The following is a 115,276-nucleotide window of genomic DNA, read 5'->3' on the forward strand; positions in this document are numbered from 1 at the left end:
TCCCTGCCACCACTGATCTTGTTCTTTCCACAATGCATGCTGAAATCGCCCGATTTCAAAGTATAGAAGCCTTTTGTTACGTCATCAATTCCAGCTGCGCCCGACTTGCCTCCAGCTAGCTTGACTCCCACGGCCACGAGTGCGCGTATGCAAACGCATGCGCACTTGAATATTATTGACCTTACCTGAAAAACATCGAAAATCCTTCATAAAATCCATACAAATTTCCTGGATCACTACCAAAATCTAATCATCTATTCCTTGTGTCATTCCTCAACCGTTCTTGCCTAGCTGTAGGCCTAACTGTCATCCAAATCCGTTCACAACTTTTTGAGTTATTTTGCACACAGACCAAAACAAACAAATAAACAAACAAACAAAACAAACAAACCAATGCCGATGAAGGCAGACTATATTATATAATTAATGTCAATAACAACCCGTAGACATTGGGGAGACTCAATTATCAACAAGGAAAAGGCATCGAATGACTTTCCAAACTTGAGTCATTTAAATTGCAACTTTTCAGTTTTGGCCTTCCCCACATGACAAAGCATTGCAACTCCATGAAAAAGCAATCTTTCTGTGGCCATCAAACATATTATGTCGAATATTACTGAGATTAAAGAGCAATATTGATCAAACTCAGAAATCCAAACCTTTTTTATGAATGCACTCCAGTTGAGTATCAGATCTCCCCCTTCTCTCCTCTGACCATTAATCTTGTATCCAATCTTGGCGAATGTAGTTTCCTTTGCCATGTGCTGCATTTCCAATATTCAATGTTTGGCAGTAATTTAGGGGGGTTCGGGTCTACCGACGATATCATCGATTTGTTTTGTTTCGTCACGCTTCTTGACCCTTTCACCTTCCCATGGACAGGGAATTCTCGAAGCGCCCGTTCTTGCAGCACGTATTCAGGGTGCGTGCATATACGTACGTCGCCATATTGATTATGACGTAATCGAACTTGACAACATGAACAATTCGTCGCTGATGAGCTCTGCATTTTTAATTACCCCTGTATTGAATGGCCACTAGAAAAATAAAAACAGAATGAGGGTGGAAAGTATAGGTCTCCTCACTTCATGCATATTCATATGTTCAAAACACTACATTCGTAGTTGCAAGATCTTAATAAAATTTCCATATAAGTGTCCATTTTTGTAACCCTAATTTTATGCATTAAATATGACTTTATGCAAATTATTTATAGCCTATCAATAACATGTCAATAATAATTTTTTGACAATTTTTTGTATCTATTCCTTTTAAATTTGAATGAAAGAGGTCATGTCTACCTGTTTTATGCAGTCGGCTTCCATCCTACAGTTTTTTGCTCATTGACCCATCCTCCTGATTTAGGGGTATAATGAGGTTTCGTGAACCCTGTAGGCTACTGAAATATGACCTGTTGCGTTGCTAGCGTCAGATTTTTATTATATTGAGGTGATATATTTATGATCTCGTGTCAAGTTATTGTTTCTGTTATAACGATCAAGTAGACTGCCCTTGGTATTGCATTTTTTCTCTTTAGCGGAAAAAATATAACATTCTTTCCTGACAAAATAGCCGCAGAATTTTATTTCTATCGGTGTGGCGCTCGCGTTTCCCCCTTGTGCGTAGGCGCAGCGATTTGGTCCCACGTCGTACATTGTTCGATGCGTGAACGTGCATTTTGGGAGTTGGCGCATGCCTGTGCGGCTGGCCGCTGCATTATGTCGTGCTATTTTGCTGGTTTATAGGCTAGTTTGCATGCAGAGTGCATGTTGTACTGCATGGTTCATTGGTTAATAAGTTTTTATTATTAAAAATAGACCAGAAAGGACTATGTTCCTATGTGTAGCCAGCTAGAGTGCTAACAATCCGGCGCTACATTAGTCAGACGGCAGTCTGTCGTTGTTACAGGTCTAGCCGTAATTTAAATCAGATCATCAGTAATAAACCTAAGGTTTTAATTCCAGCATTAATTTACACATTGGCTTTGCAATATCTTGTATTGAGTGTAGCCTGTATATAAACTAGTAATAGTATTTATTTTAATAATAATATATCTACTAGACCCTAACAACACTGATAGATCTACGTGGTACGTGTAGGTTGCTACGGGCAATTTGCAACACATGTCTAATAATATACTTGCCATACATGGTGCATATCATGTGCCAAAAATGAAATTTAAAAAAAAGTACCTGGTACATAATTTCTATATCAAATATACATGATACGTTACGTGATATATGTGTCTATTAAAAGTGACAGTGCATGCGGCGGTTGTTTACTTTGTATCTTTGTTGATGAATTTGACAGAATACACAATAATGATGTGACATGACCTGAAAAAGCACTGGTATTAGCTGCTGCTATAGTGATGTACTGACTTTCCATCCAGTGCATGCTCATACTTTTTTATCAGTGTTGCACAGAGAGATGTAATTTCCTGGTTCTTTGTTGAAAGTACAGATTTTCGCGCTGCAAAACCATGCAGTTAATGCAATGAAAGTTGGTCAAGTTTTTTTTTTTCTTTTTATTCAGCAACCAAAGTAATGAAAGGTGATGGTGTTCACTATATTATATAGGGGTAGGAAAATAGTGGGGTACCCAGTGTTGAACAAAAGTTGCTTCTAGCAAGCTACTACCACACAAACAATCACAGTCAATGGGTTCAAATGATATTTGTAGCATAGTCAACTGTTCATAAGTTGTTGAGATACTACTACCACACACAAACAATCATGGAATCAATTGGTTCAAATGACATATTCATGATATTTGTAGCATAGCCAACTGTAAAAAGTTGTTGAGATACTACTACCACACAAACAATCACAGAATCAATGGGTTCAAATGACATATGATATTTGTAGCATAGGCAACTGTTCATACGTTGTTGAGATACTTCTGCCACACAATCATAGAATCAATGGGATCAAATGACATGACATCTGTAGCATACTCAACTGTTCATAGTTGTTGAGATGTACGTACAAAATAATGTGCAGCAACAAACAAATAATTTGAACTAGGTAGACTCGTATGCCAGATGAAATTATGTTGCACTGTATCTATTGATAAACAAATTAATCAAATGACAGCTACCAGTATTTTCTGCTTTCCTGTAAATTTTCTGCAGTCTCAATTTGATAGTGATACTGGTAGTGGTACCTACATATCACTTGTATTGTGATGACAATGATAACAGCATGGCAATAATGAAGTTATGATTTCAAAGTAGATTTCACTTGCATACAGAGTTGTGCAGTCTTGTATAGTGTCATGTGCAATCCAGTCTTTTTTAATTGAAGGAAGTTTGATTGTAAGCTTGTGACGGCAGTAGCACAATATAGGAAGTAGTGTAACGAATATTGACATACTCCCTTGATCCATCCTCCCTCTGCCTGCCCGCGCCCGGCCCGGCCCGGCCCGGCCGCGCCGCCCAGCCCCGCTCCGCTACCCCGCGGGCCCGCATGATATCTGCACAACCCGTGTCGGGCGTGTGAAGCAGAGCCCGCGCGCGGTGACCATCCATTTGATTTGCCGTAAGCGTGAAGCGATAGCCCTGAGCAGTAACACAAGGTCAAATGCAAGGGGCATAAATGATTCACAAAAAAACTGTAGGATGAACAGAAACCACAGATAATTGTCAGAAATGTCCTAAATGATGTCAAAAAGACTATCACATTTCACAAAAAAATTGCAACTTAAGATATGAAAACGTCAAGAAAATGTGTTGAAATCTGATGCTAATTACGATCCTGTCTGTGTGTCCCATGGGACCGACTCATGCATGATAGCGACACATGGTTAAAATATCGAGCATTGTGAAGTGAATGTTAAGCTAGGAACGTTCTGATTTTTTGTGAGAGATCGTGTATGTGTTGCTCCTCTGGACTTTAGTTTTAATATGTTTGATAACCACTCTGAACTTTTTTAATAACGTCAGATATTGAGTCATCATCTTCCGTTAGTGAGTAGTTTCGAACGGAGACCGAATCAAAGTATTTTTAATGTAAATGCTGAAGTGAGCCCTCTCTCGACGGATTGCACAATGGCCGCGCTCTACGTACGGCGATGAAGCGCCTATGACGACCCCACATACGTGGCAGGGGCCCTAGAAACAGCACACGTATGAATATTCATTATTTTAGAATGAGCTGCCAATTTAATATCATGTAAAATGAATATCAAAATATTAAATAATACATAAAAATAACATACCATAACAAAGCATACAAAATTTTTATTCCATGATTCATTTTTTGTTATCGTTATAAGACAAGAAATTTTCTTAAAACAAATATTATAATTCTTTTATCACCAGCTCTGTATCTTCTCCATTTATATTCGATAGATGGCGAGATTTCGCGCTCCCTCAATTCTCGATTTGGCGCGGGCACATGTTTTCATGTGTACGTGTGTAAGCGCTCACTCAATTTTACTAACACAGGGTGAATTTTAGATGGATGAAACGGAGGATATTAAAGTATATTTCAGACAAAGGTGAGTTTCAATTCCGTTTTGACTCCGTGACAAGTGAGAAATAGATTTTGTGCAGCCAGTCATTTTCCCTTTGCGTTGAAAGTGTGATTTATTGTACAGTCTGCTGAATCAGTGAATGGAAAATGCGAAGCCGAAGGCCACGAACATGACGAAGGAACGTTAGAACTGCACGTAAGGATCTAACAGTAACACGTTACATGTCAAGACGCAGGCTTAGTATCTTGCCTCTGGGCTCTGCTCTAAACAACGATACTTTCCCATGGATTGCATTGTACTGTATCTACCTATGTACTGGACTGGCACGTTAGTCTATGATTGATGAAGTTGAAGACATGAAGTCAGTCATGCGATTTCCAACGTAGCGGGTAGGCCGGTCAGCTACCTACTAACCTGGGCAAGGCCAGGGCCTTGGCTTAACATTGCCATGGGCTCTAAATTTAAAACAGAATATGCCCCTAACTGTTCTGATTATGAAGATCTAATTTGTAACTAGCCCGACCAGACGCTGTTAATACGCTACGCGAAAACAGCGTCTGACCAGCGAGCGGGCACCTTCAAAGTGGGGAACCACAACACAACTACAAAACTCATGAAAATTTATACGTTCTTTATAAACAATGTACACGTTACCAAACGTTACTCACCTTAGGCCTAAGTGCATGCTTGTATTACAGAAGGTTCGTAAGTCCATTGAGAGCCCTCGTGATAAGTCCGTGGAACCAAAAAAAAAAATGATACTTTCTGGCGGATTCCCTAACAGTAACAGAGCACCGTCGGGGTTCATCGTTGCAGAATTCAAAATGGCGCCGGAAATCTTTTGCGTGCGTGTGATGCGCTGCTTGAGTGTTGGTGTAGCAGCACGGTCGACAGCGCGACCTTTTGAAAGGGCATTCAGATCATGTGACCTCCCGGATATTGGAAATGGCCTGGCGTGAAAGACGATGTACCGTTCGTGAACCGTTCACCATGTTCACACATGCTGCATAATAACCATCATTTTAGGTAAGTTATTAAATCTAAATTTCAATATTCATGGCATAGATATGAAGTCTCATTATCATTTTGTTCGTCAGATGAGTTTGAAGTGACAAAAAAATGATCTAAAGTATCAAAATTCAATCCGATCGCATGCGATCGTTGGACCCTCTTCGTGTTTGGAGCTTCGCTGGTACAGCCCTGTCGCGCTACGTATGTACAGCGGCGACTGGGCTGTGTATAGTTAATTTGTAACTTACAATAAGATTACGTTATGTTTAATATAGCGTTCAATGTCATTGTTATTGACATTATTACCATGTGTGCAAACTATGTCCAAGACCAAGATTATCTGGTTATAGTCTAGAGGTCTAATTAACTTAATTTTATAATGGCTGCCCGCCTGGCACATAAATGCGGACAGCCAGCCATGTGAATCCGATCGCATGCGATCGTTGGACCCTCTTCGTGTTTGGAGCTTCGCTGGTACAGCCCTGTCGCGCTACGTATGTACAGCGGCGACTGGGCTGTGTATAGTTAATTTGTAACTTACAATAAGATTACGTTATGTTTAATATAGCGTTCAATGTCATTGTTATTGACATTATTACCATGTGTGCAAACTATGTCCAAGACCAAGATTATCTGGTTATAGTCTAGAGGTCTAATTAACTTAATTTTATAATGGCTGCCCGCCTGGCACATAAATGCGGACAGCCAGCCATGTGACTCGTGAAATGAAATTGGACATATTTTTGTATTCGAGAGTTACCAATTTAAATTTAATTTACTGCTGTTCAGCAGCTAGATGCCAAGTTCAAAAAATTTTTATGAGTGAGATTTTCATGACTCTGCATCTTGGCGCGTGCACATGTGCGTGAGTGAGGGAATGAAGCGACTGAGCAGGGGGAGCATGTGGGAGGGGGGTGTCCCTCGGCCCCCTCCCACGGTAGGGAGCTTTTTCAATTTTTAGCTCTTTTTTTTTTATGGTGCGATCTGGTGTATACTTGAGTGACTTGTTTTTTGCTTATCTTCTACAATGTAAATTTAGATCTATTATGAAAGACAAAAGGGAAATATACCTTCAGTTGCAACTATCACTTTAACCCTTTTTGTTGAGCTTTGCTCCAGATACTTGAGAAAAATGGGTGCCATGCATGAGATCGTGAAACAGACCTCAACAATCACATATGCATGAGACTTGGTAGTTGTGGTTCTGCCGCATATCTTATTTTTCCGAAAGGTCTTTTCAGGAATTACAACATTTGATCTGGAAGATCTTCTTTCTTTTTTTCTTTTTTTTTAAGTGAGACACCTGCACAGCACAAGAGTGCAGGACAGTTCACTGAAATGCAAACTTGGTTACTTCTGTGAGAGTGAAGACTGAAGAGGATGAAGGAAAACCTTAGGGTCAAGTCTAGTCTAGCTAGAGGCTGTCTAATCTGTACAGGAATAGATCTAGAAGTCTAGATGATTCTAGAGCGAGCATGATTATGCAAAAGAAAAAAAAAAAGATTTTTGTTGAAGACGCCAACTTTGTTGTAATGTAAGCCTCCAGGAAGTTTCTCTAACTTTAGAGTCTAGTTCTGATACCAATCAATTTGAGAAAAATTTTGGCAAACTGGAAACACTGCGCTGGAGTGCTGCACTATCGTGATTTCACTGGAGGAGGTGACCATTTTTTTTTTCTTTTTCAGCAGACCTCTGAATGTTACTTCAGAACAACTTTTTTTTTCTTTGTTTGTTTGTTTGTTTTTTCCTGCGACTACTGTTAATGTGATGATTCTATTCAGGAGAATCTGATCATTCATTCCATGGAGTTTAAATTTTGCTGTATTTGAAGTGAAATTTTGTGCACTTTAATCGCAAGAGTAGACCCCTACGGCCCTAGTGAATGTACAAATTTTTGTTTTTTAACAAAAAATTGCTTTGTTTGCTTTTGTTTAAAACCTAATAAGGACCTGAGGAACAGGTGGGAACCGCCTGAGAACCGAAGTTTTTCTAAAAAGTGTGATTCCATAACGTTAGTGGACTAGACTACAGGCTGACGTTAACTCTCAGAGAACTACATGTACACAGTACAATTGTACTCCATTCATAGAAATACAGTGTACTTTCAACAACAAAAAAGAAAAAGAAACTTTGGTAAAATGTCTTATCCCATCAGTACACTCTCTTCAGGGTCTGATGTAACATACTGCATGCAATGCACATGCTTTATCTATGGTACAGTACACACATTTTTCTCACAATCTCAAACATTCTGTGGTACAGCTTCATGGAGTGTATTTAGCAATTTCTATCTAAACACAAAAATGTTCACCCATTTAGAGATGCTCATTCAACGTTTGTTGTGCTATAGATGTAAGTTCGTAAGCAATCCGCTATCCTTTGGGTTTACTTCATTAGTTGTGCTTGTGAATGACTAGAATGTACAAGTAACAAGAATTCAAACTATGTTTGTTGTAATAACAAAATTTTATTATAACTGTGTTGGTTGCTATGGGAGCATACTGTGTTGTGTTCTTTTTAGCAAACTTTGATACTGTAAGATAACTGCTGATAACCTTGGAGTACACTGTACCTTTGGCTATATATAGGAGAATGAAACTCAGATACAATCTTGTGCATAGCTGTTTGATAGATTTTATGTAGGCCCTATTCATAAGATCCTCATCCTTTGTTTCCATATCGTATGTACATATATGTAGGCCTATTGTCTCTGTGCCTTGTCAACAGCTCTTCTCATTTGATGTGTATTGTATGTACTGTAAAAATGGATATTTTCGCTTGACTAATTTTTCATGCTCGGCATGGGTAAGAAGAGTTTCGCGGGTTTTTAATTCTGCGCAATCAAGACATCGACTACTGGAACATACATTGTATGGCAAGCAAAAATGTGCTTTTATTCTCGCGCTAGTTTCAGGTTGCGCGAAATGTGCGAAAATTTCCACTTTGACAATACTCATTTTTTAATCAACATGATGTTTGAGTCATTTTGGGGGGATGGGTGTTTGTGTGTGTGTGTGTGTGTTCCAAATGTAGAGCTCTCTATGCATGTAATACAGTATGTTACTGAGCTAATGAAATGTCAAGCTACAACAATAGGCAGTTTTCGATTGGGTGAACGAGAAGGACGTGCCGCCGAGCGCAACCGTACGTCAAGGCGTCACGTCTGTACGTTGACCCGCTGCTAAAACACGTTTCGATTTCGGGCGCCGGCGTTACATCTCGTAGCGTGTGCTGGCCCTGTGCCTTGCGTGCATATAAGCGGAATTTGCGACTCGTTTCTGTACTTGTCATATTTATTTTGTCTTTGACTAGATGCGTATCCTGGGAGGAATTATGTGGATTTTAAAACATGATGCATGGTAAGACTACTAGGCAAATGCACTGCTGCACTAGCTAGGCCAAGCACCAAAATCTGTTTGCGTACAGCATTACGTGTAAATGCATGTGTGGGACTACGGTAGGCAGTTGCAAAGTGCGAAACAGTGAAAACAGGCAAATAAAGTAGGTACCAGAGGCTGTAGTTTGTATGTCAGCGCTGCTGCTGTGACGTATCAAGATCATAAGCTTTCATGCAATTAGAATATCGAAAGAAAAAGGAAAACAGGTGAACTGAGCACGGATTTCCCGAGAGTCATCGTGCTTTTTCGCACGATACCCGAGAGGAGTGTGACGTCATAGCAAGGGTGGGTTGAGCGCGGCGCAACCGATTTGGGTGGACGGTGATAACCGGGGTTAACGCGTTCGAAATTTGTGCGATGAGCCGAGGGTCGACACTCGCGCATGCGCAGTACGTAAAAACTACGTCATAACAGGGTGACGCCTGGCTCAACGTGCAAATCAAAAAGTCCCTAATGTATGTGGCCAGCAGGTTATTGTACTGTAGTTCACAGAACATTTCTTCACAAAGGCAATATTAAAGGGATGGTATAGCTATTGGTTGAGGCGAGGATTCAGCTTTTAATTTATTCAAAGATACCAATCTATACATTGTATATTGTATGTAGAAACCACTGTTTGAAATGTTAAAGAACATACAAGTTCTAGGGTAATTTAAAATTTATTTGATGAAAATTGGTTTTGAAATATGACTGAGATCCTAATGAAAATTGTGGCCTGTTGCATTTTATTAGGATAGCCTTTGTAGATATCTTGGCCATTTCAAGACCAATTTTTGTCAAATAACCTGTGAATTCTTCTAAGAATTACATTCTTTCATATTTCATAGTAAGAGTTTTCTCATTACTGGTACCTCACAAACACACAGGCAAAATGTTGGAAATCTGCAGCCCCATCTAAACCGAAACTCCACCGTACCTGTAATGATGATGAAAGGTGCCGTACCAAATTATGGTAACCTACACATGTATGTGATTTCTCAAGGGTAGCCTCTGTATTTTTTTTTTTTTTTTCTAGAGGGCCTTGCCATTAGCATTTCTTCACCATTGCACCATACCAATTTACACACTCTGGGTCAGACAGGGGAATAGAAAGGGTATCTACAGTACAACTATGTGAAGGTATTTTTTTCGATGATGGATACTCGCATGGCAAAAATCAAATGTGAAAACCTTTGTACATGCGTACATGAGTAGACTACTGTATGTGGATGTGTGTATTGACACAAGCAATAATTGTATATGAAATGTTGTGTGCTTTCCTTGTCAGAACCAATGTTTGTGCTCAAGAGTCGATTCTTTCTTACATGAACGGAAATGTGAAACAAAACCAAGTGCATCAATGTCTGTTTTTGTTGCTGTTAGAACTAGGGTTGCAAGGAGTGGTTGTTGTCTTTTATTGTAATAAACACTGGAACATATCTGGGCTCAACAAGAACAAGAACTTCAGATTCTGAAGGTTTCGACTTAAGTAATATTGTTAAAATAAATGGTACTCAACACATACACACATGAAAGTTAAAGGAGAAGTCCGGACGATTTTGATTAAATTTCACCATTTCTACATAAATCAAAGACCAAAATGACTAAGTTTCATTAAAAAATACCCTCCCAACTCGTCACAATCTATTTTTTCGCATCACTAATTTTGAATCGTAACTGTTCAATTTCCATACACCGGCTAGAAAGATCACGTGACGGCGTGACGTATTAGCCCCACATTGCTCTGTGTTTGGAGCGTCAGCTGGCTCGGGGAGCCCTGCATGAGCAACGGCGATGCGGGTCGAGCAAGCGGTAGCATACCGCTTGGTTCCGGCCATGCAACAGATCCGTGGATGCACGCGGCATGATCTACATGTGTATGTTATTGCTTCACTTCGCACGCGAAAATGCCGATGTGTCAAGCATTTGGCCAGAAGAAGAGTTTCTTTGCCATTGCCAACCCAGAAAATGAGCGGGAAAGGTGCGCCGGATGGCTCTCCAATATTAGAATTGACAACTTTGACGTCAAAACTTACAAATACTACTTGATTCAGCCTCGTCATACTCCCCACCGGCGGCGGCACTGGCGCTTGCGTTTCTTCTGCGGTTCAAAATTATACGGTCGTAAGTTACCACCGTCAGACATACTCAACAGTCTCGGACAACAAGAGAGGCAATAATTCTGAAATTGACAGACTGAACTCAGATTGTTCACACTCAGAAGTAAAAAAAAAAAAAAAAAAAAGTGATCACGGATTGTGATAGCATTTGGCAGCAGCAGACGTACTTCTGTGAATGTATGCCTGATCACTGTGGTGGCAACAATACAGTAGCCGATGAATGTACATGTAAATGATGGGATGGACACAAATAAGTATGACAATATTACAATACATATAATATTCCAATAAAATGAAAATGTCATAAAATTGTGACTATTTTATATTAATCTTTGACGGATTTTATGTATTGAAGATGATTTGAATAAAGGATTACAGCGCTTGGCAACATTACTCCTAAGCGGTGTACGGACTCCTGCGGTAGCGCCAACTAGGCAGCCCTTGGCAGGCATGCAGATACCGCGCCGCAGTCAGCAGTGTAATGGGAGATTGATGCGTAGCTGGGCTGCGCTCGCGGTAATTTCAGCTGAGGAAACTGAGCCTGATACATCACGCACAATGCATCCTGGGACAGATAGTACGAAGGGCTGCTCGCGACGGATGCGAACACAAAGAATTACCTTATTTTTTTTTTTAAATCATAGTAAATGTATCTGATGGTCTTTTCTCATCGGGGAAAAAGGTAATAGGTTCATGAAATATTGTTCTTTACACGGGAAACGGCTGATAATCGTCCAGACTTTCCCTTTAAACATGGTGAAAAACAGATTATGGTCAGTACATATGCTGAGTTAATTTGAAAAACACACAAACAGTATGACGGTATCCAAGTAATGATGAAAAAAATTCTAGTACACAATCTCTTTGTTTATTTACACTAGAAAGTCTTTATCCCACCAGTGCAGTGTTTCTACAGATATACATCCAGTAACTTCTCTTTCTCAAACTTTATTTACTGATGACATGGAAAATTATGACAATTATTTTTACTTGTGTCTGCCACTCTGAAAGAACAAGGGGACTACATGTAATACACGTGTAAATCACACATTTTATAGCTTTTTGCTCATGTCATTGTCAGAGAATGTCAAGAAAAAGCATCCATGGAAGTAAGCAGGTGTTTGTGAATATTGAATGACCCTCTTTGCCATCTTTTGCTGTTTGAAACTGTTGCTATACCCCCACCCGTGAACAGTACTGGGCAATGGAAACGTAGCCATGCATTGCTGTCTCATTGGTACTAGGAGAAAACAGGAATGTCAATAATCAGCTCCTGAAGCTTACATTCCATGCATTTAATCATCGTGGATGACTGCTCACAATGATAAGAGAGAGAGAGAAAAAAAAAAAAGATGCACATGTGTTTGTATCCGTGTTCATTTGTGTCTTGAATGCAGTTACATGTAGTACAGTTCGACCTCGATTATCCGGCCATGTCGGGACCGGCGCTCATCCGGATAAGCGAATTGGCCGGATATGGGAGACACAATGTTAATGTATGTAGCTGCCGTCCAAGCTGCCGTACCAGTGCACTGGCAGCTAGGCAGGTAGTGTACCCCGAAACGGTTGTGTAATCTATGCTAGCCTGCGCGAAATTGTAGTCCCTTCTTCACAAAAATAAGGTAGGCCTCTATCTTTATGTGAAAATCATACATGTTTTACCTCATTGGATATTGAGAAACCTATCATGCACATCTTATGAAATTAGTGAAGTAGATCCATGAAAGTCACTGTTTTTTCTCAATTTTTGGATGAAAAAAAAAAAAGTCCTTCACTGCGTGAACGTGTCCGGATAATAGAGATTTTCGGATAAAAGGAGGCCGGATAATCGAGGTCGAACTGTCCGTGCACACACATGTGCATACAATTGTATGTGTGTATGTGTAGTGTGTGTATGTTGCATGTACATAATGTTAAACTGGTATATATGCCATATGCAATGTTTGTGTGAAATACACATAGTTGGGTAGCACAACCCAGACTCCTTGAATCTCATCTGAGAGATCAAATGCAAATGATATTGGGGGGGGGGGGGGTGTTCTATATGAAGACATCAATAAATCTGTAACATTTGAGTGTGTGGAATGAAAAGTGTGATTAGCACCTTTAATTTTTGAGGAGGATAACATCTGCCTGTCTTGGGGAAGCGTGGTCATGATGCAATACATCCAAACACACGCTGGCTACTGTCTGCCAAGATAAACATGCCGATAGGTCACGTCCCCTCCCAAACAGTTTATCGCTGGCTCAAACGTGATGAATACCTTGCCGCCCTGATGCCTCAGTGACTGATGCTTTGTCAGTTGAAGACATCAGTTGGCGGCAGCAGAGAAAAGACGCTGGGGGTTATCACTGACATATGTGTTCATACGGATGTTTAACTGTCCTGATAATGAATTGGGGCTGGAAAGCAAGTATTGCATCATGAAAAGCCATCAAAGAGAGTTGCAGTATGCGTGTAACATCCATCTGTGAAGATATGAACTTGACAAGTCTGGCATTAGGTGCACAATTTTGTGTTTAACCATGCAGAGTGCGTCTAGCCTTTCTGAAATTGTGTACGATAGCTTTGGACATTTGAGCCAGAACAGGTTCTCCGCTTGTGTTGTGAACCAAATATTCTCCATTTCAGTTTTCTGTTTTGGGTCAATCAATGTCAAATCATCCAATTTTCAGACCAGTTTTCACTCGACCCCTTGCGATTTTCTTTTAAACTACACCAAATTTTCCCCGAGTGTCTGACCAAAAATTCAAAAGTACATGAATTTTGTCCCAAGGTGGATTAGTTGCTAAGAAGCAGTCTCACAGCAACCAGTGTCCGAGTGAGCATTCCAACAAATGACTTCTTTTAGTCCTTAATTTTATTTCAGATGCAAATATGGCAGACAGTTTATGTATCTCTTTTTGGTGAAATTAGTTTGGTGATTCTGAAAAAAAAAAGTTTGCTAAGCCAAGTCATGCCAAGGAACCATTTACAATACTCCCCCCCCCCAAAAAAAAAAAAAAAAAATGATGCAATGGCATGGTAGATGAAAGTACCGCAATCTTAGTCTCTTTAAAAACTCATCATAATCATATTGCTCAGGATGGTAAATGCCACTGCCTACAATTGTGTCAGGGACAATGTTTACAAAGTAAATAGCTTGTCATTTAGGCTGTCAGCCTTTACACCAAAAACAATGTTCTTGAAATTATTCAAAACAGCAGAATGAACAAACAAATCTAAGCCAAAGGGAGAGACTCTGGTCCAAAGTGGAAAAAGAAAAAGGTTGACTCTGTAAGGTCTTGGTGCATTCATTGGCAATTGATGTACATTCTAGCGCCAGGCTCCAATGTGAAGGGCCTTTCTGTCCACAGCGGTACCATACACAGCTCAAGTAGCCAAGAGCTCAAGTTCTGTGACGAGTATGTGCCTGAGGATTTCATATTCACTGATGTTTACGATGAGAGTTGTAGCCTTTGGAGCTGGATGTTGTTTACGACAAGAGTTGCAGTCTTTGAGGCGAGCTCGCCTACATATGTACCTCACCAACGATTCATGCTTTGTGTTCTTAAATCTGCTTTTCTTTTCTTCTGTTCCCCCTTCTTTTTTCCAGGAAAGAAAAGGTTATACTCTTCAGTAATCATGTGGTTAGGGATGGATGAGGATTATACAAGTGTGTGAGACTTACATCTACTGTAGACAAAATGCTACTAGAAAGCAAGGGCAGGAGAGTTTAACTTGTGACTTACAGTGTGTACACATCATCCATTGCTCATATCAGACTGCAGTTTACATAGGTCACATCAGGGTGCACAGATTTATTAAAGATCTCAGATCAAAGATATTAAATCATTTAATATCTTTGATCTGAGATCTTTCTTTGTAGAGCTCCCGTTGCATTAGTTCTCTCCTGTTCAGACACCAGAGAATTCACACAGTGCTTGGTGGCGAGGTGTAAACTGCATCACCCATGCCAGGGAGATGTCAATATGCCCAGAGACGGCCGACGCTGTGGATTTGTGATTTTGCCGTCATAACCTCCAGTTGCCTTCATTGCCTTTCAGTCTGAAAAATATTAAAGTTGAAGAAATCACAAGCTGATGATGAGCAGAATTTTTACTGAAACCCTGTGAAATTATTTCGAAGCAAATATTTTTTTTTCTCTGTCAAAGAGAAATGATGTAGTACATTGGACAAGATTGACTCTGACTTGCTCTGCTCATTTTAGGGGTTAAATGTTTATGTTTTATACCACCAATACCTTTATCTGTCCATAGTCTTCTACATGATGAGCCCTGTTTAATAGTTGTAACTCTTGACTACTTTTAATTGGCAAAGTGAATAACAGAACCTGCAATAATTTGGTGTCCCGACATTTTTTTCCCCCACTCCGCCAGGCCTACACTAATGTCGAGCCCTGTTGTATTTTAAGTGTTATGGCAGTGACTACAAAAATCCTGCAATGTATTTTACTGATGAACTGAAATGTCAGAGAAGGAGAAAGCGACAAAGCAACCATGATGTGATGTGGATCAGTCAAGTGGCTTCCACTTTGTGAATCATACGATTGAGTAGAGTATGTGTACTGTGACTCTGTGAGTGGTACAGACTGACTGCATGCCGACCACATTTTCGAGGAAAGTGCATGATACAACTAGTTTTCCCGCCCTCTGGTGCATGTTATTCGTAAGTTGTGCAGCAGCCCATTCTGGATCTAACTTGGCTCTGTCACTAGCCATAAAATCTGAACTTCAGGAACCTTTGTTGATTTCTTCCTTTTTTTTTTCTTGATCCTCTTCCAATCACAACCCTCCTTCTGTGAGCTACGAGGTTAAAATGTCAATTACACAAACCCGCCACAATCACTCCTGGACCAGGTCATTCATCACAATTCTCCCAGCATGAGTGGAATGTTTAAAAGCAATATATGCAACATATCAATGGTAGAAAGGGCCAAATTTGAGCAGGTGAATGAGAAATACATGTAATGGCAGATGAGTAAAAAACAGTTAGTGACTCATTTGTCCAGATACACACTTGCAGTGACTGTTGGGCACTTCTGTTTTGAGTCTGACATGTCTGCCCGTGATATACATGTATCATGACTTCTTCTCTGGATGTGTGTGATTACACATGAATTCCAGGAAATAATTTAGATTGCATCCTTATCCTGTTATGAGGTGATAGACTCCACCATGTATTCTCATTTCCTGTCCTCTTGAGGATGTGCCTGCTGTGACGAATGAGGATCATTATTGAATCGTATCCTGAAATCCTGGAAGCGTTTTGGGTCATGATGGTGTTAACATTGTACATGTATGTTGTGTTCCAAGGCAGATAATGATCAAGCATTATAACAGGGCTGTGTGGGTGGATGCAAGCATCTGGAAGTAGCCTGAATGCATCACCAGTATGAACAAATCTTGAATTGAGGTGTACATGGTAGCTTCGTGCAGTCTGATACCGTTGTGTCTCCTGTGTGTATGCGTCGATTATGTGAAATTGTGCCATCAAATCAGCATTTCAAGACCTAGCAGCATTGCATTCACAGAGAAATGAAATGCGAAGATTACCCAGCCTGCCTGTCGTTCAGGACAGTACGTAGTGCAGGTAGAGACTGCAACCATCGGCTCATGGATGGTTCAACTCCCAAATGAGAGAGGATGGGGAAATCTTTGATCAATGCAAGACATCACTCCGATCCACCATCTCTATCTCTCTCCTCTCCATCTTTACCCCCCCCCCCCCTTTCCCTTGCTTGCTCTTGCATCCAAATCTTGCTTCCTTCTCAAGCCCACTGCCTGCATTGATCCTCGTCTGTGGTGGACAGTGTTCCGTCATGAGATTTTCACGATGTATCCTGCTCCTTACACAGTTGGACCGACTTGTAGCATATCTAAAAATAGAGCTACACTATGTACATAAAGAGATGCATGTGGAGGAAGCCTGTACTGTCGTCCATTTCATTTGTTCTCATTATTCATGCAATATCGTGGTACATGTATCAATATTGAAGAAAAGATTATTGGGTTAAGGGGAACAAGGCAGTCTTGTTTTTTATTACCAGGCAAATTGTGATGACCTACCTTCTGTTTCTTGAATGGAACAGAACTAATAATTTTTGGCATAAGGGTGTTTTGTAAGTGTATTTATGTTCTGTATTCATTACTTTGTAAATTAAATTCAAATTTGCGTATTAATGAGAATTAGGATGCATTGAGGCAGTGGAGTGCTACAGTACATGCCCATGCCAAGAAGGTCCATAATTTCTGCCCTGATATGGGCATTTCACAAGGTGTGGAGTATGGCATCGCAAAGTGGTGTACAGTGACTGCAGATGGTCATTACCCTAATTATCTGGTACAAGTGAAAACATTGTGCATGTAAAGGCATTCTGTCATGTGCTACAACAGTACGTATTGCACACGCAATAAAAATGCCAAGAAATCGTCGTCCATGACAAATGAGTATTGATCAGACAAGTGCGTTTAAGAAGTGTACTCGAGTCATAGAAATAGCAATAATGTATACAAAAGCAGGGTTCGAAATTGGCGATGGTCCGCTGGCCATTGGCCACCCAAAATGACGTCGGACTAGCTAAAAATCATAAAATTCTGAAGTTACTAGTCCGTCTGGCTAGCCAAAATATTGCTTCAGTGTCAAAATTGATTCTAAGTAGTCCGCCTGGCTAGTTAAAAAAAAAAAAAAAAAAAAAAAGTTAAGTGCGACCCCTGATAAAGCCAGTGAGTTTTAAGCTTCTGATGATGCTGCCTTCGTATTCAGCAATATTGTAGACTGGTAGAGCTTTTGAAATTAAAATGTGTAGTTCACAAGACATTGTCAGTCAGTAGCGAATTTGAAACAAAATTGGTTATTAGGTCAATTCATATTCTGGAACTTACATGTAGATTGAGAGATATTTTTTGACTGCCACATTAAAATATATGTCAAAGAAGTCCTGAAAATATTTGAATTTTTCATTCAAAATGACATTTTTGTGAAATTCTCTGATATTTCTCTATAGTTGTACATACAAATTGTACATTATGTCACAAACTGTTTTTAGTTCTCTCATATCTAGAGATGGCTGTACCGAAACATTTAAAAAAAAAGAAAAAAAAAGCTTAATATCAAAGAATTGTCTGATTTTCCCCAAACTTCGCTGATGTGTACTATAGTGTACTACTATTCATATTTCTGCATTCTCCCAGTCAACATCAAATATTTGGGTGTCATTCCCTTTATTTTATTTCTTTAAGATAGGAACCATGACAGATTCCACTGGCACTCCTCCCCCCCCCCCCCCCATCTTCCATACAGATGGTTGTTTGCAACCTTATTGTTTGTACACACTGAAGTAATCAATACAGGGTCTCTTCATCTGATTCGTGAGATGAGGAAACAATGGGGTGACCTGGGTGAGTGGTTGAGGGCACCAGGAGTGCCTAAGTCGGTCTTTATTCAGCCCAATATGCTCCAGTTCCATCTTATTGTCTATGATGTGAAGCACCTTTTCCCTGTGCAATTGTTAGATGAAGACAAGGGCTAGAGGTCCATTGATTTCCCTCCGGGAGGTGTTTGAAAGCGGTTGAGAAAGGGGGGGATGGGGGACAAGGAGGGCAGTGTATAAAAGGAGCAGTTGCTCCGTGGCAGCGTCCTCTTTCTCTGTGCTTCTACGCCAGGGAGGGCAAACTCGGAATGGTGGCAGAGGGTGGCTGGTGTTGAATCCAGACTTTTTGATCCTCCTCATTTGTGCTGGATCAACCCATCACCCATCTCTCTTTGCAGGGTATTTGCAGGAGGGCAGTGTGTTTTCCTCCACTTTTGTCTAGGATACATACTTCACAAGTTTAATTTTTGGCACGCAGCGAGCGAAAAATAAGGGGGATCCTTTAATTTTTTGGGAGGGCAGAGCTCACACAGCCATTGTACCACCATGAAGATAATGGAATATATAGAGGTGAGTGTGTGTGAATCATCTGTGATGACGTGAGAGGAGGACAAATAGTGTTTTTAGAATGCATTCTCTGTTCACCTTTCATCTTTCCATGCTTGTTTGCCACATTTTGTGGAACACTGCCAATCCTACTTCTTAATTGTAATGACCTCAATACAGTTGAACCTCTCGTATCCGGACAAGTCGGGACCGGGGCTCATCCAGATAAGGGATTTGGCCGGATACGGGAGACTCAATGCTTTATACAGGTACATATGATATACATACACATGTACTGATGTAGCGAATTGTAGTACCACATGTAGTAATGTGTATACTGCAACCATTCGTTGTTACATTTGGGGATGTTTGGGGATGTTAAAATGTCTGAAGGTAAGCAATTTGGAAGGAAATTTGATGTAATGTATGTTAATCATGTTCGAAGTAATATGTAATTCATGTGTGTTTGTGTAGGAGTTCTCAAGGAGTTAGGAATCCCCCTTTCCTCCCGTAATTATTAAAACAAAAATCACGGCGAGATTGCGTCCGTATAATAGAGAGATCCGGATAAAGGGAGGCCGGATAAGAGAGGTTCAACTGTACCTTCAAATCTGAACTGAACACCTACTTTTTCCAGCAACTTGTGAATGTTGTGTGACACATTGTGGGAGCTGGGTACCTTTGACTGTTTCTGCAGATAAATGGTGTTTTATCATCATCGTCATCATTGTTGTCATCATCATCATCACCATTTGTAGGGCTTACAGCTGTAGAAACTGTAACAACAAAAAAAAAAAGGGAAAAGTAGGCATATGAACTTGGGATGTTCGAATTACTAGTGTGTTTGTGTATGTTGTGTATGTGTGTGTGTGCTAGATTTCAAGCTAATTCCTGACCATAGTTTCTATAATACATTGTACAGTTGTACTTCTTTGTGTCATTTTATTTTGTTAAAAGTTATACTTAGTAGTTCCTGAAGCTTGACTTATTCACACATTGTGGGAGCTGGGTACCTTTGACTGTTTCTGCAGATAAATGGTGTTTTATCATCATCGTCATCATTGTCATTATCATCATCACCATTTGTAGGGATTACAGCTGTAGAAACTGTAACAACAACAAAAAAAGGGAAAAGTAGGCATATGAACTTGGGATGTTCGAATTACTAGTGTGTTTGTGTATGTTGTGTGTGTGTGTGTGTGTACTAAATTTCATGCTAATTCCTGACCATAGTTTCTATAATACATTGTACAGTTGTACTTCTTTGTGTCATTTTATTTTGTTAAAAGTTATACTTAGTAGTTCCTGAAGCTTGACTTATTCTGTTTGAGCATAGAGAACAGTTGAGTAAAAGTTTGTGGTAATTGTTATACAGCTTGTCCTACAAATCTGCATGTCTCTTGCAGGGATTTGCAGCAAAAAGCAAAATTCTTGGATGGCAATCCCACCTTGATCCCGAAGGTTGCTGAATTTGTTGCTACAATTGTTGTATAATGTCTGCATAGAATTTCTTATAGAGGTATAATCCCAGATGTAATGCACAGTTACTGATTTGTGCAAGCATCCTGAACAACAGTGTGCCTACAATTCTGCCCAAGAAGAAAATACAGATCTTACAGAAATCCGATAATATTGAGAGGGGTTGGGGAACCTGGAATGGATTTCACAGAATATGGGGGAGTACTGCATATATTGTATTTCTTCTTTTATTAAGTTTGTGGTGTGTTTACCCGTAAGCCGATTTTTTTTTTTTTTTCAGTTATTTTTTTTTTTTTGGGGGGGGGGTGGGGTGGGGGATCTCTTCACCATCAACAGCTGGATATGGTTGCCTGGCAACATTGCTTTTGTTTGGCTTTTCTTTCCCCCCACAATGCTACCCCCACTATGTTGACTCTGACCCCCTTTGTGTGAGGTGTCATGTTCAATAACCTGATCTTGCCCCCCAGTACAGCATAGAATCTGGTAGACGTCATTTCTTCCACCAGCAGGAGACTCTGCAGCGAGGACGATGACAATATCGCAGATATTCCCCAAGGAAAGCTTCAACTTTTGATTGCAGTGTGACTTCTGTATCCCAGCCTGAAAAAAAACACACAAACAAATAAAGCAAAACATAAGCAAAAAGGAAAAATAGGCTTCAGTGATCCTTTTTTAATATAAAAGAATGCTGATTTACAATAGAAGAGAGGTTCTCCCGGCTTCACTGGGTTTTGCACTCTTTCTTTGTGTGTTTCGGTGTAGTGTTTATGGTTGCTGTGGAAACTGTGTATGCAGAAGAATGTAAAGGTCATTTTATTATACATATAATATCAATATATATGCAACACTCCAGTAGTCTGCCTGTTTGCCTATCACAATCCCTTTTGAAATCAGAAATTAGGGGGGATGTATTTTAGTGGAAGCATTTACAACACTTATGTGAGAAGATATAACAGCAAAAGAATCTATGTATATTTGTATACATTTATTTTTATAGTTTTTGATTTGTGTACATGTGGCATGGGGAAAGCAAGATGTTAGGCAAGGGTTTAAGATATGAGCGTTTATTTGCAAGGAGAACATGGCAGTGTATAATAGTAAGGAATTTCAAGTGATATTTTGGTAGCTCATGCGTTTACATGGCCTACCTTGAATACTGTTCGTAGTAACAATATTGAAGTGTCTGTGGTTAGACGTTTTTTCTTGTCAGAATTCTAGAAAACAAACATTTTGATTTATAGTGTGCGGCACAATCTTTTAGGCCATGCCAAACTGGATGGAAATATTTCGAGGAAAAACAGGTGAAAAAAGAAGGAGAAATATCAAAGCCATCACTCATCTTATCCTTTCACTTCAGAAATGTATGTAGTATTCTTTTGTTTTATTTTGTTTCAAAGGGGGGGGGTATTGTTTTGTTTTGGTTCTGGTTTTTTCCATTTGGTTAATGGTGTGGCCATATAAATTTTGGGAATAGTCCAGGTCAATTACTGAAGATCCCATCAAATATTGAGCAGCTGGCTGCTAGCCAACAAAATGAAGAACTAAATTTAAGAAAAACAATTTGAAAATGTTTACTGTCTTGTAAAGATTGCCGAGTGTGGCTAAAATGGAATCAAAAGAAGGACATTTAATAATGCCAAAAAAAAAAAGAAAGAAAGAAAGAAAAAAGATGTGGAATCATGTCATATTTAAGAGAGTGTGGTTAATGATATCAAGTCAAAGCCCAACAACATATTCAGAGAACGTGTTACCAAGTGTGTCTAAATGTCATTGTATATATTGTTTTCATCATTTTATAGTAGTCAGTAGATTGTATGTGAGCACATGAAACCACAGGCAACATTATGTCCTTGTTCAGTAGTTGTGCCCATATTCAGTGCCACAGACGGACATGATGGTAAATGATTCTGCAGATAAATATCAATAGTAACTAGTGCTGAACGATGACATTTACATTAAACAAATGGAATGAGGCACTGAAAATCCCTTTAGTGTCTTTTGCCATCTCATGATACAATAACTCCATGTCTGGATCGAGTAAGCCTTTAAAATCATTCAGGAATTGCTGGAGCATGAATGGTAGTGTCCACGCCAGGCAAGGCTCGAGACTGGCACGCATGGCAAACATAAAGCGTTGCAATTGGAAGTGGCATTGATGAATTACAGAGCGTATGCTTGCTCGGGTATGATTTATTCATGCATCTACTGAAAGATGGAACATGATATACCTAACCCCTCATGGCAAGCGCCACTGCCTTCAGTGTGCTGTAATTCCCGAAGAGATCAAAACTTCAGCTTGCATGAAGCGAAGGTTTGTCATGAACTATATGAACTACTGCTTACATTGATTAAAAAAACCGTATAACATACATCCATTAAAGATTATCACCAAGACTTCAACTTGTGTATTGAATGTTTGATTCATGCTCCTGTTTTGGACTACAGCTTCAAGGTGGTGTTTTCAACTGTAGTAGACCAAGTTTTGAATTCTGTAAAACCATAAAATTTTGTGTGCATGAAATATTCAGAAATTTCGCACTGAGCCAAGATCGCAAAATTGTACTATATACGCCGTTATTTTCGCGTACAGATATTTTCGCGAATGACGAGGTCATTGACATCATCGCGAGATGTTGTTTTCGCGAATCGACTCCGACGCTTACGTTAATGCTCTATTAACAAAGCGCATGGAGACAATATTGTGTGTTTTTAAATTCACAATCCAACCGCAATTCGTGAAATTCGCGAAAATTAAACCCTCGCGAAAATAACAGCTTACACAGTAATGCACGTAAAAGTTCTTGTGTATAGTTGTCTGCATTGAATGCCAATTGATGGTAATTCGCGAAAATCTAATCCTGCAAAAGATGCCATTGGCTTCAGTTTGCAAAATATTGTGTCGCGAATATTTATGGTTCTACAATATTTCCTCTGGATAATATATCAACTTGGCAGCTCATGGTTGACATATATTTTGCTTGTGAGAATTAGAAATAAGTATCATAAATGATGCATCGAGCTAAGGGAAGTTATTTATTTATGTATTTATTTATTTATTTATTTATTCATTTATTTATTTATTTATTTCTGTTTGTGTGCAATTATACTTGTTCTGAGCAATGACCTTTTACATTTACATTTGTTGTCGCAAAAATAGAAATGGATTCAGTTTGCTCTGAAAGTCATATCTCGGGTTTCCTTCTTGATTTATTCAGTGCAGGCACATTTTGACAATTCCAGCACTTTCTTGCCTGGAGCCACCACAGATACACAACTGACAGAGAGTAAAGTGCATACAATCTTACACACTGTAGATTGTGAGGAGAAATTACTTTTGGCAGACATTGGTCAGTTACACAGAGTCGTAGTTGTCACAATTACTGTATACGCCATATATTTCGCTAGTCTAAAATTTCGCGAGTGGTTAAATTCGCGATCGTGGAGTCTTGTACTGGAACGGAAAAGTTTACATGTGTGTTACATTCACATGGGGATCAGGGTCAATATTTTCGCGTGTCTTTAATTTCACGAATAGCACCTGACTCGCGAAATTCGCGAAAATAAAAACCTCGCGAAATATTCGGCGTATACAGTAGTACATTTTTTAGTATGATCTTCAACAGTTTTGCATACTGTAAAGCAAGATATTTTCACAGCATGAAATTTTTTCGAATGGTACTAGCTGACAGCCTTTTTTGCGGTTCAAAATGCTGATAAATGTGAGCTAACGGCCTTTTTCGTGGCATAAAGTTTTTGCAAATTGCCACTGGCATTCAATGCTATACAATGTACAAAATTGTAGTGTACACAAGAACTTTCGTGTACATTTTAATTTTGCAAATCTTGGCTCTTGCAAAATTCATGAAAATAAAATGCCCCTTAACGTTGTTCCTTTATGGATTCAAATAGGTAGTGTTGGCATGCAGGAATTGCTACAAGTCCAGATTCATAGTTTTTGGTAATGGAATATTATAGACCTTATGCATATGACGTCACACGGTCTTACTAACTGAAGGGCGCCCTCCCTCAGAGGGCAAGCGATGCGTTGCTAGAGCGTGCTTTTACACGCGAGGCAATGGGCATTTACACACAACATCGGTGTTTCTTTTACTGTCTTTTCTATTGCATGTAATCTACAGCCCTAGATCGGGAAATTCAAGCTTGTATAGCAAAATCGACATTCGATGTATGCATTGCACTCACCAGGTTAATGATATATCCAACATTTTGGCACAATTTTCATGAAAAAAGATGCAACTACCAGCGGTCGTAACAGCTCATCAACCTACGAATCCGTTAGCCAATCACATGTGAGGTAGATTTCTACGTGTTTTTTACTAAAACACGTACCTCGCATGTGATTGGCTAATGAAATTCAAAATGGCGACATACATTCAGCGAACAGCGATGTTGTGCTATGGATACAAATTTCTGCGATATAACCTAGGAATTCTGTAGTTACTGTGAGTATTTCGATTGCACAATGTGAGAAAATTACCCAAATATTGCTGCATAATGTGTCATGTCATGTCAAACTTGTTTGATGCTAAAAAAAACCTGCCACTAGCCTGGGGACTGGCGGCGAGTGAGGCGATCGCCGCTAGCGCGCATAGGAAAAGCACGTAACTAGCTGCACGCCTCTGCGATGTCAAGGACTCGCTTGCCCTCTAAGATGGCGTCGCGAGAGGTTGTCAAGCGAGTGATGACGTCAATGCATAAGGTCTATCGAGAACATAGCTCCTTTTTTTTTGGGGGGGGGGAGGATGGAGGGCTTTGTTTTACATGGCTAAGGCAAAAAAAAAAAAAAAAGGTTGTATTGGCGTAACATGAGATTTTCAAATAGGGTCGGTCGGGCGGATTTTTTTTTTTTTTTTTTTTTTTTTTTTTTTTTGCTACCTGCATTTTACGTGTAAAACTCGTGCTCAGTAAACATTTACAGCTGCTGCACCGTATGTGCTGTGTTCATCTATTCTACAAATCATTTATGAGGCCGATATTACTCAAATTATACCCCTTCACAGAATTTAAAGATGTTGAAATCCCTATACTGTATGTTTTCACTTCATATTTTACTATTTTGACTTAGATAAGGTAGATGCAAATTGACCCATATGTACGATCTTTTCATCGCACACGGCGATCTCTATTACAGTCCCACATATACAGATTCGAGTAAGTTCTCCACACAAGAAACCTATGGAAAAACTGTGCACAATACATTGCAGTCTGAATGCTAAGTATACACTGTATAAATCTTGATAGAGTACGCGTCCGTGTTGGAAACAGATGACGCACTGATCAAGTGAGGCTATGCGAGGCGCTAGCGAGATCTCTCCTTCGTACATCCGATATCCACAGAACTCTTAGTGTAAGAGTTCTGTGCCGATATCCCCAGAGCCGTTTCCACTTCCGGGTTTTTTGCGATCACGATCGCAGTCAACAAGATACTTGATATCGATAGCAAAAAAAATAATAAGAAAACATAGGGTCGGCGTAATTTTTAGGGTCGGGCGGGTTACGCCAATACAACTATTTTTTTTTTTTGCCTAATTACACACATTTCCAGGATTTGATAATGTTGACAAGGGTTGAACTAAACTTCGCGATAACATGAGGTTTGTTGGGCTTGTTTGATTATTTGTCATATTTACATGTACATGTATATAAACCATTCATAATTTTTGCACATGTCATAACTGTAGCTTTATAGCAGTCTATATTAATGTGTAATTTTTAAAGAGTCGGTAAAAATCTAAAAATCTGCAAGTCTGTGGTTGCCCAGAGGGGCTTATGATAGTTACTATAAATGGATCAATTTGATGTTTTAATGGGAGACTGCTATAATGGAAGACCCCTTCTGGGAAAATACTCTCGGGAATGACTTTTCTAGTGCCATTAGCATCTTATGAAATTGACATTATGGTTTTTGAATAGTGAACTGATGTGATGGGAAGTAATGAACTCATTTCATCTTCAAATATTTCCTTTCGTGATTGCACAGCTTCTGTTCCTAAAAGTCAGAGAAAGAGAGCTCCAGATAGAATCTTGTGCCTTGAAACTCAATGCTTACACTGTCAGAAATCTGATCTCACCATTCTGTGATCTGATAGTAAGAACATGTTGAGACATCCAAAAATGCTTGATACTTGTATACAAGTAAGAAATGAAAACTTGTGTATGTACATAGGGCCTACAGGTCATATACACTAGGCTTTATAATGGTTTGAATTTGAGATAGTTCTGTGCCTGAAATGAAGTCAAAATATGAGCCATTCTTTGCCATTGTCAGCCTTCTCTAACTCAGTAAATCTGATTTCTTGATGATATTGTGTTATCACTCTCTACCTGTCAGTAAACCAATGAGAGATTTAACAATCAGATTTTGACGCAGAGTCAGCACCAGGTCAACACAACCATTGAATCTATAGTAGGACCTACATAGTCACTAATTTTTTACCATTTGAGCTGTGTGATGGATACAAGATAGTTAATATTACAGTGGGCACACTTCTGCGGTCTCAAATCTCGTGATGAATTTGTAGGATGGGGTCATTAGCATTGAAAGTGTGCAAATCAGGAAAAGAGTTGATTCGTAGCATGTCATGAAGAGCATGTGGACAGGAATAGAATATACACATTTCAAATGCATTTGACATTGTGCAAATTGTGCCTCTTCACTCCCTGTGTCAGTACCAAATATTCTGTCTCACTCTCAGTTTGTCTGTAGATGTTCAGAACTGGTTATTCCACTGAAGTATTCATCTTTGCAGGCATGATGTGGTCTCGCTTCCCAGCAAATGGACATGACATTTTTTGTCTAAAAACTCTTTGCAAAGTAGGCAAACACAAAGCTGTTTGAAATGTGTTTATATCATGCACATACTTTTAAGTTTGTTTCTACTTTCTGGGTTGAATGGCACAAAGCAACTTTGCAGTAACAACTCTCGAATTGTGATCCTATGATTTAAATTAACATGGCATGTGATCCCAAGACTGTTTGTGTGATGCCTTTTGAAACATATTTTGAAACATAGTTTTATAATAAATCTTTTTAAGTTAGGGATATGCAGCTAAAGAATAGCAATGTCATTGATAAGCAGACCTTAAAAAACAAACAAAAAAACTAGTGTGTCTTGTAATGTCATGAATTACAAATCCCCTTTGGCATTTAGGTACCAGTAAATATTGTAGTAAGTCAGGCAAAATTTATGTCTTGTAGTGCAATGCCATCAAAGATGTTGGCGGCAATATCGTTACCTGGCTGTACTTCTGGCTTATGAGTACTTGTTTTAATGCTCACATTAACAGTAACACGAGTAGAGAAATAAAAGGAGAGATCATTGCATTTGTGCAAATGGGTAGATACCAGGTAATCTTTTAGAGCTAACATGATTTTTACTTGCCCTGAATCTGATGTAAATGCTCAGTTGATATGTTGAGAATTCCCATATTGGGCCTTTCAAACTGACAAAGAACTTTTGTTGTGTTAGGAAAACTGTGACATTACAATGAAAGTTGCTAGGCAACTGTGCCAGAGGCCACTCGGAACATCGGCAGAAGAATCGCTCACCGGGTTGTGATTTCTCTATTAAATGTGAGCTGCCTTGATTTACGATGCTAACCCTAGCCACAACAAGTCTGAATTTTGGTCATGTGACTTCCTATCGACATTCAGATTACTCCCTGCAGCCACACAAAATATGCAGCTTGCTGGTCAGGTTATTGTTTACATACCTATAGGTACATGGACATCAATTCTGATTGGCAGAATAGACCGTTAGCATTATAGGTAATTCAATTTGTTTTTATAATGCGCTATGGCATTGTTATTTTTCAGTGCAGTGTGAATGACAAAGTCAAACATTTGTATTTTTGATATTGCAATATTTCCGTGCTAGTGTATGCCTTGCGACTAATTTTGAATGGACAGTATGTAGGCATATATGTAATTATATGTATCCACAGATGCACATGACTTGAAGGGGGGGGGGGGGTTGGAGAGCCAGCTCTTGCCGATGTACATGCTGGGCATAGAATCTGCCCTTCAGAGCTTTACTTGCACTTTTGCTTTGTGTTTGTTCTGGCTGAGACAATTGAAATGACACAGACAGGTCAACATTCAAAGACAAACATCACATGGCCTAACAAGCCATGACTTATTCTGTGTCAACACACTGTCGCCAGTCATATGTAGAAAAAATACTTTGCCAGAAAGGGCTTTTATGGGTGTGTACATGTATGTTTATGTTGTGTTCTGTTGCTTGAATGTTTTATGTATTCTTGGATTGGGAGTGTACGTACAATGTATGTGTATGCATAATTGTGTGTGTCTGTATGTGCACATTTAAAGCCTGTTTGTGAACAGTCGTAGACAAGCATCCCACATTTTTCCAGTCTGATGTGGGTCACCATTATCCATGTGATACGCATTAACCTGTTTTTTGAGGTGGAAGATTTATGGAGACATGGTTGTCACTGGATGTAAACAAAGGATTGAATTTGCTGTCAGTAATGATGCATTCATTGCTGATCACTGACACAAGCATTACAGCAATTGCCTGTTTTAAGTGTGTGTGGGCATGGGGGGGGGGTAGAGGATGCAAGCAATTGTACGTATATAACAGAGAGATGAGAGTGATCATGTTCAAATTAACTCCTTTTCTTCCCCCCCCCCCCCCCCCCCGCCAGAGAAGAAAGGAACAAGGTTTTTAATTCACCTATTCCCATCAAGATGCCCTTCATTGTTTTGTATCCAGTGTGAGCATCGTTTGTTGCCATGGTGACCAAGTGGTGAGATTGGTGAGGTTTCTAGTTGTCCAGGACATTTGTTACCATAACAGCAGAATGCGTGAGGGACTCTGGTCCATTGGCAACATAGGGACAGCGCATACCTCTCTTCCAAGATGTAGGATGGTTATCGTGGTACTCACGAAGTAGTGCAAGACAGGACAGCACCTCTGCATGTGTACAAGCTGTGTACATTTCTATTGAAGGTTCTATGTAATGCAAGAGCAAGCAGCAGGTATGGTTTACCTGTATCATCAGCAGTGAATCCATGCACGCCACTTTTTACTTAAAAAAGTAAGTAAACAAACCACGTGAACCCAGAAAAAGAAATCAAGATATGATGGAGTGAAATAACTGAGTGAGGAATGCCCCCTCCCCCCCCCCCCTTTGCTTTTTCTTGAGATATGGGTTCATTACATAATCACCATGACTGTCAATGAAAGTACATGTATTGTGTCTACACAGTAGCTTGGTGAGCTCAATGTGGATGGCCTGTAAACAAAGGAAACACCAAATGGCCCCTGTGCCCCCATGAGCTATCAAGGTTGTTGGTTTGTTCAGGGGAAGGGGGGGGGGGAGGCAAGACCTGGGAACAAAAGAAATTCACAATTCTTGTCCAGCAGACTTATTGTTCCCTGAAAAAGCAAATGAGGTAGAAAATGAATGAGTCTGATATGTATAGAAAGAATTGGTGAGGGTTTTAACTTGTTCACGACATGAAATGTCTCGCAGATGCACTGTGGTACAGAGGAGTCAAACAGTGGGCTGCTGAGGGCACCCCCCCCCCCCAATCTGTTGTGGTTCATAATAAAGATATCCATCAGAATTTCATCAAATTGATCTAAAAGGGGAAGGGTAAAGTGTATTTAATGGATTGCCAACTCTTGAATATTTATCCATACTTTCTGTGAAGAAATCTCGGAAAGGTCAGATCAAAAGGGCTTTAGAACTCTTAAGATTTTGTATTTGTAGTGTCATACACTCATATGCAGTATACATTTGTATGGGAATGCTGGACAGGTTTCTCATGGGTGGGCAGTCATGGTTATATTTTGAAATTTCACTGTCTGAGAGCATGACTCTGTATGAAGTATTTATCATCTTGTCTTCAAACCTACTACATTGTACATCAGTGACATGTTATAGGTGAATAAAGTTGGAAGTTCAAAATTAATAGCCAGCTTAGCGTTAACCCCATGATACATGTGTGCCATAGACAGTGTTGTTCAAAGGAATTCAGTGATGCTGAATGAAATTTAATCATTTTTTGAGAGCGTTTGAAAGTACCGACAACTATTGCCCTTAAGAATATGTCGTGATGACATTAGTTTGCGAAATAGATTGTTTTCATTCAGAGCTCATATGTGGGTTGGCCGACTGCTCAGACCAATAGCCTGGGAATTCAACCCCGCAGCATATGAAGGGGCCCTCTAACCAAATTGAATTGCAGTCGGTTTATGGGACTCGAGCAGTTGAGGCGGATTAAACGCGACATGTGCTTGCCTGGTGGAGCGCTCTTTGATCCGCCAGATGAGAGAGATTATATGGGGATTGGCGGCAGTCGCTGCTGTTTTATCTACTTGACTTGGTGCCTTATGGAGAATGGCATAGGTTAAGTACAGCCATCCAGTCCTTGGTGTCAAGCTTTGTCTTTCATGTAAAGATCATGAACAACTGTTGATAATGTAATCAGTTTGAATGGTGCATTTTGCAGTAGCCATTATCATTTATTTATTACCCAGTGTGCCAAACTTGATTGGTGCTATCCCCACAATTTGAACCAGGTAACTCTCAAATGTGCTCTTGAATTGTAGTTGTGTCATTGAAGTCATGAACAAGTACAGGAAAAGAATGACGCTTGAATCCTGTTGTCTCACCTCCCTGGTTGAACTGAATTCAAAGTGTTCAGTGTTTGTTTTTGAATTATAGTAATGGGGGAGACAGAAAGACGGACAACAAAAATTAGCACACGATTAAGAGAAGATAGAAGTAAAGTGAGAGAAACAGTGTGATTTAATGTAGAGTGTTTCCTGTAGGGGTTTTTTGTCACATACATGTTTGTATGCGCAAGTGATTTTTCTCTCTATTTGATTAAGAACGCCCCCATACACACACACGCACACACACATGCACACACACGCACGCACAAATACACAAAAGACAGGGATAGAGAGATATGAATCTTGACCAGATGCAAGGCAGCGTATCCAGGAGCACTTGACATTTTCCTGTGGAGATCTTCTGCGGTCTCCCCGAGCATCTCATCTGCAGTCTCTGTCTCCGCTGTGTCCAGACGAAGGTTGCCTCCGAAGAATTTCTGTAATTGACAACCATTTGGCTTGCACGCGGGAACGAAACTGACGGGGCTGATCTTTCTTATTCGCGGCGCATTTGTGCGCAGCTCTCTGTCCATGCGCTGGAATGTGAGGGGAGAGATATTGAGTTGTGTTTATTTCGTTACACCCAGGTGATGGTTGTAGCATCTCCCTACTTTGTCCCTGATTTAAATCCAATGTGGCTGTATGGGGCTCACTGAACATGCATAATGTATGCTGTATGCCTTCATGTTTAGTATCCTAGGCAACAACTGGTGACCCTCCTAATGCATCATAGCAGTTCTCATTGCCACTACTTGATTTATTTTTTGTAGAATTAAGAACAAAGACAAAAAAGCAGATCTGTTTGAAATGATATGCCTCTCTGCTTTACAGTCCTTGGTTAACTATTCACCAGGTAAATAAATTGCTGCAAATGCTTGCATATGAAATGTCCTGCCCTAAAGCCAGAACAGTAGCACAGACTTAAATATTTTGTTGTTTGTACCGTTAGTGCACCAGTTTTCAACAGGACCCAGATTTCGACACCCAGCAGATAATTCTCATAAAATTTTATACTCAATACAAATGTCCGACTTCAGCAATCAACCAAGTTATCAATCACATTTCTAGTCTTATATAAACACCGTTTGTCACTTGTCATCATAATCCGACGGTAGAATATTTAGGAGAAAAGCAACACAGTGTCAGCAGAAATGTTAATGTCAGCCATTTTTAGGGGTTCAAAACAATATGACGCATTTTGTATACATCGCCGTAAAATTAAATTCACCCGTGCCGGTTATCTTGCTTTAGTATCAGTTTGTTTGCCAAATCTTGATGTTTGATTTCATAATCGTCTTTAGTAATTTCATGGCTGAATTCGTGATAAATGAGCAAAGTTGTAGAAAGAGTTGGCTTTGAGAATGTGGCACCAGATTTCGACATTCCCATATCAAGACACGTTATAGAGGAAACAACAAGTTTTTGCGCCGGTATGATTGCTAGTTTGCGTCCACAATGCAGTGTACGCGTACTGTACGCGCCATGTGATGCGCTGCGCGCTGTGATTGTGTTGAAAAATGATGCTGGGTGTCGAAATCTGATGCCAGCGACGGCGTGATGGAAATCGCTTAAAAATTGAACGCGAGTGCATTCAAATGGGAATTCGTTTAAGGCATATTATTATTGGCCTTTGTAGCTCAACTTCATATCGAAATTCCGAGGTAAAACGGTGCAGTATTGATGGTAAACAAGGAAATGTGCTAAAGTGTCGAAAACCGGTGCCCTTACTGTATTAAGTGATTGGCATGCAAACAACCTGTGTTGATGTACACACTGGGGGATAAAATGTGCATTCAATGTAGCTAGCAGTGTGAAGAAATAATGCAACTATCCTTGTAGATTTCATGCTGCTTGTAATGAATAGTATCCCAGAGTTTGCCAAAGATGTAAAATATGTTCTGTAGGTTATTGAGAATGACAACTGCTAAATGTACCAGTCAGATTTAATGATCTGATGATATGAAATGAGCCGTAGGTGTACGAAGCGGCTTATTCCAGTATCAATTTGACTTCAGCAAAATTGCTTGTATCCAGTGAGTCTCGTGGGATACGTTTATTGACGGCACCAATACCATGGTTGCCTTTTGGAAAGATTCAATGTGTTCCCAGGAGTTCCAGTCCCCTCTGTGTTCCTCATTCAGAACTGCCTTATCAATAGCCAGAGCTGGAGATTTGTCAATCTATGCTGCAGTAATCTTGTGCAAAGGTGTGTGACGAATGAAAAGTATTTTATGACTTGAGGCTCATGACCAATTTTCTGTTTCTCTTTCACTTCCCATCTCCCCCCCCCCCCCTTTTCTCATGCAGTATAAGTGACAACAGATTCACCAATGGAAGCTGATAAGCAGCTCCTGCACCTCATATTTGAAGGTTCGTATCTTTAATTCTCGGGCCAAGAACCAGCATCACAGCCACCACCTCTCCAATTCTCCGTTGTCAACGCAGTCGTCGCAACGCTGCTGCTAAACCTACATTCTTATAAAATTTTCAACTCAAGGCCAAATCTTGGGGGAAGATATCCTGCTGAAGGAAGAACCCTTCACCACACAACAGTAAACAACACATTCCATATTATTCGATCACCTCGTGCCATCAGAAAGCAGAAGCCAAAGATGATTAATAACAATACCAGAGGTAAGTCGTTGATATTGTTTGTGTGTTGTTGTTTTTTCACTCATTCAGAGTGATAGACCATTGGGGAGAAAAAAAAAAGAAGAAATGCTTTTTGTTTCAGCATCCATCTGTGTATTTAGTCTGATTAACATGCATGACAACAATGCAGCTAGGAAGAGGGCAAGAAACAGCAAACTTTACATATCACTTTTTTGTCCTTACAACCCCCATATGTCGCTTCCTTCTTCAATTTTCCTCTTTCTAGACTCTTCTTCTGCCAAGCAACGATGCGGTTAAGGAGTACATACACATGGTGTCACTGCAAACCTTTTCTCCCTCCTTTACTTCACCATGCAAATCTTCAAACAACACATAACTTTAAGTTTGTTTGGTATACAAAAGGGAATAACATGAGAATGTGAGCAGGGAGATATGCAAATAAGAGATAAGACACTAGGTTTTCTTGGGATGTAAAATTTTACATGAATTGGCTGTCCGGACGTCCTTGTCTACAACATGTCCCCTTACAGTTGACTCGATGTACAATGTACAATGTACAAGGAAACACCTCTGTGTTGACACTAGAGTGTCATAACATCCTGTATAGTCCATTGGTATTTCAAGCAAATCTTGTTCATTTGATAGTTTTGGTCTCTATTTGCACAAAGCTATGGAGGGACAGGTATGGGCATGTAAGTCACATGACCTGAAAGACAACTTTAATATCCTGTGACGTTCAGGTAGTAGGCTGCATTGTAAAAGTGTTGATACAGTTTATATGTTCTCAGAGCTTGGATGGTCTGGAAATGTCTGGGAGAAAATCCAGGAGAACGGTATTTTTATTATGCCTCCGCCACGAAGTGGTGCCGGAGGCATTATGTTTTCGGGTTGTCCGTCCGTCCGTGCGTCCATCCGTCCGTCCGTCCGTAATGAATTTTGTTGACAGGGTAACTATCAAAACCTTTTGAGGTATCCTAATGAAACTTGGCATGTATGTGTATTAGGGAGTGAAGTTGTGTCTATCAACTTTTGGGTGCACATGCTCAAGGTCAAAGGTCAAAAGGTCAAGGTCAAATACATAAAATTTCACTATTTCCATCATATCTATGCAATGCCTGAAGATATTTTCTTGAAACTTAGTGTATGCATGTATTACCCAATTGAGATTCTCTGATGAAAGTTTGGGTCATGAGGTCAAAGGTCAAGTAGAAATATTAAAACTTCACCTTTTTTCTCTGTACCTGGGAAATTGTTCAAGGTTTCTTCATGGAACATAGTATGTACTGACTGGCAGTGATTATCTAGTGAATTTAGGGTTCGTGGGATCAAAGGTCAGGGGTCAAAGGTCAAGGGCAACACTTCAAAATTTTACTATTTCCCTCATGTTTATGCAATGCCAGCAGGATTATTTTTTGTGACACTTGGTGTATGCATGTATAACCTAATAGAGATTCTCTGGAAAGTTTTTTTTTTTTTTTTTCTTTTGTGTTTGCCTCAAAGGTCAAAAGGTCAAAGATCAAGTGAAACTGCTGAACTAAATTTTTCCTCCATATCTCGGAAGTGGCTCAAGTTATCTTGAAATGTACTACATATTTATGCATGTTCTGCCTGACAGTGATTATCTTATGAATCTTAGGGTCAAAAGCCAGATGAAAATGGTAACAATTTACTATTCAATACAGAAATTGCACTTTTTCTCCATACCATGAAAATTACTCAATGCATAAACGTATGAATGGGTCAAAGTCAAGTTAAAGTCCTTAAATCCCAAATACATGCTCTCCTATTCATCCAATTAAACCTAGGTCAAGGAAGGTGAACATTCAACACATTTGTGACAAACTTGTCATTTTGATATTTTGCCAGTTTTGTGAAAATGTAATCACACATTGTCCACATGTACTATCTAGACCTATTAGGAGAATCGTGCATTATTGCGGAGGCATACCAGTCGCCATAGTGACATTTCTAGTTGGTTTGTGTTTTTTTTTTTTTTTTTTTTTTTTATGTGGCTCAGTTTGAGGTATGTCTGTGTGCCCCGAGTTTGATAATAGTTACGTTCAGACGGCAGGCCCTAACCTCGAGGCTTAGCTCTTGCCCTCTAACTACGACATGTGTCCACGCGACGAATCTTAACCTCGAGGTTACGAAACCTCGAGGTTAAGCTTCTGCACCCCCCCCCCCCCCCCCGTAACTACGAGTGGGTCCCACTCGGTGTTAAAACCACAAAACCAGAAGTTTCAGCCCGCACTGCTAACGAGGCGTCTATTTATTCTTCAGTCCAACCCTGTCGGACTCGCTTACAGGTACTCTTTTTCTCTGTCATGGTATGCAGAGATAGCACTGCACTGATGACTTTATGCCTTTATGAAGACATTCGTCGAAAACATTGTTTTTTAGCGTCGGAGAAGAATATAGAATACAGTAGCGAGTTCGACGTGTTCAGTTTCAGAGATCAAGCGCATGGGGAGAAAAGATGATGTTGTTGTGTCGTGCGTCATAGGTTTTTCACGTGTAGTGTATTTGTGGTGTACGTTTGGGAGGTTGACCCGGAAGCAGAGGGAAATTGTGGGAGGTGGAGTTTACGGCGAGGTCACTCTTAACTTGGAGTTCGTTGTTTTTTGTGTCCACACGGTGCTTAACTACGAGTGGGGACCCCCCGCGGCTCGTGGTTAGAGCGCTAACCATAAGATTTCTCGTGGCTCGAAACATCAAGCAAACCTCAAGGTTTGCTAACTTCGAGTGCGTCTTCACGGTCCCTAACTACAAGCTCTAACCTCGAAGTTTCCTAACTTCGAGGTTAAGGGCTCCCGTCTGAACGTAACTTATGGTATTCAGAAACTTGATGTCATTGCCAAGGAATTCATATGATGCTGCTTAACAGTGACAGTTATTCTCAAGAGTGGTTCAGCAATTGCTTGTTATTTGCGTTTTTTGGAGTTTAATTTCAATGTTATTTGAATGATTTGTTTACTGTTGAAAATTAACTGTAATGATATGAATTTAGGTGACCCAGAGCATGCCATTTTTTTTTTCTGTTTAGATCATTACCCTTTCTTTCAGCAGCTTGGTAGCATGTCGCTGATGGATATGAATGCAGATGTGTAAACTACTTCTGGCATAACAGTATCTACCAATTTGACGAGATGTCTTGTACGATTGGCGATTGTAGTCGCTCTCTGAGAGGGAAGTCATCTTCATTTGACTGATCTGCTATGAGGCTCTTTCCTCTGTTGTGACTCGGGATGGAAATGAATACTCCCCTCTGAGCGGTGTCCCAGATCTCATTAGACAATGTTTTGGCAGATTGGGCATTAGTGAGAAGATGCCAAGTCAAACATATCGCAGTTTTGCAGCAATACTGCCAGCACCAATGTAAAGAGAAAAGACATGACTTGACAAGGAAATGGACAAAGTGTCTATTTTAATAGCCCTAATGCAAGAGATCGCATATTATGTTGACAGATAGATCATTGTCCCCGATGTTCCTTAATATCTTGATTAAATTTGTCAAACTCGCTCATATTCAAAGTACATAAAAAAAAGAATGTTTTATCTGTGAATGGCATTGTATATTCAGTTCACTCTCAGAAGTAGAAGATCCTTTGATACAATGTACTGTAGTTCAAGAGTACACCTCAAAACTGCTACAACAAATCCAAGATCTGTTTACAAAATCTTTATTATCCCCCCCCCCCCCACCCCCATAGATTGTTTGTGAATGGATATTTGTCCTGGTGCCAGTAATCTAAATTTCAATATGATTAGGGATCTTCTTTGTAGCACATCTCTAACCCCGCATTCACATTGGTCCCCGAGATGCGGGGACAGCCACAAGAGATCTTATCTTTTTTTACGACTGACCGTTCACATTGGTATCTCATCTGTCCAGAGACTCCAACCCCAAGCACCTTCTGATCTGGAGATTCTCCCGCCCGAAACCCCTAGCAAACGGGAGACTCCAAGTAGATGTGTGCGAACCGCGAAGTTCCTAGGGTTCTAGATGTTCTCTGGTGCTATCTAAGGCTTATTCTTTCAACATACGTTAGCAATAAGTAAGAAATCCTTTCCACCGGGAGACACAGAGCCAGGGCGGGAGAAATCAAATCTCAAGTGGGAGAACGGGAGATTTTGCAAAAATGGGCTTTCGGCGGGAGATCTCCCGTCGAAAACGGGAGAGTTGGAGTCTCTGTCTGTCCCCGAGCTGTGGGGGCATTTTGGGGCTTGGAGCGAGCTCTGCCACTTGAATCCAGGCATAGCGCATGCGCACATTTGATGACCACAGCTGGACGCTATCAATTGCGCCCCAAGGTCACTGTCCCCTCCAAATCTTGTCCCCGTATCCGACTTGCTTCGCGGGGACGAGGGGACAAGTCCCAGCGAGCGTTTACATTGTGGTTTTTGAGGAGAAAGTCCCACAGCTCGGGACTTTCCCCGCGTCGCGGGGACCAATGTGAACGCGGGGTATATGAGAGACTCTTGTCCTGTTTTTAATGGGAAATCCAGTCCTTGATTTTGTGTAGGATTTACTAATTTGTGTCTTTCCAGAGTAGGGTTGCTTTTTGAGGAAGTATTGTTGTTGTGTTTTGTTTTGTTTTTTATTTGGGAAGCAACTACCTCCCCAAGGTAGTGTCAGTTGTTGTGACCTCACAAGTCAGTGACAAGATCACAACAAAGCAGAACCTGTCGGTGCAGAAATTAGCCATTTCCTGTGTGTTTGTTGTTTTCATACAGAAATGTCAGGTAATTATGAGCATGAATTAATACTTACATTTCAAGAAAACAAAGTAGGAAGGAAAGGAACATATTATTAGATTGGCGTTAAATCCAAAACAGTGGTCCAAATCTCAGAAATATGTACACAGGCACTGCGCACTCATAGGTTGCCATGGTAACCATGTTTACATCTTTCTGCTGAAAATTGCAATTGTGAGCTTGAATACCCATTAGTTCATGGCCAACTGTGTGTTCTGTCATGCATATTTTTGCCTTTTAGCTTTTACCCCCCCCCCCACCTTCACAAATTAACCCACTAAATTTATGTCATTGTGAAAACAGACTTCTCATTATAAATCAGGGGCATTTTCAGCTTTCATACTCCCTGTTAAATTTAACAGGTAATGATTCAGCAGATTTCAAATGTATCAGTTTGCGCAAGGACAAATGGCTATATAAAGTAGGTTGATTTACAACACCCACAGTGGTCTGTTTAGGTGTTGCTGTATGTCGCTGTGGCTGGTGACGTGTATGCCGAGTATACTTTCTGATTTCCCCCTGATGTGGTTTCCCCCTCAGACTGCGTTCTCCTGCAAGCTATCCTATTTCAGATTTTTGTAGCTGGGGAGGAATTCCCTGGGTTGTCCTCATCATATGGCATGTGATAGTCCAACTTGTTGCATCTCATGTAGACAGGATGTTTGTGTGGGGGAAACACCTGCTGTGATACAGTCTTGAGCGTTGTTCTCCTTTCATCATTTTTTTTTTTCGATTATTGTTTTCAATCTGATACTTGGAGATCTGGAGCGAGTGCCACACATGATTGTGAATATGGCACAGTGTAAAGAACCGATAGAACATTTAACAACATCTATAGAGATCAGTGTGAATTTTTCTTTCTTTCTTCATAAATTCTGTAAAACGAAGTTTAAAAGACGTCACAATCGCAGTCATTGGTTTGTAGCTGTGAGTATTGATTTGAGTCTTTGAAAATTCACCACTGTATGAGACATGAATTTGTCAATGACTTGAGCCTGCGATGTATGCTGATTTGATGGTGATGCTTTTATACTATGATCAAGATGTTATTTTGATTCTGTTGAAGCATTTCTTTAGAGCTCTGTGAAAGACTTACGGTCTGAAAGACTAATTTGATTGTTTGTATTAGTGATCTGATCACTATTCATAATTGATCATTTCTAGATTTAGAAATACCATTTGTAAATTATGTTCTGAGGATGTTCTAAAAGTTGACAAGACTTGACAGTCAATTTAGAGCTTTGATTCAATCATTTTTGGTCAAAAGAAGAAAAAAAAAAGCAAAGGAAAGAAACTAAAATAGACATTCAAACTGTGATCTGCCCTACTTTGGCAAAAGGAAGCAAGTGACAAAAGTGACATTTCTCGTAAAAGAGCAAAATGTGTCTGTCATTTACACTGACAAAATAATAGGATGGGTGTTTCTGCATGAAATTTTGCCTGGAAGAAGAGCTCATTATGTGAATTATGAAAACGTCAATAACTTAAATTTGGATGGTATGTCACTTGCTTCCTTTTGCCAAAGTAGGGCAGTGTTGTCTGCCAAGTGTTTCTGAATACTGAATGATAATGGAATTGTGGTCTTTACTGTACAATGTAGTTTCCAACATATGGTATCGCAGGTTAATGTCATTTTTTTCTCTTAAGAGTACTTTATCATTAGTCATCCTCATTGACATGTAATTTCTTTTGGTATGAGAAGTAGAACAGTACTCAGCATGTGTTTGACCTCTACAACTGTTCTACAGATACCATCTTCCTGTAGTATTTGACTTTTGGTTCCTGCTCCAAACCACCCCCCCCCCCCCCTTCCACCACCACCACCTTTGGTAGCTTGCTTCCGATAAGGAAACAATAGTCATTCGTTGGAGGACTAGTGTAGCTTTGTGTTGGTTATTTCAAAAGACTGCTGTCATTTGGGTGTAGGTCATTCTCTCTAATTGGCCGGCCAGCACTGGGCTGGTTGTTTTGTGATAAATAGGTATTAGCATCACATGCGTAGTCTAAACATGTGTGCCTTAAGTTTACCAAGTTCGAGGATTGTCATTGGACCTTATGATAAGATGTTTGTCTGACTCGATGTTATACCACGTGCCCAAGTATTGGCAGTTCAGTCATTGGTGGTGTTGAGAGACAATCTGTCGACAAAGAATGATATTTTTCCAGTGTGTCCATGTGCCTGTTGCCACTCCAGTTGAGAAGGATGTCTGCATTTGAGTCGGAGTGGAGAACTCCTAAATCACTTATCTCTATTCAAGTAGCACCAGTCTGGTCACAGGCTCACGTAGGAAAGATAAAAATGTGATGCATGTTTGGTGCGCTTTAGAGTTGATTTGGACTGGTCGTGAAAGAAGGTGTGAGGCCTGTTCCCAACAATTCTGCAGAGACTGATATTTGGGGGGAAACCAGCTCAGCGTTACTACCCTTTGTACATTTCGAGTTGATTCCTCCCGTGAGTTGGGAAGACCCGGTTGAAGGTGCCAAGCCAATGTCTTGCCTTGGAATTAGACAATTCTGCCGTATTGCTCCTCGACATCATATGAATTCCGAGATGTATGGGGATGGGGAGTTGCTGACGTACTATAAGATGAGATGCATGCAACGAGAGATAGACATGCTTGGTAAGATTAGGATGTTTGGAGACCTTTCGGTGTTTGTTTTTTCACACTGTTTTTTATACTGGCATTTAATCAAATGTTACTGTAAAAGTGGATATATTCGCGCAACTTAATTTTTCGCGCTCGGCCGGGCAAGAAGAGTTACGTATGTTTTTGATTCCACGGAATCAAGACATCAACTGTTGGACCATACGGGCAGCAGGAATATTCATGTGCTTTTATTTTTGCGTTAGTTTCTGGTTGCATGACATTTCAACACTGCGAAAATGTCCACTTTTACAGTATGTCATATACGGTATCAGATGTAAAGGGGGCCCTCTCGCTTCATGACCGAAAAGAAGAAGAAATGCTATGTTTATATAGAATCTTCTGTACTATAAAGTTTCAGAAATCAGGAAATTTACATGTATGATTCATCAAGTCATGGCATTAGACAGAAACAATAGTTCAATTGCATGTTTTTTTTTCTTAGTATTTTTTTAATTTGATTGCATATTCTGTTCTACGTAGATGATGACCTCGTCCAGATGAAGACGAAGCTGTCTGAGACGAGGCTGCAGTATTCGGAGGACCAGTGGCCAGCCTCCGTGCTGGCCTACATGAACGAGATGCGCAAGCAGCACCAGACGCACGACATGGTGCTGCTTACCAACGAGCACGAGGTCCCCGCCCACGCCGCCGTCCTCGCCTGCATGAGCCCCATCTTCAGCGAGACCGTGAGCCGCGAGGAGAAGCGCCGCAGTGGCATCCTGAAGACGACCGTCGAGGGGGTGTCGGCTGCTGCTGTGGAAGCCCTCGTCAACTTTGCCTACACTGGAAAGTGAGTACAAGTTTGTTTAAACTGTAGTCTGGCCCCATTTAGTGCTTGTCCATCGCAAATTTCGTGATGATAATTCATGCTCTACCCAGAGGTTTTGTGGTTTTAGTTACCATGATGATAATTTAGATGGGCATAATGACAAGTTGGAGGGTGATCCTGATTTTCCTTGTGGTGTTGATTCATAATGCTCCGATTGATACAGAAGATGGCCTGGAAGTATTATGTAACAGTCCCTTCAATAAAGCCTTTACTTACAGAGTTTCATAACCTTTAGTCTGGTCAGTTGGATCGATCTTACTTTTTGCTTTACGTTGATGGCAGTCTTTTATCCATCATTAATCTTTATGATCTTTTGTACTGCCTGTGCAGAAAGAAATAAAACTGTTGAGGATACATCTCTGAATTCTAGACCATCACTTGCATACATACAGGGTAGGCTTGTTAGATTGCAGTTGTGAATCTTGACTACTTTGGCTTAGCTTTCTGGCTTTGCTGTTACATGCAAATGTGTGTGTTTGTGTGTCTACTATCTAAAAGGTATAGGTATTACCAGTGCCAGATAAGCTCTCATGCGTGTGAAACCCATTTAGGACAGACTGATTTTGCAACAACACACATTTCCCATAGACATTGCCTGACAGAGTATACTAGGGACTCGTCCTCGACGGGTTAAAAATGAAGACCGCCTGGATGGAAGAAAGTAAAGACGTTAATGGCGCCTAATAGACCGGTTTACTAATGTATGCACAGATCTTTAATTTTGCACACGGCCGCAACCTCGGGCAAACAAAGGATGCGAGCCTGCAACGTCGGCTGCTGCAGCCGTCCCCGATACATCCCCACATGTAGACTTACGTGTATGTTGTGTACATGTGTAAGATGCATCAACTTCGACTTTACCTCGTGGCATTTCGTGTGGCTCTAAATCAATTCCCAACCTTAGATGAGGGAAAATTCTGCTGTGATCAAACGCAATTTGGACTATAGTTTCGATTTTATTGAATTTTGGCTTCGATTTTGTCTTCAGTAGTTCTGAAAATGGGTGGAAAACACTGCTGCTACGGAACATACAACAGTATGACCGCATCACTTCAAACTTCAATGATTCTAAGCATTATGATTGATTGTGAAATCTAAACTAGACAACGAATCTCTCATAATCGATATGTTTCCAAGGATTTTTTTTTTTTATAAGTTAGACTCAGACTGATTAAACTTCATGAAATAGAATGGCGATTTTGACCTATTTTTCTATTAACAATAACAGTTAGGGCCTAGGGGCCTAGCCCTATATAGACTAGATCTAGAGTAGATCTAGACGTAGACCTAAAATTAAAAACAAAAACAATGATAGACCTAACCTCCCTGACATTCGCAGTAGGCAACATTTATTTCCCCCGTTGACTTAATCATCACGACCCAGGTCTGGTACGTTGGTTTGTTGAGGTATGTCAGGTCGGCCTAACCTCAGTAAGGAAAACACGAAAAGGGCTCGTGTCCGAAACCTCGTTGAACTTCAGGCTTGAAACACTCCCATCCGCGAAAAGACGGTAGTCGTCAAATGACTTGTATCCCTTTAGCTTTTACAGTCATAGTCAGTCCGATTGATGATCAGGTAGTTGAACACGTCAAAGAGTCCAAAATCTGTCAAAGTTGGATGTAAACCCAGCGAGCTTGTTAGGATCGGAGAACGAGCAGCCTACCAGAGCGAGCTTCTCCTGCAGTGACCGGCCGGTGTCCGCCCGGGAGAGGTCGGGATTGATGGGCAAATCCAAATCGGCTACGGCAGTTGCACTAGTTTGATGAGTTTCTCCTTGTTGTAGCCGCTTGTGCTCACACCTATATCCCTCAAATACTCAGTTAATTCCTTAACTGTCCAATTCTTCCATGGCTTGCTCGAACTTTGGCTAGAACTTGAAGCTGACGCCATCTCAAAGCAAGATTATAGCAAACAAAAGTTGTCGATAATCCGCAGCGAGTAATGATCGTAGACAATACACGCGTGAATGCAAAAACAGTGTGGCGAGCGCGTCCGCGCTTATTTCGCTTGCCCGACCTAGTTACAATCACTAGGGTCGCGTGGGGTTGACGTCATTATGCATATCATTAGTAAACCGGTCTATTCCGGCTCATTAGTGAAGTATCTGTATGCTAATCCAATTAATTAGGGGTGCTTCAAAGCAGTAGTCTGTTTTAGTCCCTTACATGAACCCTTGCAGTTTTCCACAAGGTTATAGAGGAGCAGTCCAGGTGTACAGGATGGACAGTGTGGCCCTACACAGAGAAGATAAAGTCTCCCTCAGTTTACAGGGGCTCTGAAGGAAAACTGGAATATTCTGTCATATCCCAACAAAAGAATGTACCCCCCCCCCCTCGCCCCTCGATATTTTGTCTTTGCATTTTGTAATAAGTCCATGAGACCATCCCCAGTTTGTGCTTCATTTTACTCTACAGTGATTATTAATCATCCACCTGTTTTTTATTGAAGTTTGTACAGAAAGATATCACAAACATTTCTGTGAGAAAGGGAATGTTCAACTGCATCCTGCTGTCAAGTTGGTTTTTCATGTTTTTCGCGATTTTGATGAAGTTTACTTGATCATGTATATTTGTGTACATTGTTTAGATTGAATTTGATGTTTCAGGTAAACAGCCATATCATGGGGCTTGATATTTATGCTGTGTTATGCAAGTTAAAGCATTTCCTTTGTTGTCTTACAAGTCTTGGTTAAAAGTAAGTTTCAGTTGAGTTTATGAAATTATTTTCCACCATGTAACATTGGTACATGAAGGATAATGGCTTTCATATTTCTTTTATTCTGTATGTCTGTTTTCTTTTTTTTTCTTTTTTATTCTTTATGTTTCTAGATATGTCATGTTTATGATAAATAATACTCTTTTTTCATTATCTCTTGTGGTCCAGACTCGAGGTATCGTCAGACCTTGTCAGCGAAGTTTACCACACCACCAAAGTGTGGAAGGTGCCACGACTTAAGAAGGCATGTGCCACCCACCTCCTGGACAACATGAACACAAGAAATTGCCTTGGTGAGTGGGAAAAGTAATGATTAGTTACTTGGGTGTTGCACCTGTGAGGGATGCGTGCAGCAAGGCAGAAAAGGAAAGAAAAAAAAATTAATGAGGTGCACCTTGAGATCAAGGTGCAGTCAGTGTGATATGGCATTTGTGTGATGACAGATTTTGATAATGAAGCAGTGTATCAGAGTCCTTGGTCAAAAATGTAGATGGTCCTCGTGAAAGAGCTGCAGAAAAAGTCTTGTAATGACAACTGAGCTGAACTGCCTAATCCCTTGAAATACAGGTTTGTTTTTGTGAACAGGTCTGGGAGTTTGTCTTGTTGCAGTGACTCCAATATTTGCAAGCAAAAAACAACAAGAAAAACCCACAATATGCATGTACATTGATATGCATGAGTGGTAATTGTCTGTGAAGTGATCGCGCTGAACGTTTTTCTTCCTTTTTCGATTCTTGTGATATTCCTTTTGGCATTTCAGCAGCAAAATCCCTTCGATGTGTCTCCTTTTTGCAGCTTTGGTAAATTTTATGAAAAAAAAAATATGGGAACTCTTAGCATCTTTACAGATCAGAAATTGCAAGATCTGGGAAACCTTGGTGACAGTGTCTTTAATGACTGAATCATCAACACAAAGATTGTGTAAATTTATGTTTCCTTGCAGCAGAAGTTCACCTTGCCCAAGCAAACCACACATTGTGCATTCATACATGTGAATTTGCTAATGTCTTTGTTACTGTCAATTTAGCACAACTCCGTGGTCCCAGTTGACTGACGATGAACAGAACAATATTAAACTCTGCAGCCAGTGTTGGAAGACATTTTAGAGTGTGAGACCTCCAGAGGCATAATGTCTAGCCCTGACATGTGTTCGCAGTGAGCGCAGTATATTGACAGACATTCAGACAGAAATTATTTTTTATTACTCTGTAATTAATGATGCGTGGCCAAGTTTATGGCGAGGTGTTTTTCTTCTCTTGACTGTGTTGTCTGTCTGGATTTTTTAATGTAATGTGTATATAGTTTTTATGTCATTTCATACATGATTATGTTAATTTTGCTGGGAATGAGCAGGAACATATCTGTTTCTCTTTTTATATCCTTCTGCTCATCTCTTTCCATTTGTTTCTCTTTCTCTCCCTCTCTGCCTTGCTCTCTTCCATCTCTCGTTCATTCAGTCTCACTTCATCTCTTCCGTCTCTTCTTTGTCTCATGTTTTCGCTTATCTTTATTGTTACTTAAGACTGGCATAACCCCGCCGACCTTTTTTTCGTTTTTGTCTGCCGCTCTTTTCGAAATTCTCCTCAGCCGTTCTAATTGTGGATGGATGTTTACATTGGCCTATATGCTCAGCCTCTCCGGGGTGTGTAAGAGAATTGGTTAATTTCAAAGCCCATCACTTCGAGAGACTCCCACGTTTGTTCGAGACAGATGAGATAATGGACGTCCTCCCTCGGCTTAATTCTCCAAATGTCAGTGGCAGCACTCTCGCTACTGATGCAATCATATGTGGTTTCGTTGGGACAAATTCGAAACCTAAATCATATTTCCCATCTTCTTGAATGCCCCGCTGATTCTGTCAGCCTCTGGCGTAAAGTTTGAGATTTAATTGCAGGTTGCTGTGCTGTGTGGCTGAGTCCTTTTCCATTCACAAATGAATGCTATGTACATTGTACATGCATGTACCTGTACATGTACCTGTACGGGTGCATGTGTGAGCCAAATTGTAATTCAGACTGGAGCAGAGTCTAGCTTGTAAATCCATTATGACTATATCTCACTGTCTGTATGTCACATTAATTTTGTACACACACCACATGAAATGTGTGGGCAAGATCCCCCTAAAGGACATGTGTAATGTACATATGACATTCTGATTAACTGATGTTGTTGTTGTTACCGAATAGTACAGGAAAATAGTCTCTCTTCAGGCTGATGTATTTAGTAAATTTTGAAAGGGTACAGATGTGGAAAGACATCTTTCAGCTACAGGTGCTCACCTCACGATTAATTTGGTTATTGACTGAAATTAGATCATTAAATGATACAACATATAGATATTGTTTGATTCTTTGTCAAGAGATTTGTCAATAAGTACATCTGCATGGAACACAGTTTTCATTTTATGTCATGGAATTAAATTAAGCAGGGGGAGGGAGATAGGTCCACAGGGAAGTTGTTTGAATACAGATTTGTCCATAACTTCTCTTTTGTCATTTTGTTAATTGTCTTTCTTTTTTTGTGTGCTTAATTCTGTTTTCTCATATCCTTAATAGGAGAGATAAAACGTAGAGAAAGATTTGAATCTACTCTACATGTAGAATATGAGATCAGAATGCAGCAAAGAGCAGTATATGTATAAAAGTAGATGATTGGATTCTGCTGCAGATCAGTCTGTACTGTGACCAGGCAGTAGGGGATGGATTGCAAGGAGAACGGTTCATGATTAGAAGGAGGGTCTGTGTCTAAAATGGAATCAGACGGCTTTACTGAATATGGTACACTCTTTTACCCGCCTGATGGCTTTCTTCCCATTATGGGATCCATTTGGCAGATTGAACGGAAAGTGCCCGAGACGGCAGGCTCTTCTCGTGGTCTTCTACCTCATCTTGATTGGACACTTACACCGGGTTTCCACCGGTAGGTAGCCCGATAATGTGCCACCTCGGAGTAGAGATAATTGACATGATTTGGATTGAAATGACGCAAGGGAGCGCGGGCGCAGTTGCATCTTTTTCCTCCCTCCTTCTCGTGCAAAGGACCGGAACTTTCGTCATTGAGTCGTCATGCTGCGAGGACATTGTCGGTGGTTTGTGATCGTGCAGAGTAATTCTGTTCTCCTGCTCCCTGGCACTGAATATTGATTTCCCCTCCATTGTCTCCCTGGACGAGGGTGTCTATTGTACCATAGGCAGCTATGATGACAGTTGAGCTGGCTTTTTTTTCTTCTCCTGTCTCACAAGCCACACTTTTTCCTGGAGTGCTTAAATCTGAATGTCAAAATTGTCTTCATGCAGTTTGTTGCAGATGCAGCTTATGCAAGATCTTTTTCTTTGTAAAGAGTATTGCTTAGGCTTTCAACAGAAATAGTAAATGCAATGTTTTATATTCTAATGCTACTCAGAGTATTACAGGCATCATGGTCGCATAATGTGTAAAAGTAAGCTGGGGGAAAAAAAGCCTTTGAAGAGTGGTTAAAGAGATATTATGATTGCTCCAAAGTCTGCAGAAAACCCTGGTGAATGCATACAATGTATTAAGAAATTAAGAATAAAGCTCCCCTGCTTTCAGTACAGTCACACTTGACGTTCTTCTTACTCAGAAATCAGGCAGTGGGCCTACCCCTCAAAATTTTCATTGAATGTCTGTTTTCTCAAAGCATACATTGCAAAGCTGTCAAAGAAGGGGATTTTAAGGCATCAAGTCTTTTTCTTCTTTTTTTTTTTTTTTGTTGTTGTTTTGTTTTAGGTTGGTTTTTTTTTTCTGAAATTTAATTAAGTGTGCGCTATGTGAACGAGTTTCCCATTTTCATCCCAACTGGTTAGTGTGATCTCTTTTTTTTTTTTACCGGTACATCAGTATGTCTGTGTGTGTGCATGTGTTTGCTGTTTTGTATTGTTGTTCTGCAGAAGTTGGCTGCCCTGTTAATTTTTTCTTAAATCTGTCATCCTGAAATACAGACAGCATATGGTCAAAATGCCTTGTCATTTGCTGCTCTATTCTTGACACATGATGCTTTGTCAAGCCCATGACCCGAGACACATTGGCACAGTCTGAGGTCATACAGAATATTTGCTCCATTCCAATAGGCTAATTTCAAATTCAGTGCATAGGGTTCTATATCTTTCTAACAAATTGTGATGCAAATAACCTGAAGCTTGTAAAAGGCTTGTTTGACATGTAACCACTACTGTAAAAATTAATATTTTTTCGCTAGTAGTTTTTTTGTTTGTTTGTTGTTGTTTTTGTGTGTGTGTTTTTTTGTGCTCTGCAGAGGAAGGTGAAACCTGGTTTTGATTCTGCAGAATCAAGGCATTGTGGTACATTAAACAAGGTACAATGGCTGTTACAATTCCTCAGACCAAGCATGTCTGTAGATTACATTGTAGTCAGTTAACTGGCTTGTTTAATTTATAATGTCCACTTTTCTTTAAATCATAGTTTTTGTATCAGTGCCTGTTGAGCGTTCAGATGGATATGTTATCCTTTGTCATTATTATCATCATTTTTTTTTTTATGTGTCCTGATGAGTATGTAGTACTGCTTTTAGCTGGCCACCAGATGACAATTTTGGATCTGCTGAGTTTTGATCTCTAGAATGTCATCAGAACAGAAGAACATCTTTGTTTCGTATGTTTTATGATCATGGAGAGCATGTCATTAAGGTTTAGAAGTCAATAGTCTTGTTACAGTGGTGTCTTGGCCTTGGAATAAGGGCACTTCAGAGTGTGACTTGTTTTAATCACCTAATGGCTACAAGAGAGGTGAGAAATGTGCTGGTATGTTTTGCACTCTGTGAATAGACAAGTGACTGTAACATAAAACCCATGTGTTACCCTTTCCCCAAGTTTGTCGCTGTTCATGTCTTGTGTACATATGCAAAGATTTTCTCTTTTGCATGACACAGCATAAAAGAGCTGACATGGCGCACACACACACATGTAAATGTATACAATGTTACAGATTAGCATACAGATAAAGTATACTTACATGGTGTACATGTACGTTCGCGTGTGCAATGCATACATGTGTGTTTGTAGCTGATAGAACAAAGGGGAAACTATGTATGAAAGATGTGTTGATTTGTTCAGCTAAAGACATGAAGTAGTGAAGGCTATCCATCAATTTCTGTTGTCTTCATGTAGGCATTTATAAGCCAGTACGTGTTGGTATTTTTTTTTTCCTGTCAGAGTGGAGACATGTTGTCTAGAATTGTACTTCACTATTTACCAATAGCTAATGGTCAAATGGATGGTCATGAATTACACAGACTTTGTCATCACCATAGGTTGGCTGCATTACTTCAATGTTGTAGAGGCACATATAGTATTAAGACTGTATATGATGATAGCATTAATGTTCTATTTCCTTTCGCCATTTTTCCTGTTCTGAACACAAGTTATATGTATTGTCCAAATGACTCAATTGTTTGCAGAAGCTGGTCATTAGTTATTCCTCCCAAATACAAGTGGCATGCTGTATTTGATCGGAAAGATTAAACAGATACTTCCCATGATGCGTAGTTCATTTGACAATGTAGATACCAGGCTTTATTTGCCACTAAAAAGCGCACGTACACTCCTGCCGTTTGTTAATTTCCTACACTATAGCAAACACTTGAGACAGATTGAGTGTGTACACAGATGATGCTGATTGCAGTGGGGGTAAATGCCCTAATAGTCCCATTGACTGCATCTTCCACAGTTGTGTTGATTAACATGGTGTTTCGTCAGTCTAATCCCCAAACCAGCTTCAAATTGTACATGTATACATACGTGTACTTTTACATGTGCAGTTGATTTTCAAATTTATTGAGACATAAAGAAATGATGTATTCACTAAAAATGGACCTTTTATTCTTCAAATTTGCCTAATTCATTACATATGTACTATGATGCATCCATTATACATCAGTGTATGCAACGGTTTCCCTTTCTCAAACCCTGTTTTCAAGGGGGGGGGGTATTTATGCACAAGCAGTATCAAGAAGATGGCGTTTGCTTGGTTTGCTGAGAAGATAGTCTAGAGGAATTAGGAGGCAGGTGTTCTGAGATCATTGGTACAATGTAGCCTATGCTCATTTCATTCGTTCACCTTCAATGTTTACTGTTCTCCTTTCCATCTGAAACACAGTTTATGACAAGCTCCTTGGTGACACTGTCAAAGGACAGAGGCTTTTTACCGAAGAAAGATTGGAAAACGTTACAAAACTCCCATCACTTATTATACAAGAAGCATACAAATGTACATGAAGGAATATAACTGGGAAAACAAACTTGTTGTAGCCCTGATTTTTTGTTCGATCAGTGTGGGGAAATTATTATCCTTTTTTCTTTTCTTTTTTTGGCAATGCTAACAGCATATCTCGCTAGTATATGACATCCATTGTCCATTGTCATGGTATGCTACAGAGTTTATGGAAATTTCATGGCTCTTCATATAATATAACAGACTCTGGTGTGATGTAGGAAAATGCAGCACAGATTTATTTTCTCACCAGGGCCCCGTTGCAAGAAAGTTGCAATCAATTGCAAATAATTGCTAATTTTGAAACAGCCATTCTGATTGGCTGAGGGTCTGCCCTATTAAGAAGACATGCATGCAACAATGATTTTGATTGGCCAGTGACAATCAGTTGCAAGTTGCGTTTAAACGCAAAGTTTCTAGCAACAGGGCCCAAAAGCATTGTTACGGGATGGTACAGTATTGGTGGAGATGAGAGTAATTGGGCTTTTAACTTTTTGTGAGATACCAAGAAAACACATGTATAATAATATAGTACAGGGCATACCATTTTAAGAGGAATTCAACGTTTATTTGATGAAAATTGGGTTTGGAATGACAGAAACATCCAAAAACAAAGTAAAACAAAGCAACCTTAATAAAGTGTGGGTCCCACACTTTATTACATTTGCTCTTTTTTTGATATCTCAGCCATTTCAAAACCAATTTTCATGAAATAAACGTTCAATTCCTCATATAATTACATGTACATATGCTCTTTCATATTTCAAAGAGGTTTCTCATTATTTCACCAAAAACTGTTAGAAACCGGAAATTAGGTCTCGACCAAAACTGTATTGTACAAAAGCAGTGCCTTTCATACCCAGGTAATATTCTCATGAAACAAGATGGCAGACAGAGGAAACAAAAGGGGATGGGGGGGGGGGGGGGGCAACGGAGAAGGAAGAGTTTGGACACGTATGACATGGGCTACCAGGTCAGGCTGTATTGGAAGCAAGGATTCCAGGCCTCAGACAGGGACAGATTATGTAATGCTGCCTTCCTGAAAGCCAGTCATCGCATCACTGAACAGAACCTGGTGGTATATATATAGTGCATGGGAGTTAGTGGTAAAAATAAATGGTTCCCAACAAAAGAAAGCAATTTGTGGATTCTGTAAGTGACCAGATCCATGCAATATTTCCCAAAGACAGTAGTGTTTGTAGAGTGCACCTTTCAAGAAACAGATTTTTGAGTATGGGAACATTTGTTTGTACATCTCATGATAGTGACACAATGATTCTTAAAACTTGTATACTGGAGTTTTTTTGTTTTTTTTTGTTTGTTTTTTCATGCATTTGAACATCGTCATACAGTTCAGTCAAAACATTTTCATTTCTGAAATGGAGCCCTGATACTGTCAAACAGTAGGCCCTATCTTTAGAACAATCCCTGGTATAGTAATCCAGTAAAAATTATAACCATATAGAAGAGCCAGCTGATTGACGTTTTTGCAGTACTTAGTATATATAATCCCGCCCTCGTACGTAACAAAATATCATGTGTCTATAGTCCAAAGGACCTAAATTGTATAATTGAGGTCAGTGAGACGATCGTTCTGGCTGGCATATTTTCCAAGTGGGCCAGAGATTTTCTTACATTCTCACTGCCCGATATTGTTCAGGATTTGATGTCACAAACAAGTGGTCTGGAATGTTTTGAGAATTGTTCAGTAGATGCTCACGACAATACATGTCGCTTCAACTCTGCAACTTTTTTTTTTCATTCTGTGGAGTGAATTTATCATCGAAATAAAGGGGGAACAGTACAGTAAGTTTTAGTTTAATTGGTTGACATATATTTTCATGGAATTTATTATCAATGCTCACTTAAAAAAAAAAAAAGGATATTCCACATCCCTGCACAGTTCCTCTTGTGTTATGCTATCTCTGTATTCCACGAAGATTCCCATACCTGTGAGAGAGATTTTGAGAGAGTTTGAATATTATCACTTTTCTTGTATTTTGTTTCTTTTTTGTTGTTGTTTTCCAGCACAGCCGACTTCAAAGCTCTTTCCTAAAGAATAAGATTTAAAAAACTTTTTTTTTTTTTTTTTTTTTTGCCTTCAGAAATGAAAATTGAATACCCATCTGCAAAATTATTCAACAGTTCAGTCAGCATTTTGCACCGCTGATAGAGATAGATTCTCATCCACCACCTACGGTGGAATTATGGGTGATAAGCGCCTTCTTGGAAAAACGGTAGGAGTCAGAGAGCCAGCGTGATATCTTGACTCCTTGTTCTGAATCCTGTGGTGTGCCTCCTCTGGCAGCGTGCCAACCATTAGTGGGAGGGAGTGTAGTGAGCGGCCGAGAAATCACGTAGAGTTTGAATGGGAGAATTAATCTGCCGTCATTGAGACTGCTCCCGGGGTAATCAAGAAGGATGTCCTGAACATCGGGGCCACACGAGGTCACGAAAGCATCTCATTGCTGTGTGTGTAGGCATCAATTAATAACTGTGTTTATGACATGAGGACAGTTGTGCAACGGCTGCTGCTCAGCATGCTGGGAATGTTTCGGCATACAATATTTCTGTATTTGTATATTTCCAGCAATAGGGTGGACAGCCCTTTCAGCAAAGCTGATTTTCAAAGGGGTCACACATGACATACATTGTATATATTAAAATCCACATAAAACAACATTGATAAATGCCCAATAAACACTGATACAGTCATGGGTGTAAAATCATTGTAAAATGAAAGTGATTAACAAGTCAGGCAAGTGACTTGCAGTTGACATATTAATGTAATGAATTACAATAATTGTGGTAACAAATGACAAACAGACAAAGGAATAGTAAAGAAATATTCCGAATACACAACTAAAAAATTAGATATCAAACTAATCAACAAAATGAGAGTGTATCGATGTGTGTGTGTGGGGGGGGGGGGGGGGTGAAATTTATAAGGAACCTGAAACTGATGATGAAATGATAGGGACCTCAAGTCTGTGTTCTGTGGTTTTATCTTTGTGCTCCTTGTGGTTGCATTTGCCATATGAATATAAAATTATATAGTTATATATCTATGTTTACTATTGTTATTTGCAACTATTACATGTACATAGCCCAGGACATGTGAAGAAGGGAAATTCATATTATCATTCTTTCGTCCAGAGATGGTTTGAAAGGTGTTGCAGCAGATAGCAGTCCATGATAAAGAATTCCTGATTACTATCTCGGTTCATTGGTTCAAGGGAGAGGGATTGAGATAAAATACCTATTTCGGTTATGAATTGGACATCAGCCTGTAGGATGTGTTCATTGACCTGTTACACTACATTCAAGTGAAATATCTTGGTACTTGCTGTCACGGCTGCACATTTGAATATTCTCCTTCCTGAAACCAGGACTCGTTTTTACAATATTTCTTTCTCATCATACATGTACATCTTTCTGTCCTTTCCCTTTTCCCTTTCTTTCTATCTTTTTCCCTCCCTTTTTCACTTGCTTTGATACTGTGCTGTGAGAATATTTTCCACCTCTGCCTGGTTACGGAATGATGAGTGCCAAGCGGTGCGTCGGGACAGGTGGAAAAACGATTTAAATCTGGGAGTAGGAATTACAAGTGGAATTCCGCAGTGTGTGGGTCTGTTGATGTCTTGTTTGTCACGGTAGGATATTGCCCTGGCTTATTTTCCAACCTTCGCCGAGTGATTGTCGGAGCCAGAAGCTGGTCATTAGTTATTCCTCCCAAATACAAGTGGCATGCTGTATTTGATCGGAAAGATTAAACAGATACTTCCCATGATGCGTAGTTCATTTGACAATGTAGATACCAGGCTTTATTTGCCACTAAAAAGCGCACGTACACTCCTGCCGTTTGTTAATTTCCTACACTATAGCAAACACTTGAGACAGATTGAGTGTGTACACAGATGATGCTGATTGCAGTGGGGGTAAATGCCCTAATAGTCCCATTGACTGCATCTTCCACAGTTGTGTTGATTAACATGGTGTTTCGTCAGTCTAATCCCCAAACCAGCTTCAAATTGTACATGTATACATACGTGTACTTTTACATGTGCAGTTGATTTTCAAATTTATTGAGACATAAAGAAATGATGTATTCACTAAAAATGGACCTTTTATTCTTCAAATTTGCCTAATTCATTACATATGTACTATGATGCATCCATTATACATCAGTGTATGCAACGGTTTCCCTTTCTCAAACCCTGTTTTCAAGGGGGGGGGGTATTTATGCACAAGCAGTATCAAGAAGATGGCGTTTGCTTGGTTTGCTGAGAAGATAGTCTAGAGGAATTAGGAGGCAGGTGTTCTGAGATCATTGGTACAATGTAGCCTATGCTCATTTCATTCGTTCACCTTCAATGTTTACTGTTCTCCTTTCCATCTGAAACACAGTTTATGACAAGCTCCTTGGTGACACTGTCAAAGGACAGAGGCTTTTTACCGAAGAAAGATTGGAAAACGTTACAAAACTCCCATCACTTATTATACAAGAAGCATACAAATGTACATGAAGGAATATAATATAATATATATAATATATAATGAAAGTGATTAACAAGTCAGGCAAGTGACTTGCAGTTGACATATTAATGTAATGAATTACAATAATTGTGGTAACAAATGACAAACAGACAAAGGAATAGTAAAGAAATATTCCGAATACACAACTAAAAAATTAGATATCAAACTAATCAACAAAATGAGAGTGTATCGATGTGTGTGTGTGGGGGGGGGGGGGGTGAAATTTATAAGGAACCTGAAACTGATGATGAAATGATAGGGACCTCAAGTCTGTGTTCTGTGGTTTTATCTTTGTGCTCCTTGTGGTTGCATTTGCCATATGAATATAAAATTATATAGTTATATATCTATGTTTACTATTGTTATTTGCAACTATTACATGTACATAGCCCAGGACATGTGAAGAAGGGAAATTCATATTATCATTCTTTCGTCCAGAGATGGTTTGAAAGGTGTTGCAGCAGATAGCAGTCCATGATAAAGAATTCCTGATTACTATCTCGGTTCATTGGTTCAAGGGAGAGGGATTGAGATAAAATACCTATTTCGGTTATGAATTGGACATCAGCCTGTAGGATGTGTTCATTGACCTGTTACACTACATTCAAGTGAAATATCTTGGTACTTGCTGTCACGGCTGCACATTTGAATATTCTCCTTCCTGAAACCAGGACTCGTTTTTACAATATTTCTTTCTCATCATACATGTACATCTTTCTGTCCTTTCCCTTTTCCCTTTCTTTCTATCTTTTTCCCTCCCTTTTTCACTTGCTTTGATACTGTGCTGTGAGAATATTTTCCACCTCTGCCTGGTTACGGAATGATGAGTGCCAAGCGGTGCGTCGGGACAGGTGGAAAAACGATTTAAATCTGGGAGTAGGAATTACAAGTGGAATTCCGCAGTGTGTGGGTCTGTTGATGTCTTGTTTGTCACGGTAGGATATTGCCCTGGCTTATTTTCCAACCTTCGCCGAGTGATTGTCGGAGCCAGACGTTGTTTTCCCCCGGATGCCGGAGTGCCTCCAGTTAGGACTCAACTGCTGTTTTGTGAAGATGTTACCTTCCCTGGCAACACCAGTACCTAGAGATTCCTCTTTTACACTCGCATAATGCAACTACAAGTTTTGTAGCTCTTGAATGACATGTACAGTATGCTGTTGGATATTAAACTGCAAATGAAGTCGTGATGAAAGCCCACGTCATTACAAAAGAAGAAGAAAAAAATAAGATGTTTCATCTATGTTCATACATTTTATTGCCATTTATCAATACTTTCTTTTGTAGTCCCTCTTAATTTTCAGCAACATTTGTGGAGAGATGGTTCTGTGTGACATTGTGAAAATATAGCACAATGATGAATAAGAACCTAATGTGCATTTTCTTTGAATGTGAATGATGAATAATTGATTTGGCTGTGAAATACGGTAGACATTGCAATACTCTTTTCAATATCACAAAGCAACATGTGAGCACATTTCTGCTCCAGGCCTTTGTCAATCTCTCACACAATGACAGTCCTAAATTTTATTTCACCCTTCATTCTAAAAACCTTTGCTTATCACATCATGTTTAATGGTAATCTATGTTTCTTTCTCCCTGCTCTCCCGCTGCATCTGTTCAACAGAAATCCGCTCACTGGCCAACAGCGAGAATGACACCGAACTCGTCTCAATCACTGACAAGTACATCAAGGCGAATGTAGACGAGGTCACCGGCACCCCAGACTTTGCTCAGCTTCCAGTCATGAAGGTAAAGTGAGAAAGAAAAAATAATGATAAATTGCATCGCTGAATCACTACTTTTTAATACTCTGCACATATTTGGTCAAATGGAAGTATATTTTGTGATGTTATTCTAGGACATACAAGTTGTATTTCACTCTTTATTTTGCATAGGACTTGTAGCATGTCAATAGCTTTAAATAATTCAGTCAAGTGTGAGTCTGTTAATAGCCCAAATTGGAAAGAAGTCGAGCAAGAGTGTACTAAGACTGTGTGGGAATGTACTGTACGAACCATCGGGAGAAGGAAATATGTTCTGAAGCGAAACATTTTGTCAGGATATGCTGCAAAGGAGGTATCATCTTTGTCACGTAAAGTGGAGATCTATAAGGTATTCATCCTGTTCACTGAAGTGGAAATCTAAGGTATTCATACTTTTTTTTTCACTAAAGTTGAAATGTAAAGTATTCATGGGAATCCTTGTCTACTAAAGTGGAAATCTAAAGCCACATTGTTGATTAAAGTCACAATTTACTCCATGTTCAAGTCAGTATCAACATGGAGTTGAATGATGCTTTGGAACTTGAAAGCAATTGGCAGTTACCCAGGACAAATAGGTTGGTGCTTGCCAAAAGATAGTAGGGATGGATTTAATTACAAGAAAGTAGTAGAGTTCATTCAAACAAACTCTATTGTCTTGAAGAGGGATACAAACATGAAAATACAATCAAAGGTCAGAATTTGTTCTATGATAAACCCATTTTGAGTACAAATTTGCTGTTGTAGACTTATATCAACTAATGATGTTATCCCCTTCATGAAGAAAAAAAAAATACGAAAGTACTAAAGGTCATGATGAAGAAAAAGAAAAAGAAAATTGCCCTGTGATGACACCAAGATGCCTTATTCTGATGTGTGGTAGACAACTGGAATCCAGATCCGACTCTTTTCTCACCTCTTCTCATCTTCTTTAAATTCCTCCTTTCCAACCAAAACTTAATGTTGCTACTTGCTTGCTCTTCTCTATACTCTGATCTTTCATGGATTGGGAAACCTCTTGTCACTTGGCCACAGTGTTGAGGTTCAAATCTGAGGGTAAAATCAGCTGCGTCAGGCATGTTTTGCCAATTTTTCCTGCTTTCTCTGAAATCCCAGTAACCTCGTATGAAAGGGATCAGTTCGTAATGATAGTAATAACTGTGACCAATAGCCAAGTGTTCTCTGAAATAAAAACAGGCGTGATAGTCATGAAGATGTACTCTTGTGCCTACTATCATGGGAAACATGAAATGAATTTAGCCTGGTACAGTTTGGCAGGATGGACCATCCAGTACAAGTTCTAAACTGTATTTTTCATGATGAAGTAGTACATGTGAATTGCACTATTTTAAGATGGGCCAACATTAACATACCCCAAGAGTGTGAAGAGAAGGAAACTAAATGCCAAGTTCAAGTGCTCTAATGAAATGTAAAGCGTAGCAACTACCTGTATCCAAGTTTATTCTGGGTTGTGCAAGAGGCTAATTGATCTTTGTCCACCTGTTTTGACCCCACCTGTTTCCTCAACCCCAATGGCCTTCAGCTGGAGGTGATATCGAGCAAGGCCTCTGTCTCCATGAGCGACCGTCAGATCTTTGAGTCTGCCGTGGACTGGGTGCGGAAGACGGTGAAAGGAGGTGTTGAGCTCTCTGAATTGATGGAACAGGTGAGAGGATTGGAGAGAACACAGACTGCATTCCTTGCACCTTCATGCTACAGAAACAGTCTTTATAGACTAAATATTCTCTGTCACTTTACCCCTTGCCGATTGCCCTGTAAGAATAAGAAAATGACGCCAGAGCAGACAAACTGGATATTCTGATCTTTTCCGAAGCTAGTAGTGTGTGTGATTCAATCAACAGTGGTGTGAGGGTTTTATGTGTGTAAAGTGTGTAACTTTGTATTTGAATATTTTTGGGTAACCTTGTTGAAAATGAACGGCAGAGATAGGTCTCAAGAATGGAGTTATGATGAGCTAGATGGGAATTACTGCACCTGGCTGGTTCTCAACATGTAGAATTGGGTAGAAAATATTGCGGAGCTTCAATATTTCAGTGATATTTCTCTCTCTCTCTAAAATGAATAGAAAGAAAGAAGGATCAATGAGCTTGGAAACAAGCACAGTAAATGATGGGTTTTTTCCCAAAATATTAAATGATTAACCAGGCATTGTTGCCCAGAAAGCATTTACTAATCAGAATGGAAATTATAAAGATGCCAATACTTGCAAGTAATGGCCTCTACCTCAGAATAAGTCTTACTTTGTCTTTGTGAAAATATTGTGACTCAACAGCCCCAGACCTTACTGCTGTCGGCCAACAACATCCTGAAGAACATCAAGGAGGTTGACGAGCTGGAATCCGAGGTCATGGACACATACGACATTGACCTCTCTGAGGTGGGTGTCTACACACCGGACAAGAAGAAGGTGCGCAACGGGCACCAGAACGGGGCCGGAGCTGGGGGCAAGGGACAGGGAGGAGGACACACCCCCACCGGTAGTGCAAACACCACACCCCGTAAGCTGATCTTGGCTCCGGGGGACGCCCCCAAGCAGTCCCAGGTGATGGACAGCTGGAAAGTGATTGCATCGACTTCAATGGCTGGTGAGATAAACTTCTTGTACTGGGCAATTTTTTTTTTCTTTAAATACATGTAATAGACCTATAGAAATTTGCCAAGACCATTTGTTTGAGGTATTCAAGCAAAGAAGTTATTTTATTTATTTATTTTTAATTTTATTTGTTATTTATTTAAATGTATTTGTTTGTTGATTTTATTTTTGTTAGCTTTTTGATTTTCTGTATTACAATCCCAGTACCAAGAAGCATTTTTAGGGTTGCAGTTGCCTTTTCTACACACGAATATGTGTTACAATTTCCATTGCTTGTTCCCAAACTGAGTAGTCTTCCATAATACTTACTGTAGTTAAGGAGAATGAATAAGTGTTCCTTCATAATGTACAGTTGATAACTTAGACACCTGCCATCTCTTGCCCTCTTCCCTCAGACAATCGCTATGTTGCCCTCGTTGTTCTGGACAATCAACTCACTACCCTGGTGCTATACGAGAAACCGAAACACAAACACCGTCCTGCCCGCTCCTTCTCCATCGAGAAGGACGCCCTCCATCCTCCGCTGGCGGCCATGAACTACCCTCGCAGCGCCAGTGGGGTCACCGAGCTCAATGGGAAGATAATCGTTGCAGGTGAGACTTTCTCAGCTATCAGTTATCTATGGTCATAAATGCCTCTGTGTGTTCGCTTTTGTCTCATTTGAATCAACCAGAGTTTTCATTGGTACAGTGAGAACTTCCATACAGCAATTATATCTTTGGAGTTTTGCCCTCCCCTCCATCGCATTCTCTCTTTTTGTTGGTAGGCTACGCCGAGTAGGATCAAAGATTGGTTAAAGAAGGATTGCTGTGGAAGTATCCTAGACACTTCAGGCTTGACCCTTAGTTTTTAGCGCACAACCTGTGTTACCCCATTGTATAATCGTGTCAGTCTTGTTTGCAGGCATGGGTGGGATTAGGACTGTCTCTATTGCTGTAAAAAAAAAAAAAAGAAGAAGAAGAATAATAATGAATAAATAGTAATAATGATAGTAATAAGGAAGTAAGTTACTTAAAAAAAAATAAATGTGGATCTTGCCATTCTCTCAGGTGGGTATGACCGCGGCAAGTTCCACTCCAGCACAGAGGCCTTCGACCCCGTGACCAACAAGTGGGAACTGCTGCGCCCTATGTCCACCCCTAGAGGGCGCTTCCAGCTCAGCCAGCTGAACGGATTCCTCTACGTCGCTGGGGGCTCAAATGGCAACTGTGAGCTGAAGTCCTGCGAAAGCTATGACACCTTGAATGACTGGACCTCCACCCCAGAGATGCCCCTACCCAGAACTTGTTATGGTGAGTCATCTTCACATGGTGCAGCAAGAGGTCAAATCTAACTACCTTCAACAGTTCCATTAGAGAGACCTTTGAACAGACATTACGCATAGGTCTATAATGTGACTAGCCACTCAATATTCATGTTGGCCATAATGAACTGGGGTAAAAATCAAACAAATGGAAATGGAAATGGCATTTGTAAATAAGAAAGAATAAGAAAATTATGGAATATTAACCTGTTGAAGACTAGTCCCAAGTATTCTTGGGCAGGTGTGTGTGGGGAGAGTTGTGTCAAAGCAAAAGCAGCTCGTCCCCAACGGGTTAAGTATTTTCCAAAAATGGAAATTGGTCACAATTTCTAATTTCAAAATTAGAACTGATAGCATTGTTATTTCCTCACAAGGCTACCATGGACCTGCATACAAAACTTCTCTAGATTTCCATTTCTGATATGACATAAAACAAAAATAAAGTTGTATTTTTTTTTATTTATTTTTTTTTTTTGCATCCTGTAATTGTCTAGAAGTCAGATAACTAGCACTGACTGAGGAAAACAGAAAAAAGTAATACATTTCTTCCTCGAAACAAACAAACAAAAAACCCACAGAGCTTTGGTTGACTTTAGTGCTGACTTTTGTTTGTGATGATTAGTTGAATAAAGATATTTGCTGGTTTTTGATGGTACAGAAGAGCCCTTCTGCAACCACAAGTTTGTCGATATTCAAGCTGTCTTTCTATTCAGTAAACTGTGCCAGAGTGATAGCATTAGTGAACTGAGGGCAGCCATGCTAGATAGACAGGTCTGACGGTTCAATTATGTTAATTCATGGAACACGAGATGGCGTAGGCTAAAGCCAGTGCATGCCCTCAGATTTTATGAGTAGCAGTAGTTTTGTCAAGTTAGTGAGCATGTGTACCTCATCTTGTGTTTTCAGGTGCTACTGTCCTGAATGGTCAACTCTACATCATTGGCGGTGCCAGTGGGAGCTCCAACCTGAAGAGCTGCCTACGATATGACCCATCCTCATCCACGTGGTCAGACATTGCCCCTCTGACTGAAGGTCAGTTGGACTGTAGGGTTCCAAACCTGTCCAATCTGTGACCCCTGAAGAGGCCGCCACACTCTTCAAGTTCAATGTATATGTAGTGGATAATTTAAGAGAACAGTAAGACATCCAGAAGTGATGATATTTTGAAACTCTCTCTCTCTAAATTTGAAATTCTGATTCTGGGGCAATAAAATCTGTCCCAGTCTTAGGACCAGATAAAATGAAGGAATGATGTCATCACGTCACAAATCTGTAGATGGTTTTCAGAGAGCAGCCAACCAGTTGTGCCCCTCGGTGGTGAAAATGGTGCTCATACAGTGTTAAAGATAATATAAAGTTTTGGTACCTCAAAAGTTTCCCTGAATTTCCTTGTCTTAGTTTGTGTTTCAGGTTAAAGTACCTTTCATATAAGTAACACTGTGAGACTTACTCGCCCCAAAGTGCTCTCATGTCTAGTAATCATGCAATTGACTGCAACCAGCAGCCCCATACGCATAGAGTAATGGGGCTTCGCATTGTAGCATTCAGGATCATGACAGATTTAGTATCGCGGGTAAATTTCAACTTCAAATCCAAAAATTTCTTCAATTTGAAGACTTACCAATTAAGTTGAAGTATTGAAAACAGGCTTCGGGCAACGTTTGGTTCTGCCAATAGTCCCTTTCTGTTCGAATTGATGACTGAATGTGACTCGGTCGAGAGGACCTTGGGAGAGCTACATACACTGAATACTACGGCCAGCGCATGCACATCACATGCGCACAAATTTCAAATCCATGAACGGATAAGATGTTTGTGTGCGCATGCGCTGGCGCATGCGCAAGCACAAAACAAAGTCCTGTGCAATTTTTTGACTCGTAGCGTTCTGTATATGTCTTTTTTGGGCATATTTTATTTATTTGTTGTTGGGTTTTTATTTGCCAACACCATACATAGGTCGAGCTCAAGTTGGAGTTTGTTCCATGAGCGGAAAGATATATGCAGTCGGCGGCTCGGACTCCTGGAACTGCTACAACTCGGTGGAGGTCTACCAACCAGAGGAGAACAAGTGGAGATCCATTGCACCCATGAAGAGCTGCCGCAGGGGTGCAGGAACCTGCACTGTTGATGGTATGGGTGCCTTTGTGACGCCCCTTTTCAAGAGTGGCTCTATTACTTAGGGGAAATTTGTGGGATTGATGCATGAACAGAGATAGGGTCCAGAAATACAGTTGATTGCAGTTAGAACATGACTTTACTCTTTCTACACCCTGGTTCTGTTGCATCTTGGGCAAGAAAAGGATGGACTGAGGTGCTTGTTCTCATTTGAATAGTTACAGATTTGTATATTCTCATTACTTGTCTAGTGTAGGTTGTACAGTGTAGTGCCAAAACTGATGCAAAGTGGTTTGGACTTTAAACTTGTCATTTCGAGTGTAAAGATTCCATTTTTTTCTTCTTTCACTTATGCAAACCTGCTGTTGCCAGTTGGCAAATCTTCTTAGCAATCTTCTCAATCCACTAAATGGCACAAATGACAGCGTATACTGATGCTTTTAAGGGTAGTTTATGAAATGGCCTTAAGCTAATTGTTTTCATATAGCAATGCTATGTGAAACAGTTTCTCTTATGTGTTGTAATGCACCCACCTTAAAGGTGGCATTTGAAGGGGAGGAGGGAATGGCATCTGAGCCTATGAAAAATAGAAAGTGGATTTTTATGGGAATTTACATGGGAGATTCACCTGTGTCTCATGTCTTTGTCATGTTCACTATTTGTCATATCCACAGGTAAGATGTATGCCATTGGTGGCAGTGACGGTCAGATGGTGCTGGACACCGTAGAGTGCTATGACCCCGAGACCGAGGAGTGGGCCCCGGCGGCCAGCATGTCCACGCCCCGCGTCAACGTCGGTGTGGGTGTGGCCGACGGCAAGATCTACGCCATTGGCGGCTTCAGCGGCAAGCGGTTCCTGGACAGCGTGGAGATGTACAACCCGAACAACAACCGCTGGTACCAGGTTGCCAGGCACTTGCGGGTCCCTGCCACGTCCTCTCCGCCCCTTTCGCCCCTCCTGTCCATGAACGGCTCTGAGGATGATGGCGCGTTCCATTCCAACGGCAAGGACATGCCCGCTTCGGTGCCCATCACCAACGGAAAGGACGCCTCTTCGAAACCCCATCCCAACCATACAGATGCCCCGACGCTCCCTGTGGCATAGTTTTGTTTTGTATTTTTTCTTCCTTGCAGGGCAAACGACATATTTTGCAGTGATGTGTAGTGGTCTATGTTGTACAATCATGGACTTTCTTATTGTCTATTATAGAGAATGTAGTCAGTAGGACAATTGCTACAGAAGAGATTTGGTGCTTACAAAGTCAGTCTATACATCATGACACAAAGTAAGGTTGTGGTTTGAGGAAGTATGTGAGTGACAGCGCTTTGCCAGGAGGAATGGACTTTTGTTTGTTGTTTTTTTTTTTAAATGTCAAGTATTAGAGTAGGTGTAGGGTACATTTGCTACGAATTCGATTTCGAGAGAAAGACAAGGTCACATGACTTAATTTATAGGCCTCTAAACAGTAATTGATTTTTCTTCATCATTATAAAGAAGCTTTCTATTCAGCCCAGGTGGCTGTGACTAAAGAGTTCTGCACTCATTATGACACTTAGCTTTCGAAACCTCAGATTTTTGGAACTCCTTTACTTTCAAAGATAATTCATCTGAGATTTTCCACTGTAGTATTTGAATGGGAAATTGAACATAGGGGAAATCAGTATTGTTGCTGTGATGAAAGTGTGGCTGTTCTGTGGGTTTGCGACTCTGTTTCATCGAGGCAAACAAAGACACACCCAGTTACTGTACGAGCTGAAATTTTCGCTGTGGTTTTATTTTCGTGAATTTCGCAAATCGCCTATGAACCGCGAAAATAACAATGTGCGAACGATGAGTACAGCTAGACCTCGCGACCGCGAAATTAACAACACGTGAAAATGTCCTCCTAGTAGCAATTCGCGAAAATATCTGTACGCGAAAATTTCAGCTCGTACAGTAGATTAAACAGTGCATTTTTTTGATAAGCCATCTCCAAATATGTTGTGGCATGATTTTTATTGGGATGCATGTTTCACATTGCATGGGCTCAAAAAAAAGAAAGAAAGAAAGAAAGTTATGAGGAAATCTGCATTTATTACATCACTGATCATGTCACTGGGCATTGTAGATATTGTAAGAAACTCGTTTCGTAGATCAGTTAGCATTGCACGTTGGAGTTAGCCCTTACAATTTGTTTGGTTTTTTTTTTTTCCTTACCGGTTGTCCAGTCTGAAAGCAAGGTGCACACTCCCATTATATGAAGGTGTTTCTTCAGTTTATAAGAAATATATAGTGTGGAGAAGCATTTTGTGTATGAAGAGATAGCATTTTCCTGCTCCTAAATGGCAACCCTGTTTTCAGCAATGATGATACAAGGATATCTGCACTAAAAAGTGAAACCAATCCAACAATCATGCAACTTAACACTACCTCCTCAGCCTCACATTCGTGCAGAGTCACGTGTGTCCAGGGAACTACGAGACAAGATGAAATTCTCGTAAGATTAGACCACACAAATGATTCTGTTAAATTTCTGTAGCTTTGTGTGTATGTGCATATTATTCCATAACAGTTATCAATGTTGTGCTTCACAGGATATTTAGGTTATATTTCTGTGCCTAATATATTTTGAGCTTAATACTTACACATGAGTGTTATAATGTGCACTGGTGTTCATATTTTTATTTCGTAGTCGGCACATAGATTCTGAAGTGTGTCCTATGTAAGAGCTTTTTTATGTTTCTTTCTGACTATCATTACAGAACATTGTTTGCTAGGGTCAAACATGTTGGCTTCACAAAGGGGGGATTAATGTTAGTAATGTCTTTTTGCGTTAGCTTTTTGCTTTCTTTTTTCTTTTTTTTTTTCTTTGTTTCTGCTCACAAATTGGGCTTAAAGGGGATGGCTAGTAACTGATTAGTGGGAATGCCGGGGGATGATTGTTTCAATCCTTGTGGGATTCATTTAAGAGTACATCATATATCTATTGTTGTGTGAAAATTATTTGCTTCAGAATGGTCTCATATTCAAGTAATGTGCAGTTTAATATTTCCAGGTTAGCATGCCTGTACAGTGACAAGGTGATCGTTAACATTAAACTGCACATTACTTGAATATGAGACCACTCTGAATGCAAATAATTTTCACACAACAATAGATATGTAATGTACTCTTAAATGAATCCCACAAGGATTGGAACAATCATCCCCCAGCATTCCCACTGATTCCCACTGATTAGCTACTAGCCATCCCCTTTAAGGCATCATTTGATTTTTTGCATTGCATGATGCTGCTTCGCATTCTGTGTCAAAAGCTTTTGCCATGTTGTTTATTCGCTGTTCTTCATGTTGGGTCTCTTTCTGATTCGCATTTTCTTTTTCTCTTTTCCAATGTGAGGAAGTAAATCGTAGCTAAGCCAGATTTGTGCCATTCAGTGCAATTTGAAATTTGCCATATTCAGAGGACCAACATGGTAACGATCTCTCAAATTCTAGTCAACCTTTCTACAGCCGCAAAGGAGAAACATGCAGAATTCTTACCGTACCTAGTCAAATGGTCGTAAACCTGAATATCTCAGGATTCAATTTGTCGAACAGGTAGATAGGAAGGGACTAATTTTGGCATGTTAATATCTGTACAACCGGTTTAATACATATCCACTTCAGCAGCTCCAAAAACTACATTCCCCTGTTGTATTTTAAACACACATAAATCATGGATGCTAGAGGGAAAACCACTCTATTTCACAATGTAACCTTTTGGGAGGTAATGTGATATGCAGGCTCCCTATCAGGTGTTTTAAGCATAATTGAAAGTCAAGCATAGAGGTGGTAACCTGTCCAGCAGTGCATTAACCCATATCTACTGGTCACGTAATGCAGTCCATAAGCTGCTGTAGGCTATTTCATGCACATTCACTCAATTTTGCTTTCTCAACTCCAAATTAATGTCACAGACACTACTTAGAAGGAAACTATGGAAAACAGTGTACCAATTAAAAGAGAAACTAATGGTCTTTAATATGAAATGTAAATCAGAGTCCTCTATAATGAATTATGTGATGTCACTTAATATGGATATTTACATACAAAATCATGCATTTTTGATTCATGATATCACATACTCAAAAAAAAAAAACCCTTATGAAAAATATGAATGATCTTTATGCAGAAAGAAGATTTTTTTTTTCAATATTCATTTCTTTGAGCTATATGTAACTGTAATGAAGGAACTGTAAGCCCTCTGATGAAGTGGTTGGCGTGCATCTTGGTTGAATGCAAGTATCATGCACTAAAAAATGCAAACCTACAAATTGTTTGAGTGAACTGTAACATTACTCCACTTTGCCATCATTGTACATTTGGAGTGCATATGTTGTAGACATGACTGAGTTATTGTATGTATAAGACTATGATCTATTTTTGTTTGGTTTTATTGTTTCTGTGTTTGTAGTTGTCTTTCATTGTGTGTCTCACTGTACTTTTACCCGTCCACTCGGTGTTTCACTGTCAGTAGAATGACATAGTTTTCATGATTCACCCCTTTTGTCGGTTGCAAATGTTCCTTCTGCACGCTGTCACAGACCGTTGGAAGGTTTAGTTTTGTGCTGCATTGTTTTATAATCTGGAATTAAATCAAATCTGGCATTTTTCAGTGAGGTTTGAAATGTATATGGCATTGTATGTTTACATAAATGTCATAGTAATTCTGGTAGTGCCATAATGTTTTCCCCAAGCACTTTATTTTTGTTTTTGCTTGTTTGATTGTTACTTAATGGGGGGGGGGGGTGATGCAGCTTACACAGGAATACTGTGCCAATTAACAATGGCCTACGACAATGATTTATCAACCTTATTGGAAAATGAGCACAAAGAGAAGCTGACAACATGTATTTTATGCAGATTAAAGAGATGACACGTACGTGCATTTGCAGTAGTGTATCCCCTGAGTGTGCACGGTATTAATGAAGTTGACGTAGCATTTTTCTGCTCTGCTTATTTCATCCTGGTCCATAAGTACCGGTACCTGTTAATCAGGTAATGAATCCAGTATTTGGGTTTGTGTGGGAGATACGGTAAATGTTTGACTGTGAGAGAATGCATGGAATGCATAGCTATGACTTTTTGTTGTTGTTGAGGTTTGTGTTCACTGTGATGAAAGAAGAGAATGTTTTATGATGTTTGTTATACTTGAGACAGAATCTTCCATCATTCACTTGAGATCTGTACAGTTGTCAAATGGTGTTGAAACAACACTAGGTGTGCTTACAAATTTTTGTTCATCTTTTAGAAAATGTATGTTAGAGGGTGTTTTTTGTGTGTTTCTCTTGCTTTTGCAGCTGGTTGTGAAATTAAAAGCCGTCAATGATTGTATGAAATGCAGAAACAAATGCAAGCTATTGATATGACAGAGGGAAATTTGTATTTTTCCTGTTGTTTTTTTCTCCATGGAGTATTACTTGATGTCTGATGTCAAAGAAATGAGACAATAAGTCTGAAATCCATAAATTAGATATATTGCTCTGGAGCAGTCAATATCATTGTGAGAAATTTTATTTTGATATTGGAGAGAATCTACACATCTTGACTTCGATTTTGTCTCCAAGTTACCACAGTTTGGGAGATGAAAGAAAGCACGAATGTGTGACTATTTTTGTATAAATTTTGTGCACTCTGAAAATTGCCGAATATTGATAGTTTGTGCCATGTTATGTATATTTTTGTCTTTGCATGTCCTAGTCAGGAAAATGATGTGTGAGATTTTGTTTAATCTTAGTTTACATATCAAATGGCTCGCAATAGCAAGGCGAGTGTGCTGTGGATATGCTTAATCATGCATTCTGACAAATCTCCAGGTCATTGGTATTTGAAAGTTCTAGTATTAATCATGTGAACATGTGTCTAGCATGTGTCAAATCATGTGTGTTGTTGTACTGAGCATCTTGGGGAAAAAGAAAGCAGGCCCATAAAGACTGTCATTACATCAGTTTCACAAATACATGTATGTGTGCGTGTGTGTGTGTTTGCATGTGTGTGTATGAATGCATTTATGCAAATTAGAGAGTTGTGGCCGATATTTAACACTCTCTATAAACCTGTATTTCTTGAGAGAGAATGGGACCTATTATGAAGGAGGGGGGTGTTTGATCACTAATAAAAACTATGCGTGTATGTTTGTAACTGTCACTGATTTAGCAAAATTTTATGGTACTTCAGTCACTGGTTTGAATGTCATCTGTGCACAAAGAAAACACCACAGTGTGGATTTACTGAACAGGCCTGGAAGCTTAGGGCTGGAAAATGCATTTGTGACATTAGCATGACATCATTAATCATAATATGTGTACTGTTTGTTATTTCCTCGATGTAGATGACCGATCTGCAAAAAGAAAGAAAAAAGAAAAAAAAAGTACTGAGTAAGAAGGTGTAAAACAGAAGAAACAAATGCATATTTTGTATTAGAAGTTGTGTGGCAGGGAAAATATTAACAATATGTGTGCATTCCTCTTTATACCAACACTTTATTCCTCATTGAGCAAAGTGTCTGACAGTCATTGTGCATTGTTTGCTGAACATTCATTGTTGGAATTATCAAATTGCTGTCGTAGATTTCATCTTCACTATTTTGTCCAGGCATTACATCAGATTAATGCTTGCCATGAATTGGCGCATTCTGCTGACAGGTGTGGTGAGGACTAATATCAGCCAAAGTCTGATGAAAATTTTTGTACACGCTTGACAACATTCATGTTTCAGCAGATGCCATAATATCACGAAACGAAAATGAAATGAACAGAAAATTTAAAGAATCAAGTAGAAATGCCTTGTGTGGTATTCCAAATTTTCTCCATCCTTGCATGTAATTTTGGTATCTTATGATGAGACTGTTTACTGATCATGTGTGCAAGAAGGTAACAATGCAGTCAACATTTTGTGGTGAAATTATTCTTTTTTTCAATGCAAAGAGGGTTGAAGTTATTCCAGTGTTGTAACCCTAAATGGAAGGGAATGTAGTATGTTGAAATAAGCTCTTTGTTTCCTTATTTTCTTCTCTTTTTTTTATTTCCTCTTTCGCTTTCTTTCAATGCAACATTTGTCTGAAGCCTTGTCTTTGAAGCAGATTCTTTCTTTCTGTGATAATTAATTCTGGTGAGTTTTGTAAATAAATACATATTATATATATATTTGTGTGTGTGCTTGCAATGCATTGCCTGCTGGGTAAATTATCAAGTAGGTCTAAGATTCAGTGGCATACTTGTAATCTCAGTTCACTTTGGTTTGTTTTGGGTTGTTGCTGTTTAAAAAAATAAAAAATAAAAAAATCGGAAACAGCAAAGGAAAGAATATTAGATGTGGTGAATTCTGAGAAGACACATAATGCCAGTTGAGAAACTAGGAATTTATCATTATTAAGCAGCATTGTTGAATGTGGATTCAATAAAAACATTGAAAATTGCAATCTTGTGTGGTTTTGTTGTGTTTACAAGCCATTGCATGCATGTGTGAGGCATGATGTGTGTGTGATAAGTAAGTTTTCTCTGTTGGTTATATCAAAATCTTTTGTAGAATTCAGTTTTCTTGGTGTTGTTTAGTGTGATAATCAAATGTGGTGATACTGTACAATGTACTGAAGACATAATGTACATTGACACATGCGTACCCATTGCAGAGAACATTCTTAGTTGTTTTACGAGGGCTTGTTTTCCAAGAAATGGGCAATCATCTGCGAATCAAAATGACGAAGATAGTGATGATGACGATGATGATGGTGGTGGTGGTGATGGTGATGATGATGATATGATAATGACAATAAAAAGTGATAAGAATGATAAGAACAATTAAAGCAACAAAAATAATGACAATATAACACACAAAGACAATATTGACTGATTGATTCACCAAGTTGTACAAGGTGGATTACTTGAGTAGTACTTGCAGTGTGGCAAGCAGTTTTGAATGAGAGTAATAAAGGTTGCTGTTTGTTATTCCGAAGGTTCAATATTCCGTAGGTTCGTTAATCCGAACATTTGTGGCATTATTCCGAAGGTTCGTTATTCCGAAGATTTGTTCATCCGAAAATGAAATTCGGAAAAATGAACCTTTGGAATAAGGAATCTTCGGACTGAAGAGACTTCGGAATAACGAACCTTCGGAATAACGAGCTGTAACCATAATAAAGACAATGCCATAATGCACTCATTGGACTCTGCTAATAAACTTGGAATCAGAGAAGCCAGTGAAATTAATATGATGAGACTTATATGCTTGTAGGGTATCCATGCTCTTTATGATGAGAGTCCGCTGTACAGAAAACTTCAGTTACATGTACAGTGTACCGTATTTCTTGAGAGAAGTTTAGGTCTGATTTATGATATCTTTATTTGTTAAAGCCAATTTCACATCCAACTGGATTTAAATTTGTGCTTATAATAATGGTGTTTTTGTCACTTGACTGGTGTTGCATGAAAATTGAGTGGGTTAAACATATATAAGTCACCGAAGAAAGCATTTTCTAGTTCTACATACAGTGAGAATTTAATGTTTTTTGTCTACCCAGAATGATGTCACATCTATCAAGAGAAAAGATACCGGTAATTATGTTGATCCGATTGCTTCCTTCCATACAAAGCCAATGAATTATACCAGTTACCGTACTTTACTTAGTAAGATGTGAGATGATCACAGTGAAAAAAAAAGTAAGTGCAGTTTTGCCCTTCATTTCTTTTGAGCTCACATATGAGCCAAAGATGAAGTTATATTTTCCTCGTCATCTTTTCACATTTTCAGCTTCTCCTCAAAAAACCTGTGACAGATATCCATCAATTTTGGCAGGTATACGTGCAGGGCCTACAGCAATAGGATCTCAATTTGTTTCAATGGGTGCCATGCCCCTCTGCCCCCCCCCCCCCCCCCCAAAAAAAAAAACCAACCAAACAAACAAACAAACAAACAAACAAACAAACAAACAAAAAACAAAAAACAAACAAATAATGATAATAAAAGAAAAATCAAATCCAACTCCCAAAGCTAGAGTTCTAAAATTAGAAAAATTCTCTCTGTAGCCCTCATCATTCAAGACATTCCCCCGAGATAGAGCCTTACAGCTCGCCATGCTTCACGCTCGTTTTGGATTCTACTACTGGTTTACCAGTAACCTATCAAAGATCCAAGGAATTTCGAATCAAAATGCGAGATCTATCTATCTATGCGATGCGCATTGATGAAAGGCTGTTAACAATATGGCGGCAGCTTTGGAGAATGCGAATCTGCTCAACAGAGCGCTTATGACGACCCAGAAGTTGCGCATTGGTGTGACAAAAACCTTCAATCACCTCAAAGATGGAATCAAAGTGTCCAAAGAGGAAGGTGGTGCCTACAAAGCGTTTCTATCCCAGCTGCAGGAAGATCTCTTCATCATTCACGAAAGCTTTGTGTAAGTTTGGTCCTCGGGCTAACTACACGCAGCCGCGACAAAACGCGGCTACACCTCTATTCCTTCGCAGACGTTGTCATTTTTCAGTGTGGTTGTGCGACTCCTTCATGAATATCTTTATTAATCGTGGAAAACTAAAATACAAGGAATTATCGTAATCTATGATAATCATTCAATAATCAATATGCGATTTTTTGTTTAATTACGTCAAAAACTCACCGAAATCTGTGGCTGAAATCAGGTCTGTAAACGTCCTTATTGCTTCACTCCTCATCTGCGTGTTATTATGAATGGCATTCACTCTCGTATGCTACAACGTACAACGTAGGTAGTCGGAGAGGCGCCCTCTAGCTCTCCGACTACCTACGACCTACGTTGTACGTTGTAGTATACGAGAGTGAATGCCATTCAAATAACACGCAGATGAGGAGTGAAGCAATAAGGACGTTTACAGACCTGATTTCAGCCACAGATTTCGGTGAGTTTTTGACGTAATTAAAGAAAAAGTCGCATACCGATTATTGAATGATTATCATAGATTACGATAATTCCTTGTATTTTAGTTTTCCACGATTAATAAAGATATTCATGGAGGAGTCGCACAACCACACTGAAAAATGACAACGTCTGCGAAGGAATAGAGGTGTAGCCGCGTTTTGTCGCGGCTACGTGTAGTTAGTCCTCGGGCTAGTGTTCCGTTTCCAGACATATCGTAGAAATAAGTATATGGGACTGTTAGGTCCTACTAGTGTTAGTATTACGATAGTCGTTGTTTGTGTTGACCTTAACGCCACGCCATTTACTCGATGATGACCAGCGGCAGTAACATTACAATGCAATGTTTATTGTTAGAGAAGTCTATTAAAGTTTTACAGCCATATTGGCACCTTTGCTTTGTTATTTGATTCTGGGATATGAGTATTCGGAAACCAGAATTCGGAATTCTTCATTTTTTAATCTTCAACTTCAGTTAAAAGGGCTGGAATCCCTAGATCATACTAGATAGATGACAGCTTTTCACGAAGATTGTTGAGTAGGTCCTTATGCTTCCACAGTTCGGGACCCATCTTCCAAGAACCTAATCCACCAAGTGGAAATGGTCCAGAGAAGAGCTGCGCGATTCACTTTAAATCGCTACCATAATAACACCTCAAGTGTCACCAAAATGCTACAAGAACTTGATTGGACCACTCTGGAACAACGCAGCTCACGGGCAGAAAAAATGACAGGCTACAATGTAATTGTGATGTACAAAATACACAATATGAATCTTACTCCTCTTTCAGCACAGGACTATATTATTAAACAGGCTAATCAGTTGACGAGAGCCTCGCAACCACACTCCTATCAGGTACCATACTCGAGAACTGAATCGCATCGCCATTCGTTCTTTCCAAGAACTAAGGAACTGGAATTCCCTGTCGTCAGAAATTGTTTCAGCGCCATCTGTGGGATCATTTCGAAACCGTCTAACGGTTGATCACAGTGGCTAGTTATTTTCGTCAAATTTTATATGTGCTTGTAAATATCTGTAAATAAGTTGTATTATAATGTAAATAGCACAGTCTGCAAGAATCTTCAGTCTATTGAAGGAGGCAGACTTAATCAGAAGAAGAAAAAGAAGATGACATTAGCATTGTCACTGAGTAAATTTTAAACTTAAATTTAGTAAAAAAATAGCAGCACAGTGCAGCTCAACTTTCACTTTCCTCAGTTTCTTTCTTTCTCCTCTCCAATCCCTCCCTCCCCCTCTCTCACTGACACTGCACTGTATCACTGACCCTTCCTCTGGACCCTCTCCACATGTTTTGCTTTCTTAGCAGTAAACTTCGCTGTTATAAAATGGGCTTTAGAATCTCTGCATTCCTCTAATACTCTGTCTGGTCAATTATCATGTGTTGATTTTACTGTCACACTCACAGGCCCGAATTCACGAAGGTGGTTTAAACTTAAACCATGGTACAAATTTAGACCATGGTCTAAAATAAGCGTTAAATAGGCGTACAAATACATGCGCGCATCAATGCACGTTTTTTTACTGGATGCCTGTTAGCGTACGCAATCTGTCAATCATATCTACGCAGAAGAAATATACATAAACCATGGTTTAAATTTAGACCACCTTCGTGAATTCGGGCCTGTCAGAGTCACACTGATCCAAAACCCCAGGGTGCTTTTTAACACAGTTGGTGGGGCTGGTCGCAGTTAACTGATCCACACTGAGCAATGCGTCCGTGCGGTGAAATCTGAAAGCATGGATGGCTCAAGCCTTGACCTTATTTCTATTATTCTATTTGTAGGTGTACCGGACGCATGGTAGGGAAAAAAAGGCAAAGGTTGACCGAAAGATCGGTCTGTATTCTATCTGATTGTTGAGGATATGTTCCACGGAGACTGTATCTGGCTTCACGGATCCCCTCCGAGAAGAGCGATAATGTAAAAAAATAAATAAAATAAAAGTTTCACAGGATCCCCAGGATTTTGGACAGATGGATCTTTGTGTCAAGGAAAAAGGATGAATTTCATGAATTTACAGGCCCATTTTATAGAATTGATGATAGATACCGTACACAGGCCTATTTCGTGGATCAGTGAGAATTGGATATTCTCACTGTTGTGGGTTTAAACAGTTTCAAACTTAAACTCCTGCATCACAACACTTCTGTGCAATTTTCACTGATCCCCTCTATCCTGTGCATCATTTGTATATTTTCTATGATATGTTGACAAACCCTCTATAATAATTGTTTATGAGCCTCTGCTTGCCAGAGTATCTAGCCGTGATATTATGACAGATCCTTTGTGATATTAGACAAAAGCCAGACGGCATTAATATTCCCTTACAAATTCTTTCTTGTGGCTTGTCAACGGACACCGCCTGACCACTTGACTTCTGAGACTGCCGCTGTAACGTGTTGCCTGTTTTGATTGACATCACATCACATCACGTCACATCACATCTGATATGGAAGTGGAGAGGACTGGTTCTGTGAAGTAGTCTGGTCTCAACATAACAGAATTAACTTTAACTTCATTGCTTTACGTGCGTTGAGGAGCAGAGGCTTTGAATTTGTCCGCGCTCCAATGTCTGTCCAATAAATTTTTGAAGCACCCTTTGTTTTATACTGTCTAATTCTGTATCTATAATCTTAGGCTAAATATGGACTGCTCATTGTGCTACTACTCGCTAAACGACTTGCTCAAGTGAAACATCATTTGACACCTTTGATTAAAACACTAACACAATGTTGTATTACATGTGCATGCATTTTCTGTAACAATCGACTAATTACTTCAAGATGGCATCAACCAGCTGTGATGAACAAAATATGTGCAAGTTCTAATACTACAGACCTATTTGGTTTTGAAGTACTCTCGCTTGGAAAAAAGAAGAAAAGATGATTAAATGGGTTATGCAATGAGTTACAGTAGGTGCATTGGTATGTCATAAATTAAATACTCTTACAGGCATTCTGAAGCCTCCTTCTCTGAAAAGATTGTGCTTGAGTATTCTTAGCACTGTTTCACTTTTTTTTTTCCACAGGGAGCTGGAGAGATTGACAATGACTGTGAGAAGGCAGAAGGAGGTGGAAGCCATCGGTAACACAGGAGCCCTTAGCATGGATCCAGTCACAGACAAGACACCTCTCTACCCTAAAGCTCTGGAGACATACAAATGGGCTACAAGGGTAGGGCTACTCTTTCGCAGTTCTTGATGCAATTCTACAGCTCCACACAATTGATAGCATGATATTCTACGAAATTACATCGCCTAATTGCTTCCTGCCGAAACTGATTCTCATGTGATGCAAGAGTGATGTACAGTACTTACAGAAATGTGACGGCAAATTGTATGCACACTGATGTGAAAATGCATTGCATGGAAAAAGAAAAATCATAAGTACAGAAGGATGTCAACTGAAACAATGACTCTCATTGAATGACTTTCTTCCATTAGAATTGTCTCACAGCCTAACTGCCATATTGATCATCAAGACCTTTTTTGTTTCCTCTTTGATAATAACTGATTGGAATGAAAGTTGATATTGTAATCACTTAATAAGATGAAACAAAATTACAGCATGATCTGCACTACAAATTGGTTTATTCATATACTAGTGTATATGTAATATGAAATTTTTCATGATATAATGAATGTATTTAATATGAATATGAGATTGGTACACATTTCATTGCAGTCGTGGTTTCAACACAGTAGTACAAAGAATTATATAATTTTTCCGCAGCTGAAGGAGCACTCAGCCCATGTGCAGAGCATCCTATCCAATAACTCCACCAAGCGTTCCTACGGTAGTGGGGGTACCTCAGCCAAGAGGAGAAAGCTTCCTCTCACCCATCTGAATGTATCACCACAGTGAGTAAAAAGAAATGAAATTTAGTTCTCCTTCCTACCTGTCAATACACCTGATTGGTAATGGTATGGGTTTATCTTTATAGCATGAATCTAGTCCTGAGCTAGCACAAATAGAAGGTGTATTATGTTAATTCTTTCTTGGATCTGAGATGAATGAGGTCTGAAAAGAACATACTCAAGTGATTATTATGTTCTGTTCTTTGTTACGATCATTCTATGAATTTTATATTGCGTATTTCATCTTTGCATACTATTTCAAGGTACTGTTGTATGATGTAATAATATAAAGTAGTATGTAATTATTCAGTGATGAATTACTTGGCTCAAATAGTACATTGTACATGTGATTTGTTTGTTTGTTTGTATGTTTTTCTTATGCTTTTTGTCATTTTTTGTTTGTCTGCTGTACCTTTCAAATTTCAGAGTGGTTGACAACCTGATAATGAACTTAAGCCGTCAGCATAAAATCACCAAGATACAGATGAATCCAACAGTTCTCAAGGTACTGTACCTTTCTAATCTGTGCATAACTTTCAGTTATGATCAATTTTATGAAATCGTATTAGGGAGCCACAGTTTTAGCGTATACTGTATGCAATGTTCCTTCTTAATATTGTATGCAGCTCAAAATGAATGTCATTTTCTATATTATTGTAATCTGACAGCATTCCTTTCATTGACACATTGAGAACATTCTTACCTTGCTTTCTCACAAATTTATCGGTATTGTTATTTTATTACTCTTTTCCATTGCTTTCATTTACCAACTTTGTTGCTTAAATTGAAAAACAAATTTGATAAATCTCCTTTCATTATACATGCAGTGGCGAATAAGTGCAGGTGAACTTGTTAATACATTTGCGTTCATAGATTACTGTATATACTGCCAGTATTGAAAGTTGTTATATCCGTAATCAAAGCTTATCAAGGTATTATTCCATGTTTCTTCATTCTCCTATTCTTAGCATAAATCCATATCTGGTCACTAATTCTTTGTCTCTGTAGGTTTCAGTCAGTAGAACCCTCCAAGCCATAGTAGTTCTCAGAAGCCTGCTCATCGAGAGAGTCCTAGTCCGTGCTCACCATGAGAATATTCTTAATGATGATGGAACGGTAAGGAAATCACCAAGCTCTCTGTCTGTATATTGTTTCCTCACGTTGTTATTACATTCTAAGACATTGTTAGTATAGAATTAAGCAAATGGGGTCATGGGTTTGTCATGGTCATGTGCTAAATCGTGAAAGGCTTATGTGCTTCCAATATCTTCAACTCAATAGACTTGAATTTTGGTATCTTAAAATTGTTGGCATGTAATCTTGTAGGTAGGTAAGATAGAAAGACCTATGCTGGGAATAATTTCCCTGGTATCTCATCACAATTTGCTATGCATGTTTTATATCACTGCTACATGAACTATCATTTGTGTAGCAGTTTTCTTCCATAGAAGTGTACAGTACAGGATACCATTAAAAAAAGTACTCATTTGCTGAAATTCAACTTCGAGTTGGAAAATTTTCCCTGATATGTTTTGTGTTGATATGTCATGCAATGCATCTATAGCATGAAGAAACTAAAATATAGCCATATAGCCATATAGCCACATGAAGTACCGGTAATGAAAGTAGTGAGCACTGTTGTCCAGTCTTGTCAGTGTTTATTTCCTGCTCTCATATATTCAGTCACTGTTCTACATAAGGACAAGGTGCTCTATGTGCATGACATTAAGGATTGGTGGTTGCATACATTTAATCAAATGTATACACTCTCCTCTTTCACTCTCATATTTCTGTCATCATGCAGTCTGAATAGATATAGGATCTAATTATTCATAAACATGATGTCTCATTGTGAATGGCACTAACATGTGATTCCATTTGGATGTACTTGTTTCTGTTGCTTTTTATTTCTTGCAGGTGGATCTATGGACCCCGTCAAAGTATGAGGTTTTTCGAAAGGTAAGAAATGGTGGTTACTTGCTCATGCAAGACTTAAACACCAAATGTTCAAAAACATCTGATGAGGCAATGTTTCAAAAAATTTTTGTTAATTTCTTTTAGTAAATGAGATAGATTTCTTTCTCTTCCTGCTATTGATATATGATCGTTAATGAAATATCTTTTTATGGCTTTGTCTGTCATTTTAACTGATAGTGAGTGTTAGAACATATCATCACAACAGAATTAACTGCTTCAAAAGCTTTCTAAACATTTTGGGTTTGTGATTTTAGCAGTGAGAATCATGTGCTTGAACCCCAATTTAATGCAAAATTGTATTTTATCAAAAAGTTGATGCCAATTTAAAGTTGCTGGCACACTAATCTATTAATGGAACAAAAAAAAATGTATATGTATTTGCCAAGTTATTCCTACCAATGGGGCCTAGTAATGATTGATTGATTGATTACTTTATTGTCCACTCTGGAAATTCTTTGTACATTGGATATCACAACAAGCAAACATTAAATACACCACAGACATGTCACAGAATGCGATTGAAACTAACACATATTAACATACAATAACATATACACCATAACTGTGAAGATGAAGATAATACTTATGATTACCATAATTATGTTCATGACCATGCAACCTGTATGTATGCTGCATACTCCTAACCTCTGTGCCATTCGTACCATCATGACTGTTGCTTTTCAGATCACAGAACATGCCACAGCAGCAATGCTCCGGTACTACCTCCCTACACTCCAAGAGCTCTCCTTCCGATCTTTTATGGTAAGATAAAGATTTGTTTGTACATGTAAGTGACCACATTACATAAATGATACTATTCAACAGATCAGAGACCTGTAAGGAGCAGTAACTTTCAAATGTAAGTTATCATCACCGCCAGGGCCACATTTTCAAAAGTGGGAGGGGGGCCCACTTCCGGGTTTCATGAGCAAACAAGCAAAAAAAAAAAAAAAAAGGTCTTCAGCTCAGCTTTCTCATTCCACTTCCGGGTTCCTTCAGCTGACAAGCATAAAAAAAGAAAGAAAAAAGTCTTCACCTCAAACACAAAGGCCTAATGTGCTCACACTTCAAGGTTTCTATCTGTTTCTTTCTAGTGCCACTTAACGCACTTCCGGGATAGTGGGAGAGTCTGGTTCCGCCGGCCATGATCATCATTGTGGAACTTTTAGTTTTTATGTGTCCATTCATAGAGAAGGAAACACTCATACCAGTACATGATTCAAACTATCCATAGATATATCATATGACAGTTTTGAACAACAACAACAACAACAACAACAACAACAAGTCAACAATTGAGTGCTGTTGCTTTGTTTTTTATTTGTATGAAAAGATAGTGTGGATTGGACATCATGGAATGCATATTTACTGTGTTGTTTTCTCTATCCTTGTTTTATTGGTATATTATTAATTACTCATGTAATTATTGTGTCTCATCCATTGCTTTTCCCCTATGTTATATTTGCTTGTACGATCTCAACAGCACTGGCTGAGCAGCTACTCCAAGCTTTTCTTCACTCCTTGCCGACTGTGTGGTAAATACCTCAAAGACAACCTGCCACCAACCTGGCGGTGCTTTCGGACGCTCGAAACCTATCATGAATGTTGTCGGCCCTAAGTGTCATCACACTGAAATGTGCATGTCAAGTCTTGATGTAGTTGTGGTAGTTGATATTTATTCTAAAGAAAAACAAAGACCCATGTTTTAGTGATTCATTCCACAACTTTCTTCGATCAAATTTACAAGCAAAACTACAATGAAATCATAGAGAGTTGCTGTAAACCTTGCAGTGGTATACAGATAACTGCCAGAAAGTGAGAGATCATTTCAGGCAAGGATGCTTATATTTCATGGACAAGGAATGATTTGCTTTTATCCAAAAGTTGGTGCTTAACTCATGCACTGTGATGTCTCCGTTCACATGGAAAAACAAGTTTCCACGGCCATGAGTGTTTACGCATCCTATCTATAACCGGTTTGTCAAGTCTTGTTTGAGTCTGCTTATTATTTATTTATTCATGGAATACCCTTTCCCTCATCAGGAGAAATTAGTTTGCAGAACCCACGGCTGAGGAGGTACTCTCCAACATCAAAGTGACTGCTGTGAATTTCCCATTACAATATCTTTATCATGTTTGGTATGTGTAAAGAATGCATTCTAAATGTTGGTAATGAAAAAGGAGAAAATTTTGGAATATGCATCTTTCGATGTGGAATCATTGGTATCACTAAATCTGTCATGTTGGTGTTTTTGTTTTGTTTTGTTTACTTTTTTTATTAAAGCGACTGTATTACTGGCCCATTACTGTATGAGAGGTTTTTCAGAAATCTCTTGCACAAGCCACTCATGAAGGTGCTGAAAATACAAAGACAGCTGTTGAGAGAAGGGTGCTGTGACATATCCTGTAAATGAGGTTGGAATAAGAGTGGAGAGGTTCTTGACACCCATTCTAATGAGACATTTTATGTTGTAAAATCGTCCCACTTTTCACAAAGTGACGGAAAGCCGCACGGAAACCGTGCGGCTTCCGTCACTTCGTGAAAAGTGAGGCGAAATGTCTTGTGCACATAGCTGCCATCGACCCTCTATGTAGCCAGGCACTGAGCTTAACTTGCCCAGCTTTTTCACTAGCATTCAGTAATCCATCAAAGCTTAACCTCTGTGTAGATTAGCAATCTCATTCAGGTGTAGCAATGTGCCACAGTGCAAATGGAAGACCTTGGTGACTCTAGGGATTAGGGGATTAAGTTAATCTCTATTCCTTGACAATTAGTTTCCAGACAATTGTGCCTGTGCAAAGAAAGTGCTTCGTTGTGCCAACCTATCAGTGAAGAGAACATGTGAGGGTGAGAGATGACGAGTTGACACAAAGTTTAGCTGAACTTCAGTCAGCTTGTTACCTCAGCTTCTGTTCTAGCACGCTGAGCAGGTGTGCTTGTTGTTATCTGACTGCGGCCTGCCTCAGACGGTGATTGATACATTTCTTATTTAAGACTCTCTCTGTGGTTACACTCTCAGATTAAGATTAATGGTATAATGGTCACATGACAAGTGCCTGGCAATTAATCATGCTGGCTGTGTATTTCCAGGGTGTATAAAAGCAGCAGTTTTTAATGACAAGATTGTCAAACATGTCTCTTCCAACACAGAAATGTTGACATTTTTCTGCAACAGTGTTTGAAATGACAATGGCAAGTGTGTTTAAAACTCCTACACTTTGAATGTTATGATGGGTGACTTATGGACATTTTAAGGACTTCAAGTCATGTACCTACCTTGACCATGCAGATTTTTTTGTTATGTTTTGTATGTTTTGTTGTTTCAGTCATTGTGCAAATGATATTTCATCCATGCAGATATGTCAGTCATTGTTATGTCTCACCTGTTAAAGATGTTTTGTAAATACATGTACCTGTATAAATAAATAAAGAATGTAACATGCTCGTTATTTAGAAATGAAAGCTCTACTTTGTTTTGAGAAGTCATCGTTGGTTCATTTCCAAAACAAAAAACAAACAAAAAAACTACACATATATTTATTTCTTTTTATTCCTTTTTTATTTTCTGGTCCAAGACATATAGTTACGCGTGAGATTTGAGAATGTGCATTGTGGAATCTCAGGTGAGCGAGTGCAGTTTTGCCATTTGTAGGTGCTGTAGAGTTTGGTGGTATGGTAAGTTTTGCAGCATTGTGGTTTGAATGTGGCTCCATCTAGACCCTGACTAGGTTACTGTTTTTAAGAAAAAATCTGCATTCAGTAAGAGTCATATTATGGTATAATCAGTCATACCAATATAAACTGATAAATGTTTGTCTAAAATGTGTGTGAAGGTATGAATTCTCTGTCATGTATTATGTCACGCAGTGTGAGGCTAACTTCATGATGTGACACAAGTGTGTGTGTCTTTATCCACCCCCCCCCCCCTTTTACTGATCCCAGGCATGCTCTTGGATTGAGATCTTGTCAGCTGTACTTAATTACATGATAGACATGACAATACATGTACTGTGTTCACAAGCACACACATGATCGAACAGGCACACACACACATGCTAGCAAGCATATTTGCACAACTTGCAGATGCCATCTGCCCTTGCCAACACTTTACAACACATGAAAACTGGTCTAGCGACTTGAGTCCAGGTTTCAGTGATGTGTTTCTGTAAATGACAGATCTGTCACAATGCCAAGATATGGGTATGAAGAGTGTTGTGAAAGGATGTCATAGAATCAAATGAAGTAAGAACCAACAAACCCTCATTAACATTCTCTCTAATTCATCTTTCCATCACATTCCACCAAGTGGCTGACATATCACCATAACAGAAGAAAAATTATGTGGAAGTACTTCAATCAGGGTGTGCAGTAGTAAAACATGATTTTTTCTTTTAATTAGCATTGAATATAGAGTTCTTGACTTACAATATTCCAGGAAAAGTAAGAGAGCATTAGAAGAGAAATTAGAATACAGGAAGAAGTCCACCTTTCACATGTTTTCATATTTTCGATGATTGCATATCCCAACAATCATTAGAAATGGCACAAATAACTTCATTAAATATAGATGACTTTTTACACACAGTATGACGAAAATATGTACAGAACTTAATTTCATGTAGCTGCCACGACACGATATTCAGAATCATGAATTGCCATGAAGAGTATAAAAGGTTGTGCTATTTATACAACCATAAAAACCACTTGACTGAAAGTCATGCTGGGGGAGGGGGATTAGGATTGAAGAGGGTCACGGACTGGAAGAAAAGAAAAATCTTATTTCCACCAACACTACTTTGTTGCATGTGAAAAATAAAGCAGCAATGGGTGATTTCACCGAAAGTGAGCTCCAGCATCAAATACAGTTTCTGTTCCTGTTACTTGCTCATCAAAAATAGATATTATCCTGCTTGATTGTAAAACAGCTGCATTTACCAGTGATTTCTGATATTGCCAGTTCTGGAAGTCTGCAAGAATCTTCAGTCTATTGAAGGAGGCAGACTTAATCAGAAGAAGAAGAAGAAGAAGAAGGATGGGAGCATATTATTGGGCAAAATCAATCTTGGCTTGTTGTTTCGGTCCAAGCGCAGCCTTCTATGTTGCAAAGTTAGAAAAGCTGACCAATATTAGGCAATTAAATACTTCTCAAGGCACAATGTAGAACATTGAACACTTAAAACCTTGCTGGACTCTTACAGAGGGACTGAGCAAAGCTGTCTGATATACTCCTCACATTACAGTCTTTGTACTACATGTAGAGTCGCATATTCACATTAGACTACAAGCACGGCTTCCTTCTCAAAATTTACAATTTCTTTATTTCGATTGACAAAATTGTGTTAACTGCTTTATAATATGATATCTCTTGTCTTTTGCAGTAGTTTATACAAAAATCTAATTTCTTGATGCACTCTGCTAAATAACTGCAGAACTGCTGATACACGTGTGCAACTTTGCACTCACAGTGGACAGCAAAAGAAATCAGTTATTCTCTTTTTTTTAAATGATCATGAATATTTCTTAATTTGCATATGATTTTACTAGACCAATGCATAGAATACATTTCCTTCAGGATTCCACAATCATAAACATGATTTTCCTGTTTACAAGAACATAGCTTGATATCGATTAACCCAGTGAAAATCATGCAAACTTGATATGTAGATATGAGTATGACAAACACAGCATATCACCAGTAGTCTCATGCATGTGCTTCATGGTACAGTCCAATTTTCATTGTCTGTGAATTTCATCTAACTCTTTGCACTTTCATAAATTCCATGGCCAAATGTTCCTGTCCGAGCTGTACAGTCAGAGGCATGGTGCGCAAATGCACGGTCACGAGCATCAAAGGATCGGAAAGTTTCCAGGTGCGGCAGCTTGTTGCTGAAGCGCGACATCTGCCAGAGGGGTGGGTCCTCCACTGGTGGGCAGAACTTTCTCAGCAGGGAAGCCCGGGTTTCGTAGATGCCTCGGTTCATGTTTTGCTGCAATAAATGAAATGGAAGCAGATAGTTGCACTTATCTACCTTTAAAATACCTTTCTCCTTACTTTTAAGATACAAATACAGTTGTACAAAGTTAAATGAATTCAAAACTCATGTAATAAACAATTTAGCAAAGCAATGTATTAAAAACAAACTTTTTAGGATTGAGTCAACATTCAACAAAAAATGAGAACTACAGGAGAAGTAAATTCTTCTGGTTACAAAATATCCAGTAAGCGTAACCATTACACATACATATAGTAATTCAACATGAAACACAGTTGTACAATGTTTATCTGATCAACAATACATTTTCTGACAGGAAAATATATATTTTTTTAATTTTCTTTACGCCATTTCATCACAGAATCAACTATGATAGGCTTCATTTACAGTCCCAAAATGATAAATCTGAATGATGTAAACAAACTTACCTTTTCTTGATGTCTCTCCCTCTTTGCCAATTCTGTTTTTCTCCTTTCCTGAAGCCATCTGTCTTGGTACTTATGCTCCAAGAGATCAAACACTGGTGTTGAAGGTCTGTACACAAAGAGATATAGGATAGATTTCATAACAATAATGGTTAATCAGCTTGAAAAGTACACATGTAATTTTTACAGAAAATAAAATCATCACACTACTACTGATTATATCTGAATATGATATGTATGCCAGAAGCAAGCAAAAGACCCAAGCATATTGTGAACCAGTTTGAAAGTACTGATGTATTAACCCTACAAAAGTTTCCTCAATGCACATATCTGAAGTAGATTCTACCAGTATATACTTTACAGTATGCTTTTACTCATTTTAATTCCTTTCGTTGTTGTTTTGCAAAATCTTTTGGATGATTTTTTAGCAGCAATGTAATGTACCAAAAAAAAAAAAAAAAGGTTTAAAAAAATGCTTACATTGCAAAAGTTAAAATGACCATAATCTGGCAAGCAACATACCTCGTAGAGATACCAAAAGTCATGGATGCTGGTATCCTCTTCACTTTGGACTTGCTCTTTTCCTCTTCAGATATTCTTCGCCTCACATCATGGGTTGCTCGGTATTGGGACTGGTCGCTGGCACGTACAAGCCCTGCCCCTACACAGGCCTTGTTCAGAGCAATAAAGTCTCTCTCAGTGGGCTTCCTTTCGCTGTGTCCAATGGGCCCTAGAGGGGCCTTTGGGCTCCAGCCAGACAGGGCGTCCGAGGCTCCTCCATCCTTGGTGATGTTGGGACGTCCATACATGAAGTCTGCAGGTGGGAGGTTATAACCTCGCTCCAGAGACTTCCCCAGCTGGGACTAAAGTTTATGAGAAATGTAATGTGAACAGTGATTAGAGACTGTGTCTATTGCAGGTACTTCAATTTTTAACATCTCGTAGACTAGACTAGAGCTTATTTACTATTTGGAACATGCACAGAAACACACACAGTCACAGGCACAGGAACTGTAAGTAGGTGAAATGTTAGTGTGAACAAAGTTCAAGCTTCAAATACCAGGTAAGCATACAATTACTAGTATTAGAGAGGTAGGCTAATAATCATTTGGCAGTTTCAATAAGATTCCTAAAATCCTACTCCTGATGGAGTTAACTGGAGGTGTGTCGCCAAGAGTGGTCAACTTTTTTTTCTTTTTTTTTAACATGGAGGTCTAACGTTAGATACTACGTTAGTAACAATGTAGGCAAACCCGTTCTGAGTAAAGAAAGACATAGTTTATTCAAGTAGAGAGTCCCCCGAGAGTCTACTATAAGTAAACGTTAGATCTCTGATTGTTAATGTTAGAACCCTAACGTTAGGTTAGACCGTCGAAACTAACTTCTTACTCTTAAGTCTTACGGAACTCCCCAGTGACTGTCTAACTGTTAATAAGTGTTATTCAAGTTAACGTTAGTAGTTATCTGACTCGGGCCCGTCGGGGAAAATATTTTCTAGAAATAATAGAATCTAGAATCTTCTTACCTTTTTCAAAAGTGGGTTGTCAAACTCAACTGCTCCGGCGCTCATGATTTTGTCGTCTTGAAGTGATCTTAAGGAGAGAACTCGGTGTTTCTTTGCTTCAATATTACCCGGAAAACGTCTACACTACTCAGTATCTGTGTAGCTAGCTTGCAATGTACTAAAGGCGGCGCGGGGGTCCGGTCGTACATCCGTATCCACACACACACCACCAGTTGATACCATGTGTTTGGTTTGTACGTGTAGCGATGTAAACAACCCGTTCCGAAGGCGTCTATTGTGACGAATCTCCATGGCGATGAAACGTAGAGGGCAGTCATACAATTGAGATGATCGTTTATGCTCTATCTCAGTGATCGTGATCGTTTAGCGCAACAGTCGCTATCGGGGATCTCCGGATATCGCACGCGCACGTGCACTGCATGTACGTACACACTATGCATGCAGCAGCATGCAGCAGATATCCGCCACTTACACGCTGAACACTGAGTGACGTGATACGTGACCGACCTTGCTAAACTAAATTTAAACAGGATGAGGAAGCTCAAGTACCACGAGCAGAAATTGCTCAAAAAAGTTGACTTTATATCGTGGGAAGTTGATAATAATCTAAATGAGGTTAAAGTTATGAGGCGATATCATCTTCCCAGGAGAGAAGATTACACGAGGCAAGTCTGAACCAGTCCGCAATTGCGTGATCCCAGTAACTTATTTCCGTGTTATGTGTTGTAATTTAAGTCTGCTAACTAGACACAGCCATTTGATTAGCCACACAGGAGTCTGCAATTCGGTCTGTGCTGTTTTCAGTCTGAGCTGTTCGAATTTTGTTGTTGTTTTTGTTGACTTGGAATTCTCTGTGATACTGCAGTATCTGTTTTTATGTTGTGTTTTGTGTTTGTCGAAATGTTGCTGTTAATCTGTTATGCAGTGTAGCCAGTAGGCTCTTTTTTTCTTTTTCCTTCTTCATCTCTGCCGACTCTGTCTGTCTGCGTTAAAACCTAGTAGTAGTAACTGTAGGCCTAGCTAGATGAGTAGTATTAAAGGCACGTGGTCCCGGCCGGTAGTTTAGTCAAATGCGTAGACAGGCGCATGGCGGCGCAAGTTTCCTAGAGTATTAGTATAGAGACCTACGCTATCAATTCCTCTTTAGCGCTTACGCTTTGGCTCATTTTCCCCAAGTCCGGAGAAGTCTGATTCACTGTACTGTAGTCGGTGGTCCGATCACAGTTCGGCTCATGATTCGGCTGAGGGGGGTAGCAGCTTTAGCAGACTTCTTTTGTGATGTCATATTAAGAAGCACATAAGCACGCTTCCTGGCATCACTAGACTGTGTGACATGCAGACAAGACAACGAAGCGAAGGCAATTAATAGCAACACCTAGTCCTACGCGCTTATCAATACACTTGATGACAGCTCAACTTCGGCAATCTCCGCAAATTCGGCAATCATGCTAACGGTGATCGACAGTATCATCCAACAGCGCACAGCGCCCTCTTCACTACCGGGACTATGAGCCTTTAAATGCTATAACACTACAGTTGGTAGTATAGTAGCCTGTGCCTGGAGGAGTACATTTAGGACAGAGTGAATTTATAAAATGGGTGACTTTTTATGCCTTTGCTTTATTTTAACCACCTTGTCCTTGATACATGTGCCATAGGCCTACTTACTGAATAATCAAAGTTGCATAGAACTAGAAGTGATGCTATTTTCTTTTTCCATGCAGACTTGTCTCTAGCACAGTCTACCTAACCTTGTTTTTCAGTGCAGTACCACCAATTCTTTCGTTTACATGTTTTTACAATTTCATTGAGAAAAGCAACCTAAATATTAAATCAAAATATGTATTTCTACTCTAGAAATGCATGTATAGATCTGTTTTTGTTTGTGAAGATGATTTAGTTTCAATAGTTGCAAAAAATAAAAAGGAATCTGTTATCTCTTTCATTTTCACTGTCAAGTCTGGATTTAATACTAGTACTAGTGGAGTAGTAGTACAGTACTTCATGTACATCATGTTACCAGATTTTTCTTGCGTTGTCTTTCAAATTGAGTGTGGTAAAGTTAGTTTTGCTTGTCAGATATTGTTAGTTACCAACATTTTCAAGATACTGGCTTGAATTGTGAAGTACTTTCTATCCAAATACTGTATAGAAACTAACCCTTTTTGACAATTTCCTTAGTATTTTTGTCACGCACATCTTTTTGTTTCCTTTCTCTCTTTTTTTATTATGCTCCTTGGGATAATAGACATTTATGAATATAATTGTGTAATTATTAATAACTCTAAGAATTAAGATGTAATTTAATTTCAATACAGGTTTTGAGTTATTCACATCACTTGATAAATCTTAATGGGGCCTTGACCAAAAGATTGGTCTGTATCTTGTCATCGGGATATGTTCTGCGGAGACTCTGGCTGGCTTCACAGAGTCCCCTCCTAAAACTGGAGGAGAGCCATAAAAGTAGAAGTAAAAAAATGTATACAAAAAAAAAAAAAAACCTCCTTTGGACAGCTGGATTTTTCTTTTTAAATCAGGCTGTGAACCTCAATATTTTATTTGAATTTCACGTTTGATCATCTATTAAGTGTTAAATTAATGTTTGGAATCACCTGTCATATTATGTAGGTACAACAAGTTGAGTCGACGTGTACGAGATCTTGTAAACAAAATCAAACAGCTGGACAGCAAAGATCCATTCAGAACGAAATGCACAACTGAGCTGCTGAATAAATTGTAAGTACATTTGATTCATACATAGATCCTTAGGGATTCTTTAATTCTCATTTTCCTCTTGTGCTATAAACTTGTCCTCAGTTTGGCTGTAAGCTATATAAACACAGTAATTGACACTGTTGCATACAAAGACAGAAAGCAGAGTGAAGTCCATGTACAGTTAACTTGCCAATTTCAGCAAATTCTTTTTTCTTTATCAGAACCATTGTAGAGATAGTAATCGACAGCACATACGGATAAGCATAATATCAAGAAATAAAAACTTGAATATACATGTGTAGATAGTTAAAGCAGCAGTATCAGTCGAACACATTCATGAATGAAAGTATGAGAAATATCAGACAATTCATTCAAAAGTTATGGATTTTTAAAGTTTCGGTGTCATTGTCACTGGATAAGAAGACTAATAGTGGGGGGCCTTGCATGTGTTATTTTTGATTTTCAGTTCAAGTTGATGTAAAAGTTTAATTTTTGGTACCATTGTAAAGGTAATTGTCTGTAGATCAATTTTGGTTCGAGTGTCAAGCACACAAGTAAGAAATACTCAGAATGGCCGCCAAAATCCAAGATGGCCGCCAACTTCTAGACTTTTGTCAAAAAAATTGGATAAAACTCTCCATTTGAAGTGATTTAAGTGCTGAACCTGATATTTTCAAGGGTAATGAGATTATTGGACACATTTAGAAATAAAAACAATTAATGCCTTTTGCTTAATTTACCTAAATTTACATAAATTCCATTTTTTAAGCTTTTTTCCTTAAAAAATACAATTATTTAGAGACAAAATGTATATAAAAAATGAAATAATCACTTTCAAAGCAATGTATCAATACATTCCTTTGAAAGTGATTGCTATACAGAATCAGAGTGTATGTGAGTTTTGTCCTGGCAGCTCATATTACAGGATATAACAGTAGTTGTTGAATTCATGTTCATGGAACCGAATACAGCAGTGAACACAGAAATGTACACATGCAGGTTACATGATCAGGGGCCCGTTTCATAAAACTTGTTATTAGTGACAACTGCCACATTTCTATGACAAATTTGCTCTCAGCCAATCAGATGCAAGGATTTCAGTAGCTTGTCACATCTATGACAACTTGTCACCAATGACAAGTTTATGAAACGGGCCCCAGGAGTTGATATTTTCACATGTTGTTAGATTTGCGAATAGTACCCAGATCGCAGAATTCCCACAAATAACCCCAGGAAAACAGGTACGGTATGAAGTCTCATTAATAAAGATTGTCTTTGATGCGTTTGAGGTGACAAAAAATGATGTCAAGTATCAAAACTAAATGCAATCGTAGAATTTGCTTTGTGTTTGCTCTGTGTTGTGGGCTGCTCAGGTACAGCCCTGTCGCGATTTATACAGCGACTGGGCTGTGTATAGTTAGTGTACAGTAATATGCACAGCCCTGTACAGTATGTGTATGCACAGGCCTGTCACATCATTATCACAGCAAGTCATGACTGGTACTCTTAGTGGTCTCAGTTTGGTGGCCCCTGGCTGGGCCCCCTGCCTTGGGCCAGCACTTAGGCTCCTGGCCTTGGCCCGGCCTTGGGCCCCCGGGCCCCTGGGCCACCGGGCCCCCGGGCCTGGGCCCACTTGGGCTCTGGGCCCCTGGTTCTGGGCTAAGGCCCGTGGCCTTGGGTCCGGCCTTAGGCCCCGCCTGTGGCCCGGCTGTACTTTGTACATGGTCTATGTGAAATCAAGCTTGTCTGTAACTGTATAATTACAAATAATTACAAATAATCACAAATGATCAACAGGTCCATACTATAAATATATGAATATATAAACATATGAATATATGATTATATGAATATATGAATATATATGTGAATATATATATTATTATATATGATTATATAAATGTGATCAGGCGTTCTGTTACGGTGTCAGATCTGCAGTCATTCATATATAGCAAATTCTATGCATGTATAAATGGCATACATTGTGTACAGTATGCTACACTACCGCTATGAAGTAACTTAATGCTCTACCGGGAAAACCGTTCCTTACTGGTAAAATATTGTCTTACCGATCTGCTTTCATTCAAGCATTACCGTTTGAAAACCTTTGCAAAGCTGACATGACTACCGGGAAAATACTCACGTAAAGAGAGGGCTTACCGTTGGCACAACTTTTACCATACCGTACCGTTGTTACCGTACCTTTACCGATAGCGCGCGAGTACTGCAGAGCGCGCGTGCCCGCAAATCTGTACTGAACTACCAAAGATAGTAGATAACAAGATACAAAGGCGCGCGATAAAAATGGACACATTATGGCTACCCTACATGATGATACAAAAGAGAGCTAAGTACAAACTCAGTACACCTAGGAACATCATTCATTTCCAAAGGTAGTGGTATCTTTATTATCTTAAAAAGATTTAAAGATTATAGTCGTAGCTTTTTTTCGATTAAGGGGATTATTTTGAAGAACGAGATTTTAGAGTAACTAGACTCGGAATTTGTCAAGACTGACAAATTAGGTGATCCGATTTTTTTTTTTTAATCAATGATTCGAGTCCTGATCGCAATAGGCATGACCATATAGATTTTATCTGTGTTTAGAGACATTGGCCGTGTGATATTTGGATTCTCATTTAGAAAAGAGAGTGAGGTCTACCATCTTTGGTACCAAATTCGGTATAAACCAGGGAGGTACCTCCCTGGTATAAACTATAACGAAGATACAGAATGAAGTACATTTGACCATTGACCCAACTTTGCACAGCCAAGATGGCATCTGAGCAAAAAGTGGTTATTTTGTGAAATGATCCTTGTAACATGGTCTTTACGTGTGCAAAATATGGGAAAGATAGGACATGTATTCACCAAGATACAGGTTGAAACATTTATGACCTTTGACCCTAATTTACATACCCAAGATGGTGTCTGATCAAGTAGTTGTTATTTTATGAAATAATGTACGTGACATGAACTAAACATGTGCAAAATATGGGCGTGATAGGGGCTGTTTTTCTTGAGTTATTGCAAAGAAAGTTGTAGAAAGAAAGAAATATCTCAATACATCGAAGATAAGTTTGATTTCAACCAAGTTTCTTGACGTGATCTCGGCGTCGTATGAAAAATTGGAGGGTATAGTCACGATAGCCCAAAGTCTGAGCTACAACATATTAAAATCTGGGAGAAATTCACAGAAGAGTAAGTGAGCTAGTGTTCGATAAAGACCGTCATGTCAATTTTCATTTCCAGAAAAATTCCCTCCCATAGAGATAACACGTAAACTGGTTAAATTTGACAAGGTTACATTATATCTAATTTCACGAGGTGAAGACATCATCCGATTAAAACTTTGATTGAACAAAACTTAAAGAGTATTACATTGGCTACAACATACTAAAATCTGGAAGAAATTCACCAAAGGGTAATTGAGCTAGTCGTCGATAAAGACAATCATGTCAATTTTCACATCTAGAAAAATTCCCTCCCATAGAGATAACACGTGATAATGAAGATAAAGAAAGAAGTACATATGACCTTTGACCCTACTTTGCACAGACAAGATGGCGTCTGAGCAAAAAGTGGTTATTTTGTGAAATGATTCTTGTAACATGTTCTTTACGTATGCAAAATATGGGAAAGATAAGACATGTATTCACCAAGATACAGGATGAAACATTTTTGACCTTTGACCCTAATTTACATACCCAAGAAGGTGTCCGATCAAGTAGTTGTTATTTTATGAAATAATGTACGTGACATAAACTAAACATGTGCAAAATATTGGGCTATTAGAGCTTGTTTTTCTTGAGTTATTGCAAAGAAAGTTGCAGAAAGAAAGGAATATGAAAATACATGGAAGATAAGCTTTAATTTCAACCAAGTTTTTGGGCATGATGCCGACTCCGTATGAAAAAACGAAGGGCACACTAACGATAGCCCAAAGTCTCAGCTACAACATACTAAAATATGGGAGAAATTCACCGAAGCATAAGTGAGCTAGTGCTCGATAAAGATAGTCATGTCAGTTTTCATTTCCAGAAAAACTGCACTCCCATAGAGATAACACGTAAACTGGTCAAATTTAACAATGTTACTTTTAATCCATTTTTACGAGATGATGCCGTCATCCAATCAAAATGTTGTTATTATATTACCGAAAGACCATTTAATAAGCTACAACATACTGAAATCTAGGTGAAAATTGGCAAAGGATTAGTGAGATACGCTCGAATGAACTTAAAATTTGATGACGTCATTTTGAAAATTTACTTTTTTTACTTTATTAAGAAATTTGATATCTTTTAATCATTTTTTCAGCATCGTCAACCCATGAAATGACATGTACAACTCATCAGCTTTCAGAATATGTAAAGAAAATGGGGGGTCACCGTCCATCCTGACGAGTAAAATCGGATTTGAAATTGGCGGTTTTTTGGCATTGTTGGACTGTATATCGCCATTGACGCGCGCGCGGAATTTCAACTTTGACGGGTCTGTATGACGTCATATTGAGTCGGATTGACTTGAAACTTGGTAGAAATATTCCTTGACATTTCAGGCATCCGATAAGTGTGAAAAAACGGGAAATTTCTATTGCATATGAGCTGTGCGTGCGTATATATGCGCGCGCGTACGCGTCCGTCCAATTTTTTCAATTTTTCAAAAAATGCTCCAAATGGTCTGAAACGTGTGCAAAAAAATTTTGAGCTCGATTTGAGCATACAAATATTTCTACGCGCGCGTACGCGCACGTTTTAAGAGAAAATATGAATTTTGAGAATATGAGTAGAATCCGCATAACTTGAAATATATGTGACGTAAATTTCATTGAAAAACTCCATTCCATTAATGAGATATGAATGAAAATGTGTTTTCATATAATGACGTCATAGTGACGTCACGGTCGACTGATCACTATGATTTTATTTGACCCGTCGTCTTTGGGACATGATACATATATGGTATAATTTTGACATTGATAGGAAGAACACTTTCTGAGCTAATCGATACACAAATTTTGTCCAGAAATAAAGAAAGAAGAAGAAGAAGAAGAAGAAGACCCAACAAAGAATCAGTACAGATACAGAAGGTGATCCGAGAGGATACTCGGATCACCTAATAAGGATTATTTTGTGGAGGTAAAAATTTGGCAACAACATGATCTCACAATCAAAACGCTTGATAAACAACAACAACATCTTCAAAGACAGCGCGTCTCAGGCAAAAGACACACATCACCTGAGACGCGCTGTCCCTGAAGCCGCTGCTGCTGTTTATCAAGCGTCAAGGCAGCGCGTCTCAGGTGGTTCATGATGTCATGCATGGACAAGAGTTTATAGAAAAATGAAAAAGAAAAATGTCCCTTTTGTCCCTTTTCCAGCATAATGAAAGAGCACAATTGACTTTCCTCTTTCAGAAAGCAGGGGGGGGGGGGGGATATATTACCCTTCAATAAACAGTATCAGTAACATATCAGTAGAATATCCACTTTTCATGAAAAATAGAATTTGTGGAATTCCTTTTATATTGTTGTCCATACATGACATCTTGAACTGTTAGCCTTCTTATCCAAGGTTGAAGGCACTGAGACTTTTGAACCGATTGTCCAATTTTCCTTAAACTTTCACTCATGTGCTCTGCTAATATTGCTGCTTTCACTCAATCCACATAAACCTGGGTTTTGGTTTTTTATGAAGTATCATGGTGTCCAGGATGCTAGAAGGAAAGTGAATATTGTCTGCCTGCGTTAATGTTCCATTGTGTTGCTGAAAATTTTAATGTTCATTATCATCTCTGTGGCTTTATTAATAGTGTAAAACTTGCTCAAGTAGTAGAAGTGCACAATACTGGAATGTCGTATGGAGAATATTGGTACATTTTGTATTCAAATTCTTAATTTCATTTCCATTTGTTCTCTGTTTCAGATTCTAGTCATTGTTTGTTTTGTTTTGTCTTATTTTTCTTACAGATACAACATTGGCCTCGTACCAACAAAGCAGAATCTTGCCCTCTGCAATGCTGTATCTGCTTCATCCTTCTGTAGGAGAAGACTTCCAGTTGTCATGGTGCGATTAAAGATGGCAGAGGATGTGAAGTCTGCCGTAAAACTTGTTGAGCAGGGTCGTATCCTTGATTACAAGATGAATGATTATATCATCTCCTTGCTTGCCAGCATCACTGTCATCACAAGGTGTTCGTACTGGTGAAACAAGTTCCTTGAGATTGACATGTGCTCTGGCTGTTCCTTCACAAGAACTGGCAAAGTACAATTTACAATCCACAGAGTAGTACCAAGAATTATTATGAAATCTTTTATCAGCTGATTTGAATACTTCATTTGAGTTTGGAACATACATGTATTTTGTTAAAAGGGCATTGCACCGGTTTTTTTATTTTTTATATATGTTGTTCTTTTAATTCTAAAAGACCCAGCAGTGCAAACAGAATCAAAATTTCATAACGATTAAGTCCGTAATTTAATGTTAAAAATGGAACTTTTTAGGTGAGAATTATGCTAATGAGCTGACGAGCCCGGATGTTATGATGTCACAGGTGCTCTCACCATTACTGATTACAAGTGCTCGCATACGCGTGCGTTAATTCGTATCGAGTAGCAGACGACGCTTAGGCCTAATTTAGCTAGCAGGCGGCGCTTGTGTACTGTTCTATCCATGTAGATATCTCAAATTTCACTAAACCAAATTGCACCAAAATTACAGGATATACTTCATAGCATATTTCAAAGTATTCTCATATATTTGAACGAAATCAGTAATCGAGAAGTATCAATATTGACGTCGACTTTCAAGTCGTCACTCAAAAAAAACTCACTCTTCGCGAGAGATCTTGGCGAACGCAAGATGCACAATCCAGAACTGAAGTTATCCGACTAGTACTGTGCGAACGGGGAATTTACGCGAGAACTAAACTCAAAAGTGTAATGATTTTTGCGACTTGTGTGATATAGGAACTACATTTTTCATTCAACTTACCACAAATAATTTGTAAATTTATTTATTGCCCCCGATTACTTGAAAGATTTGTCTCATGATATTAAATGGCTAACTTCAGTCTGTGCGTGCGCAGCAGGTAGGTAGGGCCTGGCCGCAATCACTCGTGTTAGTCGTAGAGCAGATTATTTTTAGCGACGCCGACAGGAAAGTCGACATCTACACTTACGCTTCCTGACATGTGATTTGTTTCCAATTAACGTGAGCTGTTGGATATGAATCATAAAGTATTTCCTGTGAGTTTGGTGCCATTTGGCAAGGTGAATTTTGAGATATCTACATGGATACAGAAGTACGCTAGCACTATACCAACACCAGCGCTGGGATCGCGAAGCGGCGACACTGTGTTAGAATCTACGTGGTCAGGCCACTCTTCCGAGATATGGGTCCTAGTCAAAGAGATTTTTCTCCTCAGTCACTGGGGAAAATCTCTTTGGTCCTAGTACATAGGCCTACTGAAACAAACTGTTAGATCTAACATTAGTCCTTGGTGTAAATAACACCACTATGAGATTTATCTCGACTACAAAACATCGGAAATCCATAAAACAGATACCTTACCTGAAAAATCCAGCACAGGAACAACAGTGCCTGCAGGACAAGGGTCCAGATCTAGATAGTTCTAGTTCTAGTCTGGACTTTCGTCTGGACTTTCTTCAAGTTCTGGCAGCAGGGGTATGTAACGTTACGCTGTGCCATATTAGCGCTGTGCACATAGGGCCTACAGCTGCAATGTCGACGGTGAGTGGGTGTAGGGCCTACTCATCAAAACTTGGACTGCCACGTAGAACCTACTCCTTGACTGCTCAGTAGTCCTAGTCCTAGTTCTAGTATTTCAGAGTCTATGTGTACTGGGTACCGTTTTCATCTCACTAAGCGTAAATCGTGCGTGTCGTTGAAGAGAGTCTATCTACATTTGGATTTAGATTCACTCAGCCCTCAGCTACTTTAATGAACTGGCGAACCATCGCTCGATCATGATCATCAATGCGTAACGTTACTTACACACAGTCTTCTATGGGCAGCACGTTCGGATAACGATGCCAATTTCATTTTGCATATCTGGAATTTCCCCACAAGTTTTATCTAAATAAAAAGCTGTTGAAGAGATTGCTTTTAAAGATTAATAGATATTGTTTAACATGTTTATTATATATAGCTCCATATTGCAATTATACTAAATAACAGCTGTTGCAGTACTTCGTGTGAGATTTCATCAGTAAATTGGCATTATGTAGTTCGTCTTGCTAATGTAGGAGTTGTGCACCAAGAGCACCTGTGACGTAGGCCAAATTGTGTGGATCGTTCCTGGGCTTGCTCGTTTTCATTTTTTTCAAAAAATCATTACAGGCTTATCCTGGGTTTTACAATCCTCTCTTTCCAGTAGTAGGCATCAAAAAATGTAGATTAGAATTATGAGACAATTAGAAAATGTCAGTACAGTTTTCTTTTAAGAGAAGAGCTACATGTACATTAGCTAAAGCAGTGGGAAATATATCAGACCAGGAAATGTACAGAAATCTTCTTCATATTAAATGAAGTAAGTAATGACAACTTTTATCACTTTAATGGATTTGCAGTCTTCTCTTCATAAACAACACTATATTCAAAGCAGGTTACATATGGTGTTTTAGGTCAGCTTTACAGATGTAGACATAAACGTGTTATTTTATTTTGCTTTCCAGCAGAAGGAAAGAAAATACAGCCGTATCTATAAAATTGTCAACAGATTACAATTGTCTCTCTGCTTGGGGTGCTATGGCATGATTTTCGATCAATTTTACTTTCCTCGAAGCAACTGCACTAAATGTTCCAAGTTAAAGTTTTAGATTAATTTTCCTTTATTTGGTAATATCAGATGTCAGAGTTGGACCCGAACTTGTCCTTGATCCTGCATTCATTGTAACCAGGTAAGTTGCAGATGCAGTGCGCTCCAGTTACATTGTATAAGAAACACAGTTATTAAAAAGTTTTGTTGCAAGGAAGTAAAAATTCAGGCTCTAAAATTAATACCTGAACTTTATTTACAGGTTTTGTTTAGCTATTAAAAAAAAAAAAAAAAAAAAAAAAATAGATATAACAAAAGAAAACTGCCGGTCCCAAGGAGTTTGTTGTACTGGGAGTTACCCGTGTATGTGTGTGTGTTTTGGGGGTTTTTTTTTAAATCTGAATAAATAATCAAAATCAAACTGCTGGCTGAGAAGTGTCATGCTCTCTTGGGATTCAATTGTTAGATGATGTGTATAAAGTACAGCTGCAGATTCTACCAAGATGAAGACATGAAATTTGAATTTCCATGAAGCAGCACTTTGTAAAAGTTTGTACCATGCTAGTAATTCTGCAGGTCCAAAAATGTTGCCCCATGAATGTGATTTTGTATTCACTTATAATTTGTATGTTGCAATTACAAAAGATCCCATGTCACAACCTCGTGTTCCTTATTATTTGTCACTTTGTTTCATCGTCTTTTGTTATGGATCTTGTTTTGTCTATCTGTGAACAGAAGCATGGAAGACTTTGTGACTTGGGTAGACACCTCTAAGATCAGGAAACACATCATGGAATATAATGATGCAGTAAGTGTTGGACATGCTCTTATGTACAAGCAAAATAAGTGAATTGAATCCTTGAAAGATCAAAGATGAGACTTTGATCTTTATTCACTTTGTGTAGTTAACCCGTTGAGGACAAGTCCCAAGTATACTTGGGTAGGTCTATGGGAAATGCGTGTTGTAGCAAAATCAGTCTATCCTCAAGAGCTTAATGGAATTTAGGGATCTCCTTCTACTAACTAGTCACAATCACATTTTTGCGTACAATGGATTAACTCCACATGACCATGAAGTATTTCACAATTTTAGATGTACAGTGTGTCTACAGCACTGAAACTGGATGGGACTTGAAGCCATTGGCCCAGTGATATCTTGCTTTATAAGTGCATTTGAATTCTTCCTTCATGGCGTGATAGATAAATAAATAAAAAAAAAAAATCTGATAGTACGTTAACCATTACAGAGTGTAACTCGTAATGGAGAGAGGAACATCACAGGGTCAAGGATTTAATATTGACATTGCACGTCTCAAAATTTGCTGAAAAGGTGACATGGTATGCAGTTAGGTTTATCTTCAGACACTAAGATGACATGGTATACAGTTACGGGTAGGTTTATTTTCAGTGTCTGTATGTCATTTTAGAGAACACTCTTTCCCTTGTAATTGCAGAGTAACGACACCAAGGCTTATCACAGCTGTACCATCATGACTTGGCAAAAGATATGTAGATATGTCGGGGTAAGGGAATATTGTAGCATGCTTCACACCTCTTTTTCGATTTTGTGATTCAATTATTCAATAAGATTAGATATTGTATAATCCACATTTGGGTCTTTGTGCAAGGTTTTTATAAAAACCCTACTTACAAAATTTTGAAATGTTCTCTTTCATATGGAAAATTAGTGCAGTTTTACAATTTCAGTATAATTTTCCAAATTATCCGAAGGTTTAATAGTCAAAACACTAATTTATACCTGCTTGTGATGATGTAAATGAAAAAACATCAAAACAAAAACAAAATCACTGAAAATAGCATACCATGTGAAAAGTAAGTGTTATAGGGTTACAGTCGTAAAAGACTCAAGTTTTAATGAATCAAGAGATTGTGAAAAAAGGTGTCAAAATTTATTTCCATCTTGAAGCTTTGTATGTAACTAGTTATGTAACTTTCATCCTTTTGCAGAGAGATGACTTCGACTTGATGTGACGACGGCATCCAGAAAGAGTGGGACAGTTTGTTGAGACTGATAGAGCACATCACTGCTGGACAGCATTTGCCAATTGGCAAATGGCATGAATTGTTGGTGCCTTTCTACAAACTTGGTGTGAGGCATTCAGCTTGGAACACCAGGACCCAGAACAAGCGACAGATGTGAACAGTCCTCGAGTTAAAACCTTTGGTGCTTTCTGGAGACTTTCAGCACAGGACACTTGTGTGACATTCACTCCTCCTATTCTGTCCAGTGATTGATGATTTACTTTTACCAGTACATCCTCTCTTTCTTTTCTGCACCATGTCATTGCTGTTGTGACAGCGATTTGCTGCCAACTTGTTGCCGCCCCTCACCTACATCTGTGAGAATCTAGAGTGGACCCACTTGGAAGAAATATCTGAATTCATCCTATTCTGATCAATGTTTTTGGAAAGTCTCCCACAGATGAGCACCTTCAAGCGTTAGCAATAGTATTCGATCAGTGAAGGGAAACAGTGTTGTTATCTGTTACTGGGGTGAAGTGCAAAGATTGGGAGGAATGTGTACTGCAAGGAATGTGAACTGTGCATGGTAACAAACAAGTAAGAACCAAACACACAAGGCTTTTTGAGTCTTGTGTTTGTACGCTATGTGTATTAAACATAATTTGTATCAAGTAGTTCTTGGAAGATGATAAAGATCAACAGACAGCCTTTATAAACTTATGTAATAGTGCCCTTGTACCATTCTTATCAGATCCCATGGGAGTGCCATAAAATTTACATACATGTATATATTGTGTATACTGCATATCATCTCGTTTTAATAAGGCAGGACTTGTGCCTTGTTCACTGGTTACAGGATATACACCCTGTAGTTGCAGTTGCTTAAAAATCTGACAGAACACACCTCCGACTCATGCACATCATAAAAGCACACATTGTGCATTTATAAAGGGCTGCAAACCTCTGCAGATGAATATATTTTAATGCACTGTAAACAAAACATTTTTATGGCAGAAATAATTTTCTGGTTAAAAAAGAAGGCAACATTTTCTTATATTTTCAATTAGAATGAAAAGCACTGGAAAAAAAAGAAGCATAAGGAATATGGTATATACTAGGGGTCAGCTCTGTGCATAAACACACAGACACACAAAAAAACAGAATATTAATTCTTGTCCTTAGGTAAACATACACCAAAGCACCAAACAGTAGCGATGTAAATTTTTTCATGTTCTCTTTAAAAACAGATTGAGTCAAAGTTATGGTCTTTGTGACTTTATTCACCCTCTGAGAACATGTTTATGAGTCACATTCCTTCTTCAGTGAGTTGATGTTTCATAGCGAGATGTAAGCTGAAATGTAAGTTGACAATGAATATAAAATTTGTCTCTGTAGTGCTTATAGTACAACATTCATGTGGCTCTACAAACAGATACATGTATTTGTCTGTTCATTCTTTATGATATCATTAGGTATAATTGTGGAAGATTACTTGGTTCCAGGCTTCTGGTAATATATAGCCATTAGTTTCCTTTTTACAGTACACTATTGTGCCCCGTTTCAACAAAATCTTTATTGATCCCCTTGTTTAAATTTTGTTTTTAGTTTCCCTCTCCCCCCTCTTTATGATATAACAGTACACGATAACAGTGCACTCCTGTTATAACGAACATGGTTATATCAAAATTCAGGTTACAATGAAGTAAAAATTCAGGCCCCTATATTCTCTCTCTTTGTTATCGTCTATTTGTTTGGTTATAACAGTATTTTGATATAATGAATGAAAACTGCCAGTCTCAAGGATTTCATTACATCGGGAGTCCACTGTATACATTTTTTTCCCCCAAGGAGTTCTTTGTACTAGTATCTGTGTAACAAGAGTCTGCAGTTGACTACTGTGTACAAAATATCCCATCCAAAATGAATGATAGCCATGAGCAAGTTGACCATTACATGAGTGAAAGGTTTAAAAAATGTGCATGGTCTTCAAAATGGTTTTCTTTGTATTATATGGTAGGAAGGGAAGGGGGTGGAGACATTTGTGAAGTAGGAGAAAGTGGTTTTCAATGTAATGAGACTTTGCTGGAAGCTAAGTCATCAGCTTTGTTTGTTGACTGGTCCCCCCCCCCCCCCCAGTTTCAGAGAGTCGTGATGTAAACTGTCACTCGATGCAGTCTATTAAAGCAAATAATCATGCATAGAATAAGGGTAAATCAGAATATGTCTTTATTGATTTGTGTTAAACAAGTATTCAAATACTGTCGAGTAAAATGCATTTCACACAACAGGTTTTACTTGAGATGTGCCAAGTCGCATTAATCTGATGTCCTTTTCAATGGTATGCAGAGGACTGTCACACATATAATACTTGATAAATGCAACAGTTTAACCATTATGAAAATACAGTGCTCTCCTGTTGTACTGAACATTGTATTAATAGAATTCTCATTACAATGAAATAAAAAGTCAGGTCGAAAATTACCATCTCTATTTCTTTATATACTGTACTGTCGGCTATAACGAAATTTTATTATGAACGAAAGAAAACCACTAGTCCCTAGGACTTTGTTATAATGTGAGTGCACTGTATGCCATATCATGGGTTTCTCACTGAGAAATTCAACAGATTCCTCTGCCTTTATGTAAAGGATGCCTGTAGCATTACCTGCAATCCATTGTGCTAATGGAATCCAATACATGTACATTGTACGTCTTCAATTGACTGGCAATTAAAGTCAGAATATGATAGTACATGTAATTTTGTTTCACTCAACTAGCATTTGTTCCTTTGAAAGGATGTGTGAGAGCATATATAAGCAAGGAAACAGGACCCATATTCATTTACATTTACAAAGGTTTTATAGGGCTTGTCATTGAATGATTTCATTAAAGCAGGTATTTATGCAATCTGATGGGACTCTGAATTACAACTTTCATCTGTGCACAGTATATCTGCCAGCAATTCATGCAAGATGTAGGACACATACACCTCGGCATTTACATACTGTATAAGCTGCTATTTTCGCATACAGATATTTTTGCGAACTGGGAGGTCACAGACATTTTCACAAGATGTTTTCACGAATTGACACCGAGGCTTTTGTTAATGCGCTATTACCCTAGCACATAGCAATGTTTTCGCATGTTAAATTTGCGGTCCTAATATGATTCGCGAAATTCACAAAAATTAAACCCTCATGAAAATAACAGCTTATACAGTATTACTTGTTGCTGATATCAAGTACTTGAGTATTTTAAATACAGCCTTTACAAATCACCATCTTATTTTGGGTACCATGTAATTCTGAAAGTGAAGGAATGCACTGTCATAATGTCAGGACATCTCACCATTGCAATAGACTAATCATGGTTGTCATATTAATCACATGGAATTGCTGGTCACTTTGAAAGGGTCCTTTGGTTCATGCTTTAAATATCAAAACCACATCACAACTTCTTGAAATAGCTTCCCAGCATCTTCAGCATACATGTACATGTACCATACTGCAACTGTGAGCCTCACTGGCTGATTATGCACTTGCATACAACACTGGAATGCATCTGACTTTCAATCTTCTGTGTGATACCTTGCAAACTACATCCACTTATTTATAGTTAACATTTAAGCCTTGTAAAGTTTTATTAACCCAACTGTACTTGCAAATTGGAACTCACATCTACAAGCAAAAGGAAGTTGCATAAGCATGACAAAATACATTGTCATACAGTCCTCCCCCTTTTTACTTTCTTTCTTTCACTTAAGAATTAACTCAAATATAATGAATATTTAAAGCTTACAATTGACATCAATTTTTTTTTTTATAAGAACTACAGAGCTAAACTGATGCTTTATTTACAATATTTATCAATCATACAATTTTTAGGGTAACCCATGTTCAAAATTGGTTTGAATTGAAATATTTTGATGCAAATATAAAAGAGTAGACCAAATGTTGATCTGTATACATACTTATCTTCATTTGATGTTCATCTCAGGATTGAAAAAACAAAAAATAAAACAGGAATGATTTATTAATCCTATTCCTTTTCAACAGAGCAAAGTTGCTGGAAAGAGTAAATTTGAGTTTAACAACATCACAAACATGGTAGATAATGTATAACAGATACTGAATATCCGAGAGGAGGAAAACATATTTCACAGGTAGCACAATTGTTATGCAACTCTATTGCATGAGAACTATGACGAGATCACCTTTGATTGAGGTAAGGTCTCTTCCATGTTTTGCCATAACCAGTCCAACTGCATTGTTGTTGCTGGACATGCCTCACACCAACCTGATTTCTCTGTTGTCTGAAATCCTTGATCTGTTTCAGTACTTCCAAAACACTAGAACTGGGCAGGGGAAAAAAGTGACAAGACTTAAAGGGATGGTACAGTATTGGTGGAGATGAAAATTGGGCTTTTACATTTTTGCGAGATACCAAGAAAACACTTATGATATAGTACAGAGCATACCATTTTAAGAGGAATTCAAAGTTTATTTGATGAAAATTGGGTTTGGAATGACTGAAACATCCAAAAACAAAGTAAAACAAAGCGATCGTAATGAAGTGTGGGTCCCACACTTTATTGGAATCGCTCTGTTTTGGATGTCTCAGCCATTTCAAAACCAATTTTCATCAAATACCAGTAAACGTTGAATTCCTCATAGATTTACATACTCTTTCATATTTCATAAGAGGTTTCTCATTATATCACAAAAAATGTTAGAAACCTGAAATTAGTTCTCAACCAAAACTATACGATCCCTTTAACATTTTTGTTACTGACAATGATGATCATCAATCACATTTAAATCTTTTCCCCTTTTTGTGATCAGTCATCCTGGAAAACAACTGTGTAGAATCAGCCAGGAGTTAAGATATAGTGTATTATGACCTTGATGATTAAATACACTGTACATCTACAATGACGTATGAAGGAGAATTATGTATACCGGTAGTGATATAACAGACTTATTTTTATTTCTTTCTGTTTAATACATGAGGTACATTGAACTTGGTGAAAGACTGCACATCTACAAACAAATTTGATGGTTGCTGTACACTTCAGGATGCATTGGCCTAGAAAAAAAAAAAAAAAGTTTTATATGCAATCACCAGTACTCACTTGAGTTGTTGGAGATCTTGTGTCATAGCCTTGACCATGGGCGTTGAATCCTCAATTACGCTGCTCTGACGGGTTGTCTGAATAGCTGTGTCTGCAAAGCTATGGCCACCCTTCAGAAAAATCAATTACAATTAAAGAAGTTGTGAGGGCTGACAAAAAGCAATTCTTCCTCAGTTACTCCCTTCACCACTACCCACACTGCATGTTGATAACTTGGGGGAAAGGGGGGACTGAGAGGGTCAGTGGGCAGGAGAGAATGTATCAGCTGACAGCCAGGCTGTATACAATGCATTCTAAACTGGTAACCACATAAGTGGTGTATCAATTTACAAACATAAATGCCCTTCTCTTTTTGGAAGAAGTATGCTAGGTGATACAGTATTCTCATAGAAAGACCAATGTGTATGTTTTGGGGACATAGCATACCATAGGCTCTATATTCTCCCTTTTAAAGTACTTTTTTGAATTTCAGAGAGCCATTCTTAATCACCTTGACTACAACAGACTATGATGTTGTACCAGGTAGTCATATTGAATATCATGCACATTTATCTTTCAAAGTGAGAAATACAGTGCACTCCCGTTATAACGAACACGGTTATAACGAAATTTCGTTATAACGAAGTAAATTTTCTGGTCCCAAAATTATCACCATTAAAGTCTATGGTAAAAAATTCGCTTATAACAAACACGGTTATAGCGAAATTTCCGTTATAACGAAGTCTTTTCCGAGCGCCACAGACAAAGAAAAACAAAAGAAATGTGCTCCGTTATAACAAAATGCGAATTGCTTTCGAAAATTCGTAGCGGAACAAGCATTTATAGCTTCTCTGCATGGGTGAACGCTTCACACCACTGTGTGTTCGCTCTTTGTGTCACGCACAGTTTCTGAGGGGAACTTGCGTTTATTATTGTGATACAATTATCCCATCACATTTCACATAGCTTTCCAGTGTATGATAAGTATTCAGCAAACAGAATATATGTGGTTTTCTTGTTTTCGTTATATATTGTATTTGGTCGGTTATAACGAAATTTCGTTATAACGAAAGAAAACTGCCGGTCCCGAGCATTTCGTTATAACGGGAGTGCACTGTATAGCGAATGTCACAAAAACAATGTATCAGTGAGTCATCTGTATTGATTGATATTATTATGACATGATTATGATACAAGTTATGATTAACAGAAAAAGTAGTCATGATGTTGACTTTCTGAGTGTATATATGGTATTCAAATTAGAATCAAACACTTCTACACACACACACACACACACAAGCATACACATTTACATGTACAAAAAATTTCATGCCAATATCTGCTAAGTGAATATTAAGTGCAATTGAAAAGGGCTAGGTTCAAAGAGTGTGTGAAGATTTACTGACCCTATAAGTCACTTCAGCTTGCTTGAGTGGGGAAGTTTGTGAGCCACTGGTGAAGTTGCACTGCTCATCCAACTCCATCATTTGAGAATGTGTGAAGTCCATCATGTCGCCTGCTAATGGATCACCCTCTGGTGTACAAGCATGATCTATTTATGCAATGATACAACACAAAGTCACAATTTTTACCATTTCAAGAATATTTCTTTTACATTAGATTTCCATTTCCTTCATTCATCATTCAAGCAAACAGAATAGAAACTGAAATCCATTAATCCTCAATCCATCCCTTCATAGCTATGTTTAGTGAAACGAAGTACATGTAAACAGTTTTGTTTTTGTCACTGTTTTTTTTTTTTCAATCAAGGTGGATTAGATCTAGACTACAAGTTTGGAATACCTGATTAGATCATTGTGTATTTGCTCTCTGAGAACATACAGGTCACATACAGGCCAGCAGCTCAATTTAAAATCACAGTACAAGTAGAACATTTGGTCAAACTTGGCTTGAAATATCAACCATGGTTAGCATTTTATTTAGCCAAATTGAAAATGATGATTTTCTGTGAGAAAACACACACCCAGAGATGCGCAAAGAAACACTGCATGTAGCCAATAAAATGTAAAGATATTATGCCAACTACACATAGTGCATATTTTACCTTTAAGCACATCTTTTCTTTTCATATTGTATTTGTTTTGATCACCTGAATTAAACATGGGGATACATGGGCTGGCTAATGCTACTCCAGCATTATACAGAATAATGATTACTTACCATCATCTTCCATCAAGGAAAACTGAGTATGTTCCACATCATGCTTGTTCTCATCTCCTCTTCCATCTGATGAAGTTATTGCCAACTGGTCCTTTGCTTTTACTGACCCTCCAGGCTCCATGCTGAAGTCCTCAGTGCCAGTCACCTCTCCACAGACATTCTCTACCATGGGGGGTACAAATCCATCCAGTGTTGATTGGTCATTTTTATCACCCTTTGGTAGAGGCATTGTCTGTGTCTCATCTTTAGTAGCTGCAGTGCATGGTGCCTCACTCCTTTGTGCCTCTGAACTGACTGTGGTGTCTACCTTGGAGAAATGAGTGGACACAGTACTGTCCACACTGGATGTTGTTTCAGAAACAGGTGCCCTTTCTTCACAGACTGTCTTGTCAGCCAGCATGATTCCACTTGAAGTGTCCTCTCTCGAGTCTATGTCATTTATCTCTGCATTACCACAGGTTTTAGTCGGTTCATTAACCAAAGGTAGGCATGTTTTAGAATCCAGTCCTGGAACAGTATCAAGTGAGTCACTGCAAATGCAGACATCTTTGTTGCTGGTGCTTTTTTCTATTGCATGAGTATCATTATGAACTTGGAAATCACTTACTTGGATCATCTCTACCTTTTCATTGGGTGACTGGATTTCCATGACATCTTCTTTGGTCTCTTTTTCATCAACAGTCTTTAAATTGGCTGCATCTCCAGGTAAGGTAGGAAGTTTATGAGATGATGGTGCTGTCTCAATAGTGCTTGGCTCATATTCATCTGTGGTAGATTTGAAGTTGTTGGGTAACTTACGATACGAAGATGTTAGTCTAGGATCAGAAGCCTCAGAATCACTTTCCAAATTAGGAGCAGCATTGTCATTGTTAACATCTGGCTGTGAAACACCATCCATATTGTTATTGTGGCTGTTAGTTTCTGATGATCTTGTTGGAGAAGTATCTCTGACTGCAGGGGTGTCAGTGTGATCTGACATCTTGTTCAGCATGTCTTTTGGATTTTCTGTAGGTGAGCCTGATTCCTTTGTTGTGCCATCATCTCCCTTACCCTCAGATAAACTATGTATTGGCAAAGAAGATTCTTTTTCTCCACTGTCATCCTGCGTGAGTTCATCCTGCTGATCAACTTCAGTCATAGCTGTTGGCATATCAAGAATATCTCCATCACGAGTAGTAATGCCTGAAATTTTTGTAGATGAGACAGCTCCCTCTGGCATTCCATCTTGCTTGTCATCTTTTGCTGCTCCCTCCTTATCTGGGTCACCCTCTACGTCAAGAGATTGATTCCTCTTCATATCAGAAGACACAGACCCTTGTTCTTTGTCCTCAACATCAGTGTCAGAGATGCATAACTGATCTGCTACAAAAGTAGACTCTGCAGCAGAAACTGTGTTGCTGATGTTGGCCAGATTCACCTTGCTGTCATCAGTCTCCTCATGAATGGGAGTCTCCTGGATCCCTTGCTGAGATCTCTGGCAATCATCCTGTGCATCTCCACCCTGTACCATGGAAACTGTGTCAGTTGTGACATTATCACAGCTCTCTGGGCAAAATTTGATTGACAGCTCATCAGAAACTGTGGTTTCAGCTTGTTTATTTCCTACGTGTGAACTGTTATCTTCATCTGCATGTTCGACGGACTTGCAATGTGTTGGTGATGCCATATTTTCCCCATCATGTTCAGATGTTGAGCATTCTTTGTGTTTCAGATCCTCAGTTGATGAACCTTCTGATGGGACGCAAACATCTGCATTCATGCCTCTCTGTTTCTTTCCAAATACTGGGATAATTTTAGCTGCAGCTGTCACATTTGAATTTTGTGCCATTCTCTTCTTCATTTTGTATTTCTTTGAACTAGGTTGCAAAAAAGAATGAAACGCAATTAATGAGCATATACATTACATTGGCTTTGTAACTTTTATCAGTTGCATCTAACATTTCATTTTGAAATTGACACCAGTAAGATCTCATGACTTTATTTTTATAGTGAACTTTTACAAAGTATCACAGCCAAAAAGTGAAATATACAGGGAATCTTTTTTTATTAACTAATGAAGATGAAGCTCATCTTACTGAGTGCCTAATGCTAAAGTTTAATTTTTTTTTTTTTTGTAACATCATGGCTTGTGTGGGAATTAAACAGTCATTACTTTTAACTTATAATAAACTTTTTTTGTCACTGTTTGTAAAAAAAAAAAAAAAAAAAGTAAATAATTTCTTTTCTTTTCACATTGTTCTCTTTTCTGTGCATGGGATGCAGCAAAATATATCTAATCATTCTGTAGAAAAGCACTGTAAATTTTGTATCCCTGAGGGCAAGCCAAATCATTTAGAATTATACTAGAATGTCTACATTGCTTTACAGGCAAGGATCATCACAGTAGGCCCTATCCCATTACAAACATTGCTATGCTGATAAGCCAATAACTTTACCCTGGCTGATTTTGGAAAGAATTATGAAATGCTTGCTGTAGGATACATCTTGCCCACCTGGTGTCTTTTGACTCTTCAAAAGTCACATTGTCAGACATTGACACATTCACATTTGCTGCTGTCCCCTCTTGGTGTTGGCGACTCAAGCCCTTGCACTTTCCCAGCTTTTGTTGTTTCCGTGTGCGAGGTGTTGCACTGGCATCATCTGAAATAGAACATTCACCGATAATAAGAATACATTTTGTCTTGCTGTATTTTCATATGAAGTGCCTTCATGATTACACCATTTACAAACTTATTGTAGAGTCTTCATATTTATAATGCCAATAAACAAAAATGTAGTGGCCTGTATCGAACCATTAGTGTTACCAATCTTGTCTTGTTTAGATCTAAATCAATTTTCACTGTACTATGGTAAATCACTGACAAACAGAAGTCATACTCCATGTCATACACATCTCAACCTATACAGAAACGCAGACAGGATGCTATAAATAGGTCTGTCTACTTTCAATAACAATCATTTTTCTTGTGTCATTAAATCAGAGTAATATTCCCCACTTCCCTGAACTATTGCTTCCCTTCAGAAAATGTTCATGAAAAAGAAAAATGCTTAAAATGGTACCGGTATCTAGACTTGTCTCTTAGTCTAGATCTATCCGAATGTTGGATAGAATTTTAGAACTAGTCTGTAGTCAGACTCTAGATTTGACCTGTAAGGTTAGAACCTCTAGATATCTTTTCTGAGACTAGACTAGTCTATGTACCATCACAGACACTATTCACAAGTCAAATTTATCACATTTGAAAATTTATAAGGAGAGATTACAAAGTCAAAGATCATTTTTCCACCGCACAGGCTTGTCCCTATCCCGTATCCAACTTATGAACTACCGGTACCATAGATTAGAAACTTTAGAATGTTTTTATTCATTACTCTTCAGCTGTTTCTATCGTTAGACTTCTATTACATGTTAGTTATGATGCTGGGATCATTGGGTCCAGCTGATCTAGATATATTTTTACTTGCCTTTCACCCTAAGATGTGAACTTCTCTTTCTCTTCCCAGTCAATGAGCTCATATTTGGTGTGCACTGACTCTGTCTTTGCCAACTGCTGGTAGTTGAGGGCCGTAGAATTCATCCGTTCTGCCTATGATCTGTAACGTATGGATACAGCACTTGCATGATCCCATACTATAGGACCAACAACGTTAGATGAATCTAGAAGTAGAATAGGCCTACCTAACCGTTAGGTTAAGAGGTTCACGCAAAAACAAGTGGGCCTGTTGTGTTTTTTTTAGGGCCTAAAAAGTTAAATCTTGACTTAAACCACATTAATAGTTCCAATACTTAACGTTAGATCTCCTCTCAGATCTGTGAAATGAGTGAATGAGTGAATGCGTGAATGCGTGAATAAAACAATGAAATTATAAAATCACCTGATCATCAATCAATTAGGTCCCTAATGTTTTCTATAATTTGAAATGTCTAACAGTTATCATGTTATAACTGTTAGAGCTCCTGACATCTAATTCGAAAAATCTACACAGCCAGCGTGGCAACCAAGCAGTAAAACACAGTATGAATTTAACTTTAGAAGGCAGTGTTAGAGGTAGCTAGTATTGGCAGCGGTGCGTTAAGTAAACCACTTCCTCTAGCGGCAATTATAGAAACGTTCTAGGTTCTACCACTTTTTATCCCTTTGATTGAGTTAGGTACATCGAGGTCTCCATGGTCATGGAAAATCAAAATGGCATCAATCAAAATTGAAATTGCAATTAGATAAACCAACTTGATATATCCTATTCCTAGATCAATTCACAATAAAATATCACTTCCGATGTCCAAACCATTACTTACTTACACTTGTGGATGATAACGACGTCCACACTGAAATGGAAATGTTTTTGACAAACACGAATTTAAGAGGATTCACACTGAATCACAGAACTGATTCATTCACCCTGTGGCCTCATTTCCGGTTTATAGCACACAATACCAAAGGAAATACGTGCGATCGATAGTGATCGTTTCATGCTCGCAGGAAATGGGTCGTGTGTACTTTTTTAACAACCATATCAAACGAAACATGATAAGCAGTGCACGATCGTCGGGCGACCCATTCTCTTTGTAAAGTATGGGAATTTGAGTCTAAAATGTTCGTCCATTTTGTGAATAAGGACTGAGGATGTTTTTGTAGCACATCTACCAAAAGTCTGTAATTGGTTTTCACAACCATTTTTTTTTTCAATCTTGATTAATTGATTCGTGGCTCAGTCATCTGCACGTCAGCCTTCAAGAGAGAGGGTGAGAGGGAGAGAGAGGGAGGGAGAGAGAGAGAGAGAGAGAGTATATCGCGGAGAAAGGTATTAAGACTTGACCTGCTTTTTCGGGGGGGTGGAGAACAGCAAAAAGAAAGTCCTTGTTTATAGAATTTGGAGATAAAGAATTGACAACATAATTTGTAAAAAGTTTTTAAATTTTTTTTTTACATAATTCTGTTTGACACCCAGATGTGCACACGAAAATGACGGAGATAAACTGGAGAGATGTCTACCTCCCATATATTATGTGTAGCTAACACTCCGGCGTTCAAAGTCGGAGAAAAGGAGGCTATCTTTGGTCTTATGATGTCATTTAACTTTATTATCTTGCTGTTATGTCAAGAAAAACCTTTCAAACCTTCTGTGGACTGATCCCCTCATAATTTACAAACTTCTCAATCAGGGGCATCGATGGGGGTGGGGGGGGGGGGGGAAGCAGTCACCCCCCCCCCCAAAAAAAAAAATGAATAAATAAATAAATAATTACCTAGACATGGAAAAATGAAAGAAAAATAATAAAATATTTCACCCAAAGGTGCCGACTATATTGTTAACTTTCAGTTCTGAAAATGCAAAATCTCGCGTGGGAGAGCTACATATTTTATGGGGGATCGTAATACTCTCTCTCCCCACGCCCCTCCCCACTTGGTCCCTATCCATTATGGTAGGACCTACACTTTTGAGATCAACAAATTTCGGAATAGGGCCTATCATGATCCAAAGTATGCACTGTTATCTATCTGTCATTTCGATTAAAAAAAAATAAATATATATAAATATATATATATATATGTATATATATATATATATATATATATATATATATATATATATATATATACACATAGGTTCCCGGTTGGAGAGGAATAACCACTTTCATCGCGAGGTTCCCCTCCATAGATTTAGCAGGCCTACATTTTTTTTTTCATTTTTTGTCAACTGCTTGCATGGTTCCTTTCCCATAGACTTATAGTAGGTCCTATATACACTTGATGTTGAAAGTTTTCCGAATGCACCCGTAATCTGTAACTTCAAATTTAAAAAAAAAAAAAATGCAACTGGGGGTGAGTAGGCCTTCATGATATCTATTACCATGGAAGAGGTGGGGGCAATCCCCTTCCAATGTTATCCCTTCCCACCCCGGTTCCCCAGCTTCATAGGCCCCCTACACGTTTTTGTCCCCGCTTGATCCCTTTCCATGGAGACTTCACACTTCACCGAGATTGACAAATGATCGATTTGGGCCTATTTCATCAAAATTGTGCACCAAATCTGTCACTGTATCGGTGGTATTTCCATACCATAATGCAAAACTTTCCTCATAAAATGGTAGGGGAATATAACCCTGAATTCCAGCATGTTAAACTTCCCGGTTCCCCGTCATACTTTCTAACATGACTTCAGGGGCGGATCCAGGAATTCCGTGAAGAGGGGCACCTTTAAAAGAATTAAAGGGGGGCGCACGCACCCTCCCGTTTTTTCTTTTTCATTTCTTTTGTTTTAACCACAAAAAAAATATATATAATAAAGGTGGGCGCGCTCCCAGATTATGCGTATATGCGAGATATTTTCACTGCAGTTCTAAAAATGCAAGACTCTCCTCGTATGATCACTATGGGAGGGTTTATAGGAAATACCCCTCACACGCCCTCCCTGCGCGGCTCCCCTCGATCCATAATGGCTACATGTATATAACTATGATGCTTTGCCACTCTGCATGCGGGGATTGACAATTATCGATATAAATACAATTATTGCATTCCACCAAAAGTGTGCGCCAAACATTGCAATCATAAAAATGCAAAAGCTCCCTCTAGTGAGGGAAGGGGGAGGACCTCCCTGTCACAGCAATTCTCCCTATTGGTCTAAAAAGCAAACAAACAAACAAGCAAAAACAGACTAGAACGCTTCTCTGATTGAAAAATTTCCAGATAGGGGTCCTATAGGGCCTATATTCCAAGAAAAGTGTTACTACAATGTAGTTGAATTGCAATACTAAAAAATGCAAACGATCCCTCGACTGGGATCGAGACGGGAATTCATATACGTATTTACCGGACCTTCCACAACAATCATTCCGAATACTACTAAGTATTTTACACTATAATAAGTGTGTGAATAAGATGGTTTCATTTCAATTCTCAAATAAATGCAAAAGCTCCGTCGTGTGCCTCCCACGTACACCCCTCATTTAGACAGGGGAGGTGAGACGAGGTGTAATATTTCGTCTCATACACTTCCCTGCCTATTATAGACTTTATAGTGATGACACCGGTACACGCGGAACAATTAACTCGTTCCATACGGGAACCTGAAATGGGGATTCCAGAATTCAATATGGAAAGGCTTAACATCTGAACGAGATACCGCGATTTGATTCTTCACATTTCCCTGAATATTCATTTTTTTTCCCTTTCTTCATGGGCAATATAAAAAATGTTTAAAAAAAAAGTCTGCACCAGATCGCTGAATTAGGGCCTAGCTATCAGGTCTGATAATTCACAATCGCGATCCCTCTTGTGCGGATGGCACTACCCCCTCCCAGTGATCACTGCTACGCTTGCAAGCGTGTTACAAGTGTAGAATGAAGGCCTATCCATTCTTCCACCCCTTTGAAATTCAAAAGCAAAGCAAAACAAAACTTCATAAAGTTTATCACAACATTATAAAACCTATGACTTTCAGAAGGTTCCGTACGCCCGAAACATTATAATGTAAATAGCACAGTCTGCAAGAATCTTCAGTCATTATTGAAGAAGAACATCTTTCTGTCGAAGCGGGATCGCGGGAGCCGGGTATCGAAAACCCCGGTAATGCTATATTTCCCCCTGCCGCCCTCCCCCCCCCCCCCCCCTC

At 39.0% G+C, this 115,276-nt stretch overlaps 5 protein-coding genes across 6 annotated transcripts; 3 read left to right on the forward strand and 2 right to left on the reverse strand.

Moving 5' to 3' along the window:
- The first annotated feature begins 4,414 nt into the window (after positions 1-4,414).
- Positions 4,415-65,224, forward strand: LOC140240380 (influenza virus NS1A-binding protein homolog). Its single transcript, XM_072320151.1, has 12 exons — positions 4,415-4,500; positions 33,357-33,683; positions 41,546-41,855; positions 44,779-44,903; positions 57,017-57,141; positions 58,696-58,818; positions 59,446-59,758; positions 60,162-60,359; positions 60,816-61,058; positions 61,976-62,101; positions 63,026-63,199; positions 63,859-65,224. Exons 2-12 carry the CDS (start codon positions 33,662-33,664, stop codon positions 64,287-64,289), a joined length of 2,190 nt encoding a protein of 729 aa, XP_072176252.1. The 5' UTR covers positions 4,415-4,500; positions 33,357-33,661; the 3' UTR covers positions 64,290-65,224.
- Positions 65,225-72,389: 7,165 nt separating this feature from the next.
- LOC140240446 (mediator of RNA polymerase II transcription subunit 27-like) lies at positions 72,390-82,388 on the forward strand. The gene is made up of 8 exons (XM_072320217.1): positions 72,390-72,596; positions 76,141-76,285; positions 76,844-76,971; positions 77,395-77,473; positions 77,977-78,084; positions 78,886-78,927; positions 79,630-79,707; positions 80,429-82,388. Exons 1-8 carry the CDS (start codon positions 72,403-72,405, stop codon positions 80,561-80,563), a joined length of 909 nt encoding a protein of 302 aa, XP_072176318.1. The 5' UTR covers positions 72,390-72,402; the 3' UTR covers positions 80,564-82,388.
- A 925-nt stretch (positions 82,389-83,313) lies between these two features.
- On the reverse strand, positions 83,314-87,119 carry LOC140240726 (cilia- and flagella-associated protein 77-like). Its single transcript, XM_072320489.1, has 4 exons — positions 86,890-87,119; positions 85,887-86,227; positions 85,368-85,473; positions 83,314-84,933 (listed from the first exon to the last, which is right to left on the reverse strand). Exons 1-4 carry the CDS (start codon positions 86,932-86,934, stop codon positions 84,700-84,702), a joined length of 726 nt encoding a protein of 241 aa, XP_072176590.1. The 5' UTR covers positions 86,935-87,119; the 3' UTR covers positions 83,314-84,699.
- A 268-nt stretch (positions 87,120-87,387) lies between these two features.
- LOC140240947 (U3 small nucleolar ribonucleoprotein protein IMP3-like) lies at positions 87,388-103,280 on the forward strand. Its single transcript, XM_072320719.1, has 6 exons — positions 87,388-87,554; positions 89,518-89,625; positions 95,576-95,730; positions 98,476-98,527; positions 99,121-99,193; positions 100,354-103,280. The coding sequence occupies exons 1-6, from the start codon at positions 87,421-87,423 to the stop codon at positions 100,375-100,377; spliced, it is 546 nt and encodes a 181-aa protein (XP_072176820.1). The 5' UTR covers positions 87,388-87,420; the 3' UTR covers positions 100,378-103,280.
- On the reverse strand, positions 102,572-112,081 carry LOC140240945 (uncharacterized). Of its 2 annotated transcripts, none has more exons than XM_072320716.1 (7): positions 111,957-112,081; positions 111,125-111,253; positions 110,152-110,299; positions 107,660-109,515; positions 106,885-107,030; positions 105,500-105,609; positions 102,572-104,722 (listed from the first exon to the last, which is right to left on the reverse strand). In XM_072320716.1, the coding sequence occupies exons 2-7, from the start codon at positions 111,174-111,176 to the stop codon at positions 104,578-104,580; spliced, it is 2,457 nt and encodes an 818-aa protein (XP_072176817.1). In that variant the 5' UTR covers positions 111,177-111,253; positions 111,957-112,081; the 3' UTR covers positions 102,572-104,577. The 2 variants fall into 2 exon arrangements, with proteins under 2 accessions (XP_072176817.1, XP_072176818.1); XM_072320717.1 differs by having other exon boundaries at positions 111,961-112,069.
- Between the last annotated feature and the right edge of the window lie 3,195 nt (positions 112,082-115,276).

This window comes from Diadema setosum, chromosome 17, assembly GCF_964275005.1.
Source record: "Diadema setosum chromosome 17, eeDiaSeto1, whole genome shotgun sequence".
Classification (NCBI taxonomy): Eukaryota; Metazoa; Echinodermata; class Echinoidea; order Diadematoida; family Diadematidae; genus Diadema; species Diadema setosum.

What these genes read in the sequence shown, in the direction of transcription:
- LOC140240380 (XM_072320151.1), top strand. Translation starts at nt 33,662, where the DNA reads ATGATTAATAACAATACCAGAG. An exon ending in CTCAGCTTCCAGTCATGAAG is followed by an intron (nt 57,142 to 58,695) that starts GTAAAGTGAGAA and finishes AATGGCCTTCAG; the next exon opens with CTGGAGGTGATATCGAGCAA. An exon ending in CATTGCCCCTCTGACTGAAG is followed by an intron (nt 62,102 to 63,025) that starts GTCAGTTGGACT and finishes CACCATACATAG; the next exon opens with GTCGAGCTCAAGTTGGAGTT.
- LOC140240945 (XM_072320716.1), bottom strand. Translation starts at nt 111,176, where the DNA reads ATGAGCTCATTGACTGGGAAGAGAAAGAGAAGTTCACATCTTAGGGTG. An exon ending in AAGCTGAAGTGACTTATAGG is followed by an intron (nt 105,610 to 106,884) that starts GTCAGTAAATCT and finishes ATTTTTCTGAAG; the next exon opens with GGTGGCCATAGCTTTGCAGA. An exon ending in CAAGATCTCCAACAACTCAA is followed by an intron (nt 104,723 to 105,499) that starts GTGAGTACTGGT and finishes TCCCCTGCCCAG; the next exon opens with TTCTAGTGTTTTGGAAGTAC.
- LOC140240726 (XM_072320489.1), bottom strand. Translation starts at nt 86,934, where the DNA reads ATGAGCGCCGGAGCAGTTGAGTTTGACAACCCACTTTTGAAAAAG. An exon ending in ACAACCCACTTTTGAAAAAG is followed by an intron (nt 86,228 to 86,889) that starts GTAAGAAGATTC and finishes CATAAACTTTAG; the next exon opens with TCCCAGCTGGGGAAGTCTCT. An exon ending in GGGAGAGACATCAAGAAAAG is followed by an intron (nt 84,934 to 85,367) that starts GTAAGTTTGTTT and finishes CATTTATTGCAG; the next exon opens with CAAAACATGAACCGAGGCAT.
- LOC140240947 (XM_072320719.1), top strand. Translation starts at nt 87,421, where the DNA reads ATGAGGAAGCTCAAGTACCACGAGCAGAAATTGCTCAAAAAAGTTGAC. An exon ending in AAAACTTGTTGAGCAGGGTC is followed by an intron (nt 95,731 to 98,475) that starts GTATCCTTGATT and finishes TGGTAATATCAG; the next exon opens with ATGTCAGAGTTGGACCCGAA. An exon ending in CCTGCATTCATTGTAACCAG is followed by an intron (nt 98,528 to 99,120) that starts GTAAGTTGCAGA and finishes ATCTGTGAACAG; the next exon opens with AAGCATGGAAGACTTTGTGA.
- LOC140240446 (XM_072320217.1), top strand. Translation starts at nt 72,403, where the DNA reads ATGGCGGCAGCTTTGGAGAATGCGAATCTGCTCAACAGAGCGCTTATG. An exon ending in CATACAAATGGGCTACAAGG is followed by an intron (nt 76,286 to 76,843) that starts GTAGGGCTACTC and finishes ATTTTTCCGCAG; the next exon opens with CTGAAGGAGCACTCAGCCCA. An exon ending in CATCTGAATGTATCACCACA is followed by an intron (nt 76,972 to 77,394) that starts GTGAGTAAAAAG and finishes TTCAAATTTCAG; the next exon opens with AGTGGTTGACAACCTGATAA.